The sequence below is a fragment of the Pomacea canaliculata genome, linkage group LG3, assembly GCF_003073045.1.
Source record: "Pomacea canaliculata isolate SZHN2017 linkage group LG3, ASM307304v1, whole genome shotgun sequence".
NCBI lineage: Eukaryota > Metazoa > Mollusca > Gastropoda > Architaenioglossa > Ampullariidae > Pomacea > Pomacea canaliculata.
The window spans coordinates 22,836,415-22,959,132 of NC_037592.1; the positions used below are offsets into that span (position 1 = coordinate 22,836,415).

Consider the following 122,718-nt stretch of genomic DNA (forward strand, 5'->3'; position numbering starts at 1 on the left):
GAAACTAAAGACAATATGAAGGTCTTGTCAGACTTTGATTAAACAATCAATTAGGGGATATTGCAATAAAATATCTTATTTAAAATTCTTACCTCGCGAACACTTCAATTAAACGTAGTATAAATTGTATGCAATAATTGATAAATCGATATAATAGTGTCATAAATTTTGAGGATCATTGTGAAAAGTCGGTCATCAATGTTTATGTCCTTATGCTTTGAAATTGTTTCATTTAAAGTTATTAAATACATTCTTCATTTTTGACCTGGCATGACCTATTTTATTTGCAGCCATTTCCTTTCAGCGCAACCTACTTTCTGATAAAAAAAAATATTGTGGGCAGATCGATATGAGATTGCTTTTAACTGTTCACACTTTAGATATACTTATGTGGTACTGACAAATTGTACATACTTTAGATATACATATGTGGTGCTGACAGACGAAGAAAATCAGAATCACTCATGAAATCTACAGCATATGCTTTTGGTATTTTTATTGACGGATGTTTTGTTTACAGGTGTAAAACTTATTTCTCGATAAATCTGATAAGGTAATGATTTTATCTTTCTCAAAGGTTACACAACAGGAAACCGCACACTGAGTTTCCTCTCTTCTTTTATTATGATTATGATTATTATGATTATTATTATTTCTTCTTAAAATTCCCTTTCACATTTCTATCACTCCCACGTATGTCCTTGGAAGAAAGCGATGCCCGTTGTTTGTCATAAAGCTAAATAACAACACTGTTGCAAACAGCTGAGATTTATACAATAGCCATTGTACAATTCACATTGCACATCATTTTAAAAATGTTGGAGTTTATTCTTCGAGTTTGTTCCTTTGTGTTATAATAATGCACCTGAGCTCTCTATTGGGAAAGTGGGAGAGAAAGTTTTCAAAACAAGCGCTCATCATGCAAGATAATGTATATCCTGGGAAGGTAAAGGGGTGTGATGGAATCGGTTTTGTGTCAAACAAAGAAATAAAAGCTCTCAAAGACATGTCTTTGGTCGGTCTCCATTGGACCCAAATAGCAAACATATCCTGGAGCAGCTTGTGATGAAAAAGAAAACTTTAAAAAATGTTTCATAAAATCTTACAAGTTTTATGCATTTACACGGTCGAGGTAGGTGCACTTGGGAGGTAAATATTAAAGTTATAAAGCTGCAACGGCAGGTAATTCAAAGCGGTTTTTTTTCTTCTTTTATTTAAAAAAAAAAAAAATTCGACGATGAAATGTGAGGCTTTTAACCTGTGTTGGAGAAAGACCATAAAGGCTTTTGTTCTCCACTTTCTGTGCACGCTCCTGGTTTTCGAATTTAACAGGGCATGTCAGTCAGAAGAAGAAAGAAAAAGAAAATCCTCCAACGACGCGAAATATCCATCGTCCTTCACTCCAGGATCCAGGATCTAGGCTCCAGCAAAGATTAAACTAGTCCAGTGAATGCTGCACTGCTTGCTCTGTAAAGATTTCAGCTTTGTGCTCCTTGATGCGGGTTAATGTCAGGTCGATTGGAAAAGTTGATTTGCTGAATGCCACCCATCAAATCAGAGCTGTGCAGTCGCTTGGGTAGCTCAATAGCAAGTTCATTCGTTCTGTGCAAGCAGTCTGGGTAACTAAACACTCGTAACTAGACCTCCTCCTCCTCCTCCTCCTCCTCCTCCTCCTCCTCCTCCTCCTCCTCCTCCTCTTCTTCTTCTTCTCATCATCATCATTTCTTCCTGCGTTATTTTCTCTCCCTCCACATTCTCATTTTCTCCTGCAGGGGATGACTCCGGCAGAGGTGTTCGTGGTGTCAGGCCTGTTTCTCTCCCTTCTGGAGGTCAGCGCCGGGGTCCTCCAGAGCTCCAGGTGGGCGCGGGACACCAGCGTTGCAGTGGACAGTTCCCGCAGCGTCGTGACGGTGAAGACGAGGTCCTCCCTGGACTGTGCCATCACATGTGGTCACAGTCCATCATGTTTGCTGTATGCCTGGGACACTGGGGTCTCCGTCTGCTACCTGGACCCTGCCCTGCACCTCGACACCACGTCGCCCACTTCACAAAGAATCTACCGAAAACTATGCAAGACGATTTTTTAAATAAATCACATATAAATCACAGAATATAAAGGCGGTTCTTAACCAGGCAAAGTGCCCATTATGTTGGGCATTGTAGTGGTCATTGTAGTCACCAGCATATTGATAACGTATTGGCAAACGCGTCTGCAGTTAGCAAGATGTCCAAAGTTCCAATGTCCTAACCGCTCGCTCTAAAACCGTTGGTTCTGTTGATCTTCACACTCAATTTTGATCAAACATTCGATGATATTTGCCTGGTTGAGGAACCTTTATTCAGTGATATTTCTTCTTAGCATTTGCAAAGGTCGTTCTGATAAGAGCTTCATTATTTACATATAGAATTCAGAATCCGTGTGTGTGTGTGTCTGAGAGAGAGAGAACTGAATTATTTATTTGATGGGTCAAAGACCCTTTCAAAGCAGGGCGTGATATACATTTCGTCATCGGCCGTAGAACAGACACAGGCAGAAGATGTAATTTACATGAATTACATAAATATCGTTTCAACCATTCATTACCTAACCTCACTTACACTCATGCTAATCATTCTTCGTTTGCCCTCTCTCTCTTACTTCCATATACAGCTGGCGCGCCTACACACACGCGCGCACTCTCTCACAGTCCATTCACGTAGAAACCATTTTTTATTTGCCCTCTCTCTCATTTTCCACACCTACACTCCTATCGCCGGCTCCCTCTCCTTCTTGCTATTGTCGATGGTTTTGCTAATTGCTAGGCTCTTTCATTGTTGTCTTCTGCAGGCAGTTCTTCCATTTGTAATTATCACACTTTGCATGCTTTTGTGTCCTTCCTGATATTTTATAAATGGAATACTCATTCTTGCTGTGTTCCTCATTCTTATCATGGACGTAGATAGGTTCATGATTCTTATTACGGTTACTGACCTTAAAAATAATCGCTTTTCATCTCCTTCCTAATATTTTTAACGTTTGAACGCCTTCTTTCTTCTTCCTCTCCTCACAAAATGCGAAAAACAAATCTATGCTCCTCAAGGCCAGCACAAAAGTGAGTTTGCAGACGTTTATCGTGAAGACATTATTTGTTTTTGTCTCATTCAGCGCTTTGTCGATATTCTTAATGGACAGATCAGGTCAAGGGAAATGAAACAGCCACAGGTACGTGGACTTCACAAGGCTCGACGCTGGAGACTACTGAGGTCACAAACATGATGACAACACCAGGCACTGCTACGGAAACTACAACTTCAACTTCCGTTTTTCCGCAAGTAACTACCACAGCCACTACACAAAGCACAGCGCCAACCACTAGACAGTTGACGATGAACTCAGTCACCACATACGTCACACAAACGTCAACTTCAACCAAACAACGGTAGCTGGCACTTCAACAGTCGCAACTACCACCACCGCCGCCAGCACCACCATCACCACCACCACCACCACCAAGATGGAGTGCCCGGTCCTAGTTATCGCCAACGGAAGTGTGACGTGGGCAGACCTGTCGCAGCGGCAAGGCAGCATCGTGTGCAATGACGACTACATGCTGTCTACAGATGATGTCAGCGTGCTGTGTCTGTCTAACCTCACCTGGCACGTGGGGGGCGAGTGCAGGCTGAGGATCGTGAGAACGTGGTGAGACAGTCGTTACTCAGGTCTCAACGTCTCTGTCATTGTAGGTGTCTGTATGTGTTCACTAAGATAGGCTATCTGTTTATATGTATTTACATGTTTTGTATGCCTGTTGAATATGTAGCTGTATCTATGTAATTATGTGGATATGTGATCGTCTTTGATGAGTTTGTTTATATTTTTGAATATGTATTTGCATGCATTTGTTTCATTACGCATTTGTAGATGTATGATTTTTGTTTGTTTGTGCTTGATACTCTGTTTCTGTATGACTGTTATTACTCGACTTCTAACTTCTGCTTGTATGCATCTTGTGAAGGTACAGAATGCAAAAGAGGTATAGAATATAGAAATAAGTATCAACATGCTGCACAGTTATGGAGTTATCTAAACATGTAAACAAATGTCGATTGAGGGACCAAGATTTCAGACCAAGATTTCAGCCATTCGGTGAAATCCCTGTTAGAGCTTGACACATCAACTTATTGTCATAACAGTTACTCACAGGTTTCCCACCATCCACCCTCTTGAGCTTAGCATAAAATATTTAACACAAAATCTGATAGAATAATCTCTTTCGTTCTCAAAATACCGATGTATCCTCCTTCATGATACGGCCCCTAAAGGATTTCTGTTGGTACTTATTTCACTTCTTCGTGCAGACGCTGAATGCCTACTACCCGATACCCAGAGCAGTTGCCACAGGCTGGTCCACCTGCCTTAGAGGGACACTATTTTATGTGGGGACCGACTCACGGTGAGACCTGCAGTTTGTTTTACACTTCATCCCCCTTCCGAGATGTTTGAACCATCTCAAAGCTTATCTCTTTGCCTTATTCTAGAAGTAAAACTTCTGATGCTTAAAATAAAATAGTTTCTTAATTTTAAAAGAAGATTTTTCCTATGTACTAAAAAAAAAATTCATTTTTATACTACTTTGCCCACTTTGTTTCGTTATTATGGTGGCGGTGGGTGCTGGTGGTATTAATGATGATGAGGGAAGGTGAAGACTAATTTACTAAATAGGAGGGGGTCACACTAGGAATTCTGTTCATTTAGTCTTGGATCTTCACCCACTCGCTCTTTCAAAGTGTGCGCAAATGAACGAAAAATCAGGCGTAGTCTCAATTAGTCGCTCGCTGACAAGCATCATCTGTTAAGGAACTTTCTTTTACCATCAGTGATGATGACTGCACAGCAGCTGCTGCCAAAATAATTGCATCTTCCGTTCTAAGAATAGGCTTCTGTGGAGCGCAGAGAGGGGAGAAATGAACCGCTTACAAGGCCAGGCAGCTTTTGAAAACTCGGAATTACCTATTACTTTAACTTTGACACCAGTACGTGAAAAAAATCTTCTCACCGCCATATTTTTCATCCTAAGTGCTTTGATTTTGATAGCAACACTATCAATAGTATTATTCATCCGCTCGTATTGTGAGTCTCACGGCAGACGCCCAGCTCGAACAAATAATTTTCTCATTTTCCCAGACTGGTTACAGCCATTTCAGGCCACTGACCTCTATCAATATGCCTTTTATACCAGACACAGTGTTGTCATGAGAGCTTCTCAAGTGCTTGATGTCACTGACCTCTGCCAATATGCTATGTATACCAGCAAGTGGTTCATGTCACTGACCTCTATCTATATCCTGTTTATACCAGAAACAAAGTTGTCACGAGAACTGCTCAAGCACAAATGACTTGTTCAACCATACTGTCTTGGCAAATCCAGCAGAGTTGAAGTCCGCTGTTCTGTCGGAATGTGTCCTGTTAAAGAAAGAGGATAACTTTGTTTCAGGGTATCTGTGAAACTGGCTGAAGATAACACATCAATTAATCTGCTGCTGATGGATTTCCGTTTCAATTACTCGAGCATCACCCGCCAGCTTGCTTATAATACAAAAAATAACAACTCATTGGACGCCACCAAGTTCATCGGCTGGACACCTTTCCTTGCTGTAGGCCAGAACTTTACTTTGAAGCTGACAATCAAGACTACTACAAACCTAGACGTAAGTTTTGCTATTGTTGTTGTGTTGTTTTCTATGAATTGTGCATATCCTCATAATTTCTTTGGGATGGCTGCACTGACGGTTATATTTTCGGACTAAGTGAAATGAAAAGAAAGTAGAGATCTGTCTTCAAACCGGTGTTACTTCTAGTAGAAAACAAAACTAGGACCGACGATGATCCCTGTGACATTTGACATGCAGCTTCAGTTCTCATGAGATTAAAATCTTTAACCACTTCTGCTCTCGGGGGGAAATATGCATTAAACATTTAAAATCTGTCCATCTCTTTGTTATTTTATGTAAACCCATTATTTAGCAGACTAAGACACTCTGTAATGCCCCCTTAGGCGTAACAAAGCAGTATCCAAAGTAACTAGATACCTCTGTGGCATTAGCTAAGGAGAAGAGGTACCTCGCTGTTTTGAGGCTGCATTGCTTCCGCTCCATAGCCACAACATCGTGGTTAGCACTAAGGGTGTAACTATAGTTCGACACGTAAGACATCAATCCACAGGGTATTTGGTGACAATAAAATCCACATCACTTCTAGTCGATTGCTACTTCCCATCCAGCTTAACAATCCGTAGTACGGTCATGTTTCATAGTTACAGTCCTTGGTGGGTGTTTGTAACTATGATGATCCACAATTACTATTTTCTGCTATGTTCAGATTTTTGTAGACGGAACTTTCAGGACTGCCATCACTTACGGCCGGAATCTTCTGAACACTCTGTACGTCTCTGCTGCGCAGACAGTCACCATGGACACAATAGATCTCTGGTGCTGACCAACGGAAGCACGAGGACATCAAGAGTATAAAAGCTGAGACATCTGGACGGCAATGCTTCACACAAGGAGCACATTAGCTTATGAGGTATCGTAAAGCCACGCAGAAGCATCGCACGTGATGAGGCTTCACACAGCCAAAGACAAGTCACATTATGAGGCATCCCAATCACATCATCAGGTATTACGCAGACAAAGAGAAGTATCTATCACACACCGTGAGGTAATATACAACCGACAAAGGCGTCGTATGTGATGTCAGCACACAGGTAGGTCAAGACATTATGTGCCACGATGAATCACACCACCGAAATTTCTTGAAAAATCAACTTTGTTGCCTTATTTCTGGACAGAAGTGAGAGGAGTTTCTTTGGTCTATATTTATTTCTTTATTTTATTTAAATATGTTCCTCAACTACATGGATATAAGAGTGTTGTAGAATCAGTTTGTCACAAACCATGCTTATTTTCGTTTAATATTTGTCATGTAACACTTACATATCGTATTAGAGTTGCTTTAGAAACTGCTAGAGACAATCCACGCCTTGGACAAATACGTTGATTTCTTCCTTGTTTTCATTTTATTGTTCAGTAAAGATGATGTGTACGTCTTTTAAAAATGGCTTTATAAAGTAAAAATGTGTCATCGTTCATTTGTTTTTCTGCTTTAAATAGTGACAGCGAGAGGTATAGTAGATGATGATGAGGAGGAGGAGGAGGACGAGGAGGAGGAGAATGGGTTTAAATAGCACATTTACTTGCCTGGCAATGAGCTCAATGGGCTTGAACACAAGATCAACACGAAAAAGAAACACAGACGCGCAGATTTCAAAGAAAGGTTGAGAGGGAGGGAAGTTTAGGAGCATCAGCCACAGGTATTCACGAATGAGGTCAGTCTAGGGCAGGGGTGGGCAATTAATTTTCCCAAGGGGCCGCATGAGAAATTGGGATGGTTTTAGAGGGCCGAACTAATATAGTTAACTCAGTTTTACCCAATACTGTATATATAGTACATATACTAGCGGGCGGGCCGGTCTAGGGGGACAGCGTTTACAGTCCTCACTGTGCTCAAAAGAATCGCTATTATCGCTTTGTTTAGACAACGCACTCGGCTACGCACGTGTCCCCCTCGTTCACTGAGTGGACAACACTTTGAGAGTTTTCTCCAAAATAACAATGCACTCGAGGCTGACACGGTGTTCAAGTACTCTGAGCAGGCGGTTTTCACACCAAACGTCACGTGACCATATAGCGGCTACTGTAATAACAAAAGTCAGCTAGGAACTTTCTTGAGCGAAAGTATACATTCAAATAAGAAACTGAAATGTAATGTGTAATTTTTCAATGTTTTGTTTTAGCTGCATCCATTGTCGATATCCTTTCTTTTACTGTATCTGTGTTTACGATGTGTTCATCGCCTCTTCACAGACACCAGGAGCTAAAATAACCAAAAGCAGAAACAAATTTCACCAATCAGACAAGAGGTAGCATGTGTGTATCTGTGATACATCAGAATCAATATCAGAATGCCGATTAGGTTTTTTTTGTTTTTTTGTTTTTTTTTAAGAACAGAAGTATCCATCTAACTTCTTTCTGTTATGAAAAATCGAGGAAACATTTCTCGTTTCTTTAATCTTGACGCTAGTATCCACCGAGTCATCCAGCACAAAACAAGTCTGTTTTTCTTTCTTATTTTTGTCTCTAAGACTAAAAAAAATAATCTTACACTTCAAAAGGATGTAGTGCTACACAGCGCAATTTTGCTCAAAGAAAATTTCAGGAAGAAATAAAAAAATGTCAAAACAGTTGAGAATCGTTCAGGTATTAAATGTTTTGCAAAAACTATAGCCCTTTAATCAAGATTTCTAGTGGAACAAATGTTGATAAAAACGTTTTATACAACAAATCTCCAATGCCGCACCTAGGTGACCCCCAACTGCCGTTTGACGATATACAAAAGCCCGACACACTGAAACCCATTTTCCACAGACTGCGAGCAGAAACGAAGAAAGGCTCTTCATGTACTGTGCCTGCGCCGTGAAAATGCTCCTGTGACCGGCTTTGCTTGTCCGTACAGAGAGGTTCATGAAAGCTGGGTGGTCCAGAAGGTCTTTATTGGCAATCCCTGGGTGGGAGCACACTTTCCAGCGTGGGGTCCCTCTCAGCATCGACGCCCGACAATGCAACTATAGACTATTCGCATTACTGACATTTTTCTTTTATGAACTAGCATTTTCAATACTAAGAAATATTGTTCGCATAAAATAGAATCAACAGAAATGTGTTTTACGATTTCCCGTAGAAACATGACTAAATTCGCGACCTAGTGTTTTATTTTTATTATAGCAGCTAGCCCTTAAAATGCAAGCTCCATTCATAAGGTTTTATCCCCTATACTAATATTCCCGTTTGTTTACATTTAATGTAATATTTAAAAGAACAAAATCACAAATGTTTTCGTTCAGAAGAAAACTAATAAACTGAAAACGTTGACAAAGCAAATCCCTCTATTTGGATTACTCTCTATCACCATATTTCCATCACTTATGTGACATGTTAGCCGAGAAAGGTGAAAGCTCAACACAACCAAAAGTATTCTCTTCAGATCCATATTTACTTTAATAGGTATTGATACTATACCGACTGTTCTTTAATTACAACGGTTTTGTACGGCGAAGGTTCTAGGGTAGAGCAGTGCTAACCCATACAGCTGTCACCAATCACATCAAGTAATGGATTGGTGCGCCTGGTCGGGTGGCTCTGTGGCCGTAGAGAAACACGAAAGTCCTTTTTGTAGCATTAATAGCCGCATAGCTCCTTACTAAACATGAAAGTCCTCTTGCACATCACGCTCCGCGGGACTCGACTTCCACTCAACATGAAAGCATAGAAAAACTCATAAAAGGTTTTGGCAACATTCTCATGCTACTAGTTTATATCGATTCGTAAAATCAAGGATTATTTAGGGTTGCTGCAGTCAGAAAACGCAGACACTCTTTGCATGATTAACCAAGTGATGTGTTTGATGGCCTTTTGTGGTGCTCTGTTTATAAACACGTACATGGATTAACCATGTTTTAATAGGATTGCCCGTCTGTGCTCAAATTTCATTGAAACATAGTTTTTCTGATCTATTTTATTTTTTCATCGTTTGTTAATTTTAAAACTACCTTCGCTTGGTGATCTTGTCAGTTGTAGGTTTGCGATGTCAGCTGAAATTACTCCCCCACTTTGAGCCTGTTTGAGAAATATAGGTCATGGTAAAGTGTAGATGTGAACATATATTACTCATCATCGCTCTTTTCACTGGCTGCCAGTCGTAGAATGTATATAGCCTACAAACTTTCCACTTTGACTTACTCTGTTGTTTCTGACATTGGCTCTCAGTACCTCTCCGAACTCACTGCCATCTATTTTTCCGCATGACTTCTTCGCTCAGCTTCCGACACAAAGCTTCTTCCAGCCCCACTGACTAGGCCAAAGAATATGACCAGAGGTTTTCTCATCAAACCACATCAACTTGGAACAGATTAGCCATCAGCCTTCGCCACTCTGATTCTATTACCATATTTAAGTCTAAACTTTTTATTATTATTATTATTATTATTATTATTATTATTATTATTATTATTATTATTATTATTATTATTATTATTATTATTATTATTATTATTATTATTATTATTATTATTATTCAGAGTGACGTCTATAAAGATCGCTCAATCAGAAGCCCCCCAAGTTTGCTCCTGAAGACGAGCACTGTATACCATGTGTGTTGGTCTCACTGCCCATGCAGAAGGTGCAAATAAATGCTTACGCAAACTTGGAAACCATCCCTGGGCCAGGTCCGAAGACAAAAGCCAGTTCAAGTGTGACTGTCAATCATCTCACAAAAAAAGTTTTCAGACTGTGAAAGCATGTTGCTGAGAGATGTGTGAAGGACGACGGTGAGGGAGAAAAAAAAGAGAAAGACTTCGTCTTCTTCCGGGATTTACTGTATGAGCACCTGAATAGATTCTCCTTTGATCGCACGAGTCTTGTATTGTCCGTCACTGCGCTCGGTAGATTTTCATGATAAAAGAGAACTTGACTGAAAGGAAAGAGGAGAAGAAAGATGAGGAAAAGGGCTATCCATTTCCTGTTGCTACGCATGAAAAACCAAATAGGTCTTTACTGCTGGCCTCATCCTATTGTTGTCCACCAAAGACCCCACACACAGAGAGGAAGGGAAGAGTGAGAGAGAGAGACGGACACACAGGCTGCAAACAAACATCTAATTGCACGACAGATAATAATAGCTCATGTACAACACTGATTTATTGTATTAAATACCACTGTCTAGTCATGATAGACCTCTACCTGAAGTGTGCTCTACCTGTAAAAGCTAAAACTCTCCGGAATGTTTCAATACTGTATGGCCTGATATTTTTTGCCATTCCTTACCGTCCTTTTCCACCCTTGTTCAACTTTCACCAAAGTCTATATCGTATCTCACTTACTATTGTTTTCTTTCAAAATGCTGAGTCGAAAAAAACATACTTAAAGACCCACGTACTATGGGAGCATTGATAATTTCGTTTATTTCTTTATAATAACCTAAATACAAAAGAAAAAAAAATCATTCAAAGCCTAAATTGTGGAATTGATTATCGATTTAAATAAATTAAGCACAACTCAAAATATTCATAGGCATGAGTAATATTTTAAAGGACTCTAAAGACAAAAAATGAGATATTTCCGTGTGCAGCTGTTAGAAAAACTCTTTTCAAGGTTTACAGGAGCTGAAGCAGTTTTTCAAGGCACCCTCTGGAAAGTGGAACCTGAAACAAATAAAGAACTCAGTATTTTTAGTGAAAACATTTCGTGAGAAAATACCTGAAAAAATGTCTTCAATTGACAAAACAGTAAAAGAAAAAGACTTTCCAAGTGAATTTCGTTTCTTTTGATGAAATCTTCCAAACTGTTTGATTACTTGCTTTCTGATTACCCTACCTATTTTTTTTTGTACCCTTTAAAATAGCCTCTGGATCTCAAAATATCATTCTTGTAAATTTATTACATACTTTTATTTCCTGCGCCAAGTTACTCAGGACCTCCAAATCCAAGCTGCTGAAGACGATGTCTTTGATTAGTCTCAGGTCCTCAATGGGCAGATCACAAAGGCCCGGAGCTTGGGCACTGGGCGACATACAGCATGAGACAAAAGTTGTAACACTCCTCACTCTCAAGACACGGCAAGATGGCGTTTGTTGAAGCGTGGGAACCAGTCTTTCCTGCAGAAGGACGAGTGACTCGTTTGTCATGTGATAGTTCTCGTTCTCGGCTATGTCCTTACAAAGACTTACTGGTTGTTAGCCACTATGTCACTGCAAAGCATCACTATGATAATACAATCTATCTATACCGTGAGCAATATGATATGACATGACATTCCTGCTAATGACTTCGGAACAGTGTGCTGCTAGGAATGCATCCAAATAAGATAAACCACACATACAGGCAAAACATGTAGATGACAACTATCTATACACCTAGCAACAAATAATACACCAACAATAGTGTCAACGGATGGGTGAAAGAGCTGGTGTCATACCTGTGAGCATTTCAGCATTGTGTTGACCCAGTCCTTGCCTCTGGAAGAAAAGCGAGTGTAACTCTGTCTGGAAGAGCTGCATAGCTTCTCGACTTTGGCCGTGATGTTGCCGCCAGACTCCACATCGCACGACACTGGAATCCTCAAGCATCTACTGTACCACGAGCAGTCCGTGCCACTTGGGCTGCCATAGAGAGAAGGTAATGTCAACGGAAAGAAGGTCTCCCATCTCCATGTTAGTCTGCCACAAAGCAGGCCGTCAGCTACTAAACACTAATTGAAATATAGTCGTCCCCTTTTGCGCTTATAACTATTTTCAAAGGAATGATCTTTGTTGTTTGCTAAAAGTTTTCTAAAAATTTCACTCATGGTCCCAAAGTTTTATGTCTACTGCCCAAGATGATGTTCAAACTATCGGTCATTTTAATAATCCCATAAAATCTTGTTGATAAGCACAAGAATAGACTATTGACCAGTAAGTGTCCTATCGTTTACTGAATTACTTACTTCTGACAATCAGAGCTCCCACTGGAGGCTCTGTCACTGTGCTTGGTAAGGCATGGCATTGAGAGACAGCAGAAGAATGCCTGCAGTCAAGGTAACCATTTTCCAAGCGCAAGTGGGAAAGTGAAACATTCTGTTTTCTCTCCTTTCCTCTACCTCTAAACCTTGCAATCGCTGAGAGCGAAATACTGACCGTGTCCTCAGAAGACGTTTAAATATTTAAACAACAGGATGTTTAACTTGCTCACAGAAAAAAGTTCATTCTATTTTTAAGCATCTTCTCACTGTAACGATTGCAACAGGTTACCCTGACATGTCAACTAGCCCAATTAACGCTTGCAATGTGTCCACAACGTTAACTGCTTAAAGGATTAATGGAGTGCAAAATATTTGTAAGGACTGGTACTATTTCCACATACTGTTTCCCCAAATCTGGATGAATGCCTTCCCCTTCCGTTTTGGAGCAACACGCTTACAAACATCATCATGCACAGAAAGAGGTAAAGTCGTGATGAAATGTTTGCACACGCGTACTCCTGTTTAGCATATGTCCACAGCTCTCCTGGCAGAGGTTTTTCAGAGTAAAGGTGTCCACATACAACCCTAATGTCTGTGCTGATGACCTTCTGTGGATGATGATGTTTGTAGGCGTGTATAATGAATAGAGAAGGGTATCAATATATTTGAAAAATACTATCGTGCACTGAGTTTTATCCAGTCATTAGAAAAAAAGTGTGCCTGATTGGACCTTTGAACACACCAACCGACAGAATGATGAAACAGCGAGAACCTAAGAAAGTACATTCTTGTTATAAAATGGTTTGTCACCAATATTTTGACAAAAACGTTTATGAAAAACGGGAAACCTGTTAAAATATTGAAAAAATGTAAATAACAAGTAAGAGACGTCTATGTTTAGTGGAGTCGGATAGCATATTAGCTCCTCCCACCTCAGTTGCTCTTGTTATTTCTCATTTCCCGTTTATCCATCTATCTAGTTGATTGATAGCCCAGCTCATGTTTACAAAAAATAAAGAAACATATTCTCTTTAGCTTCATTTGGGCAGTTTTGTTTGTTTGGTTTTTTTCCTGGTGTTTGTACAGCGTATTCGAAATAAACAACGTGGTATCGTCAACACCCATCAAAGTTTTATAAGCTAATTGCAGTGGGTCAAATTTGCTCTCTACAGATGTTAGGATAAGATTTTTGACAATTTTCTCAATAGTTTTCATTACGAGGGAGGTTAGTGCTATTGACCGAAAATCATTGTTGATTAGGATTAGCTTTTTTGGGGGGAGTGGGGATTTTGTTAAAAAGTTTCTAGAGGGCCGGGATGTGTCCTGTTTCGAGAGAGAGAGAGTTGGAAGAGGCGTTGAAACACTCCACCTACCCGAACAGCATAGCAATGCAAGACACGCCCTCAGATCCCATCGGGCCCCTGCTCCTTATTAACCCACTTCAATTCCTCCTCACAGACTTCAGAAATTACTGTCATGAGAATTATTATGTAATTATTTTGCTGTTTTCTGATTAATATTGATTCATATGAATATCCGAAAGAAAGAAAGAAAGAAAAGTTTAACCGGTGTGCGGTATTGCCAGTTAAGGATAGCTTGGTATTGCATCACTGGGAATGACAACTAGAGCTGGAGTAGTTTTGTAAGTTGTCTCATTGTGGGGGCCATGATTAGGTGACTTGTATGTATCGGATTCTCTTTGGGCAGGTGTGTCTATTGAGGCACTATAGCTGTCTGGATGTCTGTTTATGGTCTGCAGTCTGCCCTGTGTAATCACAGTGGTCTGCTGACATCTGGGAGTCTGAGGGGAGGGTGACCTGTGAGGGACTCTTCAGGCGTATGTGTTGGGGATGGATGCAAGTGGGAGGTGGGGGTGGTGTTTATTGTAGGAGGGCAAGGGAGATGGGCCGGATCTGAATGGTCTTGGGAGCAGGCTATGACAAGGTAGTGTCGTTTGATATTTACAGCCCGGTCTACTGCTTCCTCTGTTTTTGGGTGAACGGCGTTTCTCATCCAACTACTTTTTAACTGCCATTGTTGATGAAGTATGCCACCATTTTAGGGTGCGTCGAATTCCAGGTTTTGTTTTTACTGGAAACTGCGATGCAAGGCAGAGATATGCGAATATCCAGTGAGGCAGGGTAGACAATAGCATGATCCTTACCATAGGGAAGCAGCGTGGTTGCTAGCGAGGAGAGTATCCTGGCTGTTAAAGAATTTACCGCTTTTGCGGTCGTTGATGCATCTGTGTTGGCGGTGGTGTGTCATGTATGGCTGCAAATATCTCGGCTCTTGTCTGGCCTGACAATGACAGAACTGGACAGCGTTCTCTGTCGACTGCTGGTGGAGACCAACAATCACCGAATCACGTAGCGGTACTGGGATCCAGTTTTAAGCATTGGCTAACTTGGAGTGTTTTGGTTATCGTCGCTTCGTTTTCAGGTATGATGGATGAAAGGGAGAGGCTGACTCACAAAGTTCGGGTGGAAGGAGCTGACGTTACAACCGAAAGAAGGGCGCAAAGCAGCAATTTCCTCACGGAGGTTCGCTGTGAGTCGTTCAAATAATTGTAGAGGGACACAGTCTACACGGCAACTTTCCCCCGCGGTGCAGGTGGAGAATTTGGTTCTTCTATCAGAGCGACTTTCCTCAAGGTTTGTGGGATTGGCTTGAGTGTTATTTCATTGGTCCCAGCTCCTCCGTGTGGTGTTGGTAGCAGGTGGAGGGAAATCCCCATTTGCGAAATAGGGGTATGCCTTTACCAGTTTCCAGATTAACGGCGAATCAGGTCCGGAACTGATGGCTTAAATAAATAAAAAATTCATTCTTTTGAATCGTCAAACATCTTTGTTTCCCACAAAAGTGTTTGTCACGGATGAGTTACATGGATGTGATATCTCTTCTATCCGTTCCTTTCTTTTGCTGTGAATCCCACGGTGTCCAGCATTTGTATGAGTAAGTGTTGGTGTTTTTGTTTAATTTGTTTTTGAGAACACAAATCCGCTGTCGACTTAATACAAACACTAACCACTCAGCAAACTCAGCAGACAGACATAAGAGCCAAGTCTCTCAAAACAGGTAAACAAATCACACTGCAGTTGTAACATACTCGTAGCACAGTACTCGTCTACTTACTGGGCTATGAAGGATCAGCAGGGCCCGCACATTAGACTAAGTACTAGCATAATCTCTGAACATTATGTCAGGATACAAAAAGGAAACTCGTCCCGAATAATCGCAGTACGACTTGTTTCTTCGCTGCCCTCCTAGATGCTTTACTGATAAGAAAAGCTCTTCATAATAACATAAGAAAGAGAGGTGAATTTCTATGATCCATATCTTCATGTGGAAAATGCTTTCACGCTGACAGGGGCTGCAGGATAATGGATTACTAGTAATAGAAAATAACGTATTGAAAAGTTAGCGACCAGCTGAAAATAAAAGTAAAAACTGTGTTTTATGCGTTAGTAAAAAGAAGATATTCAGCATGAAGCTGAGACTAGTGGCAGTGACCAAGTGAAAGTATGATCAATAAGTTAGAACACACAATTTTATATATATATAGTCTGGTTTCTCAACATGTAGGCTGGACATGAGCAATGATGTTACAAGAGTTACAGGACGACTTGTATTCTGTCCAGTAAAGCCTGATTTGTCCTGTGCACAAAAACTTTGCATGCACATACATGAAAGGCAATATCTCTGATTCTGACCACTTGTAATCATCTTGGCTTATATATTAATGTTCTTCAATTAAACAAGTAAAAGTTTCCATTACAAAAATAATTCAGTAACTGTAAAAATAGTGTTATAACTAAGTACTTCAATAAGTGATAAGTGATAATCTCAACATTCTTTTGAAAATAAACCTACACGCAGTGCCTTAACAATCCGAACTTCAAGTATAAAGTAACTAGTAGCATACGGGTTTGTCATTTCTGAACTTGTGTGGGGTTATTGTTTTAGTTGTGTTATGAATGAATTATACACAAGCTGCTTTCAGAAGAAAAATATTGCAGAAACGGGGAGGAGGAGTTGCCATTTCATTCTTCGTTGCTAACCACTATCCGGGTGTTGTTGGCCGAAAAGTTGAGAAGACGCGCATGAAACTTTCTTAAAGTGGACTCCTGAAAAAGACACATAAAGCTTTCATTTGCCACTCGCTAACTGCACTCACCTACGCACACACATAAAAACCCAATGCGAACATCTTTCTTTCTCCATCTTCCTCACTCTTTGCCATCCTGTCTTTACCCCTCGTTCATTCATTCGTAAAAGAAAGAAAGATAGATAGGATAATTTTTTTAAGAAGCTCAACAAATTTGACCTCCTAAATGTTAGCTACGAGCGGAATGTAAAAATGGTTCAATCCGAATGTTACGTGTGCTTAGCACAGCAGTTAGGAAACCCATAGTGATGCTTGTTTTTAACATAAAGTTACAAGTCCTAGCAGCTCTCGAGGTTAGCAAAAGAAAGTTAAGAACATCTACTTTCACAAGTGAAAAAAATAATACCCATTTATATAACAACAATCCAGACATCCATGCAAATTATAAATACATAAAAAGTGGAAACTACTGCCTAGCGCACACAAACAATGTAACATGCAAAAATATGCACGGGCACAATCAAGCGAGTGTACACACAGTTCAGCATACCTGTTCAGCTAGGTAATCCTTGGCTAAATTTGCAGATAAGTGAGGAAAGGGGATGACATTCAGTGGTGATATACCTTCACAAACAAGCGATAGTGATAAATATAAAGGCTTTAAGCATACTTCATTGATACTGTCGTGCAACTTTTAAACTAGTAAGATGGTTGCCAGATGCACGTGCACGTTCGCACGCCACACACACACACACACAGACCACCGTCTCAACTTACCATTTCTAGAGGCAAGCATCTCTTCATACAGCATGGCTGACATGAGTGCATCAACCTCCAGCACCTCCTGACGGAGATTCAGACGGCACCACCCGTGTGACATGGCTCTTCTGTTTTTACATTTTAAAAAGTGTATGCAAATCCATTTTTGATCTTTATGAATTAGCAAAATGTCATTTGTGAATCGATTATTAAATAGCCAGTGTATGGAATAGATGTAGCTACAATCCAATACATTCCTCTCTCTCCCGCCTTCCCTTCTCTGCCTCTCTTGTTCACACAAAAAAATGTTTACTTAACCTGGGTTTTCACATATTTTTGCCCCTTGCTTACTAAACGGCATTAACTTTCCCGATCACAAATAACTCGGTATAATCAGTTTAATAACAGCGTATGAACAGAACATCCAACGCGCACGAACGAACGAACACGCACGCACACACACTTCAATATATGTTCATCGAAAATATGTTACTGTTTCACAATAATCCTTGTTACAGCTATGTAGCTATTTTTCAGTTCTGTCCCTCGTCGACCACAGAAAATAAATGACAATACATTCTGCGTGGATTCTGTTGCTGGTCCTACAGACTACAATAAAATCATAACCCTTAAAAGTAAACCTCACAGTGTTTGCCATGCGTTTGCAGGGACGCGTGTTCCAGTGATGGGTGCAGAACTAGAACGAGTGCGGCGCACAGCGTTCAGATACGCCATCAATAACCGCTCGGCCTCGACGGTCAGCGTCGACTTTTGACCTCGGGCTACGTGTATATACTGAGAGATCGTTTTTGAATAAGAAAAACACGACAAATGGCAAATATTAAAGATACATACGTATAATTTAATATTATTAGTATTTACGCAAGCACACGCACATACATAGACCCTTTCTCTGTGTTTTTGTGCGTGCGTGTGTATACATGTAGACACAAGCTATAGAAGCTACAGAAACAAGCCCATTATGCTCAAAGATTATGAAGTGATGCTCTAAACACTGATGAATGTTCTTCCCTAAAGACTCCATCTTGGACTTGAAACCGTTTTTACCTTGAGCGAAATCATCAGTGGAGATGTTCGCTGATTCATGAACTGTACAAAGGCCTGGTGCTATCGATGCTACTCCTTCGGACACTTCCATGGCCCCTGTCCTCGCTGTTCATATTCGTAGCTATGAGATGGTCTACCAGTTCGCAATCCACTTTATCTGATGAGTCCCAGCCAACGCTTTCTCCGATGGAAATCACGCTAAAGGCTCTGAGAATTTCAAAGCAACAGAAAAATGACACCACATGTTTTAGTGTGAAAATTACTTTCATTTAGGTTTTGAGTAAATTAATGGCGGATTGCACGTAAAAAGCATACATGATCAAAAAGAAAACAAGAGTATTGTTTCTCAGACAACTATGAAGATGACCCTGATCCAAAATTAAAGAGATAGTATGTGTGGAGCAAATTCTATGGCCATATACGTATGTCTACGTATTTTATAGAGGTGTAGACATAAATCGTTAGTTTAGAGTTCCTAGAGTTAAAACCAATCTGCAAACTAGAAATACAATCAGCTCCTGGATAGGACACACAGAGAGGAATTTAGATGGCCACACTGATTGCCCCCCTTCCGGAGTGTCCATATATATATATTACTAATGTTACATTTTTTTCTATTTTGAGTGGTTACATGGATGTGTATACTGTTAATAATTTTTTTTTTAGCTCGTGTTAATGTTTTATGTTGGCAGACAAAGCTATCTCATGAAGAGGATTAATATAGTTTGTACTGCATTGTAAAATATTTAGCCGAATGAGAGCCATTAATTTACAAAACGCATTATTGTTGGATCACCTTCTTCCTGTTAGGTTACCCTTTTCTACACTCACTCGAGCTCATTTAACTACATATGAAATACATCTCATATGTATGCATAAGCTAATCTTACTCTGATAGAGACGTGGGAATGTCAGGAATGGCGCATGCACCAAGAAATGATGAACTATTCGGCACTGAGTCACTCCCGGCAGTGTGAGCCCACACTTGACACGCCAGCGGAATCTGCAGCACGCACGGAAGGCTTCCAGTGTGGCGAGATTCTAGAGCTACCTGTACACGGTTTTCGCTCATAGCTGCAAGTAGTACAGTTCTGGGAAATAGTTGTAGACTGTAGACTTTGCAGTATATTTCATTTTCTCATGCTTGTGTAAGGCTGACGCCAAAAATGTTTCCACAAAAGACAAAGAAACATATACAACAAATGTAAACATTAGGTTCCCATAAAGCCTCAACATTGTGACTTTCAACCCGTAAAACATTTGCAAGGTTTTTAATATTACCTGTTTGGAGTTCTTGTTTATCCGCTCTTTTCAATGCACGAATATCCCCACAAATACGACACACTCCTTCTCTTGCCAGTACAAGACTGCCTGCTATAGATTGAGAGCAAGTAGAATGACACAGGGCTTCAGGTTAGGGGCAGGCAAGAGTTAGGGGATTAATTAGACGAAGCAGATGACACTAATTCTGCCCCTGCTCTGCCATTTCAAACACATTACGAATAGGCCCTTTGCTGCTGGCCCCAGTAAGTCAAATTTGTTCCAAACATTTAAAATACAGTACATTAAATAAGGTAAGGTGGTAAACGATGTGAGTCACCTTGCACAAAGTACGGCGACCACTGATAACGATTAGAGGAAATTTTGGCACCAAGAATATTGAGGGAGGAGTGGCAGATCGCACGTGCGGCCAGCCGACAGCAGTATACCATGAGACGTTGCACAATGTCAGTCTCTCTGGACACGGACAGCACGTGCAGTGGAGGCAGCTAGAACGACAGATAACCTCCATCACTCGGTAAGAACCTCAGTACTTGTAAGAGGTATAGGAAATTTGCAACTCACTGCCCATTGTTTAGACAGGATGCACAACCTACGGCCAAACTTCTGCCCACAGTGCGGCATGGTAGTAATAAGAAGACCTTAAAAAACGAAAAAAAAAAGGCCCCACTTAGGCTCTCACATTTCAATTCAGCTTGCTTTCAAACAAAATCAGCTCTCTCTAGATTTTGCGTGAACATTTTAGCACTCCTTTTAGCATGAAACAAATCAGCGCTACTTTAGAGCGCTCGTTTAAATTTAATTTTAAACTTTTTTCGAAACAGCAAGACTAAAATAAAGCGTTAGCTTACCTCCGGTGTGAGAACAAGGCTGACCAGCAACATCAGTTTGAGCTTCAAACAGAGTCCCGGTGGGCAAACGTGCACTTTAGAAAAGAAAAACAAATCAACATTTTTGCCAAAAGAATGTACACCTCCGCCGACACAAAGTATGCACACTTACAAAAAGGATCAAGAGAGATTTTTTTTTACTAATCTGTTATTTATATTTTTAACTAATATGACTACTCCAGATACTAATTTTTAAAGGTTTTCACTGAAACAATGAGGGAGTATTCATACAGTATGGGAATGCATAATTAAACGAGTTTATAGTACCGATGAGAAAAAATTACACGTGCTTATATGTAATTATCTGCCAGCGTTACGTGTACTATAAACTCGTTTAATTATGCATTCCCATACTTATGAATATCAGTAAATAAAATTATTAAATATAAAAATAACATACACGTAACAGTAATGGTTTTTAACAACGAGCTGAGTAACAAATATCTGGAAAAAAATATTCTTGACTTTATTCAATGTTTTCATTTTTCTTTTCAATTTTCTCACCGCCGAGTTTTGTAGCCATGGCTTGAGGAAAAATACAAGGCGATGACTGCCATTCTGTGAGAAATGTAATATGCGCAGTAAAATTAATAAATATCACAAATGGTAGATGGTAAAATGTGATCCTACCTCCATCTTCTTCAGTCTGTAGACCATTAAAGATATTACACTTTTAAAAGATTGTGGCTTTCGCAAATTATACATTTGCAGATTCGTCCGGTTTTGTCAGCACCAACTGCTTCTAATACACTATCTGCAGCATTTTAATTTGTTTTTCCCCTCCCCGTCCTTCTAACTCACTTCTTTCATTGAAATTGGGAAAAAACACCTTTCTTTGTTTTCTTCGTTTTATCTTTTATCATTTTTAATGTTACATTTTAAAAACTTTTAAAGCCTGTTTCGTTACTAGTAGACATTGATTATAGCAAGACTGTCTCTACTTCAAATTCTCACATCTCATACAAACGTCAAAATGCAACAGATCCACATAATTAAAACTGAAAGGATATTGATCGCACTATTTTTAGTGCGTCCTATACAAAATATCGTCAAAAATGAACATCGTACTTTTAGTGAAATTTTGTTCTTGCAAAGTATTTCTAAAATTTAATTCACAAAAAGAAGACGTCCTCACTAGCAAATACACGTTGTACGCTGGCTGGGAGTGCACCGATCAAACATGCGGGATCCTTCTGCTGCGAATTGAATATGTTTAAAAAAAAATTGTGTTTAAACAAATATTAAAATGCAACGAAAATCATTATAGACACTGCAGACGTCTACTATCTACCATGTATGTAGCCTCACAGAACTCTTCATTACAAACTCTTAGCTAACACTATATTAACATTGCAAACCTAAGAAGAGAACAATGACAAAGAGAGGTCAAACACTCTTAATAGTATACACCTAGAGGAGAAAATAGTTAGGCGTGTAAGTATGCGTGCATATGTGTGAATGAGCTCTTTTATTTATTTAAATAGCAAAGACATAAAGCAGCCTACTTCTGATATCGCTGGTCGAACAGTCACCTCCAATAAAGAAGAAAATAAACTACCTAAAACATCTCAAACAAAGGGAGTCATTGCAGACAATGAATATGGGAAAGCTAATACAAAATAATAATCGCAGTAGTACCATTTTTATGAAGAATTATTGACCTTTATACTCACTCGAATAAAGTTGTTGACCTGCACATATAATGCAAAAACAGAGTTGTCAGTTTAGATACACACAGCAAAAGTAATTTTTTGATTTTGTTTAATGACAGTCTCTACCACTATTTCTCTCTCTCTCTCTCACACACACACACACACACAGACAAACATACATGAAATGGCATTCGCCTTTTAGTCATATTATAAAACGTAATATTTTCGATTTAAAGGTTTAAGAATCTTTACTTCTTCTACGAACTCATTTATCTTATTTTTTAAAGATACTGCAATATCTGTGTTTACACGCGTGCACACAAAAAGGTAGATCATTATAAGATATTATGCTCAGTATATTTTAAATATATTCTCCACACCACCACCAACCCAGAAAGTGAACCCTGCATTTATGCCAATGGTTCGCTGTCTGGTGTTATGACGACGCCCATACAATACAATTAAAAGCATTTTTAATCTTTAATTTTTTCAGAAAATTGTTGTGTTTGCCAATGGAAACATTACATAAAACGTCAACACAGGTTAAAATAGTGCAGATAACGCGTGGGTCTATCACTAGGAACTTTAAATCGATCACTTTTGTCTATGCATCTGATATTAATTTCCTGTCGAAGTGGCTTCGAGTGGTCGGCTAAAATAAAGTTGAACTTCGTCGTACTACATTATGTCTATATCTATATAGTGCATTGTGCTGGTTTTAATACTGCAAGCAGGCTTACTCAAAGATGCAAAGAAGTCAAAATTTTCCAATCAGTTCGATAAGAAGAAGTGAATTTATAAACTTACCTCAAACATATACGTTATGTTTTCGTCTTTGTGGACTGCTCTCTGTGTTCCTACCAGCTCACAATACTGTCCCAAAGTTACCTCTGAGCACAAGTCATCTGTGGGTAACGATGAGGATGAAAAATAAATTTGCAATTCTTTGCTCATGATTGTGGGCGTGTCTTTAACTTGGTTCGGACAGGTTAACCTACATGAAATACCGTCCGTGTGTGTGTTTCGTCAAAAGGTCCTGTATTTGTGTGCTGTGTGTGTGTGTGTTTTATCACAAGGTCCTGTATTTGTGTGTGTGGGGGGGTGCTGTCGAGAGGTCCTGTGTAGAAAGCCATGCCTTGTAATCCGAGTGTCACAAAACTTTGCTGAGAGACCATGTTTTACTTGAGAGTTGACAAGGATACGAGAGAACAAATCCGCATTCGCGAAAATCTTGCTTGTTTGGTTGGGTCGAAAGATCCCGCAAATCCTTGGCACGTATCCAAGTCAGATTTAGAGAAGAAAGTCACATTCCTCCTTCCTCCCATTTTTGTGTTTGAGCAACGATGTAGCAAGTGAACGAATGTGCCTAATTACAACACCCTAAGCATGTTCCCATTAGCTGCATTCATAGTATTTTGTTGTCATCCACTAGCCGTTCGTGTTCTTGTAAAGGCTAAGACGAAAGGACAAAAAAAAAACAAAAACAAACAAACAAAACAAACAAAAACAAAAAAAAAAAAACAACAAAAACTAAAAACATAACTGTTGTGACAGCCTTGTGATTCAATCCATTACTCAATGATAATCTTGGGTGATTGTTTTTGTTTCGACTACTCCCCTGCGCAAAATCAGTGCATGTGAATTAAACGCTTTCAACAAAGTACAATTATATTGCTATGCTAAATGAGTTTTTGTGCTTAACTGTTAGTGCAGCCTGAACATTTTTATTCCTCTCTGTAATATTACCCTGCATTACAGGATAGATACAGTCTGAGCTTCGACTTAAAAGTTATTACATGTTTAGTTTCTCCTATTATCACCTGAACGCTTTTCTCTCTCTAATGCCCACAGACGCTTTATCAGATAAAGTTTATCTGTACAGCGGGTTTTTGCGAAACAAACAGTTGGATTAATTAGCTGTCACTGATTTTACCTCGTATGATTATGCTGATAGCCTGTTGCCTGCAGCCTGTCTGAAGATAATTCGTGTTTCCCTTCAGTAGATTGAGTGGAACGATTTCAGCCATTAGCTTTTCTAATGAACAATAAGGAAAATTATAACTTAAACGACATAAATTGATTCGTCTGCAGATATCAAAGGTAGTTTATCTATTTACTTCAAGGTTACCCTTGTGGCATAAAACATAGACATAAATTTTGTCAAATAAAGAATAAACGTCTGCTATAAAAAGGAACTTAAGTATAAATAATAGTACGGTTTCGACTTCATGTGCGAAAGGGTGAACCATTTCAAAGTAGCCGACCTCCTATAAATTCTCAAAGACAGACTGCTTTTAAGTGGCCCAGCTTTAGTAATTAAGTTGTAACACTTCGAGGCAGGCTTTCTGCTAAATATTTTTGTAAAGGCAAACAGTTACCGGACAAAGTCCTCTGAGACTGAACCTCTTTGAGAGCGGCTCCACAGGCGCAGCAGTTGAAACCATGACTGCAAAATATAGTGATCTCTTGTTACTATATTGAGAATTTAATGGTTGATGACAGACTGAAACCGGCTTGAAGAGCTCGTTAGTGTTTATAAAATGAAGTTGTTATTTTCTAAATTGTAGCAGATATTGGGAATTATGTAACTTGGTAGATGTAAAAAGAGGGGAAGGGCGTATACCTATGAGTCCCGTAAGAACACTTCCCAAGTTATAATTGCCCACTGGGATTAATAAAGTTTGTCATTTGTCATTTACAAACTATGCTTTATGCGAACATAGACCTCTCAATTCTCTAAAATCTGAACACAGTTCTGATAAATGTTAGTTAAATTTATTCCTTGCTACTCCTCGAGGAGCATAGGGCCGTAACAACACCTCGCCAGCGGACCCATTTTTGGACAGCACCCCTCAGTTGGGCATAAAGGAATCTTCCCGACCAGGCCCTTGCTGTGGTACTGTTGTGGTTTCTGTAACAGCTTCTTTTTTTTCTTTTTTTTTTTTACATGAGTGGGTTGTTAGACCAAAGCAAAACCCCAACCTGGAGGGCCAGGGTGCAACTTTTTAGTCTGGCCTCTCTCCTGACAGACATGTTCGTCTTGGTTAGACCTTCCAGGAGCACAAAGGTCCTGAAGATATAGCTCTGTGGATCGACAAGGCACGCAAGCCACTACACCTCTACAAGGTAAGTTGTACCAACTGGTGGTGGCCCATCAATGTTAATGCACATGAAGTTTTGCATTACATCCATATTGCTCATGCAGTCGAAGCAGTCAGATGGGAGATGAATGACTTCTCATAATCGTTGGCTACTGTTGAGCCAGCAACTAAAATTTTATCAAAGCAAGCCAGACACAAGATCGGATCCACAAGTCAGCCTTGATGACAAACGCTTTACCGTTGCTGCAGAGCAATCAGGAGGAGAAAGCAACTTGAATGTTGCGGGGGTGGGGGGTGAACATCTATGGCAAGTTTAGGCATAAATATAGACTACAGCGGCAGGCAAAGGAACAGTCCGACTAAAAAAGATAGTTCAAAGTTTTAGTTTACAATTAAAACCACCACCTACATATTTCCAGTATGCATTATAATTTGAGAAAAATAGACAAAGTCATGCTTGACATACCCAACCATTTCTTTTTCTGATGCTCCCGGTATGTGAACTCGAACGTATTTGTTACCATAGTGACCTTCACACTCTTCGTTTGGACAGATATATCTTGTACTTTTCCTGTAAGCCGGAAATAACCGTAAACAGTCTATATCTAACTTGAGCGACAGAAGGAGACAAAAAAAAAAAAAAAAAGAAGAACAACCGATGTTAGTATTTGTGAAATGGAAATTTGTCTCTGATGAGGAGACTTGGAATATAAGACGTCAGCAGATATGAAAATGAAAATAACACAACCTGGCTCTTAAGATTTGAAACATAGTGTACATATTTGAATGTCTCTATGTTGATAATGGTATTCTGAACTTACGTGTACTTGACAGCTGCTGTGACACCAGAGACAACACCACATAGTCTGGTAAGTCCCTTGTACGACAACTGTTTCAATCCAAAAGCACTGTTCGAAACACGACAGCCGCATAAGTGACTGAATCAAGAACCAGCATATGTCTGTGCATGAGGTGAGTGTACTAGGTTTAGGCAAAGTAGTTCGTGCTGCGCAGACGCAGGTGGTCCGGGGCTCGGTGGACAACCCGTCCCTAGACTCATCCATAGCATTCTAAAATTCTTTTGATTTATTTTATTATATAACTATATATTTTAGCTAAATACTTAGGCGTTCAGCTATCCACCTCTTCTACTTACCAGAAGTCCGGAAGTGTAGCGGCTGTTATTCTCAAGGCAATGGCTATTCGGGTGACTTCGGTAGTGTCTGGTATCATTCGATGTATGATTAGCATTTGGTGAATCAACTTTGAAGGAAAAGTTCAGAGTCGATTATTTAATTTCAGCAACGACGAAGGCTTTTAGGGCAAGTTTGCACACTGCCCAAAAATTCATAAATATGTCAATTATTTGCCATACCGTCATACCTTCGTATATTCTCTCTCTCTCTCTCTCTCTCTCTCTCTCTCTCTCTCTCTCTCTCTCTCTCTCTCTCTCTCTCTTCTCTCTCTCTCTCTCTCCTCTCTCTCTCTCTCTCTCTCTCTCTCTCTCTCTCTCTCTCTCTCTCTCTCTCTCTCTCTCTCTCTCTCTCTCATATATATATATAATTTCATGTATGTATGTTATATTCTTTCATACTGCTTGAAAGATTTCGCATATTGCGAATTGATATAGATACTAGAAGTACATTTTTACATTTGGGCTAGAATTACATTTGTTTGCGATGAATGTTTGGATTGAACGGATTTGCAGCGACAGGACAGTAAGTAACCTGCTGGGATATCAATTTATCACAGTAAACAATCATAACTACATTTAAAAGACTACATGCAGTCAGCTTTCAGCAATTATTTTTATTTTACATCATTTAACGCGGCAGAAAGAGTACATGTGTAGCTAGTGTCTCAAAGTGTGTTTATTTTCTTGTCATAGGTACTGTGTTGGTATAAATCATTTACCTCTTGGAACAACAAAGCACCTTCACGTGGATTTAAGATTATATAATTTCCAAGCTCACCTGAAAATGAACAATGTCAATGGATTTAATTAAGTTAAGAAGAACACCCTCTTTCCAATCATTTATTCGTCCTTAAATCAGTGAGGGAAGGGGGCACAGACACGGCAGCTGACAAGGCCCGCCATAGCCAGTTTTTCCTCTGGTCACCACGGCGTTGACCATCCTCCAATGTACCTCGAAGGACAGTCTTACACAGCGTTGTGCTGGGTCACATGGCTAAATCAGACCAGCTTACGCCGCTTGACTGTTGAAAGTAGGGAATCCTGGTGCCCTTCGTGTGGCAACCATACGATGTCATTGGTTTTATGTACGCTATACGACAATACGAGACCTGGAACATCCTCCCAAGGCACTTGTTCTCGAATACCTGGATTCTCCTCTCCTTATCGGGAATCAGTTCAGCGTTTCACATGAGTAAAACAGGATCTGTATGTACTGATTGTACTTCAGCAAACCTGATGTTACAGCCGAGCCAAACCCTGTCCGGTTTTGCCATGGTCATTGCTTGCTGCCATGCAGCTGTCGTTGGTGAGGGTTGGATCCCAAGTACTGTTCACCTTTTCAAGTCATACTCCGTTCATGTAGCTATCCGTTTTGCCATCGCCAATGGCCATGACTTTACTCTTGTCAGTGCTGGTCTCCATTCCATATTTGCTCTAAGTATGTTGTTAAGGTCTTGCATTTCTCTGATAGCGCCTGCGCAGGCGGCAAAATCAGCCTCGCACCGATGGAAATGGAAGAGTGGTGGTCATGGAGGCTTTCACGCATGATGTTCTCCAGAAAAATGTTTAACAGCACAGGTGATAAGGACATGTTTGACGGACGCCTACTATCGTGCGAAAGTAAACTCCCATTTGGTTATCCTACAGTACTACGCTCGTTGAGCTCTTATACGGGATTTCGATGACTTGGACGAGACCCTCTTCGATATCTTTACATTGTATGCTTCGTATCAATCAAAAACGTTTTAAAAGTCCACGAAGATGTAACGTAGTTCCACTGATTCTGAAGATGCTTTCCTACCAGAATCGACAGTCGACGAACACTCTCATCATTCAGGTGAAAACTGAATTTTAAAATATTTAAATTCTCTGTTTTGGCGTTCATACTACCCCCATTCTGTGAGTATATTTATGATACTGACTCTTTTTTTAAAGATCATATTTAAATAAGAAATGATACATTTTATTAAAAGCGTTTTATTCACAGCTATGATTGTTGCACCTATAAGAAATGTATCAATTATTGCTATAATTATTGCTTTGTAAAATTAGGGCTTCTACTGCACCTAGATGCAGAGACATAATTTCAGTGTCACCATTCAAAAGGCTTTAAATATGTTTATTCTGAAAAGTGAGCGTTGACATGTACGCATTACATACTATCTGTTTCTGCAAGTAGAATGAGATCCACGGGAACTGTAATCGAGACCAAAGTATCCACCTGCAAAATTACGAGAAACATTTGTACCAGCTTTCACGACACTTATAAACATACTAAATATCAGGAACTGTATTATTCACAAACAGTGTTTGTTGTTTAAATGAAAAGTAATAAAAGTCTTACTCGTAAAAATTCAATCCATATCCTTTTATCGCTAAATGGGCTATCAGATCATCAAAATAATGGTGCTGGTGTTGGTTAGTGGTAGAAGTGGTATATTCTTACATATTAGTAGAGAAAAGGAAAAAAATATAAAACCATACCATTTAAAGAAGACTGAATGATATCTTTTGTAAAGTCTGTTACTCATTACTGCTTTCTTTTGAAGTTATTGTCTATGTTACTAAGTGCAAAAATAGGCCGTATACGGTATAGCTCGTATAAAGTATGTAGTACAATACTACTTTCTTATGTACCCTTAAAATAAATTAAATAATTTACATCAACAGCGTATACTGATTATCTTTAATTGACAGAAACTTACTTTATAACTTTCAGAAAGTTGCTTTTCTTGTTTTAAATTCTCGATGAAGTTTGAGTCATGAAGAAACTTCAAAAGCTACCGATCCCCACTGCAGTCTGCGTTGCTTTAGCATCGTATAATTTAGGAATACACTTTAAAAAATTTCAACAAAAGAATTTTTGCACTGTGGGAACAAAGTACTTGCTTTCATTTTTTAGATCCTAAGTAAGCTAAGAAAGTAAAGGCTTGTTGTCATAATCAGCGTTTCCTGGATAGTTGTCGTCTGACCAACGAGGAAGCAGACGATACAGGGGAAGGCACTCCGAACATTTCCTTGTCTGACGTGTATTTAACACAGTGGAGATCTTTGAGCCGGACACTCACGCGCTTGGTGGAAAAGAGAAGATGGCTTCGGTAGGTGGAGTATAATTTTCATTGTTTTGTTGTTTTTTTTTTAAAAAAATGTGATATAAATTCATGTACTAATCTGTATTCTTACTTCAAAATGCGACTGTTAAAGCAGAATACACTGAAAGAGCAGACGACGTTTGTTAACATCAGGGAGCCGAAATAGCTGCAGCTGCTCAAAGTACACTAACTGTCGTGTCCTCGACGGAGTTTGATCTGTTATGCATTTAATAGCTACAGCTGTCATTGTCGTTCTTTAAATAATCTTGTAATTATAAAATGAACACGTCGGAGAAAATTTTTAACAGCGAATATAGAGGTATTTCTGTTCAAATAATTATTAATAAGTTTTGTATGTTTTGTTATGCGCAAGATATGAACACGGAATAAGCATGACTCATTGCCAACACAAAGTTTGCATTAACGTTTAGGCTAAAATACATTTGCGCTAAATAAACATATTAATGGACAGGTTTGTGCAGTGATACAAGATGAAAAATTTTAGTCATATGATTTTGAAGCATATATAACTGATAATTATATGTACATGTTTTTTAATTCATCAATTCGTGCCAGTGGCGGCCACAAAGTATTTTGTGTTTTCATTTTTGTGTCTTTTATAAACATTTCTTTTAAACAGGTATTTGAGTTCAACATGGAAATGACCTGTGAAGGGTGTGCCAATGCTGCAAAAAAAGTCCTTGGAAAACATCGTAAGTCTGTGACATTTTTTGCTGGTCACCTTGTAAAACAATTTTTTGTCACACATGCTATTGTGCAAGGAGAACAAAAGCCTGTGAAAGTAATCATTACTAGGATGTTTTCCTGGTGCTGACAAAGCTAAATGAAATAACATGACACAACTAGAACTCTTCTCTCCCTCCCTCCCTTTAGTCCAGAAAAAAATTCAAGCAGTGTTAAAGCTAACTGAAATTCATATTGCTCTTCTTCTTATCTGATACTTGAATAAAGGATAGGAAAAGAGTAAAGTAAAAAATACAATTTATGAAAGAAGATAAATACATTACTGAAAAGCTTGTCATTTTTTTGGTATGCTGACGTACAAATTCCTTTTGCCTCCCTCACTTCTTGCATTTATCCCAAACTAAGAATGATGTATATTGTAAGATTTTAACATAAATGTAAAAAGTACAAAGTATGAGTGCTTCTAGTGAAAATTCTTGATGTTCATTCATGCACATTCGTATAAAAGACAAGTGTTTGAATTTTAGAAAATAATTGATTAATGACATTTTATATATTAAAAAAAAAAATTATGAAGAATTTATTTCATGCTGTATCAAAATTTCAGGGCAGACCTTCCATTGATTTATGGTAACACGTGAAATTTATTTTAAAAAAACGGATGATTATTCATTTTTTAAAATGATAAATTATCAAATTCAATGATTAGTGTATCAATCAAAGAGGAATCTCAAGTGCTTTTGATGTTCTGTTTTTAGCAAAATGTCTGAAATAAGCTGAATCTGATTTCCAGCACATGAGGTTACATCAGTTGAAACAGACGTTGGTGCACAAAGAGTGCTAGTGACCTCAACATTGTCATCAGATCAGCTGCTTGAGATCCTTGAGAAAACTGGAAAGAAAGTGTCATTTGTTGGAAAAAAGCAGTGAAAAAATATGAACAGAAATTCCAGGTACATAATACTTTTTTCTTTAATGTACACGATTTAGATTGGTGTGAAACTGACAGGTTCATAAAGTAATAACATCACAACATTCATTATATCTGTTTTAGTTAAAGTTGGTTTTGATATGTTAAGGGCTGTAAATATTTTTTTCTGTGTGTGTGTGTGTGCATGCATGTCTGGGTGTCAGTGAAAAAAGAACTATTTTAGTTTATTACTCATAGAGCAGAAGAGTTTAATTGACACTGTAAATTTGTTTCAGGCCAATGACAACTTTATTCTCACCTGAGCTTCTGGTGTCATCAATATCTGTGTCCATTGTACAATGCAATAAGCCTTAATGTGTAGTGAGATTAACAAAATAATTATACACTAGTTTCAGTGTTTAGTTCTTTCATATTTTCTTAAATGGACAGAATTCAGTGGGAATATTCTGTGTGTGAAATTTTGTCAAACCACTAATATTTTGAGATTTATCCTCAAATGCATAGTGCAAATGATGTATGATAAAGATTTTTAAACTCAATATGCCATTATTTACATTCAATCAGATTTCTTGTATGAATTTAGTTTTAGTTTTTCTTTAATGCACTGACTGATTATGAATTGTTTTATTAAGCACACTTGCTGCATAACAGTGATCATCATTATGGTGCATAAGTGTGTTAATTACTGTTCACTTACCAATCCCGGAAGAAATTTGGTTTGAATAGAATTTTTGCTTCTCAAATTTATACCGAAAAAGAGATTTTATAAAATCATTTTACCAGACCATCAAATTTATTACATCTTAAGAGTAATTTCCCCATTGCAAAGCACTATTCTTGCATTTCTCTAACTCATGAATGACAGTCCTAATGTACACACAGCCTAAAATGTCTACTTCTGTTGATCAAAGTGGATCTTTTATTAATCCTTTTTTGTTTTTGTAAGAAAAAAGTGTACAGGGTAGGTAAGAGTGCACTAGCAACAGATTTCTTTGGTGTGCAATAAAGTAACCATATAATTATTATGTAGATTTGTTTGCATTTTTTTTTTTCTTTTGCTTTTTATAATTGGAATATTCAGCTTTGCACCTACCTTACTGCATAATAACTATACATTCTGTTGTATATTTTTTTTACTTTTAATAGTATTAATAATAATAAAAGCATGATTGTATAGAGCACACTCATGCTCGCAAGGGGCATATTCATAGCACTTGAGACAGGAACAAGTCATGGAAAATGTGATGTAATGGAAGGATGAACAACACTACTGATGACTAATAACAAATACAGAAAACTCGGAGGAATCAGGTAACAAAAACTAAGTGTTGTGATTCAGCAGAGGAAAATTAGAGAAATATCAATAAACGGAAAAATAGGAGGGGGTGAAAAAAGAGTAGTATTCTGTGGACTGTCAGGAATAATGCTTAAAAGAAGTGCGTTTTCAGCACACATGTAAAAGATTCATTGGTGAATTGGTGGCAGATATAGAAGGGGAAGAGAGTTCCATTGTTTTGGTGCACAGTAAAACTCGTGTGACACTATATTCTGGTGACAGGAATATGATACGGTCATCAGATAAATAAATAGGGCAGGAGCCTGCAAAAAACTGAAAACAGCATGAACAGTTTGTAATATAACCTATGTTACTGGCACGGTATAAAGTATTAAAAACCATCATTGGTTTTCCTCCTTGCTCCACATTTCCTTTCAGGTTGGCTGCCCTGAGTTCATTTCTTGTCTCGGGCACGCTGATCTTTCTCTGCACGTGGCATCTGTTTACAGGGCTGGCCACTTGCCGTAATATAGCCTTAGCTGCTGACACGGCGTAAAACACCAATTCCCCCACCCACATTTCCTTTCCATTCTGGGGAAAAAACACATTCTTACTAATGACCGGGATTTCAAAATCGTCATTCCAAAGGTTCTGTCCCACATTATACATATGATGGTTGTTGATATTGAATAACCTTGCTAATAGATTAATAATCATGTGATATTGCTCCACATATTATTTCAGATAAAACTCAGAAGTTTAACTTTTTACAGTTCTGTTATCCAGGTAGAGGTTTTTTGTTTGTTTGTTTTTTTAATCTCTGCAAAGTTGTTTTTTTTTTTAAAAACCATTGGTGGCAAAATAATAATCTGAACTATTAAGAGTTGAAAAAAAAATGTACATCCAACATGCAATATGCTTAAATGCATGTTTCAGTACACACCAGGGCATGTGCAAAAAAAAGAATGTTGTGAATCTGATTTAGATTTCTAAATATATGGGGCTTTGCATATATATATATGATACAGCATTAAATAAAGTCTACAGAATTAAAAAAAAGAATTCTCTCTTTTTGTGATATATACAGCACAGTGTTTAAGAAAGACTGATGCACAATTTCTTACGCCTTCATTCTAGTCACATCTGACCTTTGTGATTGGTACCTGATATTATTGTTTTAATTCACATAATTATACAGGATAGCTATAAATGCAAACCGTTTTTACAACTTTCAGCACCTCTGGCAATACGAGAGTATACAAGACTTCCTCATTCAAATTCGTCTTAGTTCACACAACCCATCTGTTATTGACAGTAAAGATTAGTAACCTCCAACTCCCTCACTATGAAAAACTGCTGTGGTGTTTCATATGACAATGTACATAACCTGAGATAAAATGTACAATAAGTATCATGAAAGCATCCAGAATCTGACTTTACAGGTAAAATCGAGCTCTAACCATTCAGTGAATAGCCGTGCTCTTCAGCTTTCTTTCACAAAATCACATAACAGCAAAACTGAATACCAGTTATTGTCTTATGTCATAGACATGTTGAAAAAAAAATTGTTCTTAAACTACAGATTTTTTCCAATGAAAAAGGCTCAACTAGCTTTTTTACCAAAATCATACACAAAGTGAACCAATGGGAGTCAATTTCAATGAATACAACGTCTAATTCTGAAAGATAGTTCTTCAGATAGTTCTCCTTCAAGTAAAATACTAATCTCAACACTACAATTCAAAGTAACAGAAGTATTAGATTTACAGTCCCAGCCAAAAGGGCCCTCGCGCTTGATTTAGCCATGGAAGATGTGTAATGTTTAACCTTATGAAGTGTTTGCTTTTCGTACACCTACGTAGATCGTGCCTAGTTCGAAATATTTCGGCATTGACAGTAAATACTATGCAGTAATCAGAATCTTCGAACGAGTACATGACGACCGACCACCAAGAACAGTAACTCTAGCTGTCTCGTTATTATAATGGCAGCGCCCCTGGGTGAAAACTATCGATATTTTACACGAACTATCGCGTAAGGTCACATTGGTATGTCGCCGAAAAATGATAACAAGTCACAAACTTTAAACGCATTTCGATAGCTAAATGCACATATAATAATGAAAATGTCAAACTGTGTTTAGAGTCAGAAGCTTGATCTCAGACTTCGACAAAATGCGAAAGCAGAACTATTCGAAGTTGCGAAATGGAACTGAAGTAGTGGACATCACAATGAGCCATACTGTGAAAACGATAAGAAGTGTCCAAATACATCATCGAAGTCATGTTGTGATCCGAAAGAATTAGCAGGAGCTGTATGCTGGACTTCAGCAGCGGCCGTAGTAAACGATGCTTTTAGAGGTTGCCCTTCTTTCGTTGGTGGCAGGAGCCGTGCTTACGGTGGCAGTGCAGATGTTCTTTGTACGATGGTATCTATATCGCACTCCACCACAGCCACCACCTTACAAGGATCATTATCCTAAAATTAGCGTACCACAGGTGAATTAATCTATCAGTAACAAATTCCCTGTCATATTCTGTCTCTTTTGTAATTCTTTACTAGTATTATTCAAATTGCGCCTTCTGTTGTTTTAAGCAGTTAAAATTTGCATGGAAATAGCATTTCAAAGGAAGGCTTTGAAAGAAATTTTGCATTAGAGTTGTTATGTTTGTTTAACATTTTCAAGATAAAATAGAATGTTTAATGAAGAAAATTGTTCTTAGTATGTTTTAGAAATTCTTAAGTTACACATATCTTTTATTGTCCTCTGTTTGCAAAGTTTGTTTTGATGGTTTTAGTGACATCTGTCTTTTCTTCAACAATATTTTGAAAACTCTTGCTAAAGGTGGGAAAAGCAAAGCTAGATTTAACAAGTTTATGTGTTTAAATAGAAGTTTAGCCACACATTCGTTTAGTTTGACATCTCAACTAGCTGCAGATGTACAGCTGTTGACAACAAGAAAGTTGTAGTGACCTTCAATGCATTTTGCAACTATATCTACTGTACCTCAGTCTATATAATTCTGTTGAATCATTTGAACAAACTTAATGCACAGGTTAAACACCCAAGTCATGTAGAAGCTAATATTTATTCTAGAAAACCAATTTTCATGATGACTTTGAATCTTGTTGTCATGAATGTTAGCATAATCATTACAGTTGTGCAGTTTTGTCTCTACTGCCCAGTCTAGGACTAGAAAGGAAGTGAATCCTTAGAATTATTGTCCACAGTAAAACTAAAATTTGGCTAGGGCTGTGTAGCAATAGGAATCATAAAACTAACATCAAGTTGCTATTTAAAAATAACAGTTAAGTCAATGGGAAGACATGTGATCAGTCTTCAGGAGGAATCTGATTAAAAAATATTTTCTGGTAGCTTTGTTCAATTTATTATGATGTTATCCAAATCTTAGCAAAACAAAAAGTAAATGAGCTATAAGAAAGAAACCATTGAACATAAGGATGAATAAGTCAATTGTGACATCAGATAGAAGCCATTGAACATCAACATTTTTTCTTGCACTTTGGAAAGAGAAATTTCTGTTTCTAATATCCAACTGTATAAGATCAGGTGTATTGTATGGCTGATAAGAGGTTGGGAATGGAGGAGATATGGTGGTGTCTATGTTTATGGCAGATAATTGGCCATTGATAATGCAAAAATATATCTTTTGTGTGATCCACATGGATATTTGGCATGAATATTTGTTTTGGTCATGTATTTTGGTGTGTTTCATCCCCTACAAGCACGCTTATTTTTTGTTATTTTCTTCATTCTAAGATGTTACCAGTCACTCCAGATGAAGCAGCAATACTATAACGTGGACAATGTAATTGGAGACCTTACTGATAACAGAGAGAGAAAGAAAGGAGATAGGGAAAGGGACGGAGAAGAACAAGCAAACTACAGTCACAGACCAAAAAAGAAAAATATAGTGGAGGGTGGTGTGAATGGGCAACAGACATAGAAGGATAGGAAAGCAAGGAAGGGAGAGTTATACGGTCTATGGCACCACAAAAATTGTGTCTACTCTTTCACTTGAAACTTAATGTCTTGGTACTTGAACATGAGCTGTCAGCCTATGAAAAAAGACATCAGGAGTACAAGTAGTTCACTACAATGATGTTGCACATGAATAACTTAAGTAAAAGGTCAAAAGTTGATAATAATACCACAGCTGGAGGAGTTGGCAGCAGTAATCAATCCAGACAAAGCAAAGTTTCCTGACTAGTTAACAATAATATTTATTCATATTCAAGCTCTTACCTTTTCTACAAGTTAAACATCACAAATTTTAACTCAACTAACCCAAACTGTCCAACTGCTATTTCCCCACTAACCCTCGGAAAAATAAATTGTCAGAAAATTGCACCATATGTTCACATGTAACTTGGTTTAGCATATCAGAACATAAAAATTGCATAATAATCTTCTCACAACCATTTTCACCTCAAGTTTAGTGCTGATCATCATGGCTGATGGGATTGTTGTCATCATCACCACTATTGTTTCAGCATTTTCACTTTGTTATCCTTTTATCATACAGTTATATAGAGGTAGACAGTACTGGTAAAAAGATGCAAGCAGATGTTAGTACCTTGAGATTTTACTAATGATTGATTTGTTTTCTGCAGGGGCTGAAAGAAAAATTTAAAGCAACTGAGAAAGGACAAGACCAAGAATCTTGTTTTTGGCTCAACCTGTTCGGGCACTTTCTTTTTCAGGAGCTTCGTGACACAAATATTGTTAGAAGGTATTTAGTTTTCCTTATTAAAAGTGACAGATAAGCCTTTTTGGTTTATTTTTATATCATTATACAGCAGACACTGTCAGACAAAAGGATGCTTAGTACTTAGTACTAGTCAAATTTAATTCATTGATCAAAATTGAGTAATCAGTTTGATATCCTTTTTCATGATTTCAAGAAATTTTGTTTTTAACTGACCACAAAGTTGTAAAATTTATTGTTAATGCACTCTGCTATCGAAACTTAAACTGTTCTTATAGTGACTGTTACATGTGCAGATGGGTTAAACAGAAACTGAATGTGGAGTTTGAAGAACTGCTACAAAGCACATCTGGGAAATTCCTGGCTCAAATCATTGTGGGTGTCCTGGCTTTTGCTCACTAGAAATAATTATCTATTTTACTGTCATACCCTTCCAGTCTCATTCTTTGTTACTCTTTCTTCTTTAGAGTATAAAATTCTACCTTATTTTTTGTGTTTCTGACATTTCTCTTTATGTTTTTGTATCTTGTTATGTCTTCTGGCCATTACTTTAGCATTTCCAGGTTCTTCTTCAGTCTCTGTAGCCGTGGTTTTTCTCACAGGTATAGAATAGCCATGTGCATTTACATATGTGTATATATTATTCACAAACACACTCTCTCCCCTCTTTAATCACACTCTGGGACCACCATCAAATATGTAGTCTGTTGTTTACCAAAACTTCATTGTATGGCAGATGAGTGTAAATTCTATATTTCTTTATTCCTGAATTTCCAGTTCCTGTTACCCTCTGTATCGTCATCTTTTTCATCTCACCTTTTGTTTCTCCGTCCCTGCTGTTCTGACTCTTGTACAACAGTTCAGACAACTCATGAGCACTTGAAGACATACAGAAAAAATATACTTGTTTCAGCTTCGGGACTTTAGCCTGGGTACAGGCTTTCCCCTGGTGGGAGGAGTCAGTGTTCAGGATATTAGTATTGACGAGGAAGACGTGGTGCAGGTAGGCCAGTGCAGGGTTTCAACATCTTTTGCATGAGCGGTCAATGCCAAACTTCTAATTCTAACTACTCTTGAAAGAATACCACCTTCAGGGAAGGAGAATAGCTGAGTGGTCAGAGCACTAATGTCCAAAGTGTGCACATTAGCACATTTGATACATCAGTGAGGCAGCATACTTTACCCAGATGAGCTAGATTTTGAATAGGTACCTGACTCTTAATGGACCTTTATGTAATAAGGTACACACAAAAAAAAATAATGTCTAAGTTACTTCCAGCTTATGCAAGGGCCTTGCTGTCAGTATGGATGGAACATAATCTTTTACAGATTGACAAATTTTTCATTTAGAGAGGAACCATCTAGTTCCTAATAATATTAAACATGCACAATCACACTCACAAAGGAGCGTGCTCAGTGTTTAAGACAAATAGGAGCTGAAGACAGCATATGAAGGATGGAAATAGAAACAACTACACAGACAGGTGATAAAAGACAAATACAGAAGATCCAAATAAGAATCGAGGAGCAAGCAGTAAAGATGGAGATTTCGTGAATCTGCAGAGGAAGATGAGCAAGCAGACTAGTCAGTTGACTATAATTACAACTATTGTTGATCGGTGGAGGGAGTAATGCTTGTGGACCAGATGTGTTTTTAATGCATGCTTAAAGGATTTGATGAATGGCAGATGGCATGTATGAATTGGAAGAGAGTTACACTGCTTCGCAGCCCAGTAATTACAAATCCAGTCACCATATGTAGTTATTCCGATGACAGGAATAGTGAGCATAGTGTCATCAGACAAAGAGCAAGAGAAGTTTAGGGAAATAGGGCAGGAACTTGCAAAGAAATTTAAACATAGCACAGTTTGTAGTGATTTCAAAAATGGATAGGTAACCAGTGTATAAAATGTACCCAATTTGAGGCAACCAGGAACATAAGCCCAGGCACAAGTGTTAAATGATGAAAGTATAAGCTTGATAGTGTCACGCATACTTTTTGTCAAACAGCAGAGATACCTGTGACAAAATTTAAAAATGACAGGAAAAAAGTGCACTGCATAAAAACCATACTACCTTGATTGACAGCTACATTTGAAATGTTTGGTAACAACATACCTATAATTTACTCATAACAATCATACTGAAGTCACACTATTCATTCTTAAGATGTCTGAAAGTGAAAGGCAATGTTGATGTTGATCACACTTCGCTGAAACTAGAGGCACCCATTGTCTGCTACTAATTGTTATGTCCACCTTAGTCACAGCAATTTTGTTTTTTTTATTTATAAAATTTGTGAGGAACAAGCCCATGTATTCAACCAAATTTGAATCTGGGTATTTTGACAAAAAATGTTTTCGTAGGAAGCACGGGTATTTATAAAATATGCTTAGTGATGAGCCAGCATCAAAACCAGAAAAGCTCAAACCTATAGTTATGGTGAGGGTCACATGCATGCATAATAAATGGCAGATAGGGTAGGAGAAGGAAAGGCATCTAAGGCTAGGAGTCAATGTCACAAAAAAATAACTATAAGTGAGATCTTAAACACCTATGACCCAAAGGTTATGGGACTATGTTTACCTTCAGCAAATTTATATTTCAGATTTTTTTCTGAGGAAACACCATATAAAAGGTTATGTACATATTAGTAAATTGGGATCTTTGTCATAATCTTTATGCAAATTTACAAAACATGTCAGTAATATTTCACTGGTACTTTAAAAATTGGAATTGATTTTACTTATTAAAAGCTGACATATAAAGAGAAAGATTTGTTAACATTTGCAAAAAAAACTACACAGTTAATAATTTTAAAAGTCTTGAAAAAATAGCATTGGCAAAAATCTGGAGTTCCTTAATCAGTAATCTCACATAAAGTTGTAAAGCTCATCCAAGGAAATGGTTTTTGGCCAGCGCCTAGACATCCATGTCGATGTTGACTATAATGGTGGCTTCACCCTTGGAGTGGATGTCCTGTTACCTTTCAGCAAGACTGCCTTTGTATCTGTGACAATTCAACACCTGTCTGGTCGAGGTCGTCTACAGCTAACTCGTCAACCTTACACTCATTGGTCATTCAGCTTTCTTCAGGCAAGCTGTTCCTGTTTTTGATTTTAATAATCTGCAAGTTGTTGATCTGAGAATGTCACATATTTTGGAGTTGACCTTAAATAAGAAAAAATTGGTATCAACATAATTTGTGGGGTTGTCTCTTTCTGTGTATATATACAGTATATATTTATTTTTCACAATTCTGTAGTCTTTTATGCTTGTCTACTTAAATTATTAAATATTAAATAATGCGTTTCATGGTTTAGTCCGAGGAAGGGAAGCAACAACGCCTTGCCAGCTGACCCGGTTTTGGGCAGCCCCCTATAGTTGGTCCATGTGGTTCTGACATCCTTTGCCTTGCTTTCTGCTGTTCTTTTCCAAGTCTGCTTTTGTTCCCAACTCTCCTCTTCCCCTCTTCCACTCAAGTGCCTGCTTGGCAACAATGTCAGCTGGTTTGTGCAAGGTGTGTACTATCCAGCCCCATTTGGGCATTTTGATGTCTTGACTGGTGGCATTATAGTTCATTCTTTTCCACAGGGTTCAGATCTGGTTGGAGATCTTTTCAGGCCATCTTATTCACAGAATATGGCGTAGGCTGTCATGTAATAACTAGTATAGGGCTATAGTGTTGGTGTCTCACTTCTGTTCCCTCCACGAAACAGGCGGATGCGCTGGTAAGCAGACTGTCAGAAGGTGAAACGTTTAACTGTGGGAATGTGTTAGCGGCAAGGTATGTCGAGACGGAGTCGTCGGCCTTTGGTGGCACTGGACTGTCGGGTGGACAAAAGGCCAAGAAGTCTCGCCACTGTTTATCTCCTCTTCACTTGGCAGTTGGCTTCCCAATATTCAGCTCTGAAATCTTTCTTCTCTTGTTGATCTGGACACCAGTGTCAAGTTTCATGGAGTCAGATTTAAACTTTTGACTATCCAGGAGGAAAAAGATTTAATGATCATTTGATAGAAGTTAAAGATCATATGACTTTTAAGTTAAAAAGGAGAAAAAGTTTTTCTACTTTCGAGCAAACTTTCTTTTCAGTCTGTACTTTATTTCCTGTTTTGACAACTTATCTATTTATAGTAACCCATTGCTCTTTAATAAATACTTCTTTTTGCCTCTACTTTCAGGAACCTGAAGTTCAGTTTGATGTAGAATCACACTTTGAAGGGCATCCCCTTCCGCAGGTTGGCTCTCTTGTCATCAACCAGGTATTATTCCATGCATCAAAGTCTTGCACAATTACAGAAGACATTTTGAAACAAATTTCATGCTGTTGTTTAACTTACAAAGAATTTCTTTATTTTTCACTTCTCCATGCATCACCAGACATCAGTAACCATGTAGTCCTCTTTCATTGCTTTCTAGTGTTTCCTCTTTTATTGCTTTTTAGTGTTTTGTTAACATAGTGTGCCTGAAGTATTTACTATGTAATGCTGAGCACCATCAACAGGCATTCAGCAAAGGTCGTATGATACCTGTAGTCAGTTGCTGGAGAGAGTTTTCTGCCATGTTGGTCATGATTTTGTCGTTTCATCTGTGCTTTGGCAAAGAGTATCACAGGTGAATGTATGGTAGGATTGTATTTACTGACTAATCATTAACCTTGAAGATGTTTTCCTTATCAATCTAAGCCACTCCTAACCATTGTCATTTGTTGTCCCATGATTTAATCATAGATTCATGCATGTTAATTCTTCTAGCCCTTACTATCTCAAAAATATATTATACTTGAAAATGAAAAATTCTTCAACATTAACAAATTTCTCTAGAAAAGAAAATGAAATCCAGGTTTTGAAGGTATATTTGGTCACTGAATCATAATAGTGTGAACCACTGGCACAGCTGACATTTGGGTCACAGCTTCATTGGGTCTTTCACCACATAATACAGTTATCTTACACAATTTGCATCTTCAGCTGAGGTCTAAAAGTATGTTACCCATTACCATTTTTATTTTGATTATTCTGTCTAAACTTTGATGCTGATTGTTGATTTTCAGTGCACCATATGCAGTCATTAGATTATCTCTTCATTTGGTATAATATAAATTGACTGTTAAAAAAGTTTGTTTACCTTTACTGACAGCTGCGGCGTGTTATTCGTCAAAAACATACGCTGCCAAACCATAAGATGCGGTTCAAGCCCCTATTTCAGAAGCCTGAAGCTTTACCACCTGCAATCCGGCTTGAGCTCGGAGGTCAGAGCATTTCATCTGGCCGACTTTGCATCACTTTTATCAGATGCACTCGCCTACCCCTGGTTGCTCATGAGGCCACGCTTTATTGCATTTTGTGCGCAGGTGTGTGCCTTCTTTAAGTACAGCTTTACAATTATGATATTTGCATGACTTCATTTGATCATTTGTTGCTTGATTTTTGTGAAGACTCACATTTTAATTTAGATTTTAACACCCTTTAAAGACCACCTCCTATTAAACATTGAGGAAAAACGTCTGACAAAATAGTGATCACCATTTAGAGGGCTCTGGACCCTCTGGCCTATAATTCATGTCCTGATGTTTGTGGGTTAAAGTTAAAACAGATTCAGGTGTAAAATTATTTTAATGTAAACACTTTTGTTTTTGAAAGCTTTTAAAAGTGATGCACTGATTTTTGTAGTTTTAGTTTAAATTTATTTTAGCAAGATAAAATTGTTTTAAACCTGACTTTTGCTAGCATAGGAATTGAGAGCTCACTTCCTGAGAACATTTAAGATGAGGAGAAAACACTCTTCTTAAACTTCAAAGAATTGTTTTATCCACCTGGTCCCTGGTCTGTAGCCTAGTCTGCAAGTTTAAAAGTTTCTTCTATAGCTTTTTTTTTTCTCTAGATGACAAACATGATGGAATGTTTAACTTTACAGTTTAGGGTTTCTTCCAAGTTTTTTTTACATGTTCAAGAAAAGTTAAGTGCTATAGTAAGACAAGGGAGAGCAGCATGCAAGGATGGTTAGTTATTTCCTGCAGTTTATTATAAAACATTTCCTTTTAAAAAGCTCAAGATATTTCTGCTGCTTGAGGTGATAGAATATACAATGTATTTTATTGCAGACACTAAACCATGGAAGGAGATAGTGAGGGGCCAAAGCAGGGTTTGGGTATTACATGATGTGGAAGTCATCAAAGCTCTAGGTGAATCCATTGGCATGACTTTCAAAGATGTAAGTTCCATGCAGAATTATTTTGGTAAAAATAGTTGTCAAATATTTTTACGGACAACTGATATAGAGGCTGCTATATCTATTGTTTGCAGTGGCTACCTTGAACAGTCATCAGCTTCAGCATTAAACAAAAGTGTATAGATAAACATTTATTTACGTTTAAATGTTTCAATGTTACTTCCAATGAGTCATTCGGCCCAGATTATTATTGGAATCTTGCTTAATGTCTTTAAAGTAAAGCAGTTATTTCAATTCACACTTAGATACATAAGAAAGTGATACTGAATGACCCACAAGATTGCTTTCATACAAGTGGTGTTAAAAACACAGATGCAGATTAAAAAGACAAGCAAGACAGAAAATCCAGCACATAAATCATGTCCCAGAAGCATGGGTTCTCAGTTTTATAGAAAATGAAGTAAAAGCTTATGCTGTGCAGCACACTGTGCACTCCACACCAAAGGATAATATGTATGTACATACAGCATAAATGACATTCTGCAGACCACATAGCAAAAAAGCAGGGAGATAGAAATCAGAATCATTTTATTGAATAGACCATTCTGCTATTATTTCTCTTTTCCTTTTTTTTTTTTTTTTAAATATCTTTCCAAACTATGACTGTCTATTGGTCATTTCTCATTTTTAAGTCAGTGGCGCTTGTGGAAACTTGCAGATTTATAACCTGGATAGAAGAGGCATAGTTGTCACTGTTGACATAGTCCAAGTTGACTCAGCAGCTGCACGAGCAGATATAAGAAAGGTTTGTATGACTAAACATTTTCTATCACAAGCTGAAATCGCTTTATACTTAGGCAGTAAACATTTGTTTACTTAGCTTTGTATAGCATTCCTATCTCTACCCTTCCCATAAAAAGTCAGAACTATGTAAAAGTTTTAAAGTGTCTGGGCATCTTTAGCAGCTCCTTGGAATTCAAAAATTAAAGAAATATTTCATGTTTGTTTGATTTTATTAAATTATTTAACATTAATATTCTACATTAGATGATGGGACTAAATAAAGTGTCACGATAAGTTTTCTTACAAGGATGATGTGCTTGTTTCGGTGGGAACCTCTCGCATTACGTCCTCCAAGCAAGCTGCCAAGCTGATCAAGAATGCTGGTGACAGGTAGGGATCTTTCAACTTTTTCGCCTTTAGCAAGGACTTCAGAATAATTAATACTGGGATACGAAAAGGCCTAATTCTTTATACTACTACTATTATATATTAAATACATTAGGAAAAGTAACAATAGTAGTAGAATGAAGATTTATGCAGCGTGAGATTATGCTGTGGAAAAAGCATGTTCTCCATGATGTACCTAGTAGAGCAGAAACTTTGATCTGTTTAGTTTCTGTCCTATTGTCCCAATCTTATCACAGGCAGTCCTGTCAGACTGCCTATCATTTTGAACTGTTCCAGCCCTGCCAACCAACTAGGATTCTTTACTCTCCACGCACCAACCTGCTGTCTGTCCCCTGTATAAAATGTGGGTGGTGATTTTATTTTGTGGATCCCATTACTTGGAATTCTTTGACATTTATCCTTGATTCTGTCTCTATTTATACCATTTAAAGCAGATTTAGAAGTACATTTCTTCATTCCTCCCCTCATTTTTATTACCTCTTTCACCCCCACACCCCCAACAAAAACTTTATGCCTTGTCTTCTTGTGTTCATTTTTCTTTTTATTCATTTTCATACTTCATTTCATAACAATCTTTACCATTGTACATCATCTGTAGGGAGAGGTGTGTCTAGTCACTTTTATTTTCTTTATTATTATCTAGCACACAGCTCCTTAATGTCATCTGGATAATGTTACACTGCTGATGCTGACAGTCCCCCCCAGCATTTGGCACATTATGTCTTATTATTACAAGAGCAGCAGTTCCTTAAAACTTATTTTATTTTGGAAAATCATGCATCACACTGATTTACATCTATTATTATTATTATGGACATATGTTTTGTCACCATTAAAATCAACCTTAAAAAGTTTCTGATGCAAGTACAGCAGACTGAAGGTTCAGCAAAGAGTGGCAGTGACATACAACATAGCTGTTTTAGTCATTTGGGGAACACAAATATTTTGTACTAATGACAGTGAAATACTCTTTAGCAATATCAGTGTAGTTTATGGGTTTTTTTAAATTTTAATTGTATTAATTTGTAGTATTCCTGATTTTTACACTTTAATCAGTGGGTAACAATGGATAAAGCAGTTTATTGACAGCTGACATTTGTTGTAACAGTTTCGGGCCTTCTGACCAAGTAAAATAAATGGACATGACTTCCACAAAGGGGTGATTTTTTTTTTTTTCTTTATATGTATAGGAAGTTTATGGCATGCTACTGAATAGGCTCTTTTTGTTGTTTCATTTATGTCTTTCTTCTTAGAAAAGATGACAGGTGTTGGGGATGTATGCTATATATTCAATATAATATAGTCATTTGCAATTTTGCAATGTACATGAGAGATGCATATTTTATCACAAATGTATTCAAAATTCATTTTGCAACCAGTCTTGATCAGATTTATGAGCTGTGTACTGGTGTTCAAGTATTAAAATATTCTAAAAATGCTGGACTTCACAGGGGCCTACTTCAAGCTGTCAGTTGCTGCTTAAGTATTATGTTTGAACTGTCATTTTTGTTATTTAGGCAGTAAATAGTAAGCTCTGTCAAACACTTTTCAGATCATTTGCTTTGCCTACAATCAGCTAAATTATCTGACTTGTGGTAGTTATGGTTGTGGGTATTTATGATACATGGGATACCAGCCCTTTCTCTTGTGTCATTATTTCTTATTCTTTTTTTTTTATATTTGTTACTTTTTCTTATCTCATTTCACGTGGTATTTTCTCACATGTAATTATGTTGATTGTCTTCATATGATATTGACTATAGAATTTGGAAACAAAGTTGCTGGTATATTTGGTTTTGGGAGGGTATCTGTAGAAATGGCTCCATCTGAAAATTTACCTTGTGGATGCTTGTATCTGATTCTGTAGGAGAAATCTTCTGTTTGTATATTTGGAAGTCATCCGATTTGTCGGGATTTTCTACAAGATTTCCATTTCCTCTCCCGCTGTGGCCTGTTAAGTCTTATAGTGGAAAATCCTATTTATTTTTGATAATTATGTGATAGTTGTATATGAAAAGCTTATACTTTACAACTTGAAACTGTTGAAACATCCTCCTTTTTTCTTCGTTTGGGGGAGGGGGGGTAGGGTGGTGATGTTTGTTTTTGATAGTTCCAGTAACAGCACAGAAAGTTTTTTTATGCGTAATCGATTTGGTTCTTATGTCAAGTGCTAAGTACATGTTTTTATGTAAGCATGATTCTGCGCAGTATAAACTGCACATTGATGATGATGATGATGATGATGATGATTGTCCATTTGTCTATCAAGGCAGTCACTCATGCATTTGATAAATAGGGTATTAAACATTCTAAATGCAGATTCACAATACGATTAGAGAGACCACATGTCAAACTACCTCAAGATGCAAGATTCCAAGAAGAGGCAGTTTTCTTAAAGGTAAGAGGATATTTTCATCCAAAAACATTTGGTTAATTGAAATTTGACTCAGCAGTATACCTGCTGAAATAATGCTAATTGTGTTAAGACTAATATATTAAGGGATCACTCAAGTCAAACATTAAGGTTGTATGCTGTTCAATGCTCCTATTTAGTGTGCATTATTGAAGAAGCCCTAAAGGGATCTCAAACATGAGGTAAAAATGTCAATGTTAAAATCTTTATCTCTTAAATGACTAAGTTATTTGCTTAGATTTTGGCATCCAATGTCTTTAAGCTAGTGATAATTTGTGGGATTATCACATCTACCATTGGTGAGGCAAGAGTTGGAGTTGGCATGATAATTAGTATCAAGATAATGAATAGACATTATATATACCTTTTGTGACATTGGCTGTCATGTCACGACTGATTCTGTCAATGCTCACTATAAGGTGAGTTTATGCATAAACTGTAAACTAAGTGATGCAAGTGGCTTGTTTCAGTCACTGTTTTGTAGCTGTCTCTTGGTGGATGGCTGTGTCCTGGCCTCTTATGCACTTTCACAATAACAATCTTAGAATATTCGTACGCCTGACTTTAAAAGCTAACACAAGGTCATCTTCTGGGTTGAGTTTATTTCAAGATACCAATACAAATGGGAGTGAAATCCCTTAACCTGACCGATTGTAGTGGACTAGCTCTCTGTATTTTTGTGGTTGTCTCCATTGACCTGTTGTGAGTTTCATTTTCTATTATTTGACACGTTTTGTTGTCCTGTTAAATGATCTGCTTGTCTGTGGCCTTTTTGGTTCCAACTGCAACCTTCTGTTGTCCCATGGACTGTCAGGTTCATCAGACTTTAAGTGCTCTCCTTGGTTTGTGTGATACAAGCCTTAAAACATCAAGACACATAGAAAGAGGTCAAAACCATAGAATCATTAAAGACAACTTAAAAACATTTTCTGCCAGCTACACTGTTGATTTAAGCTTTGATCATTTCTTCTTGCATTTGGAAGGAAAAGTGTGTCCACGGAAAAACAATTTCACACTTTTGGGGTCTGGAGGGGGATGGAAGGGGTTAGGGTAGGTGTGGGAGGAGTCACTGCTCAGTGATCCCCCAGGTGTTGGTTACTGCTGTTGATGCCTCCTAGAGTCCAGGAGGCTTGTCAAGTCTGCAGTGGTGACTTACTGTATATTACTTATATACCCTTATATTGCTCTATTTCTTTATTCTAGACTTCCATTTAGATTTGGATACTGTATCTATATTATTCATTACTAAAATGTAATTTCACTTTTCTTTTGTTCTCTTACCCTATCTTAATGGGTATCTTAAATTGTTAAATGGAAATCTTGACTACTATGTGTATGATTAACCTCTTTTATATTGAGAATATTGTCAGAGCTTTAAGAGTTTGGAATTTAAGTTTTATCTAAAGTTAGCCCTTTGGTTGTAATTTGTTTCTTTAATATTGTTAGTTTAACCAGTTGACCATTTCAGTGTTTTTATGTACATTCATGGCTACAGACTTTATTGCTTTGACCGCTTTCTGTTCATGTCGATATTGTAATGAACTAAACACACTTTTTGGAAAAAGAAATTTCACTTTATTTATCTATGCATAAGTTAATGAAGATTAAATCTATCTGAAAATGCAAGATTTTGCATTCATGCAAATGTCTTTTTAACTCATTTCAGATTTTATTGTTAATATGCACACACACACAGAGTGCTGTGCATGATAATGAGCTGCTTTTAAAAATTGTTCTGTGCCTGAATAACAGGATATGGATGGAGCCAAAACAGATACCAAAACTGAGGAGAACGAGGGTTTTATAAACATCAGTGTGCAGCATACTGCATCTGACTCGGTTCTGGTGACTGCTGGTGGTCGTCAAGCCAAAGAACAGGAGTTTCTCATTTTGGATGATGGTGGGATTGCTGGTCCATCAGGTGGCCTCAAACCATCCACCATCATTCATCAATCCCATTCTGCTGTAGAGCTGTTAAAGCCATCCTTGGATATCCCAGGACGTGCTGGCAGTCCAAGAGTCCGACATAATCTAACGGTAAAACTTAAGCTTTCAAAACAGCACTTCATTATACATTAACTAGTACACTGAAACAGAATGTAAGCATTAAGAATTTAAAAGAATGATTTTTTGTTACACCATATGGTATACACTAAAATAGAAATTTGCCCTTGTGGTTTTCAAAGAATGGAACTTTGTTACATAGTCATGTACACACTAAAATAGAATGTTAGTCTTGTGGTTTTTATGAGTACAGCACTTTGGTTGCAAAGTAGGTTCCCAGTCACTTAATCCCCAGACACTTCATCCCCGACACTTAATCCCCGACACTTCATCCCCTAGACTTTTAATCCCTTAGCACTTAATCCCCAGACACTTAATCCCTAAACTAAATCCTTAACTAAAAAAATTATAAAGTCAGCGAAAAATTTATTTGAAATTCAAATTCAAATCATGCTTTTAACTTCAACGTCATTTGAACATCTACAACATTAGTTAAAGTTCATATAAGCTAGTAAATTTAATGTTCTTCAATGATATATACAGTATATACGTATGCTCGAAGTAGGATAGAAGTTCCGGCATGCGATCATGTTGTGGCATTGACTCTGCAAGCAATTCGAAGGAATCGACAATGTCTTCTTCACGTACATAGGCAAGTGCTGGGAGGCATGTGACCATTCCATGTCACTCGTTGTCTTCATCACTTCTAGTCACTTCTCATACCCTGGAGCTGCTTTAGGCATTAGCTCTCTAACTGCATCCAACAATCTATTATAGGTTGCACTTGATTTATAAAGGATTAAGTGTCTGGGTATTAAATGTCGGGGATTAAGTGTCGGGGATTAAGTGCTTAGGGATTAAAAGTCTAGGGGATGAAGTGTCGGGGATGAAGTGTCTGGGGATTAAGTGACTGGACACCGCAAAGTAAAATGTATCCTGCAGAAGCAGGAATGTTAGCAAATACAGCTAATCCTAATACCTATTCATACATGAGAGGCATCCTCTTGTCAAAGGCTTCTACATTTCAAAAGCTGATATACCACACAAGCATTATACTCAACGTCCAGAAATGAGAGGAGGGTGGGGGAGGAATAAAAAGAGAACAACTTGACCAAAACAGCAAATCCAGTTATACACATTTAGCAGCAGTAAACATAGTGTCTTCCCTTCTGTAATCCTCTTCTTTCTCATCTTCCTGCAGATTTATAACATTCTCCATCCTTATTATTCCCTAATTCCTCTTTGTGTCTTCTGTATTTGTCTTTTATTACTTGTCTGCATAGTTGTTTACATCTTAAGTACTGAGAGCATGCTCCTTTCTGAGCATGATTATGTGCTATATAAATCACACGTTTATTATTGTTATTAATCTGCAATAAGTACTTAATCAGTGGGCATCCCACATTAACTGTCTGCTGGTCCACAAATGTTGTATTCCTCTTCAATTTGCAGGTCTTAGTGACTTCATAGTTTGTCTCTAATAAGCAACTCAAGCTTGTACCACCAGCATTGCCCCTGATGCTGACTGACCCTTGTATATTATTGAAAGGGCAGTTTCATTGTATTCATTGTTATGAATGCTTGCACACTGGGTGATAGTGAGGGTGGGGTTAGCTTATAGGATGTCAAGGCCCTGACTGTTAGGATGTTAATAGGGATATATAGCAATCATTTTGTATTATGGGAAACATGACAGCCACTGGAGGACAGGTAATGAATGTCTAAATAAATGATTGTCTAAGGGAAGTCCATTGGTCACAGGTCAGTTGTGAGAAATGCAGGTATGCTGTAACACATTGCTCTTGCTGAACAGCATATTCTGACATTTTCTGCTAAGTGGTACAAAACATTAAATTTTTAACGACTAATTAAGCATTGGCCATGACACAAAAACTTTCAAAACGGCTTGAATGTTCACAATATCTATCCATCTGTGCACAAAAGATGAGCCAGTCTTTGTTGGGAAGAGTAAGGGAGATCTTCAGTAAGCACTTTCCTGCATTGATGCTTTTTTTAAATTTTATTTCTTATGTTAAGATCATTCATGCATGCATGATGTTTTGACCTTGGGGAACAAATATTTGTTTGTATTTTAGGTCCCTTCGATTCATAGCTTAGCCACTGGTAAGGTGGTTGCTAATGAAACAACAAAGAATCTTCAACCATCCCATACAAAATCAGCACAGGGGTCACCCAGGAGGGATCATTCACCATCACCAGCTCATGAACATTCACATCATGCTGCATATAGGCACAAGGTGAGGGTGATGAAGCATGTTTGCATGAGATTGAACCATTTGATGTTTTATACAAATTACCTCTCATCTTCTGAAAAAAAGTTAAATATGTTCTGTGTTGGTCAACATCATAAAGTCAATTTTATGGTATGAATGCCTTTATGTTCTTAGTTATCTACCTCTGATTTCTTCTTGGTCTGTTGTAACAAACTAACCTACTTTAGGACAAGAAGAATGAAAAAACTACTTACAACTACTATCATTTCAGAATTGTGGAAGTGGTATGAAGATATACACACACAGCTGATATTTATACTTGGGTATTGAATGAACCCACCTTAATTGACTGATATTCAAGGGCTCAATTTATACATAATGTGCTAACATTGAAAGATTAAAGAAAGAGTAACAGGTGATATGGTTGTATATGAAATGTCATTCATAATAACCAATTTTGGAAGCAGATTTTCAAATATATTTTTTTAATTCATGTTTTGTAATGCCTATTTGTTTTGTAATGCCTTTTTGTCATATCAACATATCATGTAATTGTTTTGTCAGTAAACAACAAAATGCTTTAACTGTTTATTGTCAGCCTAGCACATATAGATAAATCACTAAGTTAGGTAGATAAAGATTGTAGTTAAGGCACACCTAAATGGACAAAAGAGAAGATGAAGCATATACTTTTCTATCTATAGTTTTTGCCATTACATCTCAAGCTGTGTAAATGCAAGGATCATTCTGCAGGTAGGGGAAGAGGCTTTTGGTGGAACAGGTGCTGACAGTGATAGTGATGAGGAGGCTTTCCCCATCATGAAGACTCGTGAGGTTCCTGCAACACGGGTCAGTGAAATATTTTTGTTACCTGTATGCAGTCAAATTGCTTAGGGAATTCATATTGCAGTAACAGTAAAAGAGCACACTAAATAAGTAGGTTTTAAATAGTTTCACAATCTCTTGTCCGGAGAAAGCAATGAGCTTTTCCAAAATGTGTATTTGACTTTTACATAACAAATGATCCTAAAAAAGCATCAACTTAAATTTTTACCATTACGAGTTTCTTGCTCATTGGCTAAGCAGCATTTCAAATATTGCAGAATCCTCGCTGGCATGATCCACTGACATTCGACCTCAGCAACCATCACACATACCTGAATGTATGTGTGTGGTGTCATTTAAGAGACACGACTGACTTCAGATCTGAAAAATCATCATCATCTTCATCCCAGTCATCAGATGACATTCTTATGGGTCAGGTGAGAATATCATTTCCTATTTCCTTGGTTCAGAATTAGCTATAGAAATGGTTGTACCGCTGAAGACCATTGGTATAATTGATGTCACAGCTGTCAAGCATGTGTGAATATGATGAGAATAATAATTGCCTTGGTTTGTATTCCAATTCACCTGTGCTGTTTTTCTTGCATGGGCTTTTACGGTGCATGAGTTGCTAAGAAGTTTTTAGCTAGAGTGTAGTATTTGGCAGTGACTGTTTTGATTTTGAATTTATCAAACCATCAGGAGCAACAAAGGGCAGATATGTAATCTTTACTATTTATTAAATTTTATCTAGTAGAGTATGACCATGCCACCTGAAAATTCCTCTATAAAGGTTTTAGGGACAAAGAAACTACACCTTTTGGGTTGATTGCAGCCAGAATTCTATTTTGGAAACTTTATTTGTGTGATTTAAAAATTTATAGCAAAAGAAAAACAAGTCGTTTAGGTTGGGGAAGGTGGCAGGATAAGTCTAATACATTCCTGGTTAAAGACTGTCTACCTTTGTTTACCAAAAGGTTTTGCCACCAGAGCAGGCTCAACTACCAGTTTCTGAATCCCATTCTTATCTTTCCTTGTGACATCAGGGAGTGTGTGCATGGGCATGTTGGTAGGTGGTGGGGGAATAGTTGTTGATATGCATGGTTGTGAAAATTACACTTTGTTAGTCTCATTTACTTTCCATAACAGTGGTTTAGTTTTTGTGACACCTTGTGATGGCTTTTTCTTATAAGACTGTAAATTGTAAATTCTTGCCTTACTTTTTCAACATTGTAATCTTATGTGTTTATAAAGTTGATAACTGCTATCTCTTATATTGCTAGTGTATAGAGTGGTTATGTGGTCATAGGTTAGTGTACCAATCAACATAATTGTCCTTCACTGCCTGATGACACTAAGGGGACACACCAAGCAGACTTTGCAACTTCAGCCAGGGGATGTGAAGGTTGGAGCCAGGTAAGTGTGAGTAGTTTAGATAAACTACAAACAGGAAAGGGTTTTATGTTTGAGAAGTAAATTCTCCATGTACACATCTTTAAAACAGTATAATTTATAGTTGATATTTTGTGCATATGCATTTGTGTGTGGAAGGGCAGGGTAGGTGGGTGGATGCATGCAGACTGTGTATGTGTGCATTTGCTTATGTGCATCTGTACATGTGTGCATGTATGTAGAATGAATAAATATAAAACAGAGTGTTTTGTGTTCCTAGAATTTGGAAGCCAAAGTCTTCACATCCTTATTACATTCTGACTACTTAAACAAATTTGTTTTTAATCATCCTATGCCACTATTGGGATAACCTATCAATTCAACATTAACATAGAAATAAAAAGCCATACTATCAAACAAAATAATTTGGCCTTGACTCAGCAATGATTACCTATTGCTGTTTCTAGTCAATCAGCTGGTGGTCGCATTGGACTTGAACATCATCGTTGCTATGGTGACATCACACTTCACTTCCAGTTTACTCCAACCAAACTGTCATTACAACAGCAGAGAATGCTGGCTGCTGACCTTGATCCAGAAAATTCTACTGGGGTCAGAATTGTTCCGGCAACATCGGATTCTAGTCAGGATGAACTGGGTTCAGATTTAGACATAGGGTATGCTTGATCACTTTTTGTTAGAGAGGAAACTGGGTCTGGGTCTTGACAAGAGAGTATGAGAGAAAGCATGTGTTTCTGAAAGTGGAGATGAAAAACTTCTGACTACTAAAAAGGGTGCTTTGTTTCTAACATCCAGTATTTATATAGTAAAAGCTTGTGTTTGAGAGAAAAAGGTAACACCTACATTCCAAATTTAAAAACTATCCTTAGGTTAAACCATGACTGGAATTACATATCTACAACTCCTGCTACAGTTAATAGAGAAGGAAATTTTATGTGGTTTAGAGTGAGAGAAAGGAATATAGAGAGAGAGAGAGGACGTGGGGAAAAGAATAGGTGATGGAGACAATAATATTATACACAAAAACGGAGCGTAGAAAATGGTTGAGCTGTAGCAAACCAGAGGGTTATATTATCTCACCACTATTTCTATTTTGCAGGCTTTATGAAGGCAAACATTTGTTTTCCAAAGCTCAGTTTAATTCAGCTACCTACTGCAATTTCTGTGGTAAAAAGGTTTGTTTTCTGTATCCCTGTCATTCTGTTTGATTTTAAAAGTAGTTTTTGAGCGACTTTTGTGTGAGGCTTAGAGCATCTCTTGCACTAGTTGATACTTCATATTTTGCTCTTCACCATTCAGATCTTAGGTGTCTTATGCTGCACATATTATTAGTTCTTCGAAATTTATGTAAGCATATCAAGTATCTATTTTGGTGTGTTTGTGATGGGGAAGGCTGTGATAGTGGTATGATGTTGAAGATTATCAAATATTCCAGTGGATGTCAAAAATAAGTTTTATAACTTTTCACACACACTCATGCATGCACATCACAGATTTATTACCCTTTAAAATGTAATTTAATTAACAGCAAGTTAATATTTTCTTTTTTTGCAGATTTGGTTAAAGGTGGCATTCCAATGTAGTTTATGCGGAATGATCTGTCACAAGAAGTGCATTGACAAATGTCGTGCTGAGACTCTTTGCTCAGAGTTAGTACTCATGGTCATTACCTCACTTTCATAGTTTTATGAGACCATCCCAAATAGCTGCATGTGATTGACTGCTTGATAAATTGGCTTTTGAGTTTTAGGTGCATATTTTCATGGACATACTTTGACACCACAAATACATCCCAATATTCTTTAATACACATAAAATATATAAGTGTGAGGAGCACTCTTGGAACTTGGAACACATCGGGGCCCCTCACACTTTATATTTTTCTATGTCTCTCTTTACTCCTGGCAATAATTCCTTTTTATGCAGTGATGGTCCACGACGTAGGAATGCTCCTGGCGAGTTCTGGCGGACTCCTTTGGCTTCTCTGAAGCAGCCAGAAACTTTGATGAATGCGCACTTACCACAATCACATACTCGAGGCACCAGGTTCTTGAGCAAGTTCAGCAAGGAGCCAGTGAGTACTGGCACAGAGAAAGGTGAGCAGATGGATATGACATAACAAGACAGAGTACATTTTATTTGATGCTTAAGTCAAATGATGACCATTCCTTATTATTACTTTCTTAGACTTGCATTACTCATTCTATCCCCTTAATACTGTTTACTCACTTAGCGTGTTCATGCACTTGTCCCTGGAGGTAGGGATGGTACAGTTGTGGATGTTTTATACAGATTGCTACTATTTCTAAATGCAAATAAAACATTTGTATAAACAAATTTTCATAAATTAATGCTTCATCTTGATTTATTTGTACATTTATATTTTATTCTTTGTGCATATCAGATGAAATGACTATAGAGGGGATGTCTTGATTGAGTTGCATGCACTTTTTTTATGCTGAAACACTTGTGCCTTTTGGGTTTATAACATGCGTTATTTGTTCATGCTGTATAAATATATATGCACCTAAGAAACAGACATTGGATATTCATGAAAAACTTATTCCTTGCTTTCATTACAGAAGTGGTTATACCTGAATAGAAAATATTTCTTTTCACTAGAAAAATACAGTGAAGAAGTCACTCTATTGTTTATCAATGCTGTAACTGTCTCCCCTTGGCATTAAAACACTAACCCTCCCCCTCCCACCCCCATCTCAGGCATTTAAAAAACAAAATAAGAAGTTGGTGATTAACTTTAAAGGCTTAAAATGAAATCCTTGACTAAATCCTGAATGCTAATTTCATGCATAATATGATCTTCTGACATGTGTTAGCAAATTTGTAAAATTTTGTTTATAGATGGTGTAAAAGCCACTAAAGGTCAACAATCAGTTGGGAGTCCACAAATCTCAACTAAGGTATGGTATTACCTATTTTGGCTCTCTTTTTGACTCATGCTTAGATGTTCATTGGTGTGGCAACTGATTCCATTGTGTCCCATTACTACATAAGCCTTACTTTGAACTGATATAAACTTAAGAAATGTGTTACATGGAAATTGGATGGCAACACCCAAAGCAAACTTTGTGGTGTTTGGCAAAAACAGTTTGTCAAAGTTGCCAAGGTATGGTTTTTATCACAGTCTATGCAGCAGGCATGCAACTTACCCATTCCTAGCTCAGGGGAATAGTGACATAAAAATAACAATATGGAACTCATTTCAGGCTCAGTAACTGGAATGAGTACACTTTAAACCCTTTAATGAGGAACTAATAAAGAGCAAATCTGGTGCCAACAATTTTAACTCCAGTAGCATATACAGTGAAACTTCTCTATTAAGACTTGTGAAACTCCATTGAAATCAAGTAGTAACCAATATGATCCTTAATAGGGAAATTGACCAGTCTGTTTTTATTCCACAAACCATCACTTCAAGCACCTATATATTCAAGTTCATTTATTTAAATGTTGAAAATAAAGCACTTACCATATATCATAGCGCTTTTCTTTGTCATTTTTGCATTAGTTGGTTGGTGGTTAATTATTTCACTACTGTTGTGCTTTCACTATTGTTGACAACTTATAGGGAAAGAGCAAGAGCAATTGATCAACATATGTGAACTGTGGTAGACAATGATTCTGTCTTAAAGTGCACTGTATGTGCTTCTGCCAAAAGTTGCAATATAGCAAACATGACTTCTGCAAAGGTCAGCGAAGCACAGTCAACTGAACATTTTGACTCAGTACCAGCTATATTTACCTCCTGCCTGAGTCAAGTTGACCCTGCCATGACCACATCATCCCAACACTAATAGTCCAATTGATCCAGACCCAAGAGAAATGAATGCCCAAGCAGCAACACCTTTTTGATGTTAACCAAAACTTTGCATACACATTTGATACAAACCTCCAAACTAAAGAATAAATGATGACAAAGGCTTAAAAATATTTAAAAGGGAAAATCATATTTGTCAAATTACACTTCGACCTCCATACATGAAGACCACATAGGGGAGGAGTTCTCTAAGTAGAAGGTGTATTTAAGACAGAACCAAGGAAGCATATCTTTATTCTACTCAGTAATTGTCAGCCTAGATGTATACCAACAGTAGGCAGGAACAGTAGAAAAATTTCGCCTGTGGGAAACAAAATGAGCAAAGTCAAATGGCTGCTTGAGTTTGCACAGTGACAGACTTATCCTAGCCAACATCCTTACAAAAGGTCAAGCATTGCAGCCTGGCATTCCCCAGATGGGCCAAACCAAAATTAGATCAACCCCACCAGAGAGTTCTGTCCCTTCGCCTAACAGGCTCTCCTTGATATTGTTTATGTTTTGTTATCGTGGTTTGATTTGGATAAAAGTGTTGGACCTTCATGTTTACATGTGCTTCTGCTGCGTTTTCTTCCTCTTCTGGTTTGCAACAGGACGGTATGTATACTGTTATTTTGAAGTGCAAACTGTTTGGATCTATTGGCTGGATTCCATTCCGCCCACTTCACTCGCTTCGGCAGCTACATTGAGTAAACTGAAGTGATGATCACCCTTTTGCATTTTCACGTGATAACATTTCTTCGTATTCTCAAGATTACTCAATATCTTCCCAGTATTCTCCCTATGTCACTAACCTAATTCTCTGCAGTCGTTACCGCTACATCTACAGTGATTGCCCTTTATTGCCGCAACGCAGCGAGTCAAGTCCTCGCATTGTTCTTCCTTCTACATCTTTGTTACTATTTTGTGATTTTGTTCTGCATCTTTGTTACTTTTTGTTAACTTGTTCTACATCTTTATTACTATTTTTTTTTATCTTGTTCAGCGCAATAAGTTGGCCTTTTTGCTTTATAAATTCCCGCTTATTATTATTAACCACCTTTTTCATAATGCTAGTCCTTTTGTAATATCATGTTACTCTCAGCTCTTGTTCTTGTTATTTGGTTCCTCTTTGTGTTTTCTGTATTTGATTTTATTCCTCATTTAGTACAGTTGTTTATTCTTTATAGTTCACATGTTATTTGTTTGTTTTTCTGTCCCTCGTATGCTGTCCATGTTTCATACTTGTTCTTAAGCGCTAAGAGCATGTTCCTTAGGAGTGTGAATATGTGCTTTACAAATTTTGCATTTATTATTATTATTACATCTTGCTACCAAATCACTTTAAATCTGGCATCAACAACGCCAAAATAAGGGTTTATCCAGGCACAGATATAGAGAGTGATCACAACCTCATTTTAACAAGCCTGAAGTTGATAATAAAGTTCCATATGTCTAACCTCTAAATTCGCTTTGACCTAAACAAGCTACAAGACCCTAGTATTGCAGAACTCTTCCAGGCCCAACTTGAGGCAATTAGCTGACCTGAACATGGTCATCTGTGATGTTGATACCCTCTCTGGAAACATTAAAGAGGTGCTTCTGTCCACAAATAAAAAAGTGCTAGGGACAGCAAATGAGAAAGAAGCAACCTTCAGTCACAAACGAGGTTCTTGACCTTTGTGACTGAAGAAGGTCCCTGATGATAGAGCTACTATGAAGAACCGGCTGATTACAGGAAGGTCATTGGTGATATTAGGAAAGAAATGAAGGAAAACTGGCTTAAGGAGAGGCTGTAAGATAGATGAAGGGATGGCATAGAGAGACAACACTAAGGCTTTTCACTTACTGAGAACCCTTTCCAAGGAAGGTCAAAAAAAATTAGTCTCCATCATTGAAGACAGGTGTGGTCACCTCCTCATAGAAGACAAGGCTGTATTTAACCGACAGACTTAATACTACAACAACCTCTACAACTTTCTGTTGGAAACAACAAAACAATCTCCAAGGCAGCCAGGTTGGGACCAATGCAGACCTTTCAGTTAAACAAGAAGAGGTAAAATAGGCCCTATGCAGCCTGAAGGAAGCGAGTCTCCTGGGTACAACAATGTCCCAACAGAGTTTTTCAAATGTAGCAGAAAAGAGATGGTGAAGGCACTCAAACACTGTATCTAAACATTTGAGAAAGCAAGAAAGTGGCCCAAAGTATGGGTGCAATCACTTGTCATACCCCTCACAAAGAAAGCAAGAACAAGCAAAGCAACTACAGAACAATAATCCAAGCAAGGTGATCCAAAACTATCACCCCTATGGCTGAGGAGCTGCTAGCAGAAGAGCGAGCCAGCTTCAGAGCACAGCTGAACAGATTTTCAGAAAATGAGTCCTGATCAAAAGGCATCTATAACACAGGGATCTCTGCTATAACTTCATTGACTTTAAGAAAGATTTTGATAAAGTATAGCGCAAGGGGCTGTAGCACAGGATCAGACGGTCCACCCAATAAGGGATCTGCTAAACATTGCACAGGACCAGCTCTAATGGCACATTCTTACTGCTGCTGCATTTCATCAGTTCCCCTCTTCCCCTTGATGACAGATACCAGTGGGTGAGATTGCTCTGTCAGGCTGGTGCTAGCTTGTGTAGAAATGTTGTGATAGTGGGAAACACAAACTGATCGTTGGCTAGAGATCCATAACTGTTGCAGAGACTGACATTATTTTGACCTCGGTACTATGCTCCTGATATGTATTTATTCCTTTTATGTGTAGTCGTTTACATTTTGGCTCATTTTGTATTTGCAGTTTACATCCATTTCATGTAAAAAGATTTTGTCATAATGTTATCTTTTCCAAGCCAATCTTTTTTGTGCGGTCATTTGTTTTTTCCTGTCAAAGCCATTTTACAGAGCATGTTATGATTTCCAGTCTCAGCCAAAAGATGAAGCCAAGTTCCCACATGACTCACAGTTCCATCAGGACACCTTGGATGATGCAGCAATCACATCAGCAAAGGAAATGGGTCGCCAACTGTTTTCTCACATGGACATCAGTTCACGCAAGGCCAAACTTGATGTGCTAGTATGTGTGCATAGATTCTTTTGGGTCACACTCGTTTCAATAGCTATAACACTTTTTTCTTCCTCTTTGACTTAAAAATGAGAAGTCAAGTTTTTCATTAAGACAAATTTAAGTTTGATTGCTTTCATTGTTGCAATGTATGCAGCTTGTAAGAAGTCATTTGATAAGCAGTTTTTATAACAGGTAAAATTTATGCATTTTTAAAATAGTAAGATTATTAATTCAAATTATAAAAGTAAGCAGTTTTTCTGTTTTTTTAAGTCTTTTACTCATTTGCAAGCTTTACTCTAATGAAAATTATTACATGTATTTTTTCCCATCTGTCCTGCCATACATTTCTGAAGTACCTTCTATTAGAAAGGGTTATTTTTTTTTTTAATTTGTTATTTTATTCAGGAAAAAATTGCTTTGTTTAAATCTAGATTGAAAGATTGTTTTCTATTAATGTATTTTTTGCATTCATACTCTAGTGTTTTATGCTCCATGTTCCATTGACTAAGAAGTCACTGAACAGTTTCTCATTAATGAAGCAGCATGTGGTAATGAGTGGAGATGTGTTCTGAAAGTTGTCATTCACCATGCAGGTAAACAAAACGCAAGAGGAAATTAACCAGGAGATTGCTAACAAGATTGCCTTGAACAAGCAGCTGCAAACAGCAGAGACCCACACTTCTCGCACCTCTCTGAATGCTACAATAACCAATTCCAATAATAAGATTGAGTCCCTGATGCTGCTGCAGCTGCAGTACTGTGCTGGGCTACAGCACTGCTTGGACCAAGAGGAAGAACAGCGTCAGCAAGCCCAAGCCAATGCTGTCGCAGATTTAGCAGTCTTACAGAACATCAGTATGTCACCACAAGCTAAAGAGTCTATAGCATCTCTCACTCCAGCTGAGTGTAAAGATGATATTCCTGCTGAAGATGGACAGGAAGCGGTTGACTTTGAAGAACAAACTGCTTCTGCTGTTGCTCAGGTGTTAAATAAGGTGATTCACTTTGATGATGACTCCTCTTTATCTGACGAAAACAATGAAGATGAAGAAGATACCTGGAGATGAAATGAAGTAACCCACCCAGTTAAATGATATTGTTTCCAGAATGGAAGATTTGCACAGTGTTTGAGTGCAATAAAGTCAGGGAAAACATTTTAAAGTTAAAAAGATTCTCAACAGTCACAACTCAATAATTTTTCCTTTTGATGAATTTGTGTCAATTGATTGTTGGTGACCTTTGAAATGTTAATATTTGCAAGCTTTAAAGAAATATCAGATTTGTTTTTGCTTTCAACATTCCATATTTAAAGCTTAACCATTACTTCTGTAGGATACGTTTTGCATAGTCATGCATATTTATTCTGGGGCATGGACATGTCATATAATAGATTTTTCAGGCTTACCAATCTACAATAAAATTTACATATTACAGTTGTAATGTATAGTGTGTTTACCATAATTTTTTTTCTTTTTTAACATTAAACAAGATAAGAAATCACAGAAGATTGATCCATATGGGTTTGGGGATGCCTGGGAAAGGTCTTGAATGTGTTTTTGAAGCTAAATATCTTTTTCATTTTTACTGTTGTTCACATATTTATAATATCATTTCATAGCCACAGTTTTTCAGAGAGGGGAATTAGTCCTCCCACTTTTGCTTCTTCATTAGAACTAAAGATTTAAACAATTTATAAAGTTGTCAGCAATGTTTGTCACATGATTGTTGAAAGGCTGATGAGAAATTTGTTAGATTGAGATTTACAATATTTTCAACCTTAGATAACCATTTCAAGTAACAGGTGATCGATTTTTAAGGCCACGTAAAGTATAAATATAGAAAGTAGAAAAAAACTTATCTATGATTTTTCTGAGCTGAAACTTTTTAACAAGGCTGCAGATATTCCTCAAACAACACTGAAATAGCAATGGCAGTAGTGTTTGATCAGTCAGTAAGAGACATATTGCATAGGTACTTGTGACATGATTAAACCGGACCGCTACGCATTGATATGAACAGTCTGAACTCATTATGTAGCCACCATCTGTCCAATACAAATGTTGGGTCAGTGGTGAAGGGGGCAACATAAAGCAGGGTATATGATCCATAATAGGTATAACTTTGGCAGAAATCCATTCTGTGGTAAGAAGCAGATAGGCAAGATGTCAAGTTAATGTATAAATTATATATATCATTTAGTGCTTTTGTAGCTTTTCGTTCAGCTGAGAGTTTTATCCTGTGTAAAACAATGCACTGAGCATGTCTTTCTAGGAATTTGCACACGAAAGTATACTCATTCTTGTTGTGGGTGTTGCTGCCTTTTCAGTGTGATTTTTATTTTTTGAAGTCTGTTCGATATTAATATTTGTTCTAAGAGCATTTTAGCAAACATTTCCTAAGTCAACTATGATGAATGCTACTCATGTATCCATTGTGATTGTTTATTGTCTTTATGTTAGTATGTGATCATTTCAATACTATTTGCCATAGATAATGCAACATTCCTTGTTTCTTTTTACATCTATCATCCATCTTTGTTGATCCATAATAATATACATTGGTCAAATTTGTACATACAATTTTAGATTTATTTATTTTTGGGTCTTAATTTTTTTGTACAGAGATTCCTATTTATTTTAGTTTAAAGCCCAGTAATAATTGGCACACATATTGAGATGCTACAAACATTTTAGTGGCACTCATGCATTCTGAAAATGTGGCACAACAGAGAGAGGAAGATGTACAAGTGAAGGAAAGGCACACTGCTTGCTTGAAACTCTTTAAGCACAAGCCTGCCATCAGCTGGTGCTGTGCAGCAGTGTATGTAAAGGCATTAACATAAGAATTAAGCAGTAACGAATCAGCAGGGACAGAATGTTACCCAAGCACTGCAACCTTCCAAATTCTCAGAAAGAATAAACATATCATCTTAAACCTTCTATTTCTAACATAAAGATATGCTGGGGTTTTTTCTATCTTCCCTAACCTCTCACTCTAACCCTGTGCTCCCACCCCCACCCATGGTCCCTTTTTGGTGTTCATCACTGTACAATACAAGGATGGGGATACATGTGTTCCTCCTTCATGAACTGATCACTGTGAAGAAAGCTCAGCTTGCACGCATAGTTCTTCTCCTTTTTTTATTGTTAGCCACTCATAGTTGCTAGATGTTAAGATAGCTGTAGTGAATGTAAAGCTGTTGATGGCCTTTTCAGTCCTTGGAGACAGGATTCTGTCATATTTTTGCTTCTGCTGAGTGCCTTTTAGCACACATAGGAATATTAAGCACAAAAAAAGGCTCTTTAAGGTTTACTGTAGAGGATTTTTATGTCCATGAGGAGTTTAACTTTTCTCCCTGTCTTGTTTGTAGGTGTATACCACACAATACCAGAAACTGCTAAACTGCTTATATTCTGTCAGACACATGTTAATGAATGCATGCATGGGTGCAGACAAATGTGCATGCATATCTACATTAATACATACATAGTTGTGTGATCTTTATTTTTTAAATACTTTTTACTTCCTTGACATAAATTTTACCTTATATTTACACAACTTGCAATTGTTCATTTGAAGGTTGATCTGTTGTGTTTGTTTTTTCTTGATTGCATTAATTTGTTTTTCTTGACCATGGTCTTTGTTTGGTTCATCTGATTTATTGTAAACACTATAAAGGATAAGCTTATGTAATATTTTATGACATCAGATGATTTTTTTCTTTTAGTTGTTTGTGTCTGTATATCTTCTTGTTTTAGGAAAGTCAAGGCAAACCGTTTGTTTCCCAGAAAAATGTAATCTAAAATTTTCTCATGTCAAAGTGACATAGACTTAAAAGTTCTTTTAAAAGAACTTAAGTTGAAAGTCAGATTTATTATATGCCAAGATAGAAATTTTGATGTTTTATTGGTATCTGGCTGTTAAAGGACAGCAAATGATGTACAGTTTAAAAACAATTGGGAGTACTTCTGAAGAAGTCATAAATTAAGTAATTAAGAATACACATTGGTAGAAACATGCTGACACTGATATTATGCCTCCATATAGAATCTGGGGCACATATAAAGGGTAAAAAAATTTGCTAACTACTTTTGTTACGTTTTTGGTTCTTTGACATAACAACTGATTGACTGTATTATATACTCAGGTCATAGTCTGTGTATGCAGGATGATTCTGGCGACCCAGACAGGATGATAATCCTGTCATATTGAAAGACAAGTCTACCTGTGTCTCTTTTAAAGATATTTTAAATTGCAGGTGGCCTGTCTGTGGCACTTTTTGTGAGCTACTAATAATTTTGACACATTAAATAGTGCTGTTACAGCAACATAGAAAACAGGATGCCCAATTCTATCTGAAAGTGATATTCTGCTCTCAGAAATATTGGCTTAACTTGAACACTGATATTATAGAATCTTTTATACAGACAGTAACTGTTTTTCAAAAATGATTGTAAAATTTTGTTCATTTAATAAAATTCATGCTGTCCTAGGAACTGCATCATGTTTACACAGAAATCATTATAAGAAACCATGAACAACACAAGGTCAGAGGCACATTCAGGAAAAGTTATCGCATGAGATCAACATTGATGAAGGTCACAGCTGCTGTATTTGTTCCTGTCACTGGTATATTTCATTGTATTTCCTTCTCCAAAAAATTACATGTACGATATTTACGTAACTACCATAAAGGCCTTATGAAATAAGCAGTCTTGCATGAATATTACTCAAGATGACTTTAGAAGTGTTTTGCAAGAATGTTGATGACAGTTACCAAACATTTTCAGCATTTAATCTGAAACTGCACTTTTTTTTCACAGTAAAATGTAGGGGTTTCTGTGGGCTTTCCTAGGAACAATAATAATTTCATTTGTAAAATACTTATCTAAAAATATAGGCACTGAAAACAAGAATTGTTTGTAGTTTGCACTGTGTATTTTATTTTGCTGCTTCTGTTATTTTGAAGTGGTAAAATAATCAGTTTTTATGTCAAGCAACTGTTCTTTAATTATTTTTCGCACAATTTTCATCTGTCTTTCCATAACTGAAGATTTAAAAGTTGGGTTTTTTAAAAAATTGTTAGTCACCATGTATCTCAAGAAAGAAATATTTAATATTACAAAGTTTATTTTAACTGCTGCACTTGAAGTTTATCCGTGTGTAACTGTGATAACCAGCATATACAATGTTAAGAGAATTATTGTGATTCTTTCACATTTAACCACAGTAACTGACCATGATTCCATATTCATTCCACTAGATAGGCATTAAGTGACCACTAAATTCTTCACCAACAAAAGAGGTATCAGAGAGAATTTCAATGCATGTAATCTTTGTACAGTGGAATGGCAATCAACAAATGATGTAGGTTTTCAACAATTTTTGTAATGTAAACACTGTTTTCAAATGTAAGGGTTTTTTGCATTTTTTGAAAATTTTATTTTTTTATGTTTTACTTTTTATAGGTATTTGATCAAATAACTGCTGATAGTTTTCTGTCTTCATATCTTATTATTATTTCTGTTTATATTTTTATCATTTATATATATGGATTTGGGTGTTGCTATAATGTATACCATAGTTGCTTTATTGCTGTTGCTATGGCCATGACAAACAGACTTTTTATGCCCAGCAAGCAGATTAGTATCTGAATCATCAGGAAAAATATATGTCAATAGAATGAGAGGGTTGAGCTTCACATTTCACATTCCATGCTATTGACATAGTGAACCACTCAATGTTTACTGCCCTATGGTTAAAAAGTTATTGTGCACACATACACACACAGAGACATTTATTTGTAGAGAAGACTTTGACTTTGTTTCTTCTTCATTTGTGTAGTTGATATGGTTAGTCTTCGAGGTTAGTTTTTCCCTTTTCTGTATATGTTGACTGTAAATTTGTTTGTTGTGCACTGTTATATTTTCTTAACATAGCTGGCCCATTTTACTTAATCATAGCAGCTTATAAATGTTAATTGTTCTTGTAATTTGCAATAGTACTTATGAATACTTTAACATTATTTAACATTTAGCATTACTCCTTACACCAATCAACTTATAATCACTTGACTAGTCTGCCTTCTTTTCTTTTTCTGCATATTTATGACACTCTCCATCCTTACTGATCCCTGATTCCTCTTTTGTGTTTGTCGTATATTACTTGACTGCATAGCTGTTTCTTCTTCCTTCCTTTTATTCTCTTCATGTCTCCTATTTGTCTCAAGTGCTGAGAGCATACTCCTTTGTGAACATGATTATGCACTATATAAATCACACATTTATTGTTATTAACAGGGGTTGGTACCAAGATATTGCTCATTCTGAGACTGAGTCTATAAAGTTTTGCAAGCTTTACTTTAAAATAACTTCTTGCAAGTTCTTGGTATTATAATATTTATTAACATTTGCTCTTAGGTAGTACAATGATATTTGGCTAGAATAAAGGAAGATTGTTTAAGATAGCTGGGGCAGAGTGCTCTCTTTTATGCTAAAGAACTATGAGTCTTTTGGAAATGACTATTAGGAGTTTGGCTATCGCATTTCTTGTAATTTTAAAAAATGTTTTTGGATACTGTCATTTTGCTTTCTTTAAATTTTTTTTCTATGTTCGTGCCTTGGAGTGACATCTTGATTGCCAGAAGGTTGTGTGGTCTGTCTGCATTTAGACTGCTTGATTTTTCTTGGGAAATCTTTACACTATCAATCAATTGTTTTCATTCTTTTCTCACTAGTGGCATGAATCTTGCAGAGATTTTTCAGACACTTATTTCTTTATCTCTTCAGCATGCTTAAGTAGGTACTTATAGACTTGCTATTTATAGTCCATATGCTAAAATAGCATGAAAGAAAGAAGATGGATCCACAAATTTAAAGTTGAGATATTATCTTTCCAGTTGGTGCAGTTTGTGGGATATGGAAAAAATATTTGCGAAAGACAATTGTCTGTTGTGTTTATTTTTCTGTGTAGTGCACATTGGATACTGCATCCAGCTTTTCACTGTGATGATGGTGTAAATGCTGCTGAAATTGCTAGCCATTAGTCTACAGTACCTATACCAAGCCTGCCTGTATGCTATGCTGTGTTATGCACAAATCCTGATAGAAAACTTGAAAAGGTAGTGAGCTGCTCTTCAGCAGCTATGTTGTTGACAGATTCCAGCTGACCTGCTGCCAGTATTGAAGGTTGCTGCTATTTTTGTAATGTAGTCTTTGTCTTTCCTAGAATATGTTGAAAAGGACAGAAAAAGAAATCAAAGGACGTGCAGATTCTGGCTGTGGAATGAAGTTAGACCCAATGCTGCCATTTGAGAACTATGTTGTTCACATTGTCATGTTTTGTCACTCAAATGACATTGAAGCAGATAGAGCACCTAGATCATAAACTAAAAGGTCAGTCATCTGAAAAATCTTTGAATTTACGTAGATTCCTTTGTTGTTGGAAATACTCTTCATATCACAGTTTGGAAAATACCTAGCAGACCTGCTGGTGTGCTTAGCTGTAATCTTTTCTTTCTCCAATGACAGTCTTCTTTTTGATGATCTTTAATATGACTGCTGTTGGGTGACCAAATTGTAATTGACTCAGCTGACCAAACAATATGCAGAGTAGAGAACATTTCATGGCAGACTAGCACACATTTAAATGTGGAATTAATAAATTCTTTATTTGCAATATGCAATCTGTGAAACAAACAAAAGACATGTAACCAGCATCACACAATCACACTAATGGTTATAGTTTGATATATTTAGGACAAGACACTAAACATTTTTTGAAGAATTTCTAAACTTATTTGGGGAAATAAAATCTTTCGACATATCGGTAGTTCTACTTAAGAAATTTGACTTTAGAATGATAAAGATGATATATCATGATGTACCTTGTCAGTTTATATGCATGTATGTATTGGGTATGTTTTTCACTTTTCTGTTTCCAGTTTGTAAACCACAAGATCCTTTCTTGCAGGTCCCCCATAATGTCCATATCATATTTGTAAAATACTGTTGTTAAATGAGTAACTTTGACAGTTAAAACTTATCATTTGTATTGGCACTACCCATTGTCTTGCTGATTTTGTCACCAGGCTGTTACTGACAACTGTTGTGTTTTTATTATTTGTATATAGCTGTAATAATACTACATATACATTACACTCAAAACAATTTTATCAATGTGGTACCATGACAAGAAAAAAGCAAACAAACAAAATAAACTCTAGTGGATTTCAAAATGTCTAATCAGTGATTATATTCTATAATTTGGTGAAATGTGAGTTCTTTGCTCTCATATGCCAAGAATCCACTTTTATTTCCATGTGAATGGAAAATAATAATAATAAAGGAATAGGAGATTATTTATGTTAAATGAAAAAGAATATTTAGACTCTGAAAGTGTGTGTGTATGTGCATTTAAAATTTTCACAACTTTATATGTATTCTCTCAAAAATTGGCCATGCACACGTCTTCCTCTGAAAAAGCTGCAAACTGGGTGTGAGTGTGCATTGTTTGGTAGTAAACCCGTTACATTGTTAAAAAAGAAAGAAAGAAAGAAAGGGGGCATTTTGACTTTATACATAGATTCAACTTGATGAGTGCAATGTAGTAAATCTGAATGTCTTCTTGAGCTTTCAGAAGTTTTAAAATTTGACAATTAATGTTCTAATTTAATTGTATTTCATGTTAACCACTTTTATAAAGTGTGCAAAGTCAACTGAAGCATATGTAAAGAGATACAAACAAGTTTTAAGCTAAAATTTTAAAGATAGTTCCTTCGTCAGGTGATTATATACTGTTTTATTGAGGGAGGGGTTGTATACACAAGAAAAACAAAGCACTTTCTGGAGATTTCGGCATATATCCACAGACCTTCAATAAGTAAAAAGGGAGACATTTAAAAAGGAATCTATTTTGTAGAACTTTGTGAAAACTAACATCTAGATGGACACATATTTTAAGGGGTGTTTTGTTGGAAACAAATGTACATCAACACAGTTGTTTATGATATCAATATATAATAAGCTGGATGTTTAATAACTATAAGTGATACATCAGTCATCAAATCCACTATAAATGATTAATACATAGTTTAGTCATCTATGATCAAACTAAGAAATATTTTTATCTTTGAATGATTTGCAATTCTGTCATGAAATATATGCATTTTGCTTATGTACATGTAATAACTATAATAAATCTGCCTCGTCCTCATTTTTGTTTTTATTTATATATTGTGCTTGTGATGTTTTACATCATTCCTAATTATGATTAATCTGTAAAAGTTGCCATTTGGTCACATGATCATTAAATAAAATCTGGGATTTCTTTTAAAGGCGTACACTACGCGTTTTGTTATTTGTGTGTGTGATCAGCGCATACCAGAGATAGGTATCTTGGCAACACTGAATGCCTATGTAAAACAGTCTTTAAATTATTGTTCTTATAACTCATTCTTTCCCTTAGAACAAATAATTAGTTATTCTATAATTTGATCAGTTATTAAAATCCAAAAATAAGGAAAAGGTACACCTTTATGCATATACTTGTGGGGTCAATTTGCACCAGGATATGTCAGGCTCTTTTGGTCTTCGTTCTGAGGAGAGTGGAGCATGGAGTTGCACTTGTGGAGTTAATGAACTGCCTTTAATAAACCTAGTGATAGGGCTATTTTCGGTTAAAATGTTTCAGACTGACGTCACATTGTCTGCATAGCTCTGCCTACTGATACGCCATTTTTGTAAGAGCCGTCGACTGCTACAAATATAATTAAACATGCAAGTTTGTTTTTTTTTATACTCATTATTTATTTAAGAAACTAACAAAACGGACACTTCTTATCACGGATGCATATCGAAGTCTATTCTCGTGGCCTTACGCAAGCATACGATCGACATGGTTTCTGCAGATTTGCACTTCGAATTTTTTTTTTTTTTTTTAATGATAGAACTTTTTATAGTAATAATACATTCTTCGTACACATTATGAAAACAATTGAATCGATCACGAAAAGCAAGAAACACGCCAATAAACAGTATGGACAAGCGCGCGCGCCAATTTTCACTCAGACTTTTATAATTATTATCTCACAGACGGAAGTCCGTGGCTACGTTGTTTTGTAGTATGACTATGACGTCATTTGTTTTGTTTTTAAAATGATGGTCAGGCACACACAACTTAGCACATTTGCATAATATTGTGCAAAGTTCATTTCGTTTCATAAATTTTTATACTTTTTCAATCCTAAACTCAGACGGGCATTTTTCAATTTGCTATTTGCGGGGGTTTGTTTTGGAATGGGTAGGGGATATTTATAATCTCGACAGTAGCCCCCACCACATAAAATTAATTACAGGGAATTTTTTCTAATTAACATTTCATATCAGTTTTGAATTTTAAACATAAAAGCAATAACTTTATTTTTTAGCATCTAGATTCAACTGTAGTCGAAATCAAAGAAGAATCACTGGTCACGAGGCTTAGAAAGAGTTCGTCTGCTGTTTAGTGGTGTAGAAAATGGAAGAGGAAACGGAGGCGAGCAACGACGATACAGCACAAATCGCTGTAACTCATTCAGATGTAGAGAATACCACAAACTCTTCACCAACGTTTTCAAAAAATCCTACAGTAAACATCAATGCACCAGCTGATTCATGTGGAACTGATACAAATACAAAGCACAAATTTCTGGTATGGTACCTCGGTTCGGCTACGATGCACCGCCTCTATACCCACAGCGTCCAGCCTTGGGTTATGGCTGAGGTCAAGCGAAGACGGGATGGAATTAAAGAGGTACTCTGACTCTCACAGTCTTGGCTTAGCATTCATATTTCACCTTCCCCCGTTTTCAGAACTGAGGTACTGTCATTGCAGTTCTCTTATTGTTCATCATTTGCTCGATCCTCATCGTAAATTGCAGCATAACTCATCAGTGTGATTGAAACAAAACAAACACACGATATTGAGGGAATATTTTAACATTACTCACCGGATAAGTAGTGTACATAAGTGACATGCATTGTATCAAATTTCAAATTAAATTACTTAGAATGTCTTAGAGTCAAATTGTAGAAGCTTGTTGGCTCAAGGATGATGAAGAGCAGCAATAAAAAATAGAAACATCAAATATTGAATTACATTATGACGTATCAGATTAATTTTGAAACTTATTAGATTAACTATCAGTAAAAAGTCGATAAGACCTTGTAAAGATGCATAAGCATTTGTGATGCCATCACTTTTGTAGGTTTGTTCCTGGGATAATTGCAGGAGCTAATAAAGCATTGATTATAGTGTAGTTTTTTTTTTTGTCTCCTGGAGCAATATTTGCTTATTATAGTGCAAAGGAGGAGAAAATTTTAAGATAAATTTGAAGCGTAGTTAACAGAGATTGAACTTGTCAGGTGTCTCTGGAAGTCAGGTCGGATGGAATGCTTCGGGCACTGGAACGAAGTCCATCAGGCCAAGAAACTGGTGAAGTCATTTTGGAGCACAACATTCAAGGATTGTCTCGATTTGCTCGCCTTCATCAGGACCCAAGGTGTTTTGGTTATCTGACAAAGTCTCAATCAAATTTAGACTTTACCTGCCATGTGTACCTAGCCACCACTGAAAGAACAGTAAGCTTTTACAATTTTTATCATTTTTAATTTTGAGTAAATGTTTGCTTATGTTAAAGTCAGTTTTCTTTCTAACAGGAGTTTTTTCCATCACCCATTTTATTCCTAAATTGTATAAGCCACAATATGACAATAACAACATAAATTATTATTGTATGCCAAATTGTAGGGTTTGGGTGATCAAGTTTATGTGATTTTGCATTCAGGCATTTTGGATATTGCACATTTGCAGAAAACTGAAAAAGAAAAAAAATATATAAATTTTGGCATTAATTCTGACCATTAATTGGGCTTACTGCTGCAAATCAGGCCACTCCAAGTGATGGGTTGGGGTTAACTGTTTTGGCATAAAACCGCATTTCTGATTGAGTAATACTCAGGGTTAATGATGCCTAGGAGATTCAGAAGACAAATAAAACCATGCTCATATAGCCTTCCACTCTCACTTTCTAAATAACCACTAGCTTTCACTTACAAAATGTTTAAAGTTGCTGTTCTTTTCTTGTAAAAAAAAAAAAAATGTATACACCAGATATTAAATTCTCTTATAGATTGACCATCATGCCCATATTAAACTTTATGAATAAATTATATATAATAATCATGTAATAATACAGAAAGAGTAATGAGTAAACCTACTGTTTTGATTTTGCATCTTCTTTGTTTTATTATAGTTATTCAGTATTTAGATTGATTTATAGCAGCAGATGTAAGATCTGGTAATAAAAAAAGGCAGCTGTAATTTGATGACTATTTCAGTTGTACCTGTTTTAAAAGAGAGAGACCTCTTTATTTAATAGCAGGTTATATAAAACTTTGTAAAACTTGTAAAAATAAAACTTTTGCAAAAGTTGTATGTAAAACTTTGCAGAAGACTGATAAGTGCAGACATAAATTTTAAAGAATGATGACCTTTCCTTTTCAGAAGTTACTCTAATTTAGGATCATTAACTTTTTTCCAAACTGATTGATTTATGCACTCCTTACTTTCATTTCACATTGAAAATTCAGGAAATTGGTATATTTCAGTTATTCACTTTGTTTCTTAAATTCAATGATTGAAACACTGCATTAGGAACCTGTATCATAGTCTGAGCACAGCGAGGAAACGTTGAGTAAAGACTGAGATGACAGAAAATATCTTTCCTGTCAAATGGTGCCCTTCACATTACACATTAAGGTCTTCTTGGGTTTTTCACCCCCAATAAAGAAGACAAAATTGGCAACCTGAATGTTAATAGTACTAGTAAATAGTTTGTATGAAACTCAAAATTTTTAGCAACTTAGAACGGTAGAGTGTCATTTAATTTCACTTGCCATTTCGGTGGCATTTTCCTTGAGGAGTATTTGTACAATGCCAGCTGTCATTATGACACTTCTATTTTGTGATCTAGAGACATGCTTACCTTCTTTGTTGGGGACAGCTCATATTAACTTACCTCAAGGTATAGAGCTAAAAATATCTGGGCATATTATAGCTTGGTGGAATGACACCCTAATGGAAACATTTCTGCGCATTATTATTTGCTGTTTAAATAAACCTGATACTACTGTTTGTTAATGAGTGGTTTAAGATTGATGTGGAGAGGCGAGACATATCTGGTAAATTCATATTTGGTGTAATGCATGATGTGATAATTTAAACACTGATGATGAGAAAGTGGCAAATAGAAAAAGTGGCTGAGTAACATCAAGCAGTGGACAGGCCGCCAGTTTGAAAGAAGCGCGGAATAGGCCTTGATGCCATACATGCACCACTATTGTTGAACTCATCGTGCCCACCCAACCACTTGATCGTCACAGTTAAGGGACAAAGAGAGAGAGATTAGAAAGTGTGTGGAATACCAGCACACTTCTGCTTACCATATTGACATGCATTTAGTAGTGACCAGGCGTATGTAACATTGTATACACACTTACATAACTTCACAAGAGAATGAGAGGAAAGATTTTTTTGTCAGTTTTTGGGCTTTTCTTTGGTTACAGAGTAGCGAACAAAAAGCGTACATTAGAAACCGACTTTTGTGTCTTGCATTCTAGTTAAAACTATAAAATATAACTACAAAATATAGATTTGTGAATGTAAACTAAACTTGGATTTAACAGTTTCACCTAAGCACAAGACATGCGACACCCCATTGTGCAATGCACGTGTTGCATAGCCAAGACAAATTCGTTGATTAATGCCTGAACGAATCTCGATCATTTATTTTGTTAACTGTCTAACGCACGTGTTCTCGCTTGCATCCCCTGTGCGCGTTTCGCTCGTAACACGTACTGTAACAGTGAACGCCCAACGGGAAGATCGCAAAATGAAAAACAAACGTGCAGCAGACCCTGTTTGTGGCCGCCCACCTTTCACATCTCGTGATAGGTACCCCCCTCTGAGGGTAGTGAAGAAATCGATCATAACTGAGAGAAAGCTGCCACGCGCTCAGAACCCAGAGTTGCCGAGGGCGTGCAAGGTATAGGTGGATCGCCTACGGCGAACGCTGGCCTGGGAGAGCATCGAGAACTGGGGTTAAGCTCATTAACTTTTCTCTTTTTAGATTCAGAAGACGGCGAAGGCATTATTGCTTCTTCATTTTCATCAGCTTAACATTCTACGTTAGCATGATAAAACAAGGTTTCTGAAATGGCGGCGTTGTATTCTGTCAAAGAGTGCGCACGCATGTCGTTGGTTTGAAGGTCGTTGACTTCGTTTGCCTCCAAAAAGTGAGCGTTCAGTATATCGGACAACGCAGTTAAAATGTGCACTTCTTGGGGTTCCCATTGTAACAAAAGATATTTACATCTACCTTATATTTGAATCAATCCTAGCAAGTGCGTATGTTGTACAGGTTTCAAAGCTCCCACTATAGCGTCTTTGGCGATGGCACAGCATTTTGAACAGAGTGGAGTTGAGCAGACTGAACAGAGGGGCGTGTGCTCTTAATGAATCAGAGTATCATTATATTTATCGTTTTAAGCTTATCGCCTTTTATTCCTCGCGCACGCCCTATAGAAACACAGTTCTAGAAATTTTCACACACATAGATTTACAAAATTGTAGCATATCGTGATCTCGAATGAAATGCAAAAGACGCAGGCCTGTAATGCACATGTCTGTGAAAACGTTTCGAGGTTGTGATGAACTTTTCGCTTAGGATCTCAGTCACGCGATCACTGTGTTCGCCCCAATGAATCGTCTGTGACATTTTCAGGCAGATAGGCAATGTTCTCCGCCCCCTAAAATCCTTTCCCACCGCCCCCGCCCCTATTCCTAGTATTGATCAGGCCAAAATAGCCAAGCGAAGGGTCTGTGCATATAAGTACAGATGTAGTATATATAGTCTATGCTATCCATGAGCAAGAAATGATCTGGAACAGAAATTACATTTGGCTGAAAGTCGACGTGTTTCTGATTTCGCAGCGAGTTTTTATTGTATGCAGCTCATGGCGCAGGGGTGTAGAAACTACATGTTCCTTTTCCAGCTTTCCCATTGAGGCATGACATACGTACCGTGGTCAGGTTTATTTGGCATTCTTCATTAAACCGATTGATAGGAATAGGACAAACTGTGTTGTTACATCTAGCCCCCCCCCCCCGCCCGAGAGAGAGAATTAATATAAAATTGGAACACTTCATCATCATACCCGGTATTCTATTACTGTACCATGAGACTGGTGCCAATATGGGACTTTTGGCTAGGACATGTAGTACCGTTATATTCAGAAAGTCTCAGCCCTAATCGTGGTGTTTGACAAGGACAACGAGGAGAGAGGGGTTCTGTAAAATCAGATTTTGTGGACAGCTTGGCCTTGTGCAGCCATATAAAATGACGCATGTGTGAATACATTATTCGAGTTTTTTCTTCAATGCCTTGTGTAGATTTTGAAATGTGTCAGTTTTCTTGTTTCTTTTCTCCATTCTTGTGCCTATGAGGTGTGTGTGTGTGGGGGGGGGGGGGGCATGAAGATTGAAAATCAAAAATCATTTCCCAAATTAGATCGAAATCAATGCACATTAAGGAGTGGAAAAGATAAGAAAAGATAATGACACTGATAAAAACTTGTTTGACTACATATATTTAAAAAAAACTTCCATTATAGTCAGTGGTCCTTTCAGTTGATGTCTGCCAGAATTTTATTGTTTTGTCGGTTTTTTTTAAAGGATACAAAAGGCTATTGCTACATTACCAACATTTAGACTTGCCTTATCTTGAGATAATTTTCAGTAATTTTGCCTCAGTGGTTTGTTAGCAGTACATTAGTAGTGCCACTTGATTTTATCAATATCCAGCCACAGGTGTAACATGAAACCAAACCCTTGAAAAGAACCTTGGGCACACTGTCTCGGAAACACTGCAGTGGGCTGTAGAGATAGCTTTAAGATGGAAGGGAGTGTGCTGGGGAGAGAGTGAGGAGGGATGTGGATGAGGACAATGGGAGAATATTTGTTGTAAGGCATGGAGAGAGGTAAACTTTATGATACATTACCATTCAGCCCTCCCCCACCCTTCTCCTCCTCTTCCCACTCACTCTCCTAGCAGCACTTGTCCTGAGTATAAAAGCTGTAAAAACTTTTGCAATAAAGGTGAGCCTCAATCTTATATTTACTTTGCCCCTAAAGATTCAGAAACCATAGGCAGTGGTGGCACATCTGAGGTCTTCACAGGTAACATTTATGAAATTCTTGACACTTATTTTATGAACATTTATTTTATGCACATAGCCTTAGAAAAGCTGCCAGGGGCTTGGTACACTTCCATATCATGCATGGCTAGCCATTGCTTTGCGAGAATGAAGAAATAGTAACTTTATTCATAACATCAGCAGGTATTTTAGGATGCTAACACATATTCATAATTCATGTCACTGTAATTTTTCTTGAGGAGGAAATCACCATTTGTGTTTGTTTTCCTACATTTGGTCATTGAGCTTTAGCTACAGAAAATCTGCAGGAAACTCTGGAGTAGTGCTGATAGTGACTGTTTTGTGAAAATGCAGCCAGTGTTTTGTGCTGGGGGCCAGCATGGCATGTTATTCATTGAGGTACTTGCATTGAATATCTTTAGATAATATCATTGCTTGTTAGACGAGTTTCAAATACTACTAGTGTTAATTACTTATATATGCATTTGATTGAATGCTGATTTGCATGTGATGGTAGAGTCCGATGTTACAGTTTCATCACGATTTATAGTACATTAGAAAATTGTAGTAAGATCATTGTATTAAAAAGCTTTTTTTGGATGAGTACTCTGTTTTGTTCATCTCTTCACTGTACATTAAAGATATATTTTTCTTCCTCTCTTTTACTCCCTGCCTCTCACTCACTGGTTCTCTCTCTCTTGTATGCTGTGATATTGTTTTATTTGTACAGTGATGGTTTCTTTATGCATTTTAAATGTTCAGATGGGACCATGATTAAATTAAATCAAGCATTTGAGATTATGTCTTTGTTTTTCCTTCTTGTCTGACTGTCTTTCTTTTCAATCATTCACTTCACAAAACCCATTTTATAATTTTATTGGCTTCTGGAACATCATAGAAGAGCTCAGTTAAAGGTCTGACTAAAGGTTGTAAAATAAAATAGTTTTACTTTCAAAAAAATGTCATTCTATTTGGTGTGATTGGGAATAAGGCCTTAGTCTGATTGTTCTAGTTCACTTTTATAGGAGCTGGTGAAGCATTTACCATCAGACTAAAGGTGCAGTATCATTAGCTGGATTTTTGTTAAAACTGATTAGGATTTAGCTTTAATATTACAGTGATGTTAAATATTTATGCCTTAGTGACATTATCATGGAAAGGATTTTTTAATTCTGGATGTTGTGGATTGGAAAAGATCATTTATAATTATGGGAATATGTGTGTGAACGAGAGAGAAAGCAGGAGGGAAAGGAGTAATAAGAGAATTAAGTGTGACTTTTAGTTTTGCATACTTAAAGGACTAGCAGGGTGCAATTTTTTTTTAATACTTAGGTAAAGCTTATTGCTAGATACTACTTTCCCCAGTCATTAATGTGCATTCTAGTAGTCTTTTAAATGCTATTGCTTTTAGACATTGATTACCTAAATGAGCTCATTATGCCCACACACTCCCACACATTCACACTGTATACCTAGAAACCCATTTCTGATGTTAAGCTACTGCATATGAATAAATGCATAGCCAAGCAAACTAATATTCTTAAATTGCAGGCTAATTTACCATTTAGATACTAGTTGCAGAATAATAACATGTACTTCACTACCACTAGCATCACAACTATCAACCCAAAGTGAATGTATCAAATTACTGTACTTGATTAAATGAAATGGTAAAGCTTATTAGAACATGATCTAATCTGTTGTTGCATAATTATAGCCTTCTGAGATATATAATAAGCTCAGGAAGAAAATAATTTACCACGAAATAAATTTTAGTCATCTTTTGTGAATATTTGTTGGCAAACACATCTTATTTCTCCTATTGCAATAATATTTTTTATTTTAGTTATATTCATTAACTTCACAACATTAATTTACTCACTACAGCCTGTAGTGTCAGAGAGGGCACTTCCATTGTCATTTTGTAAGGTTTTAATTACAATTACATTACATTTTAATTACCTTTGTGGTAGCTTTTGTTTGTGAATTTGTTGTAGTGGCATCCAATGGTACCTAGATAAATAATCAAGAATGGTCTTTTCCAGTGTATTCATTTGTTGCTTTAGCAGAAATCCATGACACTTTCTTGGGTTTTCAGTCATTATCTAGAGACATCCATTATGTTTCCGTTTCATACAGATTCATGAAATATTTGCCTGCATCCAAAAATCAACCAAAGACCAAGTATCAGCACCTGCTGGCAACATGGGAGAAGGCACAGATTCTTCAGATAGCATCAAAGCCACTTACGAGGTGAAATATCTAGGACGTACCAAAGTCACCCGCAAAAAATTGACTTCTGATGCTATGGATACATTGGCAGAACGGCTGATGGCTTATGAAGAGAGCCAGCTGATGAAGAAGCTAGAGGAGCAGGAAAGAAGACAGAGACATTCAAGTGGTGCTAGTATCCAGGTCAGTGTAACTTTTTTTTTCCCTTTTTTTGCCTACATGTTTGGCAACAGTGTTTATGAAAAATATGTCATTTTTCACTTCAAAATACTCAGGTGGTCAAATTAGAGCGAATACAAACATTATTAAAGTGTTTATTTTTTATTATTATTATTATTATTGTTTATTCCTGCCATTAGCTGTGCTCTAAATGCTATTCTTATAGGCTTGGTAGTTATCTACTGGTGTTTCTTCTAGACTTCAAATATTTCCTCTCATATACTCTCTGCAAGCCTCAGGAGACTCTTTTAAACTATAAGAAGAGCAGTATTACAGTAACTTTTGTGGACTTTGTAATCTAGTCAAAATACTGGTCTTCCACTCCCAGAAATTTGAGTTCCATTCTAGTCAAGGGAGAAGATTTTTTTGTCCACATCATCCATGCTGTTTAGAGGTACTGAAAGTGACAAAAAAGGGCTGTTGGAGCAGAGTGTGCAATATTTCATATTTCCTTAATGAGAAACATACTCTTTCAGACACCATTTCATACATTGAAAGAGCCATCTCCCTTGTATCATGTGGTGGGCTATTGTTACTTGTGATTAATATTCCATGAGTGAATGAGTAAAAATGAGTAAACATATGTCGATAAACACCTAGTGCTGTTTCTATGGGTACATCAGTATATATAAACCATAAGATTATGAAATCGTTTCACCATTCTGCTTCAGAGCTTGCCAGCATCACTGGATGAAGTAGTTAGCATCACTGAGAATAATCTGGGTGCTCAGCTTGACCGTCTGCGACGTGGAGCCAATGCCGCCAGTTCCCATGCAACCAGTTTCCAGTATGACAGTCCTGACAGTAGTGCTGATGATGTGGCCAGTGGTGGTGACACAAGCTCCTCAGAAAATGTTCTGGATGACAGTACATCCCATCACCACTACCACCATCAAGATCATAAAAGACACCACCACCAGGATCATCATAGTCGTCACCATGGATTTACACATCACAGTGTGCCAGCACATGTTGAGGTTAAAAAAAAGGTTTTTTGCTTTTGGGGGTGATAGTGGTGGTAAAAGTTTAAAATAGTTTTGAAGGCAAATTTGTTCAGAACTTGGTAAAGAGTTGGTATCAAACAAATTTAGGAAAAATAGTGGAAAGTGGAACTGAATCTTAATGTATTTCTAGAAGAGGGAAAGATATTTTATCGTATGACACGTCAACAGTTAAAACTTATTCGGGATACTTCAGAGAATGCAGCTGCTATTAATCAATTTTAGGTCTCTGGAGATGTCTCAAACTGGTGTTAATGTCATATTATGATGTTTTAAGGTCTTTCCTTTTATAAACACATCTTATTTCAAAGAAACTTATCAGGCATTGCTTTGTTCAACTTACTGTAGACAGCACATTGCATTGTATCTGGTTGTTAGAATTGTTTCTAAATTATTCACAGGTACTCATTATCTTTTTTCTATCGAAAGATGTTTCAGAATCACATCACATTGTTTTCCAGTTGCAATGCTTCTTTGTAGCACATAGTAATAAAGTTATACACACACATGTGTACATACACATGTAGATATAAATGTGTGTGGGAAGATTGTCTCTTTAGGGTTTAATTATATCTCTTTTTAACATGTTTTCAGAGACATGCCAGTGCCCCAAAGATGACCATACGATTTGAAAGTGTAGATGGTGTTGGAAATGAGGGTAGTCCAGAGGAGGTTTTTAATGATCCTAGCAGTGCAAGTAAAGGTAGCCGGGCCATGCTGCTTCAGATCAGCCAGCAAGACATCTGCCTCATTAGCCTGGACCAGAAACTGCTTATACTGGAACGCATGTTCAAGGATATTGCTTCAGTTTCACAGGTAAATCTGCATAGATGATTATCCTAGCAACTTATGTTAGGGTGTTAACTGGTGTTCAAGGCTTTAGTAAGAAGTATAATAACATTTTTCTTTCCCTTTTTTTTTACTCTTTAAATTTTCTTGTGGGCTTTTCAAGTTGTTTTTGTTCCAAAGCACGATATGAAACCTAATCAAATTGTAATAATGGTGGCATTGATGGTGTTGGCAAAGATATGATTATAGCTATTAGCTAGGCCCCTCTCCTCAATAGAGTGAAGATTGGCTGTCGTGGGTTCTCATCTTGGGCATGCGGTTCTTTCTCTTCATGTGACATCTGTTTCCAGGGCTGGTTGCCTTGCCATGATATAGCCTTAATTGCTGGCTTGGCATAAAACACCAATTCCCTCCCCCCCACCCCCACCACACTCATACACACACTTCTCAAATACAAGACAGAGGGAAGTGTGGGATTTTCTAGTATCAGCTGTCAGATCATAAGACCAAGTGCAGCAAAGTTAAATCTTAGAATTCTAGAAGGCTAATGTCTTCCTCTTAGTTCTCTAATTAGCAACAGGCATCGTATTTCTTTCCAGTCCCCCACTTCTCATCTTCACTCTTGTCCACCAGGTTGTCATTTATTTTCACACTGTTATTAGCATTTTATATCAAGTACCCAAGCTTAAAAACATCTTGTTTCTAAGTAGTGACATATTTTTAATTAATGCATGTGTTTTCTTAATTGTGAACATGGATTAACAAGAGTACATGTTATTAAAACTTGCTTTTGAATGAAGGCTTCATAGCCATGTGGTTAGTGCTCTTGATTTAGGCTTGCTCAAGCAACTCTGGGTTAGGGTTAGCAACTCTGTTCACCAAGTAATTAAGAGGTATCTAATTTTAAGGGAAAGTTAAAGGCAATGTCTTGACAGAGTGAAACATCTACACTTCACTGTCCCCAATACCACTAGGCTATGGGGCCTTTAATTGTTTTCTTTTTAAATATTTTATTTATTTTTTTGTCCATAGGGTAACCACAAGAAAGATATATTTGGCATTGTTGTACGTCAGCCTGACAGTTCCTTGATGGTGTACATTCTCAGCTGTCATGCAGAGTCTGTGGTAAGTTCATTTCTCCCAAGCCTCCAATCTTTTTCAACACTTTATGCTGAATTTGATAATAAAAAATAGTTACTGCTCTAAATTCACTAAAGAGAAGAAGAGAAGTAGATATACTATGCTGTTGATGATCATGATAGAAACAGAGTTCCTAGGTGTATATATATATTTTCAGGTAAACGAGATACTGAGTACATTACAGACAGCCTTTATGTCAGCATTCCAGAAGTGTACATCTCAAAATCAGGTGTGCAGCTTATGTCCCCTTCATCAGCTGCATCGTCTTTGTCAGGAAATCACCAGTATGTTATATTTTTTATTTAGTATGTCAGCTATACAAAATATTCTTATATCTTATAATTGAACATATGCCAGGTAGGTCTTTTCACTTTGTGTACAGGTATCTGTATGGAATGGGAGGACTGTGGGGTATTGAAAGTAAGTGTTCAGTCTTGGAAATACAATACAGTAATGTGTATATGCTATAGACAGCAATTTTGATTAGTGGATTTTCTTTTACATGGAATTGGTTCTCCCCTCTCCCCCTCACTTCCCCACTACCACCTGCTCATTTCCAAGGATATAGTTATTTGCAGTATGTAAAACATTGTCTATAAAGTACTTTTCATTGCAGTGAGTATACACATTATCTGTTTTACAGAGTTAGGTCCACATGCAGCATATGATCTTTTAGTCCGTCGAACCCAAAATTTACCTGAGCGAGAATTAGCTGAACTTTCAAACAAAGTCAAGGTAAGCATAGCAAAGAACAATCTCCATTTTTTCCCAGTACACAGGCACATAAGTGTGTGTGTGTGTGTGCATATGCGTTGCACCTTGAACTGTTTCTTCCAATTCCAATCTCTCTCTCTTTCTGTCTTTGCCCCATTGAAAAAAAAATCAATGACTATGCAGTTCTCAAAGCTGCTCATCCAGGAAGTGAAATACATTCACATCATTAGCCTTTATACATGTTCTTTATATCAGTAGTTTTTCTATTCATTACATGTGAAGTAAAGTCTGCTTTCAATAGCTTTAAATGTCTTTAGTAATTTGGCAGCCATGAAATAGTTCTCTGTGACTGTTACTCCAATAAATGTGTTGTAGATGGAAGGACCTACAACTTATGAGGAGTCAGTAGAGGTAATCATGATTGCATTACGACAGCTGTGTGAACAGCGACAGCGGGACCACACCCACATCACTGAAGGGACAAAGCCAAGCAAGCAAGATGTAAGGAGGCATCCCTTACTGTGCTCACTAAATATGATATGTAGAAATTGGATTAAATTGCATACAGTAATGACAGTAGACTGCAGCTGAAAGCTGGACTTCTAAAAGTGAGTAGATTATACTTTGTAAATAGATCAGGGGCACTTTTATGTTTTGCAGCCAACCATCTAGATATACTCTTTCTCACTCTCTGTTGAACTGTTATGTTATGTGGATCTCCCTTTTTCTTATATGATCATTGTGTATACCCCAATCTTCAGGCGACCTGTCAGGAAGGTTTTGTGCTTGTGACTTGAAAAGATGCAAATGCATGCATGTATGACTTATCTTTCTACAGCTTATTGCACTCTTAGCCATCTTAGCTTGCAAGACAATCATATATATAGAAATGCTTATACATGTATATGTTTTCTTTAACTTAGAAGTGGAAACAAAATAATGTTTGCAGGCTTCAGGCTTCAACTATCATCTGGCTTATTTCCTGGAGATCTAAACTATAGCATAAATATACATAAATATTTTACTTGAAGTACTTTACATTTTTTTTTTTATTACTTTTTTGCCATATTTGAGGTTCAGGTTGATTATTTACATTACAGAGTAGATGCTGCCATTTTTCAGCAAGACCTCACTATTACAAAAATGCTCTAATACCAACAAAATCTTTGTTTTCAATGTTAATTATATCAAAAGAGTGTTGATTGAATTTTGCTATATGTCGACGTTATAGATGTAGATTCTTCATAGATTTCAGGTAGATATGTTTTCTGCTTCAGCTCAATTTAGTTGATGATCGGCCCAAGTTTATGCTGTTTGAAGGATTCAGGAACAAAGCAAAGAAGAGTCTAGCCAGCTCTTTTGAAAATCTGTTAAGAGTAAGTGATTGTGTTGGTTGTAAACATATAGACTATAGTAGTTTTGAATACATTGTTTAGAGGATATTGCTGCAGAGTACATTAAAGCAGCAATGGCTAGACTGAAGAAAGCTAATAAAGCTTAAAATAGAATAGCATCTTCACATCTTCTAATGCAGCAGCAGCATTACTACTTCTTGTTCCTCTTCTGGGAAATGTTACTTCTGAGCTGGCATTATTTTTTACTGTTCTGTGACATCTGTTGATGTTTATTGTGCGCATGTCTCTGCACCTTCTTCACATGATTATTCTGTAACAGCTGTTGATGTTTGTATTTTATTTATGCATGTCTCTGTATCTTTTTCACACAGTACATATTTATTCTTTAACATACTTTGGTATTTATATACATTGGATGCATGCTTCTATACCTTCTTTTTTAAAATCTTTGTTGAGGCCTCTTTTCTTCTAGTTATTATGCATATTCTTGGGGTTTTTTTATTATTAAAATTTATGTTGTTATTTGTTATAGTTTTGTCTTTCTTTGTGGGTGGTGGGAAGGTTTTTAACATCTTTAATGATTATAAATATTGTGGATGTCACTAGCTTAGAGACACTAAAAGCTTTAACATATAGTAGATGCATGTTGTAATAACTAGTATATATTTACTTGTCATCAGTCATAGTGTACGTACTATGATTTCTTAGCCATGTCTTACTAACTTACTTACTGTTTTTAAAGTAAATAGGATTATAATACACATGAATGCAACATAACTATTTTTGTGCACTATATGTAACAAATTACTGAAGATTTCAATGTATTTAACACATTTCATGTTAAGACAAGATGTTTTTAATTGTGTTATTTTTATGTAAAAGAAGTCTTTTCGATTGTTAAATTTTGTAAAGATAAGTATCTAAAAAGGCACAATAATATAACTAAAAAGTTAACTTATAGAAGATGAAGATGATTGATTCTACATATTGGGTTGTCAGAAAAGTCATGACACATTTTTGCAAAAGATGGTGCTAGTTCATTTTTGGAAGTACTGTAGTCATTTGTATCTATGTTAATGCTATATCATTTGACAGCTGACAGTTCTAGTGTCGTTCTATTAAAAAAATGAACAATTTGGTTGAGTTTTGGGGAGATTTTCAAGTTGAAGATGGAAGACTAAGCTGTGTATTTTCACCATATTTTACTGTTTTACTTCCATTCAGGGCAGAACTTGCCTGAAGCTTGTGAAAAGTTGCATCACAATGGTCTAGTTTACAAACGATTGTGATCATAATGGTCTACAAGAATCTGAGTTCTAGCAAAGGTTCACAAAGTTCCATGCTGTTGATTTTGATCTCGGGGATGCTCATCGGTCATGGAGGCTCACCAAGGTTGATGATGTCATAATAAGGTTGATTCAAACCCATGTTACATTACATGAGAGATTGCAGAAACATTGAGCATTCAATGATTTATGACCACCTGAATAAGCTGGAATAATCAAGCTCAATATTTGGGTTCTGCATGAATTTCCTCATGATTTTCATTTGACTTTGTGTATAAACATCTGTGATATTCTCATTAAACATGAGGATAACGATTTTTTTTACATGACTGATAACCAAGAAGTGAATTGTTTACAACAATGTGGTGCGCAAACAGTCTTGGTCCCAATGTGATGATTTGCCTCAAATAACATCGAAAGCAGATCGACATTTATCACAAAAAAGTAATGCTCTCAGTGTGGTGGGATTTTAAGGTGCCATGATTTTTTTTTAGCTCCTACCAAGGAACCAAACAATCTCTTTGAATGTGTACTGTTGGTAATAGGACAGTTTTAACAAATCCATCATCCAGAAATGTCCAACGTTAATTGTAAAGGAGTCCTGTTCCATCATGACAACATGAGACCACACACAAGTTTGATCACCTATCAAAGGTTATTGGAGCATGGATAGGATGTGTTGTCACACCCACCATACACGCCTGACCTTGTGCCATCAGGCTTTGACTTGTTTGACTCTCTTCAAAACTCCTTGTTTGAAATAACATTCAGTTGAGATAAGGCTGTAAATCAACACCTTGTTCAGTTTTTCGCCAATAAAGATAGGTCCTTCTATGAACAAGGAATTATGAAGCTCACTGAAAGATGACGAAAGGCTATCAAACTAAAGGGTCCAATACATTATTGATTGCTCTTTGTTATTGATGTAAATAAATGCCCTTAGAAAAGCAGAAAAATATGTCATGACTTTTCTGACTACCCAATAAAACTGCATGATATAGTGTAAAAATAATATAATTCACTCTACTTCCAAAAAAACATCACAACTAGAATTGGTTTTTAAGAATGTCATTATCATGTTAAACTTGTAAGCCTGCAAGTAAAACACCTGCCTTTGAAAAGTACTCGTTACTTTCATTTTTCTTGTTTTTTTTTTTTTTTTTGCTTTTTTTTTATATGTAAAACTACATTTTATTACATTTTATGTTGTATTTTTTAGTATGATCTTAAAGGTTATTTTGATCAGTTATTTTTATCTTATTATGTCCTCTATAATTCTTATCATTTTCTTTTGGCTATAAATGCTTTTTCCCTTTAGTCGCCTGTTCAGACTGTGCATCAAGTATTCTTATTCATTCTTGCTCAGATTGCTTCACTTAGGTGCTAGCCCACTAATTTTGGTGATTATTAAATTGGGGTGGGGTTTTTTTTGGGGCCATCATTGTGCAGACCCGCAAGAAAGAGGATGCCAAAGAGGCATTTCGCAAACGTAGTTGGACTACAGACAGTGATGGTGGAGGCAGCTGGGCAACACGATCTATGGTAGGCCTTGTTATGGTCTTCCTTTTTTTTAAGTTAAAACCACCATTTTGTCTTCTTATATGATGGATGGAGGGAATCAGTAAGTGCGTTGTTAGAATTCTTAATATCATTCTAAGATTCCTTAAATCTTCTGATACATATACTTGGGGAAAAACCCTAAAATATAGCCTTCATATTTAAGGACCTGTCAGAATATATGACATGCTCAGAATATTATGCCTGGACTTTGTGATTAAATTATTAGGTTTTGAAAAATGCTGATTGATGTGGTTGTACAGAAAGGAATCTGTTCTGTAAGAATTATAATTGTCATAACTCAAGTATGAGTAACTACTGACTTAAACTGGCCAGATTTACTGATGTTTGTTACTTGCACATGTTGAGAGAAATGTCTTGCTGAACCTTCTGTTAACTCTACTTTAAAGTCCAGCTGTTGAAAAGAGGGTGGCTGTTTTAAATTACACACCTTGATAATTTGTGAGGGCTGTCTGATAGTCTCTAAACAATATTTCTTGTTTCATTGTTTTATGTTTTTGTGACTTAACATCTATCCAGTTTACACTCTTCTTGTTACAAGGCATTCAAATAACAAATATTGAATAAACCCCTTTTAAAATTATAAATTATATTTAGTTATACAAGTTCATTTCTGTAATAAATATTACAGAGATAGGAACTACTATTTTTTTTTAAAATTATTTGCAGGAAGAACATGCACATTCAACTGACACAGATGACACCTCCATAAACACTGCTCTTTTTACAAAACTGCACTTTTTCTCCCACTGGCGCCAGATAACATTTGACATCATTCTCCCTTTTACATCACTGCCTGACCTTTTTCCTTTCTCATGCACTTTAATTTTGTTACTCAGGTACACACACTGTCCTGCCTCTTTCCTTGGTTGTTAGCTGATCAGAAACTGAATGTTTTAAATTCTTTAAAGACAACAAAACATATTTTTGTCAATGCCATACCTGCTTCTCAAAATATCATTGAAAAATTAGATTTACATTTCTCAAATGAATACCTGAAAGAGAGGAATACTTATCAATATTTATACTATTTAAATGACCTTGTCAGATAATAAAGATATTTCATGAACCCTGGATTGTATAAAATGGGGAATTGGTTTTGGATATATGTTATTTTTTTATTGAGAATTTTATTACAGGATATTGAGTTATTGTTTCCATATTATAAGGCCATCTCCATAAAATTTAACCTTTAGTAAATGGAACCTTGAAGTGCAGATTAGTGGTATATTATTCTGTTTTCACTTGAACTTGCCTGTGCATAATCACTTAACTAGATATAAACTTCCACAGTTCTTTCTTTCTTAAAAAAAGCAGATCTTGCTCACAGGTGGTTAAGGGAAAATTACTTGAAATTAAAATGAATTTAAGTGACCGATTTTATTAATCCCAATAGGTAATTATTACTTGAGATGTGTGCTCAGTTTCAGAAGTTACAAAAAGAAACAGAAAAAAAGAATAAATGCTTGTTACAAGATAAGGATAAGCAACCCGTGAATCATAGCAAAATACAAAAACATGCAATCTCAAAAACCACACCTACAACGTCAAACACCTATGTGCAAGCACAACAATTTATCTGTTGTTGAGCAGCTGAACCGCATAAGGTTCAAACGATTTTAAGTGCCTATTGCTTCTGCATACTCTTTTTTCTGAACTCAGTAAAACAAATTCTTCTTCTGGTACAAGTTCTGGTATGAGCAAAATGTGGGAAGTTTTTCTGATAATATGCTGATCACAAAAAGAAGCCAAATCTGTCTGCTTGACATTAATTTACCTTACAACTATCATGGACAGACAGACTGCAGAACCAACATACACTGGAAAAAGATAAAAGACTTTCTCATTGAATGAAAGAATGTGATAAAATCAGCTAAAGATTACTGTGCTGATTGATAAACTATTCATAGTACATGACTTCATATAACAATGTGTTCAGTGTTTACATCCCATTTAAGCTGGCAATCAAAAACAGTTGTTCCTAGGTAGCTGAATGGGTCGACAGTCTCAACAGGTTTATTGAGTATCATGCTGGAACCAACAGCACCATCTTTATTTACTTAAAATATGTTCTCATTTCTTTTGTCTCAATCTACATTTAATTCCACATCAGTGTACTTAAACTTGATAAGGCATCTTGCTTACGCCCAGCAAGAGAGTATCATCTGAGTATCATGATATGGTATCATCTGAGAATTTATAGCTTTCTCCTCAGTACTTCTGTAGCTGTCTGTACATATGATATACAACAGGGGTAATAGACAACAGCCCTGCAGAGATCCATGCTTGCAGTAATAATACAAGAAAAAAGACAAGTCAGAAAATCGAATATCCACAACAGTGGTTAATTAAAATTAGTCTCACTGCTAGAAAGTATTGTTGGATTGCATTAAACATGGAACTAAATCAGTTTACAAAACATTTTCATGTGCCTTAGGCTTTTCCAGATATTTATACAGTGTATTCAAAATGAACAACTTGGTATTTTCACTCTATAAGCAAATTTTAGTGGGTCCAGTTTGCTCCATACAGATGCAATGATAAGATTTTTAACAAATTTTGTCGTTTTCATTACAAGTGAGGTTAGTGCTATTGGCTGAAAATAGTTGAAAGCATATGTTGAAGCATTCCATCTGACTGAACAGCACAACTTTGCAAGACATATAAACAAGTGGCTATCTAAATTCTCTAACCTTTCCAGAAAAATCATGTTTCACACAAGGTATGTAAAAATATAAACACTTGGCAACTCCTCATCATTCATGCCGTTAAGTTTGATTTATCTGCAACACAGCAGCCACACATATAAATCATTTGTCAATGGCAGCAGCTTGCACTGTATTGAATGGTCTGTGCTTTAAATAGAAAAATCACAGGTTCAACACTGGCCAGAAATGTATGTCTGTATGATTAATCTTTGTAACTTCATGGAGTTTTAATAAATCAATTTATTATGTTTCACATCCACACATATGCATGCCCCGAGGACACAGCTTAGGTACTGAGAGAAGTTCATTAGACTTGATTTGTCCTTTGTCATGGACAGATGAAGTTGAATCTCTTAAAGAAAAAAAAAGGCTTGAATAATAGTCTGTAAGGAACAGTCTGAAAAAGATACGTGTTGTTTTTGTCTCCATGTGTTGCTGGAGTGACACCATAGGTGTAAGATCTCATTTTAGTGGCTTTGGACACTAGTGTATATGGATGTAGCTACTGGCTCATGGTACCAGTGGTGGGATTACATTCTTTTTCTCTCTAATTTGGTGTATAAAAAGGATGTGCAGGAGGTACATGTATTTTTTTATGTATTTATACTCCAAATTCTCAGCATTTTACAAAGTGAAACTAAAGTGGTGTTTGTAGTCTGTTATACTTAATAACCTTATGAGTAAAACTTTTTCTTATTTTGAGTATTTATAATTTCGGTGACAAAATGTTGCATAACAAAATTCATTAAGAAGAGATGTAAATGAGAGTATAAGTATTAATGCAAATGTGAATGATCGTTTTCATGAGCTGGCACACATTTCAATGACAGTATGAGAAGCACAAAGTGGGGTTGAAATGCTAGTCATCTCCAGTCTGCATTTCATGTGGGTTTTTTTTGTTTCCCACAGGACTCCTCAGTGGCTTCTACGCCTGATGCCTCACCTCTTACTTCACCTGTCAGCAAGCACTTCAGCCATGATTTTCCTAGCCCACCTGGATCTCCAGAACCCCGCAAGCGCAGCTCCACGCTTGGTGCCATTCCAGATTCATCAGAACGAGAGCGTGCTGCAGCAAAACAGCGCTTACGGGATGTAAATCACAACAAAACCCAAAGCAACAGCAGCCCCATGAAGACAATGTAAATATTGACAGATTTTTTTTTATGTTGGAAAGATGTTTATGCAGGCATGTGTACAGGTATATATGTATGTGTGTGGTTTTTGTGTGTATTTTTGCAAATATGTGTGATAGAGTGTGTATATTAACATGTAACTAACTAAATTCTAACTTTAAAAAAATTACATCAAGCCCTAAATAAAAGTTGGTTTTTTGTAATGTGAAAGGTACCTCATGGCAACCAGCCCACAGCTTCCCGACTCGAGTTCCTCATCTCCTCTGACATCCCCATATGAAGACCGTTGCACCTCAGGCAGTATTGTGTGCAACTCTGGGAATAGTTCTCGGAATATGGGATCATGGCGCAAGGCCATTTTTGAACGTGTGTGTACTCCATCACGAGATTCTTCTCATTCATCAGCAGGTGTGCAAAAATAAGCACTGTGGTCATCACTTAGTTCTGATAGGTCTCATTTCCACTTTGGTCATCTGAAGTGCTACATTAATAGCACAAGTATTGGTAGTAGTTGCCACTGTTGCTATGTTACTTTCCCAATCAGTTGTTGACACATCGTGATCAAGTTCTTGATCCATCACCTCTTCAGAAGGGATAATATAAGCTGTTGTTTATCAGTCTGTTTTATTCACTGTGTAACAAAGGTGATGACAAGCAGTCTCACGAGAAAAGGAAGAAAACATCAGCAGAACTGCGATCTATGTGGAAAAAAGCCATGTTAGAAACTCTCCTCCTAATCCGAATGGAGAAGGAGAATTCTGACATTCGAGGTTAGTAAATTTTTAAAAACTACAATCTTGTTAGCAGCATCCACAATTCAGATTTGGTTAATCTAACATACTTTTGAACATTACACTGCATTAAACTACCACAATCTGTGATAACTGGAATCATGTTTAATACCTGGAAAATCAGTGGACCAGATAAGAGCATGGGCTTTATCTTTAAGGATCTGTCCATATTGTTGGCTTTACCTATCTGTCTTGAACTAATATGTCTATTTTTGTTTTCAAATATATTCAGCACACTAGAGAGAATAATAGTTTTGCAAGAAGGGTCATTTCTGTTGCTTCTCAGCTTACACTATTACTGGGTGAGAAAGAAATGTGTTTATTCAAATGAGGTTTTATCTTTGTCCTCATTTAATTGTCTCTTTGATCTTCAAAAACTTTTGTTTGCCTCAGCATAATGGTTATCATGTGTTAGTTTTCTCATTGATCATTTTCTATAATTCTTACTAAAAAAATGTAAAAGTTTCAAGATTCTGGAATACAACTGCACTGTGGAATATTTTTTAATTGTCAGTTCATACAAAGAACATTTTTTTCTTGTAGTACTAAACATATATCAAGATAATTATTTTGATGCATAAAGATGGCTGACCTGGTTCTAAATTTAAAGGAAGGGCTCCCAAAGCTGTTAAATTCATTTTGTTTTATGACGTTTGTTTTCCTTTTTCTTCATGCATCTTCAGACTATTTCATCATTTATGGCTCACGTTCACTGGTGGTTTTCAAGGGTAAGGATAGTCGCTAGACAGCCCACTATAGCCATAGAATTCCTGGTCCAGTCTTTCCTTCAGAACTCTCCTTTTTACATACCTGAAAATTTATAAATTACTGATATGATATAGCTTGTTGGCAATGTATTCCTCTGTGAGTTTACAATCAGAATGTTGCTTGTATTGTTTTTCCACCTTAAAATCTTTTTTTTTAGTTGATTCATGTTTGCATTTATTCAAAATCTGTAAAGGCTGGATAACTTATTAAATGTAACAAATTGTATAAGGATGAGTCAGGAGAAGAAAAGCCTTGGACCAGAGTTTTGGTGTATACCATTGTTAGCTTGGTGTCCAGATATCTTGTCCGATGCCAGTTGTTGGGTTAATCAGCTAGACGCACACAGAAATGCTGAATGTCTGGCACTAGTGTTGCTGCTGTGTTATGCTTGTCTTTTACTCCTGTCCTTTAAGGCCAAACGATTCTTGGATATAGAGATCCAAATTAGGAATCCCCATTGCAAGTATCCCTTATTGACTGCAAAACTTTTAGTTTCCATGGCCATTTTCTCTCCTTGCATCTTTATCCTTGAGTTTCCTTCTTGAGATGAGTTATTCCCAAGTTTTGTACAGATTTTTAAAAACCGCTCCACATGTAAAATACATGAGGACTGAAGAGGTTGGCTGCATGCAGTGTTATGCTAAAACTGCGCTACATTAAGCCAATAAATATATTTTCTGCAAACAACAAAATCGTAAACAAAAGCTGCTATGTGCAGGAGTATGTGTTGGGGAAGGGGGTAGTGATATGCATGGGCAAAAATATAAGCCTTTTTCATTTTCAATTGCTATTAAGACAGTGAGATATTGTTTTTGTTTGTTTTGCTTGTTAATTTGTAGTATCTGTTCAAACAGTGAAGATCCTGCTTTAAGTAAATCTCATAGTTTGGTCTTTGCTGGTGAAAACAGCCAGAATTTCTTCCATAGAGAAAGGTCGACTAAATCAAAAGATCAACAAATCAGAAAATTTTTGCATTTGAGTGTTATCTTCTGCATGTGTGTTTTTATATTCATCTTAATGGTTACATTTATGTATAAATATACATTCAAAATATCCTGTAAATTATTAGTACTTTACACATATATATGTCCCCAGTTTATTTCTCTGTATATCTCCATTCCTTATCTTTATCCTAAATATTGCCACTTCTGTCCATAATGTTTTAGAGAGCTTTAAAAATATTTGTAAAATGCATATATTTTAAATATGCACTTGACAAAGAGATCCAGATTCACCAACTAGAATAACTTGCATGAGAAAAAAACAGATTGCCACAGAATGGTCAAATATCTTTGTAGCAAGACAAGAAGAGGAAAATCTTGAGCGTAAACTAGACTACAAGGAGCTGACCCCCTGTCTTCGGGACATTACAAAGGTGTGGGATGACCTGCTCAATGCAGCAGCTGCAGGCAGATCCGAGCCTGTACAATATTCTACACTTTTGGACTATGTTAAAAAAGGTAGACCTTGAGGGTCCTTTTAAATTCCAGTGACAAATATTTTTGATTCATTCTTTATGTATGCAGTAAGCTGTTATTATAGTATCCAGCAATAAAAAGTTTGGACTGATAAAAGGATGTATAGAAAGTAGAATGTGCTTGAAGATATATAATCTTTACTGCATCTGGAGACAACATTTTAAAAGTTATGATATATTGCTAGGAACATTTTTAGCAGCATAAATTGTATTTCAAAACTGGTGTTTCTAAATTACCCAGACTGTACTAGCTACTTTTCCATTGTTTTGTCCTAAAGGGGTGCCCAGAAGCCAGCGTGGTCAGATCTGGCGTTTTCTAGCAGCACAACAGTGCCTCCACAGCCATTTGGATCAGGACACATCAGGATTGTCAGACCTTGGTTATGAGGATCTCTTGAAGCAGCTGACCACACACCAACATGCTATCCTCATAGACCTTGGTCAGTGAACAGTCAACAGAAAGCATCCTGTTTCTTCATATTGATCTGCTCCACACATTTCTTATACTATGCTTATTCAATCACCAAAGACTGTCATTTTTTTGCCTGATATTTTGTCTTTTATGCATTTGTAGGTCAGGGGATAGAACTAATTATTCACAATGATTCACACAACTAGCAAAATGTTGGCCTGATTCATGCATTTTCTTTTTCTGAACACAGTAACTGTGAATGTTACATATATCTTAGTAAAGGTGACAGCATTTCCCCACTTCATTCCTTGTGTTCATTGTCCTTGTGTCTTCTTTGTCAAGATCTTTCACATTTGTAAATATCTATACCACTTTTTTACCACTTTCAACAGTTTTGCACATTTAAATTCAGGACTTCTGTCACCTGTGGTCAGTGATTATAGGATTTTCTTTATGCTACAGGCCGAACATTTCCAGGACATCCATACTTTGCTAAAGCCTTAGGTCCCGGTCAGCTGGAATTGTTCAACCTGCTGAAAGCTTACAGCCTGATGGACAGGGAGGTGGGATACTGCCAGGGCATCAGCTTCATTGCAGGGATCCTCTTGATGCATGTCAGTGATCACTTTTTAATTTGATGTAAAACAGTTTTCGTCTTTGCAAATGTATATTTTCACTCCCATGCTTCCTTCTAATTTTCTTGGTTCACTTCTAGAAATCCAGTGCCCTCTTCCTTTTGTGGTGGTCTCTCATTTTTATCTGCATATGCGTGTGTGTTTGTGTGTGTAAGTGTTTCATTTACCTTGTTCAGAGTCAGTATTTGTGAGCATATGCATTTCTGCTTTGGTTACATTTAGATCTTTTTTGTGAAGGGTGGGGAAGTTAGAGGGGGCGGGCATGTGTGAAAATGCATCATCTGTACATATGCACTAAATCAAATCTTCATTTTAGTGAGAAAACATTTAGCCATTTTTTTCCCTGCTCCATTTTTCTGTTATTACTTAAGATGGAGGAAACTGCTGCATTTGAACTGATCCAACACCTGATGGTTCGACTGGGACTCAGAAAACAGTACTGCCCCAACATGATGGCTCTTCAGGTGAGGTTAAAAGTTTGATGAAGTTTAGGTATAGAGGTATCTGTCGTTTGGAAGAAGCAACACCTTAACAAAGGTCACATACTGAAGAATCAGATGATGATATTACAAATTCTTGAAGTTATATATTGATAGTAGGATCAAGGGAAGTTAGTAACACTTTGTTGAAGTCAAATATAAATGGTGAATCAGTTGTCTAGTGCTTGTTTAGTGGAAGGAGAAATCAGTTTTTCTTTTTAAATAAAGAATAAAGTTGTTATGTAAAGAGACTGACATGAATGCATGATCTTTTTTACAAATTTTCCCTTCAGTTTAAAATTGTATAAACAGAATAAATGTCAGGGAACAATATTAATACTGCTAGTGCTCCTGACACTATCGATTTTTACTAGCACTTTTACCGACAGATAAAAAAGTAAAGTAAAAATATTTAGTACAAGAGGAACTTAAACCTAAACTTTGACATAGTTTTTAAAATTTCTTTTACCTTGCCACCAATGACTGATGTATTATCCATGTATAATCAGTCCCTAAATTTCAGCTGGGTAGAAGTTTTTGTGTGCAATCTATTTTACTATAATTACCTTTATGATTACATTTAGCAATTTTATTGTCTTATATTTATGTAGATCAAACTTTATCAGCTGATGCGACTGATACACGACCAAGACCGTGAGCTGTACAGTCATTTTGAGGCCTATGAAATAGCCCCAGCATTGTATGCAACTCCCTGGTTTCTCACTCTCTTTGCCTCCCAGTTTCCTCTTGGCTTTGTGGCTCGTGCTTTCGGTAATAAAGCTTATTCCTTCAAGTTCATAATTGTTTACTTTTTAGTTACATTGGCAGTATACTAATCATAAAACACAAGATTTGTTTTCCATTTTGATTGTTTAGTAATTATATTTTCTATTTTGACTATTTTTTTGATTGGCTACATATTTATTTTCTTACTGGTCAGTTTATTAAAGAAAAGAACTTTCTAAATCATGGGTGGGGGGGTTTCTTCCATCCAGACATGATATTTATACAAGGACCAGATGTGGTGTTCAAGGTGGCACTAATGCTGCTTGTGAGCCATAGAGAGCTGATATTACAGTGCAGTTCATTTGAAGGAGTTGTAGACTTTCTGAAGACCACTTTGCCAGATATGGTGCATGTGCAGATGGAACGAGTCATTAATCAGGTAGAGTGCTTTGTTCATTGACACATCTTGCTGGTAGTGGCTTTGTACTTTGTATGTGCATGCATGTGGTGGATGTGCACATGTACACCTGCCTGTGTGCTTTTGTGCGCAAGTTTGTGCATGTTATTTTTGATACTTTTTGATACAGCCTGTGTACTTGGAACACAAATGTTCTTTTTTTCCATCCAACAGTTTTTTTCATGATTTAATAGTTTATTAAGTTTTGTGACTATATTTTGGAGCTGTAAATTTTATGTATTTGTAAGTATGCTGTATTCAGTTTAATAAGATACAAGTTGTGAACATGAATAGGACACAATATGAGTCAAATTAATGTCATCTTTCTTGTTCCTCAGGCTTTTGAGCTAGATATTAGCAAGCAACTTCAAGCTTATGAAGTAGAGTATCATGTGTTCAGTGAAGAGATGATCAGCTCCCCACATTTAAGAGGCCAGTCTTCTTCTGGTGCCAGTGCCAGCCACCATATGGCTGCAATGCAACAGACTGTGCGTAAACTGCGACAGCAGAATCTGGAGCTGGTAGAGAAACTGCAGCGAGCTCACAGCCAGCAGCACAGCCTACAGCTGGCAGAGCATGAGTATCGAGTCAACGAGGACAAACTTAAGTCTCGGATCCAAGCCCTAGAGCTTGAGAGGTCTGCGCTGCTAACTACTGTAGCCACCCTCAAGAGCCTTATTCCTGAGAGTGAACTAGAGAAGCTACCTCATCTGTTACAGATGCAGTCATTGTCAGCGTGTTCTTCTCCATGCTTGTCTCGGAAATCCTGTCCATCTAGTCCTGTGAAGGAACGACAACAAACTCTCAGCAAAAGCTGTGGAGATCAAGGAGTAGCACCAGGTTTCAGTCCTTTGTCAAGCAGACAAGAGGCAGACAGTGGAGACAATAACAAGAACCTTGTTGGTAGTGGTGAAGCTGTAGAGAGTGTTAAACAAGGATCTACTGATCAAATTTGACACAATTTTAAAGGTCACAAAAACAGTTTAGTAGATGTGTTTCTGCATATTATGTTTTACAACACATGATGAGAATCTGCAGCAAAGGTGGCTCATAGATCTGAGTGAATTGATATTCCATCATTCTTATGAAGTAATATGTTAGAGATTTATCTCAGAGAGGCCCTGAGATTTAAAATATTCTATACAAATATTTTGTAGAAAGAAATGTCTAGTTTAATGTTGGCAGTATGAGTAATTTCCTTTTTTGATGCCTGTGATTATCTGTGACTAGCCCTTTAGTCCTTAGTATGTCTTCTTTCTCTGCATTGCATAGTTGCTCTTATTTCTTCCTATTTTTTTTCTGTGTCCTACTATGCCATTCTCCACTTCCACCACCCCCAGTTCTTCTTGTCTGTCATTTATTTCCTCCTTGTCCCCTTTTGAGGTCTGTCACTTGACATCTTGAAATGTTCTATTACACAATTGTTAGTCTTTGATTAGTTTTATTGTATTTAGAAATGTAACATCTGTGTTAAAGAAAGAAGAGCCAGAAGTATGATAGGATGATAAGCAGAATAACCAATTTTATTCAATGTAGGCTTTTTATAGCTACTCTAAATATTTGACAGTTTTGCAGGTCTTGAAAGATCAGTTTTCAAAGGAAGAACTTCTGGTGACAGCAGTCTTCATGTTAAGTCATAGATGGCAAAGTCGGTTGTTGATTTGTTTGAAATTTCTGAAGTGACATTTACATAGAGAAACGAGCAATAATATATCTATCTTTATAGGTGCCCCTTAACATATGACATGATAAGATCAAGAGAGAACTGGGTGTGAGTGAGTGAGAGACTAAGTGTACCATGGCCATGCTGTATGTGCACAAATTAGTACATAATGTCTATATATATATATATCATAAATTTATAATCTCATCATTCTCCCCTACATCTTAAAAGACAGTAATGTAAAAATGTAGTGTGCATGAATAGAGTAGCAAGTCTTCTCATCTCCTTGGTATCTCAAAGTTTATAACAGATGAATGGTCACAATCAAAATGGAGAACTGCATTGACAGGGTTACATCCTTGTTAACAACTTTTTATGGTTTTGCTGTGATGCTGGCCAAGCCATAAGTGAAGACTATTCTTGCTGGATAATGTTTTAGTGTTCATGATCTAGTAAGGTTTAGATAAACAGAATACAAATTTAGTTTCATTTGTGCAATCTGTTGTAAATCATATGCATTTTGTGTTGTACACTGTTTTTCATATGCTTTGTAAGTGGTTGTCCTTTGAATTGCTTGCCATTATTGTGTGTCAAAGGAAATGCTACTTTGCTTGCAGGGGTCATAGTATTCACTTTTTAGTTTTTGATAAACCTTCTTTCTTAGATTATTATTTTGCTATGCGCAAGAATGCATTGGCCTGGCATTTTGTATGCTGGGCTGTCAGCAATAATTTCATATACGCAAAGCTGGGACAGTGCATTTCTTTCCTTCTTCGTCAGTCTTCTTGCTATGCCTTTTGTTAGTTTGGCGTCTGTAACTGTCTTTTTATTTTTAGGATTTGTTTTATTTGTTCTGGTTTTGAAGACTACTAAAACTGTAGTCTGATATTGTTTAATAACAGTGTGGTTCTGACTGATGCACAAATTTTTTCTTTTTATAACTGTAATATTATATATTTCAATTTGAGATTAATGGTTAATTAGTTTCTTGCTGTAGTTTGATGTGAAAACATACAGGAAGACCACTTCACTGTGAAAATCACCTTAACATGTCAGTGTTAATATCATGTTTGCGCGCAAAAGTGAATATAATGTTTCTCAGTTACAGATCATTGTGGGAACATGAAAAAGCCTCTGTGACTGAGTTGATGTATTGGCTGTCTTGTATTGGTTAGCTTTAAAAAAAAAACCTGTTTTTAGCTGGAATTTCAAACCAGTGTAAAAAAAAGGTGATTTTTCAGTGACCTGAGATCTTTTTAACAATAGTGGATATTCAGTATTTAAGATTTGTCAAGATTTACCCTAAAAGAAATTTTGAATCATTTCAGTAGCTCTGTCTGCTGCCCATGTGTCACTTTTCAATTCTATAGTAACTGGTCTGTTCACATACAAAGCACAAAAATTTGCTGCATGTAGCGCTTTTGCTTAGGGCTATGAAGCAAAACAGAATTTTTCATGCTCAGTCAAGTCTCAGCAAGCAAGATCTGTTTGTCTAATGTCTACTTTATTTTCCATCTTGAAAATTCTTTAACACTGTTGAATTCAATTGCTAGTAGAGAGTTCACGATTAAGAATCAATCAGAGGTCCTGTCAGCTGCATGTGATGGCACACAACACTTAATTTCTTTGTTGGATCTACAAAGCAATATTTTGGTGCTTGATGGAGTTCGTAAAAATATTTTATTGCTTGTGCATTACTTGCATTCTCATCTAGGTTCCCTATGTGTGGTAATTTGAGCAACGAAGTTTGGTCGATCAGCGCATTCCCGTATTGTTACATTGCTGATTTTATAAAAATTACCAAGTTCACATTATGGTGTTTTTGTTGGCATGATATACCTTGTTCAGGCATGAGTCATTACTTCTAGGTACAAAGTAAACTGAAACTTTCTCTCAAACAGTTGACCAATGTGGATAGAATCAATATATAAACTGGAATTGCATTGTTATTCTTGGTGATTTCTTTAGTAACATATTTCACTTTTTAAGACATTTATTTTCATTTTCTTTCTTTTTGTTGTGCAAAATAATGCCATCTCTTCTCTGTTCCGTTGTTGTAAGTTGGAAGATGTAGACAATATGAACATTTTATAAATGTTGTGTAAGTAGCTAAATAACCATTTTTTGTCCACCTAATAATTTGCATAACATACCATTGAATCATGGTACAACAGTTTTGTGGTGAACTTAATGCCAATTAAACTGTATAGTAACTCCTTTAGTTCTCAGGTGTTTAGGATGGTGATATTTTTTCAAACATTTAAGTGAAAAAAATGAACGGAATTGTGCAATCTCTGCCCATGGTGTATACGCTAATTTCAGACTGGACCATTTGTTTAATATTATGTTGAGAAACCATATTTCTCACTTGAGTATGTTTTTGTGTTCAGAATTCGGAATGTCTTTTTACTTTTGTTACATAACATTCAAGGCTTTGGACCAGTGCAAACTGTGCAGATTACAATTGTTAACATATTGTTTGCCTTAAGCCATATGGACCAGAATGGTTCAAGTAGCTTTTGTGAGCGAGTTAACAAACCTTTGGGACCATACTAATATGGATTATTTAGGCAACCTCTTCTGTGGAATGAACTAGCACACCTAGTTTAAGGAGGCTAAGAGGGAGAAGAGGAAAGCAATCCTGATCACAGGAGCTATAGCAAAGAGAGTAGTTAATAAGAATCCCACCTTAAAGGCTAACCTGAGTCTGACAGGTTAGGAGAAAAATTTTATTGTCATTAGTTTTCAGAAAAAAAGTGCTGTGCACCTTTTACTGAAAAAGATGAATACAATGTTTCTCAGTTACAAATCTTTGTGGGAACATGGAGGAGGATATATGATGAGTTGATGTAGTGGATGTGTTATTGTTTAGCACAAAGAACCTGTTTTTTTGAGTTCTTAAATTTCAAACTATTGTGAGAAAGGAATATAGATGACAGTGACCTCTGATCTTTTTCACATTGTTGATATTCACTGTATAAGATTTGCCAAAATATCTTAATAGAAATGTCAAACATTTTTCAGTAGCTGTGTTTTATTTATTTTGAAGAAGAGCACATGAAATGACTTAAATTCTAATTCAGTCAAGGCAACATCTAATATGAGAGTTTCTGTCTCATGCAGAGGTGTTGCAAAAACAGCAAGCCTTTTCTGATGTTGCAGAAGGTGATATTTTGACTACTTTTAGTAAAATGAATCTGCGTGTTTGCTCCTATTTGGGAAATTTATAATTTGTCTTTTAATAAACTAACAATCATTGCATAGGTTAACTTTTTTTTGGTGGGTTAAGGGGAAAAATATGTACAGATTGCCTCCAGTAAAACATTACCATAACAAAATTATCATAGCAAAGACTTAAAACATTTACTGGTACTTAAAAGATGTTGTATTGTGTTTTGATTTCTTGTAAAATAAATAAATGCTAGGCTTTTACAGAGCCATCTTAACATTACAGCTTTAACTGGTGCAGATATTTGTGGAGATCACATGTAGTACACTTTCAGCTACTACGTATTATTTTTATTTCTTATTACTGAACCTGCAACATATATTTTCAAAATTGAAATAAACATTAATTTGAAACACTGAGCTAAGGTTGCATAATACTGAGTGCTTCTAGATCGATAAGAAATGACCAAAAATGGTTGACTACAATCAGTGACTAGAGCCAGCATGATCAGAGGAGAATCATTTTCAGGTTCATTTTGCTGGATTTATAGTTGCAAGTTGAGACAATCCATTCATTGCACATTGTATGGTCTATAGTTGATATGCTTAGTGCACCACACACACAGAGTTTGCTTTTCTGAACTTTAAAGCTATCCTTCACTGACACTGAAATTTACACAATTACATTATTGCTGTGTGCTCAAGTGGTCTGCAACAGTTAAAATTCTTACCAAAGTTTTCATCAACATTACACTTTTGCATACATTATGCATACACAAATTTACATGTGCACTCAGTCACAAGAATATACTAACATGTATACACACAAACTCACACATATACAGGGTTAAATTTTATAACTTACAACAATACAAATGAATTGTTAATTTGAGATGTATGCAAAATATTAAATATGAGCAAGAGAATTTGTTTGTATATACAAAAGTTAAGAAGTATTCATCTTGCACTTATGGAATGGCAAATTTTGTGCAGACGAGGAATTGAAATTTATGTATATCTACAGTGTGCATCACTACAAATAAGAAATTGTTTTTAAAAAATGACAAAAATGGATATTTTCTTGAAGACTAGGTACTGATATTTAAGGTATCCATAAGTTACAGACATTGGCTTTATTGGGAAGAAGGCACCTAAATGTAATAATCAACACATTAAAAATATAAAATGTTTTGTACAACTTCATTAATTCATAGAAATTATTTTAACGTGCAACAATACAAAGTATGCTCCTTTAGATTATACTTAGTTTGTCATAGCATATTTTTTAAACACAGAAATATATTAAACATGATTTTAATAATATGTCATAGTTTTTATACTTTATTAACAATCTGGAACATCAGATAAAATTAGTTTTAAACAGCATTATAATTTTCGATTTTATGGCAATGTATTTTTATAATCAAAGTCTAAGATTGCCTCTTAAAGTTGTTAAGCTGAGTGGTACATATTGTCAGCAACATGATATAAAAACATTTTTTTAATATAATAATGCTACAACAGCTGAAAACCTGCACTTCGCTGTCAGGCAGATAGCTGTCGCAGGATTAGTCTATACTCTAGACAAGCAGCCCTTGTCATTGGTCATCGAGAGCCATGATCTTCGTTATTTCGCCGTCACCGACGACAAGTATATGCCAGCTTTCTATCAACATAAACTGACAGCCATCTCTCCTCCATCAGTCACTGTTATCACTAGTGATACTAAACATAGCAAAACAGTCTTGTGAAATGTCTTCGTTGACTTACAGAAAACAATGCTTGCCTACAGGTTACAGAAAAGCAAATAATCACTATGTCAGAAAAGTTCAAAGAATTGTTTGAAATTTTAAAAGTATTGTAGAATTCTTTTGACTACTGCTACATTTAAAAATCCAAGATAATGTGCCACTGTAACAACAGCAGAAGCAGCAACATAATGAATAGAATATACAACAAATTGGATGGTTCCTAATCTCATCCCCTCTCAGCTAGCTCCTCTCTCTTGCACGATTTGACCGATACTATAAACGCTTATTTAATTGTGTGGTGAAATTAAATAACGATTTATCTACAGTGCACTCCATCAAATATTTTGGGTTTTCTTACAGTTGACACAAGATGTTTAGAATATATTTTGTCTTATGGACTTCAGAGAAAAGTTAAAACATTTACTGGCGAGGGTTTTTTTTCGAATTTCTGTCATGAGATCTGCTAAGCACCACATAACACCACAGTAGTAATAGCGATATGGTAACCAAAACTTCACACAAACTTAGAAAATAACTAGTGTAACTGTCAAAACAACAAAGTAGAGATCGGTATGTAGCATAAAAATGATGAATGGTCCTGAAAGGATTTGAGCACAACTTCATGACTTCATTATCCCAGTTTTCACAATTAAAACTTGGTAATTCAACTGCGTATTGAGTAAACTATTAAACAATAAACGAAGAAATTTTTAGGGTTTTTTTTTTTTTTCTCTTCACTTTGGACGGAACCTTTTCCTCAACAACAGGCTTTAAGAGATGCTTGATGAGCAAGCAGGTCGAGTCACCGGTCAATGGGAAACATTAAATGTTCATTAAATTTTCATGCACCGGGAGAGGGAACACCTCTGACCTATGTGGACAGGGAGGGACGAAGAGTTACACATCGCTGGAGTCACTTACAAAAAGTCCCTTATGTTGTTATATGCTATCTTGGCATGGGCGATGAGTGATGCCAGGTCTAAGAGAATCCAGACCGCCGAACACGACAGCCAGCATCGAGATGCCCATGTAGCCGAGACCTGTCGATGACTTCCTCTCATCCGGGCACTGATCTTCTTTCGCACAGTTGCAGACAGTGTGTCCTTGGGTTTGATAAGATGGACATAAAATAAAAGGATATAACAATAACACAAATAGGTTTTTTTTTACCTTATCTTTCTGAAACTTTCACAGACTACTTCTAAACATCACACAGAGAAAGACCACTATGAAAACTTAGACCAGAACTATAAGTATTACTGACTCGTGTGCTGGATAACAAGAAATTGGAAAGGGTGGACATTTTAGAAGAAAAATTTCTACTGTTGTAGGAAGAGGTTGCATGCAGGGACAAAGGCGAAAATCACTAATGTAAAAATGTGTCAATAAGAGCTAAGCACGTTTTAACAATGGTCTGACCTGTTACATCTGTGTAACGACTGCCCCCAGTCGCCTACATTAGGATTTTGTGCGCACGGAAATTGTGAATGAATTAATCACTATTGTCCAAACATACTTTTAATTAGCATAAAATTCCAGCTCAACAGATGCTTAAGCTGAAGTGCCAAGCAGTAATTATAAAATCACCTTAACAGAGGACAATGCTCTCTTTTTTACCTTCTCAACAATTAATTCCTTCTTGACTTGTTGCGTGTAGTGCTCCTCGTACTCTCTTCGCTTCTCTTCTGTTCAGGTAATTGAATGGCCGCGCAGTTACAGATAAAATCAGAGTCCGATGCCATCTTGTCTGCAAGTAAAAATCAGGGCCAACAATTAATAAGGGGAGAGAGAGTGATCAGCGGTTACGAGGTGGTCAACAGGAGGACCATAAGTAAAGTTGCTGGCATGGTATAGTCAAGTAGTCTGACATTACGGGTGGGGTATGGTCACCGTACTCCACCAGCCCGATGTGATAAGTAGCTGGGTGTGCATGGTGTCTGAGATGGAATGAAGGAAGAATTTACAATGTATGTTGTTATAACCAGAGAAACATTCTCTCTGTAGGTGCCTGCAAGCGTTACATGCATGGGTTCCTTTCATTCTGTTGACAACAGAGTCAACCCCCTTACACAAGGCACATGTTTTTCCAATGATGGAAAAATCGCCGTTATCCACTATATCTGGTACTTGGGGTCTCCCGTTACTTGATGTCATCAGACGGCAGCTATTATTGCTCATGTTGAAATCCGCTGCCCAGCAGTCAGTCCGGTTCTCGCAGGCTTTACGACACCCGTCAACCGAGTCTGGAAAAAAAAAGTGAGAGAAGGGGTGGGAAGTTAAAAGAAAGGAATAAAGTCTGCGAGTGGTCTTTTATACACTATGGTTGAAATGTTGCATGTTTAGTCTGATGTGTGGATTCTATTGAGTTCTCTCAAACATAATGCTATTCTGCTGTCATGCTACCTTCAGTAGAAATAAGCCAGTCCTGTATTAACATTTTGCTGGGTATCGCAATGTAGAGGATTGCCTGCCTTTTACAGAAAGACAAAGGACAAAGGAAAATACTTTAATAGAGAAAATGAAAGTCGTACTCCTATTGGCAGGTCAAAGACAATAATGTATTGGGAGGAAGGAAGGGAGGCTATATGGAGAGTGGTGAATCGGGGCTGTCGAAGGGAATTTAGGTTTTATGTATTCTTTCTTCTTGTGCTGCATATAATTGTACGAGTAGGATTTACATCCAAGGCTGCTCTTGCCCAAAATGATTCCTACGGCGTTCGACTTCCACCACAAATCTTCTTCACCTCCGCATTGCTGTCGTTAATAAGAGTGTGTGTGTGTGTCCAAGCGCAAAAACAAACCTGAGCTGTGTACATACCTTTTACCTCTGGTATAAAGTCGAAACGTTAAGCATCTTTCCCTTTGTTTCTGTGTAATTACAACCTGAAAAGTATTAAATCAGGGACGCTTAGAGATAATACAAAAAGAATTTGTGTGTGAGAGAGAGAATGAGTGAGTGAGTAAAACTTGGAGACATTTTGCATGCGCTGAAGGTGCGTATCACACAAAAGGGTGCTTCGAATAAACATATGCGACACATACACGCACACACAAGCTCTCATACGTACGTAAAAATACACACGCGCGTAAACACACACACACACACACACACACACACACACACACACACACACACACACACACACACACACACACACACACACACACACACACACACACACGCACACACGCGCGCGCAAGCACGGACCTTCGTACACGCATGACACAAAATAAGTGTAGTCCAGGCATTGGATGCTTACTGGTTGGTGAGGATGGCACAGTGCACATGATGTTCGCACTGCTACTGCAAGGCACTTGCTTCAGAAACGGCTCCGCCATGTTCCAGACAGCGCATGTCCAAGAGGAATTAAATAGATTTCAAAATCCGTCCTCAATGGGAGGCTGGCAATGTCTGTCACGTTCAAGATATCCTGATTTCCCCAAACCCATGTCTGAGTGAAGTCTTTGTGCAAGTCTACCCAGAAGCTCATGTTTGCTATGAAGCTGGGAAAAAAAGGTGTCCATGAGGACCACAGTCCAGATCAAGACAGTAATGTTTATAACTTTCTGACTTCACAATTTAAACAAAGAGCTGTTTTGTTTAGACTGGTAGATGTATAGCTTGTGGTGGGTACAAGCAACAACAAAAAAATGTCAAGGGCAAACATAATAACAGTCGGTGGGAAAGCTTTCTGCAATTAATGCTTTGTATTGATTCTTTAGAAATGTTTGTTAAAAACAAATTATTCAATTGACGCGCATGCAAGTTCCTTACGTAGAAGAAAGAAAATTTTAAAAGACAGGTTAATCGTTAAACGTTGCATTTAAACATAATAAAAACAACTGCAGCTACTTACAGTCAGAGAATTAATTACATAGTGTGTCACACAACATCTCAATACAGATAATTTCAAACGTTTATGACTTCAAACAGAAAAGTGCTATATTTTCAAACATAAGTTTTGAAAGAAACAGGTGTAAAATAAAATTTGAAAAAATAGGTGTGCGTGAAGAAAAAAACAGAATAGTGCCAAACACAATATCTCGATGAAAAACATCATCAAAATATTACTGTTATGCTATTAATGACAAAGCACTTATAAAGCACATTTCCCAGTGAGCTCAATGTCTTGCAGCAGAAGCAGGTACAGTAACAAACTACAACAAATTTGGTTGTGGGAGGGAAGGGAGGGAGAGATGTCAGAAAAAAGAGATCATCAACTGTTGGATGTAGACACAAAAAATGTAGGTCTATTCTTGAAAGCTTTGAAGGTGATCACTGTACAAAGCGAGAGGAATAAAGAATGCCAGACATTGGGCCGAGAGAAGGAAAGCTGTCGCGGCGCCTAAATTTGTATCGTCTATTTATTTTTTTTATTTTTTTTTTTTTGAGTTCATGGAAGCTTTTGCGTGACCACAGGAAAAAATGAGAAAACAGCAATGCTGGCTCAGATGCTCACCTCAAGTTGCCGAAAGCGATCTCCCAGTCGTCCAGCTGCGGTCGCTGGACTATGGAACCCTTGCGCGCCGTGCAGACTCCACACGCGATGCTATAGTTGGTCTCCTTGATGTACAGTTCTTGAACAGGGTATTCGGCATTTGCTGGTACGAGCATCCCTGCGACATCACAAGGATGTTACTGTTCTCATAGGACATTTGGTGGTACGAACATCCCTGTGACATCGCAAGGATGTTACTTGCTCTTAAGGCTTGGCCTTACCTTTGACAATTACGAGGATGTTCGTTTTCGACTTGTCATGTCTCTCTCCTTTTGTTATTAGATGTCCATGCTGTTCTTGACAGTTTTGTCTATAAACTCTCGTGTTTTCTACACTACGAGAAAATTTAGGTTTGCCCGAATGTTTTTCTTTTTAGACTGTGGCATTGTAGGTGTTGTACTCATCTCCGTACCGTGTTTTCCTTCTTGTTACAATGTCTAAAATTATTAATATTCGCATTATATATTCTAAATTGATAACATTACCAAGATTTTAAATGTTTCTGTATTTGCGGCTGTATAATATTTGTCATCTTGTTACATTTGTCAATCTTTTAAATTGTTTAAAATATCTAACTCAGTTATATATTACAGTTGTCAATCTTCTAAATTCTGTAAAACAGATTAATCAAATATTTCAAGCTTTTTTATATACAGATTTATTTCAGTTATAGAAACGCTTAATTTTCGGAAACAAAAGCACACTGAAAACATGGAGTAAGGTGAAAAGGGAACTTGCCATGCAGGATTGTGAACACCAAGATTCCGCCAACCCTCGTCATGCCTGCAATCAATGAACAGTTTCTAAATATCGGACGGAAGTCAAATCAAGGGTTGTGATGAAAGTCTATGTAAGTTCCCCGGTAAAACTTCTGTACTAAATTAACATAGCTTGAGGTGATTGATTAGCGGGAGAGTGAAATTAGCGACGGTGAGAGAATCGATTTATCAATCATCGGAATTAATGAAGTTTTCACGGAGAAACGTACATGCACTACATGAACTCAAACGGTCTTTCATCCAGTCGATCAGCCAGTCACATAAATATGCACAAATAAATAAAGTGATGTCAGGATGACTGGGATATCTTTTGTCTCTTCGTTAATTTAACCCAGAACAGACTGAAGTTTGAAATTGCTGCTTAGATAGTAACTTTGATACATTACTATTATTGATATAAACTAGAATAAATATTTGACTCCTTGCATATCACTTAAAACTATGGGGGTTATTTTTTTCCAGATGTCCCATCAGTCTTGCGGAATAAATAAGATTATTTAACAAGCTCCGCTTTTGGTTATCATGCAATAATCGAGAGAGTACTACTCACTAGTACCTTCGCCCATCCCCTCCGTCTATCACAATAATACACTATATAAGATGTTTTGAACAATATCAAGGTGACTGATCAAGAATGGAGCATTCCAGAAATTAAACATCCGTAACTAAACTCATTTTTTGATCCTGCACACGCGAGTATATCATGAAGTGTAGTGCCTGTCAGCCCTCCACCATTCCCTTTGCTAGTGCAGTCTGTTTCGACTAAAAAGGTGCAGTCACAGGAATGTCGAGACAATAATCAGGAGGATGTATTGAACATTATTATTTCTCGCTGGACAGGTTTTGTAGACCACTTTACTTTGAAAGAGGAGGATTCGTGTAAGCAATCTCACTCCACTCCCACCTGCCCTACCCTACCTCTTCCCTACCCCAGCTCACATTTGCTTATTATGCTCGTCACACTCTCCCACGTCACCACCACCAACGGGAACCCGAGTAGACAAGGACAAGTTGTATTAACGGGACTGATTCCACTCTGTCTAAAATGTCATGCGTCAGTCTGGATTCGTGTTATTTAATGTTATTTCTAACATAAATTGGTCTCCTGGATGGTCAGGCCTATAAATCAGATTTTCACAAGAGCGACAAGCAATTACCACTTTATTAAGAAACAGACATGGTGAGTTCATAAATTATTCGATCAAAAAAAAAAAAAAAAAAAAAAGGGAGCACAATCGAGCATTATCGACTACTTTCTGCTTCCTTTGAAATGTTCGTCTCGTGTGACTGCCTTTAGTCACTGACCATCGGAGTTCAGTCCCCATCCCCTCGAGCTCTTGACAACAGAGAGAACACAGAAGCTGGTATCTAGCTCTCGTGAAAAACTGTAACGATCCTTTTTTTTTACAGCCTCGGTGCTGAAATGCACTCTTCAATTGTTCTTGTTCTGAAAAATTTAAAACATTGCTGAAGGGCTGGGTATCTTTTGTCTGTTTGTTAATATAACCCTGAACATGATAACTCAGGGTAGATTCATCGACCAAACAAAAAAAAAAAACAAAATGGCGTGGCTTCCTTTGTAAAGATAGGACTGAGAAAACTGAAATTAGAACAATAGTGTTATTATTGTAGTTGTCACTCTATACCGCATCTTCTTGTTTTATTAGTAGTTTATTCTGTCCTCCGTGTATCTTTAAGCAGCAGGAACACAACAATACTTGAATTGTTTACCTTTGGAATTCATGCTGTGTTAGTGTGGACTTTTGTCTGACCTGTTCGATCCTACCTACCATGGTGTGGTGAGCACGGTAAATAAAGAACTGTAGGAATGGAGGGCGCTTTGTTCAGAGCCAGGCGTAGGCGAAATGTCGAATGTTATAACTTTTTTTTTATCTAAAGGTAAGGGGAAGAGGGTGGAAATTTAAGATAACGGATGTTGATAACTTATAAGAACCCACATACAGCACATACAGAGCTTCGGTCAAACGGCGATTCGGGTGTTGAATATTTGAACAAGCGCATTTTCTACAATAAAAAATCCATAAAAATCCATAAAACAATATTCCAAACTTTACATAAACGACTAAGTTTTCAAAAACTTGATTCTGTTGTGAGATTTAACAGGAAGGCCCGGTTCTGCCATTAGGAAAATCGTGCAGTGGCCTAGGGCGCAAGTTAGTGATTCCACGCAAAGTTTTGCTTTTCTAGACTATTGTTTTGCTTTAAGTACAAACGATTTTAGTGTAGAAAACTAGTTTCAGCATTTTGTGACCCCAAAAATGAGTAGAAAACTGGATACGTGGGGATTTGGGGTCAGACTGTTATCAGTCTGTTGGGTTACAGGATCCTCTAAACTGTCAAGTTACTGACAGTGACGAGTCAACACAGAATTGAAAACAATGCAGTCAACTAGCTTTTGAATAGTAAATAGTGGAACCAAATAAGAAAACACACAAAGAATAATAAAGAGACAATTGCAATTATATAATATCTAAGAAATAACCAAGTTTTTATTTTTATCACCAATCCCATGGTAAAAGCTGCTGAAAATATTCCACGAGCGAGCTGTCATGCAACATCGGAATCGGGTTACGACAGCAACGAGGTGTGGCCTGGACTCTAGAATTCAAAATGTTTAGGTCTGTATTTAGTATTTTAGACAGAAGACAGTTCATTTCCCTAAAACATCACAATGCTGAAGGCTATGACTGGCGTGGTGGGGAGTGAACGAATTTCAGCGTTCATAGGTCTTTGCAGTGTTGTCCATAGGAATGGGAATCCCATGGGAATCCCATGGGAAACGTCCCATGGGACGGGATGGGATGGGACAGCACACATTTGTATTTCCCATGGTAGTCGATACTTGATATTGCAAACTAATTTACTGTTATTTCATTCATCAAGGATTTAAATCTTTCCTCTGAATCATCTATTGTATTTGAAGTAGCAGGAATTATAGAACAAAAGCCGAAAAGTGGTTTTCAGTGTTGTCCATAGCATTGTTAATACCATGGGAATCCCATGGGAAACATCCCGTGGGATGGGACGGGATGGGACAGGCATAAATTGCCATGGGACGGGATGGGACGGGATAGAAAAATATGTCCCATGGACAACCCTGGGTCTTTGAGCTAGAGAGACATGGGGGAACAATGTGTTTGTGATGATCTTTTATGCTAACAGAAAAACGGAGATTATTTTGAAATGTTGTAGTGCCTTTAGCTCGTTTGTTAGTTGATAAAACGTGCAACAATAGAATACACATTTTTTAAAAATCAAAGAGTGACAAGCAATATTGATAATGTACTGTCACGGATTTCAGAGAGTGGTGTGACATGCACTGTATACAAACACGACTCAAACATAGTCTTTAAGTACTCACCTGCCTCCTTTTCTTTCTCTCTCTCTCTGCTGCTTTAACACTGGAACTAACGGCACCTTGTTCGTGTCTTTTCTTAAAGCACCAGAAACACTGGTACGCCCCCAGAAAGCCACAGAAGCAAGTTCTCGAAATCTCGCAGGGTGATGGTGGTGGTCTCCGTGGGAGACTGTCCGCGGACTCACATCCTGTCAGGGCTCCAGCGACGGGAGGACGAGGCAGGAGGCACGAGAGAGGTCGCGCGTGAGGTGTATCAGCAAAGTCAGGAAAGAGTGATCAGCAGGAGGCACCTGTCAACCCTCGCCGCCACTGTGGGTAGACGGGTAGACAGGCAACCCGCGCTATGGCGCTATTGATTTGTATCAATACTCGCCGGCCCTCTCTCCTCCTCTCCCTCCTCTGTGTGTGGGGGTGCATATGTGGGCATGACAAATTTATCTTGATTGCAGAGACTGCTTAGATATTGGTCCAGTGGAGGTCGAGCATTAATGTCGGCTTATTACCCGTTTGCAACATCATCGAGGCAAGAAGAAATCATCAAAGTTGTTCAGGCTGAACAAATGAAGTGAATCCAAAGGTTTGGGATGAGACTGTTTTAGGAAGAGGGGTGAAGTACCTTCCTAGTAAAGGTTGCCCTTAACAAATGGAAAAAAAAAAACCTATTTAAATGACCGACAAACAAATAGTTATAGAAAACCGGAAGAGGTAGGGATACGAAATAAAATTAAAATAAGTAATTCAAGGGTCTGAGTTATTACACACCAAAAGATAATAAAATAGAAATGACGATGAGGAGTGTGAAGTGATTCTGTTAAACAGCCAATACGGGAAAATGTTGAGAGCACGTCACAAGTGTATTTCATTCAATCAGATGAGTTTTGTTTTAAATGTCACAAAGAGAGATGACACGTTGTCTACAAAATTTGTAGCAATGGTCCACAACCGTTGGCCTTTCACATGGCAGATTACAACAACATTTACATCAAAAACTTACGATAACTCTTTTCATAAATTGTTTTACCATCTGTGCCTTAAAAACAGTTTGTTTTTTTTTTTTTGTTTTTTTTGCTTTTGTGAGCTAACAAAGGAATAAACATGTTTAGACCAAAGCCTGCTGACCTATGCTCCTCGAGGAGTAACAAGGAATAAACAAAATTAAATTGCTGGGTTTTTTTGAGGAAATGAAAATACTAAAGCTTTTTAAGTGCGTCATTAACCGGTCAAAGTACCGAAACTTCAAACTTCCGATGCCGAAGCTCCCATTGTATTGGCAAATGTATCGTCAATGAACTAGCTGAAAACGTTCGGGCTGCCTCAAAAGGTTGACCAAAGTTTTAATGACCCTGGGTTACTCCAAAAAGATTGGTTCCTACTGACCTGCACACACAACTTTGTCAAACGGGATGGTAGGGATGTCCTGTCCGGAAAGTTGCTTTCTTGTACAGCTTCCTTGATTACTCTCGAGGTTAAAGTAACTCTTTTATTATCTAAATATTGGTGAAACTTGATCAAAATGTTTGTCCATATTTGTCCGGATAAATGTGACCTTAAGCGAAGGCAAAAAGCCAAATGAAGCATCTTTACATAAAGTCCCGCGAGCCAGTTCACACTCGAACTTAAGAAAACAACTGCACCAAAACAATAACAATAAAAAAAAAACACTTTTCTATTTTAGCAAATTTTTTTAATGTTCTTTTGTCGGTAACTTTAATTTGATGTCTCAGTCAATAAGTGAGTGTGCGCTGATGTCTAAGTTTATGCGTTAGCGTTTCTCTTGTGTGCGTGTGGTGTCTGTGTATACATGTGTGCTCGTGTGTATGCACAAGTGTTCATGGTGATGTGTTTGTAGGGCTCCTTTGGAGAAATATTGACTGAATAGTTCCGCGTGCACGGCGGAGCATTGGGTGTCCACACAGTGTTTTCTGTATCTCGCGTCATTGATCTGTGACTGCGCAGTTCCGGTCCAGCAAGTCGCGGTGTTTGCCCTGGTGGGATGCAGTGGTGGGGGTCCGCTATTATGTCGATGACATGGATTACCTTCGAGAGTTGTTCATTAGCATAATGATAACCACCCCTTTCCTTCGTATACTCGCTGTTACATTTATGATGTAATAATGTAATAAATCATTAAGTTTCTTTCTTTCTATTTTTTCCTTGTGGGGCATTAATGTTTACTTGTTTTTAAACTTTTCATTCACTCCTTCAAAAGGGACATTTCGATCGCGTAATGTATTATAGAATGGCATGCCTAAGCCAATCAGCAGTCGAAGAAAACATTTTGTAATGCTGCTGACATCTAATGTTGTTCAACGGGCTGTCCGTGAGTCAAAGCATAGACGTGGGTACAAATGCTTCAAAGTCGCGTAGCTGGTTTTCAAAAAAGGAAAAAAAAAACCCACCTGACAACAGTTTGACATGTTTGTTGATTTTCAATGGAATATTCGATTAGCGTAGGCACGCTGTTCTTGTGTGTGGCATTTATATACAGGGCTGACTGTTTTGCCCTGATATAGCCTTAGCTGTTGGCTCCACGTAAAACACAAATTTCCCCCTCCTCGGTGTGAAGTACAAAGTCCTCTACATACTTATATATACGTGCCTTTATAATTTCATTACCAGATAAAGACAGCAATGTACTTTTCGTAAAAGGGCTGTAATCCTGTAAATAGATGCGACATACTAAAGCAAGAGCAGCGTGCCCGAGACGAGATCTGAATCCACGACCTCCAGTCCTCACTGTAACCTTTGCGTCACCCAACGGACCCATTGGTGTGGAATGGATTAGGTAAGTGTATCAATGGTGTGGAATGGATTAGGTAAGTGTATCGATGGTGTGGAATGGATTAGGTAAGTGTATCAATGGTGTGGAATGGATTAGGTAAGTGTATCAATGGTGTGGAATGGATTAGGTAAGTGTATCAATGGTGTGGAATGGATTAGGTAAGTGTATCAATGGTGTGGAATGGATAAGGTAAGTGTATCGAGGGTATAGAGCACAATCTACTACAAAAGGAGTAAACCAAGACCCCAGAGTTCCTGTCCACAGAACGCTGTGATGCGATTTAACTTTCTTTGGTTTTCTTTTTTGAGCAGTGAGTGAGCTTTAGAACTGCTTGTGACAACACACGCATATGCGCCTTCATAACGATCGACTGGCTGGCTGCCGTAAAACATCGATCGCTACAAAAACAAATTTTTATATCTGCAGATCTTCCGGAGGGTAGTGATTTGAGAGGAAGGTCTTTGATCGTTTCGTGTGTGAATTGCACAATTCCTGCTGCCTGATTTGTTTTGCGTCGGTTCGAATGTCGTTGTGTTTCTTTTGACACAGGAAGTAGAAAGAGGACTTTGTGACGGATAATGGAACATCGAGTGGAGATGACAGGGGAAAGAAAAGCAGAGAGTTTCGTGATGTGAGGTGCAGCTTCTGTGGGTAGAGATACACCAAGGAGTCGGCGCGCTTTAGTGGAAGGGTTGCTTCGCTCCCGAGAAAAAGATACAAATTTGGACGATTGATTGACCAAGTCTGGGAATTATTTTTGCATGCCGATTGTATTAAAAGTTTGCAAAGTATGTCCTTTAGAAAGTGTACTTCTCATGGCCGATCCAGACTCTTTGGAGAGAGGACTGAGGAGGGTGTGGTGTCTGAAGATGCCACATTAGACAGGTTTTTGCGAGAAAACAGAGATTTCTGAACTACTGCATCTTTACTAATTAATCAAAAGGCCCCAACTGGACAAATACCAACGAACTTTCGACTCGGTCATGCAAAAACACCGTCATACAAATACTTATTTGTCCGGTTAAAAATGACCATTCAGATATTAAATAATATTTGAGCTCTCTCTCTCTCACTCTGTGTATGAGGGCATGCGTGTGTGTGAACTATATAAGGGAGTTGGGACATGGGGACCTGTCTTGTTTTCCATTGTTGTGTGAATTATTTGAATCGATGCCTACAACAGCGAGTCCTTCCGTATAGTTAATTAACTGTTTTCCTGGGATTAATCCATCATTAAGTCACCAATGACCCCAACAGGCAAACTCCAATAGCTATTGACTGCTGAGAAGTGAACCGTAAACGGATCACTGCATCCAGAGCATACCATTAACCTGAAAGATCAGCCATGCTCTATCTCTCCTCCCACAAAAATGCAGTCCTCTCAAGCGACTGAAAAACGCAGTCTCGTCGATCTGCCCTCTTCTGGAAAGTGAGTTTACAGAAGGTTGCCGCCATCGATTAGGTTCCTCTCTATAGTCGCTGACCGGTTTCTGACCGGAGTGCGATCTGTACCTGATACACGATAATCATATGCAAGTAAGCAAGATTATGTAACTAAATATTTACTGAATAAAGACAAATAGCCGATAGAGTAACTTGATGAGGTGAGGCGTGATTTGAACTGCGTACTATGTCAGTATAAAATTTTAATAGGTATTATGGAGTTGGTGAAGTATCCGGGGCTAAATTTGATGACAGTTATGCAGTGATTTTAAAGTGTCATTAAAGAATATAGAAAAAATTACAAAAGTGTAAAGAATGTATTGGAAATTGAGATTTCTTGCCTTAAAAAGTTTAGTAGGATATTTTTCAAAAGTGAATTTTTTTAAGCTTTTTTTTCTTTTTGAATATATTGTCTAGACTGAACATTTTTCACAAAACTTGTAAATGGGAAAATTATGAGTTTTTAAAATTTTAATCCTATTCACAAAATAATGTCTGAAACAAAAACTAATAATTTTTACATTCAACTATATGATCTTGAAGAAGTATCCCACAGATCCTAGCAGTCTGTGGAGTACACTGTCGGAGGGACTACAAAGGGAGATAATTTAGTAGCAAACATTATCAAACATCTCGCTTACTTCTCCTGTTTGACATGGTGTTCGGAAAGTGCTCATCGTACAGACGTCTATAATCTGTGTTTCTATAACTGAGACACAAATAAGACGAAGCTTTCTGCCTGTAACGGAAGTCAGTGGCAATGTGCCATAGTTTTCTGACATTCGACATTTTATTTTATTCATTCACCCCACGATGGCCATAGTCCTTCGCGCTGAATGCGCTGTCTGTGAAGTCTGTGGTCATCTGTATGGATCCAGTGCCTGCAAGAGAGAGGTGTGGCGGTTAGTTTGTTTGTTGAGCTCTAAAAGCCACCTCGTCAATAGCCACGTGCGCTATTCAAACGTGGTTCCCATGGCGCCACACAAGTGTGTTGTTAGTGATATGCGATCAAAGTGCTAATGGACGATGCAAAAATATCTACCAATTGCTTTTGACATCAGACGTGTACATAATTAATGGTGTTTACCAGGGTTGCCTTCAAATGCACTCTCATAAACGGAAAATATTTTATTATAGAGACAATGCTAGTAAGTTGATAAACGTTAGGGGATGGTTTGATAGTCTGCACAAAGATCGATACGAGAGATGAGAATAACTAGAAACATTTCGCCGATTTTATTTTTGCAGATATGATTCTATTAAGCAAACAGAAAAAAGCCAATAAATATTTGTGGGTGGTCACTAATTGCCGTAGCCGCGATAAAATAAAAATTAAAAATTAAAAAATGCAGCTGCACTCATCACTTTACCGATGTAATGCACCTACGGAAACTCCAGAATTTTATTTTTCAAACTATAAACCGTTATTTCATTTGTGTGTGTGTGGGGGGGGGGAGGATATTGGGACATTAATAACAGTTCAGTTGTAAAGATGACAGTGAAGATTTCTCTGAAATGTCTGAGAGAATGTTTAGTGGTGGAGGCCCTAGGGCTTGTGTATCGAATATTTCTCTCTGTCATGATTTTCGGTCTCTATAGGACTTCGGCAATATGTTTTATAGGAGCTTGCTGACTTTTTTAATTTCAGTTTAAATATCTCTCTTGGTAAATACAGATAATTGATGATGTGTGGCGGAAAACATATACTCATAGAAACAAGCATTCATATTCACACATACATCCATATATATTCATACATACATGTACATATATTCATATAAAACGTCAGATCGGCTACAGACCGAAGTCAACACATCTCCCCATGTTGGGTTAGCGCAGTTCTTTATTTTACCAATAGAATCAAAAGAAATTCCGATTTCGACTGACACCTATGCCACCATCTTCTTCAAGCAAAAAAAGGGTAGCGTGGGGCGTGCAAGAGAAGCTGGGATGGAACAGGGAAATTTTTAAAAGTTTTCAAACTGGAAACATCATATGAAATGAACATCTCAACCCAAGAATAAATTCAGATATGCATGGGGTACATAAAAGGAAATTCACTCCAAACTGAATCTCATAACCTTTGACGAACGATGAAACAGACTACTCGCGCCCAGATCCCCAGTTGAGGCACGTGAAGTACGTGGATTCTGTGCTATCCCTACGCTTCACCCTGCTGTTCTTCTTCCTTCTCAGTTTTCCAGCGACCATTGTGAAGACATTTTTGTTGGCGATGAACGCTAGGAACACAAATAAACCTTGAAAGCCTTGGATCACCGCGAACGCGTAGCCGAGAACGAGGGATCCCACGAGTGACGCCAGAAAGCCCAACAGCCACGTGACCCCGGTGAGCACCGACAGCTTGGTGTACAGCAAGAGGCTGATCGTCTCCGTCTGGCTGCCCGCCAGCCTGGGCAGTCGCTGCAGCTGCACCACGGTGTACAGAACATGACGACGTTGGCGAGGACCGTCAGGGCCAGAGGCGCCGCGAACATGGCCACCCTGACATGCATGCGCTTGATGTAGCAGTTTTCAGATCCGTACCCACTGTCCCCTTCCATCGTCAGCTGCCAGGTGAGGGTAATCAGGACAAAAACGACAGCGACCACAAGTACGTACAGCAGATACTTCTTCGTCATCCCACGAGCATTCACGGAGGTTGCGTGGGACCTGAACGGAAAGGACAGGCTGAAGAACAAATGGAAAGTACAAGCGTTCTGAGACAACATGACGCACAGCCAGGAAAAGTGGGTGGCCAGGCCTACTGCCTCGCACAGCCAATCCGGCATAGCCACGCCGTGGCCAATCTGAAGAAAAATCTGAGCGAAAAAAAGCGAGGCGATGAGAATCATATTGTTTATCCCCGCGATGGTTCGGAGAGAAGGAAAGAATGAGTAAACGAGAAAAGAAAGGAGGAGAAACACTTGAGATATGATTGTGGAAACGAGAGACACAATGTAAGGAGGTGTAAACGTCTCTAAGCTCCTCTGATAATCTTCAAGACACACCAAGATGATGTTGGAAGTTGGGATGTAAAAGTCAGGAGGAGAGAGAACAACAGCTGATCGATGCAAGATGGCCTCGTTACTTTCAACATCGTAAGCGACTTCTGCAAGATCTAGCTGAAGCCAAGGACAGACTAATTGTTGCATGACTGGCAAGTAGGAGTCAGCGCGAAAAGTATTCAAAACATTTTGTAAAGACGTGACGACCTCGTCATCAGAGCGATGAGAGTTGTGATTTGTTTCCCCTGACTCCGCTCCATTAGAACTGCTTTTGATAAGTGAGCGCAAAACACTTGCAGAACATGTTGGCGACGCTCGAAGGTTCGGGACGTGAAGAAGAGCAGCTAACTCCTGCACAACAATAGGAAAGAGTTCCAACAGTTTCGTGTCGACCTCATCTCGATCGACAGAAGAGTGCGGCTGTGTGTCGATGGCCCAGAGGTAAGTCTCCGTTCTTTTGTCTCCAAGCTGCGCTTCCATCACCCTAGTCACTTGAAACTGGGAAAAATTCAGCTCCAAGATCTGTTCAAACACTTCAGAATCTGTGCTGTTCATGCGGAAACCTTGGTTGTCCAGTGAACTGATTATTGCGTACACACAAAAGCGGTAACCAAAGTGATGTGGAGAATCGATGTCTCTTTTGCAGGAGACAGGGAGAGAAGACGTCAGGAATTTCCCAGGAACACACGATACTCGTAGACAAGAATCCTGCAAAAAAAGCAAACAAACAGACATGGACACAATTCTTTCATTAAAGTGAAACTTCGAATAAAGTCAGGCTCAGATGGACTATTCATGAAAACTGCGGAAATGGCCTTCGTCTCTCCAGAATCGGTACATGCCTTCCGATCTGGACTTCAAACTCTTTCGGAAACACCTACTATAACTCGTCCATCCTGTTGTCCTTTCTACACACTCCTATCTCTGTGTTCCGTCATGTTCTTTTATTGCTGTCTGGTGCATGTTCCTTTAAGAATGTTGTGCTTGTTGTTATTTGTGGCAACTACATCACAAGACCTCTTCCCCCACCTTGATGAAATCGACCTTTACTTGAGACCGATTATTCAAGACTTCAAGACCTCACAGGCAGTTAAGCACAGGAACTGGAGTTATGAACAAAGAATAAGCCATTGTCCTGGAGCTAAATGAGAAAATAAAGTGAGAGCGTCTTGTCTCAGTATTTACGGTGTACGACTCCTAGGGACATTGCCTTATGCTACTTCAGGGTTCCCTTTTCCACACCTTCATAAATATGATCCGAGGTAGCTCCTGCTCTTGGTCTCCAAAGAAAAGAATACCAACTCCATGGCTATGAAGCATAAATTATTGAATTTTTTAAAATCAAGAATGTTAAACTGTTAAAGCTCGTAAATATCATCTTCCAGACGTTTGAAATATTGAGCCTCAGCCTCCCACCTAACCCTTCCACCTCCTTAACACTCCCGTACGATTACTTTCGTGGTTTTTCTTCAATACCTTTTGCCAGTCGTAGAATTCCTTCTCAGAACACCGCGGGCTTGTCTCAACGAGTGTCGTTATCGGTATGTCGTCACTGGAGCGATAAGGAGTATAATGAAAGTTTCTGCGCAGCTCCTCCCAGGTCAGGTTAGAATTGCACAGGACGCAAAAAGGATTCTTGTACCACACTGACGACACCCAAACTGGAATCACCATCGAAGCACATGCTCTCTCCAATGCTGGGTCAAAGTAGCCGTAGAACTGACTCTTGTTGCAACGTGTTACCATGACAATGTTGCTTCGACACTGTCTTTGGTGCTTAGCGTAAGCTGGAGGTCTGCCATACTCCACGGTGTTCACCTGGCTGGCAGTGACCTTTGTCTCGACAATACTTTGTGACGTCACTTCCGAGGTGGTGCTTATGTTGCCTGACGAGGACATGATCGGCCATGGTGTGGTGTCGTTCGCCCCGTTACACTCGGCGCAGAAGACGTTTTTGTAAGTGAGGAACGTTCCGGTCTCCGTCACCGGTTGCGTGAACCTGCGGTCAACGCTTGTTGCGTTCAAACAGTTGTTCACCGCCGTCCGGTCAGTGGCGTTGTCCAGACAAGTGGTCACCATCAGAACCTCTCCCCAAGATGGAATGGCGGATCCGAACGAGGTTCGAGAACAGGAGAGTCCTGACCATTTGCTGTGCGCCACCGGCCCATGTCCGGCGTCCACGTACAGGTCAGGACAGCAGTCGGCGAAGAAAAAACACACGTCATCGCAGAAACACTCCGAGCAGGACACAGGACTCTTAGTTCTGTTTCTACACGATTGGCTGCAGAGGAGGTCATAAGCATCAGCTATTCCGCGCCAGAACTGAGTTCCATTTGAACTTATCACCAGGCCTGTCCTTTTGTATTTCTGGTTCTGTTTGGGAGATTCAATGTGCCGAAACTGTCTGTACTACCCTTTGTGAAAACGGGTTTTATCGAAGCCCGGCTGATCTCAGACCAGTCCAGAGTTGTCTGAGCAGAAGCTTGTTTGTTCAAATACACTACAACGCCGGTCACAAAGAAGAGCAGACAACTGCTCGGGGTGAATATTAGCCTCGTTGTCATGGTCTCTGTGTGAAATGTTGAAGGTTGAAGAAAAGGATTGAGTTGTAATGGCTACCACATTTGGTTATGATTATTATTGTGCTTATTAAAATATCCCACAGTTTTTAGGCTTGTACACTGGAATTCCTACCGTCGACTAAAATGCTTAAAGGCTAAATCTCACTTCAGATAAACAGCATTCACTCTACTGAGAGAAGTTTTTATAGGGATGAGAGGGCGCGTCTTCACAGCAACAGTCCTCCGTGTGTGTGTGTGATTGAGGGCAGGTGTGAGTGTATGTCCATGCTTGTGTTTGCTCTGTGTGTGTGTGTGTGTGCGTGCGTGTTTGTGCCCATGAAAAATACGGAAGATAGATGGGCTTGTTTTTCGAACGAAACATCAGTCATTAGCAAATACATTAGATGTCCCGAGTGGATAATGACAATATAGTCTTGATGTCAGAATCAGTGTGAGAGGCCAGCCTGAATAACATCTCCGCTGTTGTAGTCAGAACGTCGGCGACGCATTTCACATTAGAATAATGCGCAACCACAAAGCTTATCAATAATTTGCTATCTAAAGCGGTCTTTAGAGAAAACATAATGATTATTGTCCTTCGGTCTAATGTAATAGCTCTCGCGTGACTTTCGCTAACTCACAGTGAGGTCTGTTTGTAACAGTGTTGGCGGATGTAACAGTGTTTTCGTGTGCGAAAATGAGTGCATGCAGGGTAGCTTTCTATTGAGACGTACAAACAAAAATAGTACACACCCACGCATCCACACACACACACTACATATATCTTTTTCACACACACACACGTGTGCCAGCGCGCGCGTGTACGTTAAGCGAGTTGCTGAGACCTCTTATCAGTGGTTGTGACCTCACTTTCGAGTACCACGTGACCTACGACCAGCAGCGACAGCATCAGTAACGTAACGGATCTCTATGTCACGAACAAATAAAAGGTGACAAATAAAAAAGCTACAGCATTCTCTTACATGAGGAGTAAACCATTAATAATTGCTATCAATTATCAATA

General features: G+C 37.5%; 6 protein-coding genes and 2 long non-coding RNA genes across 20 annotated transcripts; 4 read left to right on the top strand and 4 right to left on the bottom strand.

Moving 5' to 3' along the window:
- Window positions 1-3,048: 3,048 nt before the first annotated feature.
- Window positions 3,049-7,683, top strand: LOC112559896. The gene is made up of 4 exons (XR_003098433.1): window positions 3,049-3,679; window positions 4,339-4,433; window positions 5,475-5,688; window positions 6,359-7,683. It is a non-coding gene; the product is annotated as an uncharacterized LOC112559896 (long non-coding RNA).
- Window positions 7,684-10,773: 3,090 nt separating this feature from the next.
- Window positions 10,774-13,089, bottom strand: LOC112560010. The gene is made up of 4 exons (XM_025231555.1): window positions 12,575-13,089; window positions 12,068-12,251; window positions 11,538-11,747; window positions 10,774-11,294 (listed from the first exon to the last, which is right to left on the bottom strand). Exons 1-4 carry the CDS (start codon window positions 12,631-12,633, stop codon window positions 11,247-11,249), a joined length of 501 nt encoding a protein of 166 aa, XP_025087340.1. The 5' UTR covers window positions 12,634-13,089; the 3' UTR covers window positions 10,774-11,246.
- Window positions 13,090-16,136: 3,047 nt separating this feature from the next.
- LOC112560356 (minichromosome maintenance domain-containing protein 2-like) lies at window positions 16,137-29,636 on the bottom strand. 8 transcript variants are annotated; one of them, XM_025232179.1, is made up of 20 exons: window positions 29,349-29,634; window positions 28,804-28,864; window positions 27,363-27,421; window positions 26,605-26,711; window positions 26,270-26,356; window positions 25,915-26,019; window positions 24,726-24,793; window positions 24,281-24,382; window positions 23,155-23,252; window positions 22,369-22,386; window positions 21,831-21,891; window positions 21,200-21,253; window positions 20,657-20,730; window positions 20,125-20,293; window positions 19,806-19,895; window positions 19,415-19,550; window positions 18,103-18,731; window positions 17,475-17,584; window positions 17,248-17,321; window positions 16,137-16,716 (listed from the first exon to the last, which is right to left on the bottom strand). In XM_025232179.1, the coding sequence occupies exons 4-17, from the start codon at window positions 26,697-26,699 to the stop codon at window positions 18,560-18,562; spliced, it is 1,329 nt and encodes a 442-aa protein (XP_025087964.1). In that variant the 5' UTR covers window positions 26,700-26,711; window positions 27,363-27,421; window positions 28,804-28,864; window positions 29,349-29,634; the 3' UTR covers window positions 16,137-16,716; window positions 17,248-17,321; window positions 17,475-17,584; window positions 18,103-18,559. The 8 variants fall into 8 exon arrangements, with proteins under 8 accessions (XP_025087964.1, XP_025087962.1, XP_025087963.1 ...); XM_025232177.1 differs by having other exon boundaries at window positions 19,415-19,598; window positions 29,349-29,633; XM_025232178.1 differs by having other exon boundaries at window positions 19,806-19,898; window positions 29,349-29,633.
- Window positions 29,637-29,650: 14 nt separating this feature from the next.
- Window positions 29,651-33,709, top strand: LOC112560357 (copper transport protein ATOX1-like). Its single transcript, XM_025232181.1, has 4 exons — window positions 29,651-29,741; window positions 30,376-30,448; window positions 31,234-31,393; window positions 31,647-33,709. The coding sequence occupies exons 1-3, from the start codon at window positions 29,733-29,735 to the stop codon at window positions 31,368-31,370; spliced, it is 219 nt and encodes a 72-aa protein (XP_025087966.1). The 5' UTR covers window positions 29,651-29,732; the 3' UTR covers window positions 31,371-31,393; window positions 31,647-33,709.
- Window positions 33,710-34,267: 558 nt separating this feature from the next.
- On the top strand, window positions 34,268-69,851 carry LOC112560355 (PDZ domain-containing protein 8-like). 2 transcript variants are annotated; one of them, XM_025232170.1, is made up of 23 exons: window positions 34,269-35,145; window positions 37,283-37,401; window positions 37,674-37,752; window positions 38,291-38,380; window positions 40,297-40,473; window positions 41,560-41,640; window positions 42,518-42,731; window positions 43,482-43,591; window positions 44,268-44,354; window positions 44,640-44,722; window positions 47,060-47,138; window positions 48,906-49,190; window positions 51,254-51,415; window positions 52,145-52,240; window positions 52,495-52,653; window positions 53,526-53,632; window positions 54,076-54,285; window positions 54,729-54,804; window positions 55,184-55,278; window positions 55,556-55,725; window positions 56,492-56,550; window positions 60,368-60,520; window positions 61,105-69,851. In XM_025232170.1, exons 1-23 carry the CDS (start codon window positions 34,996-34,998, stop codon window positions 61,576-61,578), a joined length of 3,315 nt encoding a protein of 1,104 aa, XP_025087955.1. In that variant the 5' UTR covers window positions 34,269-34,995; the 3' UTR covers window positions 61,579-69,851. The 2 variants fall into 2 exon arrangements, with proteins under 2 accessions (XP_025087956.1, XP_025087955.1); XM_025232171.1 differs by lacking the exon at window positions 40,297-40,473 and having other exon boundaries at window positions 34,268-35,145.
- Window positions 69,852-70,932: 1,081 nt separating this feature from the next.
- On the top strand, window positions 70,933-101,346 carry LOC112560353 (TBC1 domain family member 4-like). 5 transcript variants are annotated; one of them, XM_025232165.1, is made up of 22 exons: window positions 70,933-71,302; window positions 71,914-72,129; window positions 78,904-79,179; window positions 79,887-80,192; window positions 80,811-81,032; window positions 82,038-82,130; window positions 82,303-82,429; window positions 82,789-82,880; window positions 83,235-83,360; window positions 84,137-84,235; window positions 86,950-87,042; window positions 90,696-90,925; window positions 91,131-91,327; window positions 91,564-91,689; window positions 92,394-92,438; window positions 93,777-93,938; window positions 94,234-94,395; window positions 94,830-94,981; window positions 95,374-95,466; window positions 96,093-96,252; window positions 96,477-96,646; window positions 97,003-101,346. In XM_025232165.1, exons 1-22 carry the CDS (start codon window positions 71,027-71,029, stop codon window positions 97,618-97,620), a joined length of 4,041 nt encoding a protein of 1,346 aa, XP_025087950.1. In that variant the 5' UTR covers window positions 70,933-71,026; the 3' UTR covers window positions 97,621-101,346. The 5 variants fall into 5 exon arrangements, with proteins under 5 accessions (XP_025087950.1, XP_025087952.1, XP_025087951.1 ...); XM_025232168.1 differs by having other exon boundaries at window positions 71,235-71,368; XM_025232169.1 differs by lacking the exon at window positions 70,933-71,302 and adding an exon at window positions 76,742-76,786 and having other exon boundaries at window positions 72,043-72,129.
- Window positions 101,347-102,065: 719 nt separating this feature from the next.
- Window positions 102,066-107,861, bottom strand: LOC112560358. Its single transcript, XR_003098508.1, has 6 exons — window positions 107,707-107,861; window positions 106,507-106,750; window positions 106,065-106,129; window positions 105,316-105,489; window positions 104,864-104,993; window positions 102,066-104,349 (listed from the first exon to the last, which is right to left on the bottom strand). It is a non-coding gene; the product is annotated as an uncharacterized LOC112560358 (long non-coding RNA).
- Window positions 107,862-118,016: 10,155 nt separating this feature from the next.
- Window positions 118,017-121,540, bottom strand: LOC112560003. The gene is given in 3 exon segments (XM_025231539.1): window positions 118,017-118,572; window positions 118,575-119,841; window positions 120,610-121,540. Coding segments are annotated over 3 exon segments (2,211 nt in total). The 5' UTR covers window positions 121,213-121,540; the 3' UTR covers window positions 118,017-118,231.
- Window positions 121,541-122,718: the final 1,178 nt, after the last annotated feature.

Bases quoted from the DNA above. Each gene is read 5' to 3' on its own strand.
- LOC112560353 (XM_025232165.1), top strand. From the start codon at position 71,027: ATGGAAGAGGAAACGGAGGCGAGCAACGACGATACAGCACAAATCGCT. The intron at 87,043-90,695 runs GTAGGCCTTGTT...TGTTTCCCACAG, and splicing joins GCTGGGCAACACGATCTATG to GACTCCTCAGTGGCTTCTAC. The intron at 91,328-91,563 runs GTGTGCAAAAAT...TGTGTAACAAAG, and splicing joins TTCTTCTCATTCATCAGCAG to GTGATGACAAGCAGTCTCAC.
- LOC112560356 (XM_025232172.1), bottom strand. From the start codon at position 26,699: ATGCTAATCATACATCGAATGATACCAGACACTACCGAAGTCACCCGA. The intron at 24,794-25,914 runs GTATGTCAAGCA...TATATTTTGCAG, and splicing joins TCAGAAAAAGAAATGGTTGG to TCATGGTTTCAACTGCTGCG. The intron at 20,731-21,199 runs GTGAGAAAATTG...TCTTTTCTAAAG, and splicing joins CATGGCTACAAAACTCGGCG to TGCACGTTTGCCCACCGGGA.
- LOC112560010 (XM_025231555.1), bottom strand. From the start codon at position 12,633: ATGCCATGCCTTACCAAGCACAGTGACAGAGCCTCCAGTGGGAGCTCT. The intron at 12,252-12,574 runs GTAAGTAATTCA...TCTCTATGGCAG, and splicing joins GGGAGCTCTGATTGTCAGAA to CCCAAGTGGCACGGACTGCT. The intron at 11,295-11,537 runs GTATGTAATAAA...TATTTGTTTCAG, and splicing joins ACTTGGCGCAGGAAATAAAA to GTTCCACTTTCCAGAGGGTG.
- LOC112560355 (XM_025232170.1), top strand. From the start codon at position 34,996: ATGCTTTTAGAGGTTGCCCTTCTTTCGTTGGTGGCAGGAGCCGTGCTT. The intron at 44,355-44,639 runs GTTTGTATGACT...TTTTCTTACAAG, and splicing joins CACGAGCAGATATAAGAAAG to GATGATGTGCTTGTTTCGGT. The intron at 52,654-53,525 runs GTGAGAATATCA...ATGTGGTCATAG, and splicing joins ATGACATTCTTATGGGTCAG to GTTAGTGTACCAATCAACAT.
- LOC112560357 (XM_025232181.1), top strand. The intron at 30,449-31,233 runs GTAAGTCTGTGA...TCTGATTTCCAG, and splicing joins AAAAGTCCTTGGAAAACATC to CACATGAGGTTACATCAGTT.